The sequence below is a fragment of the Elephas maximus genome, chromosome 4 (assembly GCF_024166365.1).
Source record: "Elephas maximus indicus isolate mEleMax1 chromosome 4, mEleMax1 primary haplotype, whole genome shotgun sequence".
In the NCBI taxonomy this organism is placed as follows: Eukaryota; Metazoa; Chordata; class Mammalia; order Proboscidea; family Elephantidae; genus Elephas; species Elephas maximus.
The window spans coordinates 186,170,148-186,313,065 of record NC_064822.1 but is presented as its reverse complement, the minus strand read 5'-3'; the positions used below and the strand labels follow the sequence as shown (position 1 = coordinate 186,313,065).

The 142,918-nt window shown below is 44.0% G+C and overlaps 5 protein-coding genes and 1 non-coding gene across 21 annotated transcripts in view; 2 read left to right on the top strand and 4 right to left on the bottom strand.

Moving 5' to 3' along the window:
* The window catches only part of NDUFA6 (NADH:ubiquinone oxidoreductase subunit A6), a 7,740-nt gene extending 706 nt beyond the window's left edge, over positions 1–7,034 (top strand). The window contains exons 2-3 of the mRNA XM_049884556.1: positions 5,979–6,094; positions 6,831–7,034. Coding sequence (XP_049740513.1) covers positions 5,979–6,094; positions 6,831–6,962 — 248 coding nt within the window. The 3' untranslated portion in view covers positions 6,963–7,034. The remainder of the gene's footprint in view (positions 1–5,978; positions 6,095–6,830) is intronic.
* LOC126076582 (U6 spliceosomal RNA) lies at positions 3,848–3,951 on the bottom strand. The gene has a single exon (XR_007517515.1). It is a non-coding gene; the product is annotated as a U6 spliceosomal RNA (small nuclear RNA).
* Positions 7,035–8,343: 1,309 nt separating the features above from the next.
* SMDT1 (single-pass membrane protein with aspartate rich tail 1) lies at positions 8,344–11,999 on the bottom strand. Its single transcript, XM_049884557.1, has 3 exons — positions 11,743–11,999; positions 9,720–9,861; positions 8,344–8,585 (listed from the first exon to the last, which is right to left on the bottom strand). Exons 1-2 carry the CDS (start codon positions 11,926–11,928, stop codon positions 9,724–9,726), a joined length of 324 nt encoding a protein of 107 aa, XP_049740514.1. The 5' UTR covers positions 11,929–11,999; the 3' UTR covers positions 8,344–8,585; positions 9,720–9,723.
* A 316-nt stretch (positions 12,000–12,315) lies between these two features.
* Positions 12,316–20,924, bottom strand: PHETA2 (PH domain containing endocytic trafficking adaptor 2). 6 transcript variants are annotated; one of them, XM_049884533.1, is made up of 4 exons: positions 20,539–20,645; positions 15,287–15,368; positions 14,604–14,716; positions 12,318–14,501 (listed from the first exon to the last, which is right to left on the bottom strand). In XM_049884533.1, the coding sequence occupies exon 4, from the start codon at positions 14,471–14,473 to the stop codon at positions 13,694–13,696; it is 780 nt and encodes a 259-aa protein (XP_049740490.1). In that variant the 5' UTR covers positions 14,474–14,501; positions 14,604–14,716; positions 15,287–15,368; positions 20,539–20,645; the 3' UTR covers positions 12,318–13,693. The 6 variants fall into 6 exon arrangements, with proteins under 6 accessions (XP_049740486.1, XP_049740488.1, XP_049740487.1 ...); XM_049884529.1 differs by lacking the exons at positions 14,604–14,716; positions 20,539–20,645 and adding an exon at positions 20,722–20,924 and having other exon boundaries at positions 12,316–14,555; positions 15,159–15,368; XM_049884531.1 differs by lacking the exon at positions 14,604–14,716 and having other exon boundaries at positions 12,317–14,555; positions 15,159–15,368; positions 20,539–20,646.
* A 3,135-nt stretch (positions 20,925–24,059) lies between these two features.
* Positions 24,060–33,349, top strand: NAGA (alpha-N-acetylgalactosaminidase). 2 transcript variants are annotated; one of them, XM_049884535.1, is made up of 10 exons: positions 24,060–24,131; positions 24,705–24,787; positions 25,541–25,676; positions 26,136–26,307; positions 26,760–26,937; positions 27,281–27,375; positions 27,935–28,096; positions 30,797–30,994; positions 32,078–32,221; positions 32,716–33,349. In XM_049884535.1, the coding sequence occupies exons 2-10, from the start codon at positions 24,772–24,774 to the stop codon at positions 32,848–32,850; spliced, it is 1,236 nt and encodes a 411-aa protein (XP_049740492.1). In that variant the 5' UTR covers positions 24,060–24,131; positions 24,705–24,771; the 3' UTR covers positions 32,851–33,349. The 2 variants fall into 2 exon arrangements, with proteins under 2 accessions (XP_049740492.1, XP_049740493.1); XM_049884536.1 differs by lacking the exon at positions 24,705–24,787 and having other exon boundaries at positions 24,101–24,131.
* A 7,775-nt stretch (positions 33,350–41,124) lies between these two features.
* Positions 41,125–113,199, bottom strand: WBP2NL (WBP2 N-terminal like). 10 transcript variants are annotated; one of them, XR_007517422.1, is made up of 8 exons: positions 113,107–113,193; positions 92,436–92,544; positions 92,026–92,167; positions 90,675–90,767; positions 72,935–73,048; positions 53,804–57,028; positions 43,412–47,786; positions 41,126–42,681 (listed from the first exon to the last, which is right to left on the bottom strand). XR_007517422.1 is itself a non-coding variant. In XM_049884540.1 (6 exons), exons 1-6 carry the CDS (start codon positions 113,166–113,168, stop codon positions 47,758–47,760), a joined length of 549 nt encoding a protein of 182 aa, XP_049740497.1. In that variant the 5' UTR covers positions 113,169–113,193; the 3' UTR covers positions 41,125–47,757. The 10 variants fall into 10 exon arrangements, 3 of the variants coding, with proteins under 3 accessions (XP_049740497.1, XP_049740498.1, XP_049740496.1); XR_007517421.1 differs by having other exon boundaries at positions 41,126–43,664; positions 43,939–47,786; XR_007517424.1 differs by having other exon boundaries at positions 41,126–46,744; positions 47,641–47,786.
* Between the last annotated feature and the right edge of the window lie 29,719 nt (positions 113,200–142,918).

The following is a 142,918-nucleotide window of genomic DNA, read 5'->3' as shown; positions in this document are numbered from 1 at the left end:
GGCAGAACGGCCTCCCCAATCCCCCTATCCTGTACAGCCTCCTGGGCCGTGCTCACTAGCTCTCTGTTGCTGTGTGTTGGCAAGTCGATTCCGACTCATACCCGACACATAGGGCAAAGTAGAACTGCCCCATAGGGTTTCGAAAGCTGTAAATTTTTGCAGAAGTGGACTGCCACATCTTTCTCCCGTGGAGTGGCCGGTGGGTAAGAATCGCCTACCTTTTGGCTAGCAGCTGAGCACTTAATCAGTGCAGGACCAGGGCTCCTTCTCTAGTTCTGCCTGCAGCTAATATTCCTTGGAACTCTTCCCTAAGCCCTGCTGCTTCCGCTTTCCCTACCTCCCTCTTCTGGACTGCTCCTTTCTACCTCAGAACCCCTGCCTTCACTTAGATGTCAGAGAACCAATCAGCTTACCTGGAGAAGTAACAGGTAAGCTGCTCCCAGAGTGCAAAGACTTTTCTTATCTTGGCGTCCCTTCAGTGCTGCCCAGTGTACCTGATGAAAGAAGGGTTGCTATCTAAACTATCGAGGGACTGTCAGTATTTTGTTATTTTGTTTATTCGATTTAATGTGTTTTAAGGTGGGTCTTCACTGCTAATGTGAGAGGGAGGCTGCCACCTCTTTACCTGTGTGTGAGAAGCAGTGGAATGTTGTGGTTAGGAACAGAGACTTTTTCCAGGCTCTGCCTCTTACTAGCTGTGTGACCTTGGGCAAGTTATTTCATTTCTCTGTGCCTCCTTTCCTCATTCTCTAGAGTGTACCTGTATGAAAAAAAAAAAAAAAAAAAACCTGTATGAAATAGGTTATATTCCCAAGTGCTTAGAACGGGCCGGGCACTTAGTATTCATTAAATGTTGCCAGTTGCTGCTGTTATTGTTATTATTTATAGGGCTTACCGTAGCTGGAGCCTTCTTGCAAAACCTACTTCTTTGATATATGGGGACTGTGGGACTGTGTCTGCTTCAAAGTTCCCATACTCGAGAAGCTGACTTTTTGTAAGGTTGCTAATGACCAGAATGTAAATCTGCAGTATACTAGGGACGAGGATCTTGAGCTATCAGCTGGTTCAAAAAAAAAAAACCAAACCTTTCGCCGTCGAATCAATTCTGACTCATAGCGACCCTATAGAACAGAGTAGAACAGCCCCATAGGGTTTCCTTGGAGTGCCTGGTGGATTTGAACTGCCAACCTTTTGGTTAACAGGATAGCCCTTAACCACTATGCCACCAGGGTTTCCTCAGCTGGTTCAGGGGCTGCAAGTTCAAATGCCTTCAGGGAACAGGCGAATAATAGATGTAGAGGGGGACAGTAGGAAGTGGGGTATGTGTGCATTCCAGTTCAGGTGTTTAGAAACATAATGTTCCTGGCAGAGTACTTCTGTGAGTGCCAGAACCTCTGTGTTTCAGAAGGAAGGTGTGGGGGTAAGTCAGGAATAGGTGGTTGCCCGGGGTCTGAGTTAATGGTTGAGCTGGGGTAGAACCCAGGTACCCTCACTCCCAGCATCCAGCTGTTTGTTTCTAAACCATCCCTCAGTCACTGCCAGGACCTTCTAAAATACTGTTTGGGAAGATAATCCCGGAGTGAGAAGGGCCCTGAGAGGAAGAAGAGAAGGCCGGGGCTCACAGGAGCGTAGACAGCAGGGGGAACAAAGGGAAAAAAGGAGCCTAGGAGGTGTACCCCCTTATGCTGAGAATGGGTGATCTGTAGTTGTCCAAGTGCTCAGCCCTGTGGCTACACTGGTCTCATACTATCCATCACTGGGGCTGTAGCTGAAGAACCAACCAAGGATTGCTAAAAAGTCATAGATAGTAATAATAACTAACATTTATTGAAATGCTTACTTATGGCCCTGCAGTATACTAAATGCTTTATATTGCTTTATTGTAGGGTGCATTCCAATTGTTTCCGTCCTACACGTGAGGAAACTGAGGTACATAACTTGTCGCAGGTCATACTGCTAGTAAGTGGAAGAGCCAGACTTTAGACCCTGACTGTCCAGCTCTAGTACCTGGCTCTCAGATCCCACTCTAGTTCCATGAATCTTTCCCACCCAGTTACGCTGTGGTCTGCAGAGTAGAGCACTGTTTGTCTGGTGGGATTCTGCCTTTGAAAAAATGTGACATGCCATTTGCTGGCCACAAGATAGCAGGAGACTTTTCTATCCCTGTTCATTCAGTTTCCATTCATTGATTTAATTCTCGTTGGATTGGACCCCTCTTACATAACAGTCAGTACCAGATGCCTAGTGGGATATAAAAGTGAATAAAACATGGCCTTACCTTTAAGGGTTTTTATGGTCTAGACAGGGCTGTAGACATGTAAGCAGAAAATTAAACCCCCAGTGTAACTGACGTATGGAAAAGAGTACTGAAATTTTTAACAGCACTCGTTCGCACTTTACCATCTACAGAGGTTGTCGTTGCTTCTGACCACATCCCTGTAAGAGAGTCAGGTCAGAGGTGAGTCACGTCAGAGGTTATTTTCTTTCCCGTTGTTTCAGAAGAGGAACAGGAGGTTGTGCCCCAGACAGGTCTGTAATGGTGTGGAGACCTCACCTGGCTCATTTGGCCCCTGAGCCCCTGCTCTTTTCTGCTGTACCACGTTGTTGTCATCTGTCAAAGGATCTCCCAGTGCCTCGTGTGAATGCTCACAAAGGGAGTTGGCGCAGACAGCTAAGAACCTGATCAGTGTCATTCTTCCTAGTCTTTCAGCTTCTTCCTGGCTCCGGAAAGCCTTAAGTCACTTTGAGAAAGTACGTAGAGCCTGGAAAAATCCCCTTCACCCAAGAGGGGCACTATCATATCTTCCTTTTGAGCCTCTCAATTTTTTCAAATAGAAATTTTTTTAAATATAATTTTTGATGTTGAGAATATACACAGCAAAACATTCAGCAATTCAACAGTTTCTACATGTACAATTCAGTGATATTAATTACATCCTTCGAGTTGTGCAACCATTCTCACCCTCCTTTTCCAAGTTGCTCCTCTGCCATTAACGTAAACTCACTGCTTCCTAAGTTTGGTGTCTAACCTTTTGTGTTGCTGTTGTGGATTTGGTCCCTTACAGGTAGATCTTAATAGAGCACAATGCTTAAAACAGACATTCTTTACTAATTAAGCTAAATTATTTTTTGGTTTTAAGAAGACTTCAGGGGATATTTTTGGTTTAAGGTTTAAAGATTATCTCAGGGCAATATTTTCTAGGATTCATCCAGCCTCCATGGCTCCAGAAAATCTGGAGTGCATGGGAATTTGAGATTCTGTTCTGCATTTCCCCCCTTTTGATCACTATTCTTCTATAGAATCTTTGATCAAAATGTTCACTAATGGTAGCCAGGCACCATCCAGTTCTTCTGGTCTCGTGGCATTGGAGGCACTTAGCTAGATATTCCATTTCCTTCCTCTGTTGCTCCGGACAAATAGAGACCAATTATTGTACCTTGGATGACCACTTGCAGACAGTTTAGGACCATGATTTCAAGGGACATGCCAGTTATTTGGCCTAATAATGATTTTTGTGCTTCTGTTCTGCCTCCTAGTTCCTTACGTAGTGCCTGGGGTCTCAAATAGAAATTTAAATATTCAGGATTGAAAGAATAAGCCAGAATTCTGAGAGGTGGGAAAAGCCAGTTGGAATTGATCTAGCCAGGGTTCTCAATGGTGGCATATTGGGCTGGATAGTTCTTTGTTGTGTATCAGTCCCGTGCATTGTAGGATGTTTAGCAACATCCCTGGTCTCTACCCAGTAAATGCCAGAAGCATTCTCCCCTAATTGTGACAACCAAAAATGTCTCTAGACATTGCCAAGTGTCCCCTGCGGGGCAAAATCATCCCTGACTCGAGAAGCACTGGTTTATTGGAACCTTTATGAATTCGCATGTCATCCTTGCACAGGGGCTGCGCTAATCATCTCTGCATGGTTCCAGTTTCAGTATAAAACCAAAAAACCAAACCCAGTGGTGTCGAGTCGATTGCAACTCATAGCGACCCTATATATGTGCTGCCAAAGTGAGCCTGAGACCCACTGATTTAGACCAGAGGACGATTCAGCAGGCTGGAGCATAGGCTGTTGTCGTTTGCCTCCGTGCAGGCTCTCTTACTGGTGGAGGGGCATGTTCAGGGGGATTCGATGGGAGGAACAGCCTAGGACAAAGCCGTGGAGGAGCCTGTCTCTAGAGAAAGGGGACCTGACCTAGTAGGGTGAGCATTCAAGGATCTGTAACCTCCTGAAGTTGTAAGCAAACTTTGCATTCGTGCATGTGAACATTTTCCTGAGGAGAAGATTCATACCCCCGGTGTGTGGTTCAGGAGATCAGGAGCCATCTGGAGGCGCCGACAGGCGCTAGCTCCTCACCAGCTCCCGTAGGTGTGCCCAGAGGCACCTTGTCTTTTTCTCCCAAGAGTAGGCAGGAATTCAATATAAAAATGCTGGAAAGGTGATTGCTGATAGCAGATGCAGTTTTTTCAAATTCCTGTCCTTAAAAGAGCACCAGACTGTAAGTTAAATAAAAAAAAAAAAAAAAGTTCTTTGATTCTAGGCCTGCATTTGTCAGGGACCAGTTGTATGAGTTTAGACAGGTCACTGCTGTGCTCTAGGCCTCACTCTGCCTCAGTGGTAAGATTCTGAATTCCAGGTTCCATATTAGTTTTCATTTGTTTTTTGTATCTCTTTGTTTTCTTATTGTCCCCCCCCCCTTTTTTTTTCACTCTTTCCTGAAATTCCTAATATGCCAACCATGGTGTTAAATAATCAGCTTTCTGGCAGGAAACCTAGAGTTACAGTGTTTGCCAGTTCCCGTGATGTAAATACCCCCACCCTGGCTGATCTGAAGCTACCAAGGTGAAGGCACTTGGGAAGAGATGTACACAGCTAGCTCACCATTGGAGCTAGCTCCAGCACACCACTGGGTACTGAGTTATTTCTAGTACAGGTGGACACTTACCCATAAAAATTGCTTATTTCCTGGTCAGTTCAGAATTTCTATCTTTGCAACATGGCATGGGAGTTTTCTCAGCAGAAGTTTTCATTTTTCTATTACTGTCCTCAAGTTAAAAGACTCAAATATTATTGTTGATTCATTCAAAAATGGCCCTCATGATTTTCAGAGCTGGTTTGAGAGCCTGTAGACCAGAGTGGACGTGTCATAGGAACGGCCACAGCACAAGGTGCCCTTTACCAAATGAGCCCACTGGGCTCCTTCTCAGCTACGATGCCCATCCTGACCTCTGAGCCTCACCTGGGCCGCCCCCTCAGCCTGGTGTGCCCCTCTCTCCCTCTCCATATTCCACTCACGGCATGAGACGTTCACACCATTGTTGTCAGCACATCCACTGAAGGCTGGCAGGGCCAGGGAAGGGAAGACAAAGGACCAAAGCCTTGTTTTCAGGGGACATCTATATGCCTCATCAGAAGTCCCCGGTCACTGAGTCTGTGCCATATTTGGACATTTAATCAGGGATTGCTGCGTATTGTGATTTCATGTTCTCAATCATGGCTGGCTGTCCCTCCGTTAGGATTTAGGACCTAGTAAACAGGAGTTACATCTTAAACTTCTTTCCCCCATGTAACCTAATGTGGTATTAACTGCCTGTTGGATCGAAGCCTTCCTAACCTATCCAAGCCTTCAGCAGTCTCCCTCAACTCCAAGTTCCTGTGGTGCTTACAGCCTGCACCACAGCGTTTTGCATTAATTTCCACCCTGTCATCTACTTTTACTGATTGTTCCATATAACGGTAATGCTAACATTGTGCCATCTGCCTCTTCAAATGCTGTGGTCTTGTCCCCAAACAAAATGTAAGCTGAGAGCAGTACCACGTCTCACGCTTCTTCATGTCCTCAAGCACCCAGCTCAGGGAGAGGCTGATATTTGGTGAATGGAAGAAGGGACAACCTATACGTGTTCAATGAATATCCATTGACTGAAGTTTTTAAAACCATATTTTAACATGTCATTTCTACCCTGCATGTTTTCTCTCTAGTGCACTTATTCCAATTAGACATCACTGTGAAACAGGGACGGGACAAAGTCCGAGAAATGTTCATGAAGAATGCCCACGTCACAGACCCCAGGGTGGTTGATCTTCTAGTCATTAAGGTAACTGGCCCTCCCTTAGCAGTTGAGAAACACAGCCAGCGTGTGCAGTGTGTATCAGTCTTCCCAGATGAGCATTTGTCTCTCAAGTTTAAAAAGCAACTACTGGATCAGCAACTGTTGCTCGGTGTTTCAGGGGAGCAGTTGAATTTGGAGGTTATCACCTGGTTAAACAGATTGGAAGGGTGCTCAAGGGAAAAGTCTACTGGGGCTTGCCTTTTATAACTAAAAAAAGATAAAGGGAGTAACGTTCAAACTTCTGTGGGACCTCATCCCTGGAACTTACTGTTTCCTCTGGTTGCCATCTTACTGCTGGGAGAGGCAGGCAGGCAGGTTGGCCATCCGTCCAATGTAAGTGGGGCCAAAACTGGGCCTGATGCTATTTCCCTGGCCAGTCACATTAACATCAATGGGACCTTCAGTGTGGACCAGTAAATAACATGGAAGAAATGTTAAGCAGAAACTGAAGCCAGTCAGGCTAGACAGTCATGGGGTAGAGGCCCATTGACCTGGAAGTCTCTCCTCTTGGGGACCAGTTAACCAGCGATAAGTAATATTTGTAAGGCCTCAGAGGCATTAGGCCAATCACCTCCTTTTCCAGATGCAGAAACTGTTATCTAGACAGAGTTATTATTCGCCCAAAGTCAGTACCAGAGCCGAGGACAGGATCCTGGCCTTGAGTGTTGTGTTCCTTCCACTCAGCCACTTTGACTGAAGGCCTCTCCCCTCACTTGTGCAGGGAAAGATGGAGCTGGAGGAAACGATTAATGTGTGGAAGCAGCGGACGCATATTATGCGGTTCTTCCATGAAACAGAAGCACCAAGGCCAAAGGATTTCCTGTCTAAGTTCTACGCTGGCCACGACCCTTGAAGCCACTCAGTGGAAGGCGCATGTGGTATTTAATTATTTCAGAACACAAATAAACTCCTTCCGTGACGGTCAGTTCCTGACAGAATTCGTTGGTGAAGCGATGGGAAGCCCTGTTGCTGCAGCGTCTCTCACTTCTTGCCTGAACAAGTGGGGTCTTGGTGTACACACCACCTGTTCTTTCCCTTTTCCTGAAGTGTGATGTTTCCTGTAAACTAGATCGGATCCTTTTTCTCAGAGCCTTGCATGTTGATAAACAGGAAAGGATAAGGCCATCTGCTCAGAAACCGTCATTCTGGGTATGAGGCTGGATGACTTGGTTAATTTAGCTGTGTTTCTACAGCCTCCAGGATTGGATAGCTTGGTGTCAGGGCACGGATTATCCAAAATTAGCCAGCTCTTGCTGTCAGAGAGGGATCAGGGCAGCACTAAGAGGCACAGCAGCAGAGGCAACAAGCTGGGCGATTTTCCCTGGGCTCTGAGGAATATGGCTGCTCAGGCCTGGCTCCTCTACTTGCAACAAGCACCAGTTCTTAAAATAAAATTCACTTCCCAGTTAGGCACCCTGCTAGGGACACAGCTGTTGTGTGCACACAGACAACAGAAACCTTCCTCCTGTTTTTGCAAACCCTGGTGTACGACACGAGAATAAATGTTTGTTGACCTAGGTTAAAGAAATGACCTGTTTGGTTTGGATGAGTTCTCTTTCCTAGACAGTCCCGATGCTGGAGAAAGGGCTACAGTATCTACAAGTGCCAAAGTCCCCAACATTTCAGAACAAAGGACTCCTGTTTTACTGTCTTTTCACGTAAGGAACCCAAGTTTTGAAAGAATCATTCTAATAATGACAGTTCTTAAGTAGTTTTAAACTAACAACCAAAGCTCGGGATGACTAACGTGATAACCAGCCAGTGTCACTGAACACAAAGAAAGCTTGAGGTTTTAGTTAACCCGTGCAGCTTTTCTGAGGGAAAAGAAACAATTTCTGTTGGGCTTTTGCAAATAATAAGTCCCAGGCCCCATAATTACCTTTGTGGATCTGACCCCGGGACGGATCACCCAATAAGCCAGGTACACAGAGGCTTACTTGTGCTTACTTATCTGTAGTGCAACACTTCACCTGGTTTTCACTGAAATTGTTCACTACAGATTAGTAAGTAAACACAAGTAACCCTGTGTATACCGTGCTTACAGGTTAACCCACTCCTGATCTGCCCCATAGGGGTTTGGAGAGGCTGGGTTGTGAATCAGTGGCCCATATGTTCAGCTCATAGAGAAAGGACAGCAGAGACAAGAAACTGGCGTCTAGAGCCTGCTCACATTGGGAAGCTTCAGCCACAGAAATACTCCTAAGTGCCTATCGTTCAGTAGTACAGAACACAGCTGAGGTTTATCATGTTTATTCATAACTGGACTGCTTGTTTTCCAGCACTCAGTGCACAGCACTTTGCAGAAAACCTCCCAGAGCGTGGGGATCTGGGCGATGGTCATGAACCATGCAAGAGGCCTCATGGAGTGAGGGAGGCTGAGGGCTTTCCCTGGGTCCTTCTGCTGAGAGGGAAGGAAGAGAAGCTGAGAGCATCACCATTGCTTAGTGTTTTCTCCTTTCTGTACTTCCTCCATGCCCTGTAAGAAAAGAAAAAGCAGCAGTGAACTGGGCAGCCAAGCAGTCCTGCATCCACGTACTGGCAGAGAACTCCAGAAAGTGGCTCTACCAAACATGGCGGGAGAAAGGCAGTTGTCAGTACGTTTGATTATTCATTCACACATTTACTGAGCATTCACCACAGGCAAGGCACTGGAGTCCCAAAGATATAAAAATATGCTCCCTGCCAGCAAGAAGCTCATAGTCTAGTAGTGTTTTGGAGTGTGTGGTGTGTGTGTGTATGTTTTAAAGCACACAACAAGTGTCACAAGAGAGGTACTAGTCAGTCAGTCAGGAGCAGTCACCTTGAAATGGAGGCATGAGGAAAGACTTCATCAAAGACAGTAGGCATTTGAGTTGGGCTTTGGAGAATGGGTGGAATTAAAGAGCTGTGGGAAAGAGCCTTCTAAGTGGGAGGAACAATGAGCCAGTGCTTGGAGTGGGTAAGAGCATGGGTAAATGGAGAAAGTATGAACGCTGGGAATAGGTATGTGGTTGGGAATATGGAGTAACGGTATGGCCAGATCATGGCGGGTCCTGAATGCCAGGCTGAGGAGTCAGGAGTGTCCTTTCCTACGACAGTAATTAAGAAACTTGGTGGCAGCAGCGCTGGAGCATGTATGAGAGCACATGGGTCAGCACAGGAAGGCCGAGTGGGAGAGGCACAGGGGTCCGCGGGAAGGGCTGTGGTGCCCATGTACAGGCTGAACTAGCGCAGAGCTTGCTAACAAGCCAACTGTGGTGAGGACTTGCAGTTTCTACATTTCAGTGTAGAGCTGCTGAAACGAAGCTGTTTGTGCTGGGTGTGTAAGGCATACTACATTGTCAAGGAAATCTGTGGGTTGAGAGAATAAGGACATTATCAAGGGCAACTAAATTGCTGGCTGGGATCCTGACCTAGTTGGAAGAGACCCCAAGGAATTTTTAAGACAGTAAGATTGTAACACACAGAAAAGGCAAAACAAAACATTAGCCACCAAATGAGTCAGTTCATTAAAGGTCGGAGTCCCTATTCCCAGGGTCCCAGTGCTGCTACCAGGCTGAACAGTATCACAGTTCAGATGCTGCATTCCCTTTCCTGCTCCTGGTTCATCCAAGGGAAAAGGAAGTCTTACCTGTTTAGTCGTCATCATCATCATCCTCCGGGACAAAAATGTCATGCTCCTCAAGCAGAGCAGCAAAGTTCTTGCTAATGAGTGTCCCAACATAGAGGAAGGGGATCACAATGGAGAACACCCGGAGAAGGCCGAAGGACATCTGCAGGGGGTCAGAATGTGGCTGTGAGCTCCAGGGCCCACGCTGGCAGGACCACAGAAGACCTGGCCCTCTTGGTGCATTCCCTCCTGTGGACCCCAGACCCATCATAAGCAACTTGATTTTAAAGTCCTTGGCCAAATTCAGAGCAAGAAAAATAGAAGAGGAGCTGAAGTGATGGTTTTATGGCCATCGAAGTGGGTACCGAAAAAAAATGTAAAAAACACTCTAGACATCTAAGAATTAGGGCACAACTTGGTAATTCCTTACAGATAGCTACAGACAAATAGGTGAGGAGAAACTACTAAGAGGGTTGAAGGACTAGGCCAATAGAGTTTAGTTCTACTTGAAGATGATAAAATTCATGGAAAGAAATTCCAAGATGTACATGTACAGTGAAGGGGAAGTCTAAACAGTTCATTAAATAACAGCTTCCCTGATGCCTGAGAAATCTGATCTCCACCACATTAAAATTTAGGAACAGGTGTGTTTTGAAAAAGTGGGCATGTCTTTCCACTTAAAGACTAGCTATTTAAGTGGAAACCCTGATGGTGTAGTGGTTAAGTGCTATGGACACTAAGCAGAAGGCTGGCAGTTTGAACCCACCAGGTGCTCCTTGGAAACTCTATGTGGCAGTTCTACTCTGTCCTACAGGGTTGCTATGAGTTGGAATCGACTCTGCAGCAAAAGGTTTGGTTTTGGTTTTAGGAGTATCAGTAAATCTCATTAACATTTCATCTCTTGAATTTTCCTGCTACCTAGGCTTTTTCTGGAGCTCCCCCTCTCAAAAAAAAAAAAGATCTTCAGCTGTGTGCCTTTTTATAAGGCAGCTAACTTCCTCAACATGGACCCTGCACCTTCTTGACTGAAACAACCCTGCAGCCACTTGTCTGTGTACGCCAGCTTAGGCCAGGTTAGCTTTAAAAGAATTTGTTTTTTAACTCCCACATAGCCCTAGAGTCAAACAGCAAACTTGTTTGGTGTAAGGGAATTTCCATTTTACATAGACACACCCAACGGTGGAGTGGGTGCTGAAGGTATGGATAGCATTCAATGTGGAAACGCATGGTACCCAGAGAGAAAGCACCAGGAAGAAATGCGGCTTCCACGACCTAACTCGGCTGCTAGCGTTGGGTACTGGCCTCTCCGCTGAGGCCCTTGAGTCTTCATGGGTCCTGATACTTCCCTACACACCTCTCGGGGTTGCAAATCACATGAATTAAACAATAGGTTCAAACTCAAAAAAGGCAAAAACCCGTCCGTCGTACACTTTATTTACAAAGTCCTTTCACAATTCATGATTTCATGCCATCAACTATGAAGTAGATAGGGCAGGGAGGTTACACGATCTGTATAATGGATTCATAAAGCCCGGTCTTTTGGCTGCAAAGGTAAAGGGCACCACACACCTTACCATAAACCGGGGGGGGGGGGGGGGACGCCGCCATCGAGCTGATTCTGAGTCACAGCGACCCTACAGGACGGAGTAAAACTGCCCTACAGGGTTTCCAAGGCTGTAAAACTGCCACATCTTTGTCCAGCAGAACGGCAGTGGCTGGTGGGTTCCAACTGCCGACCTTTTGGTTAGTATGCGAGCGCTTTCACCACTGCTTCACTAGGGTTCCTTCGCCTTACCATAAGATAGTGCACAACACCGCCTTTCTCAACTGTGGCTCCCGATTTCCTATCCCCATCCACCCGGTCCAAAACCGCGTTCTAACCCGACCGTTTCTTCCCACCCGTCAAAATTATCCCTTGCACCGCCTTCCAATTTAAAGGGGTCGTATGATTGGCCTTTACTCCTGTCAATCAGCGACGACCCGCAGACACTCCCCACAACGATTGGCCTCGGCCCCTTCGCCCCGCCTCCAGGCAGAAACTCACTTTCACCGGTTTGGGCAAAATGGCGCCGCTGCGGGTTACGATGACTGACCTCGACGGTACTAGGCTCCGACCTGAGCCGCCTCGTACGGCGGAGACATCACCACCTTTCTTCAAGCTCGGCCCGCTCCGGAGAGCCCGGGATCGGACGGTGGCCAAAGCCAGCCAACGAGCCGCTCCGGACGCCATCTCCCAGCCCCGCCCCCAGCCCGGGCACTCGGACCCCACCGACCGGTCTCGGTGACGTCCTTGGGAAGAACAGCGACCTACAAGTCTCGCGAGGCTCTTGGGATCGGATGAGAATTCCACCCTTACACTTGCGCAGTGGACCTAGTTCCTGTTCCGATGGGAAAGAGGGGCCCGCCCGGCGTGGTGACGTCATGGGGAGGAGTCCGGTGTCCCGGCCCCGCCCCCACTCCGGTTCTGGTGGGCGGGGCCGCCAGACTGAGCTCGTCCGGGTGGGGCTGTCTCATTTCTGTGCCTGCTCCCGCGCCTGCAACAGCCAAGGCTTGGCAGAGCAGGCTTCAGGTGATTGTTAGAGTAAACTTAAGGAACCGAAAGGAGTATGATAAAAAAAAAGCTTTATTTAGTGTTTTAATTGTGTCAAAAGCGCTGCAACAATAGCAAAGATAACAAAGGCCTGTGGTGTCTGTGCAGCGGGCTGTGGGGCTGGGAAGGTGGCCCCTCTTCCTGGGAAACAAACCGGGCAGGAATGGGTCCTGGAGATAAGAGGTGCTGAGCCTCAGCCTCTCTGCCTACTTGGGCCTAGGTCAGGCTACCCAAGGGCACCAGTAAGGGAGGGAGAGGCTGGGAAGGGGCAGATTCTGTGTGTTTGGGGAGCAGTGTCTCTGACTAGGCTCTGCACCTTCTGATCCAGCCACTGCCATCCCCCTAGGGTTGGTCTGGCTTCTGGCTCTATAAGCCCAACCACTTTCCCACCCTGAACAACCAAAAAAAAATACTTGGCCCAGTGCTGGTGAGAGTGACAATGAGGAGTCTGGGCAGGTAAGCCCGGGGTGACAGCAGGACTGTGAAGGAGTTCCCAAATGTTTTCACTGGCGCCTTAAGAAGCAGGAACACCTCTTTGGGAGCCCAGTCGGAAGTGAAGAGTTCAGCACACAACACCAGGAATCCTGTGTCCAAGCTCCTAGGATGTCCAGGACAGAGAACCAAAGCAACAAATGGCTTTCCTTGGGAAGCCACGCTGCCTCCTCACTTCTTTAGACTTCCCACTTGGCAGTTCCACCTCCAGAAGCTGGCTGCTGAGGATGGTGTACAGGAAGGGTTTCTGCTGACATAAAAGCTACCAGCCCCTGCAGGGGCAACGTCCAGCACCTTCTGTTGACAGGGCAGCCAGAGAGAGGATGGGGGCCCCAACACGTTCTTAGCAAATCCCCTGTTGGCTGGAGTCCCTCTCCCTCTGAAGTGCCTTACCCAGACTGAAGAATGGGCATCCCCTGCATGATCTTCCCATCACTCTCAGGAAGAACAGGGCCCCAGAAACCCCCAAGACATAATGAACCCACTTTCTCTGGCAACATCAGACCTCAAGCCAATACTGCTGACTACCTCTGGTATTTAAATGCACTCCAGACTTCCACACTGGAAATTGTGGCTACAGAATCTGGTGTGTGGGTGAAAGGTGGGGCAGCTTGTGGCCATGTAACATTTCGCGCTTCCTCCATGTCATTAATATCCTCGGAGAGAGGGGCAGTCTGGTGCAGAGTCAGGAGACCCCCTTTCCTCTTTGGGTCTCAGGAAATAGAGGAGTCGGAAGTAGTGATTCTTAAGTCCCCTCCTGGCAGGAGTGTGTATCTGGAACCTGGAGAAGGCCTCAGCTGCAGGAAGGAGAGAAACCCCCAAAAAGCAACCTTGGAAAAGAATAAACATTCAACTCCCGAAAAAACCCAGGTGTCCTGACCAGCAGGACAGGCAGACCCTGAGGGGCCTGGGCTCAGGGCCTGTCCTTTTTTTCACATTCTGCCTGACCCCCCCGGGCCCTCTGCAGCCAACCCCGCCTCAGCTCCACAATCTCCTGGCCATACCAGTCATGCAGAGTGGAGAAGCAAGAGGTCTCAGGGGACACGGGGCTCTGTCCCCTGCCTAAGAGCAGGCTAGCAGGGCCCTGGAACTCCCACTCGGCCGAGGCCCACCCTGCTGGCCTGCTGCCCCCTTCCTCGGCCATGCCCACAGGGCTGCAGTCCTTGGAGGGGAAGTGGCCATTCTCCAGCCCTGGAGAACAGAGGTCAGGAGCCTGGGGTTTATAGCGGCTGGTGCCAGTTTTCTGGGATGAGCGACGATGCAAAGCCAGGGTCTGGCGGGCATCACGCAACTGGCCCTCCAGCTCACGCACCACCAGGCGCATGTAGCCAAAGCTTGCCCGTGACAGCGCCTTCACCCAGGCCTCCTGGGCCGCCGGCCCATCTGCGGCCAGCAGATGCGGCCGAACACCAGGGGCGTCGAAGCGGATGGCGAAGGCAAACTCCTCAGGCACGGGAGCCTCGGCCAGCTCCACTGTGCAGCCCTCCAGCACCACCAGGCTCAGCGGGGCCCGGCCCTCACGACTCTCGAAGGAGAACAGCAGGTTGCCCTTGAGGACAAACCAGCATCTTCGGCCAGCGCCACTGGGAGTGGGTGGGGTCCCTGGGCCCCCCCATGTGCGCAGGAAGCCTGTGTGGTCCGCCGGCGAGTCGCTCAGTGCATAGTGGGCCACACTCCTCTCGTTCAGCTTCATGGCTCCTGCAGGGGAGGCCCTTGAAGAACTGTGAGGCGAGAGAGGTGGCCACGGATCAGAGAGGGAGGCAGCTCCTGTGACCCTGTGGGGAAAAGCACACTGGCTCTGGAGGAGACCCTCTCCAACTCACTTGCTCTATGACCTGAGGTCTTAGTGTCTTCATCTGTGAAATGGGCTGATCTCTCCTGCCTTCTCTCACAAAGGGTTGTTGTGGGGTCATGCAAAACAACTGGACATCGAGGACTCAAGAGAAAGGGATAATGCGATTGTATCAGACCAGGAGACATGGCCAGGCTTTTTAAAATGCAAAGAAATGGAACCCCGCTGGGCTGACGTGGACCCCAAACTCACAGACACAGTTGCGCTTAAACCATCCCCTAATCTGGGGGTCCCTCAGCCCCAACCTTGAGGCCAACCTCCAGGGTTTCCGCGATCCCCTGGGCCCTTGCCAGTTCCTCAAGTGGGAATGGCACAGTTGTTCTTTAGTAAGAATCTTCAGCCTTCAGGGCAAGGTGGGGGCAGGGTGGGCCAGCCTCATTCCTCCATAATGTGGGGTTGGACTGGGCTGCTCTGTAAACAACTGTGGGTCTAACACAGGGCATGGCTGAATAGAACCAATCATAACCACTGAAAGTTGGTGCCCCCAAGGATCATAAATGGCACCTAATCCAACCGTGCCCCTTACTCATGGAAAACCGCAGCCTGGAGCAGGGATGGTGAACTGCCCGAGATCACAAGGCCAGTAGGAAGCCAAGCCTGGTCTCCAGATTCCCTCATACCTTCTGGGAAAGGCTGTGGCTGTGACTCACTTACTGGCAGAATTCGCTGAAGGAGGGCAGAAGCCCCTTCTCTGGCCACACAGCTCAGCCCTTTGGCCACATGGTTCCTAGGGAGCCTGCAAAACAATTCTCAAACCCAGTCAACCCATCCTAAAGAACGAGAACTCCTACATATTCTTTGGGGCCCAGTGAAACCACCACCTCCTCTGGGAAGGCCTCCCTGACCCCCGATAACCCCCACCCCTTCCAGGCCAGGCGTTTGCTTTTGCTGTGTGCTGTGGAGTCTATTGTCACTCAGAGTAGAACTCCCCCATAAGGTTTCCTAGGCTGTAATCTTTATGGGAGCAGATCACCAGGTCTTTTCTCCCACAGAGCCGCTGGTGGGTTCAACCGACCTTCTGGTTAGCATTCGGGAGCTTAACCACTGCATCACCAGAGCTCCTTAGGACAGGTACGTACACCCTATTTAATGGAAGGAGCTGGGTCCCATTGTCTACACCTTTAGTTCCCTACCCCGTGAAGCTAGGTCAGATCCCTGAGTTAAGTGCCCTTATGGCTTCCACCACCCGTTTGTCAGTTTGTCGTACTGTGGCGGCTTGCGTGTTGCTGTGATGCTGGAAGTTATGCTACCGGTATTTCAAATACCAGCAGGGTCACCCAGGGTGGACAGGTTTCAGCGGAGCTTCCAGACTAAGACAGACTAGGAAGAAGGACCTGACAATCTATTTCTAAAACATTTGGCCAATGAAAATCTTATGAATAGCAGCAGAACGTTGTCCAATATAATGCCAGAAGATGAGCCCCTCAGGTTGGAAGGCACTCAAAATATGACTGGGGAAGAGCTGTCTCTTCAAAGTAGAGTCGACCTTAATGACACGGATGGAGTAAAGCTTTCAGGACTTTCATTTGCTGATGTAGCATGACTCAGAATGAGAAGAAACAGCTGCAAACATCATTAATAATTGGAATGTGGAATGTCCAAAGTATGAATCTAGGAAAATTGGAAGTCATAAAAAATGGAATGCTTAAAGATAGATATCCTAGGTATTAGTGAGATGAAATGGACTAATATTGGCCATTTTGAATCAGACAGTCATATGGTCTACTATTCCAGGAATGATAAATTGAAGAGGAATGGCATCACATTCATTGTAAAAAAGAACATTTCAAGATCTATCCTGAAGTACAACATTGTCAGTGATAGGATAATATCCATACGCAGACAAGAAAGACCAGTTAATGCCACTATTAAACAAATTTATGCACCAATCACTAAGGCTAAAGATGAAGAAATTGAAGATTTTTACCAAATTCTACAGTCTGAAATTGATCCAACACCCAATCAAGAGGCACTGATAATTACTGGTGATTGGAATCTGAAATTTGGAAACAAAGAAGAAGGATCAGTAGTTGGAAAATATGGCCTTGGGAAAAAAATTTTTTTTTTTTAATAGAAGTGACACTGGAGATCACATGATAGAATTTTGCAAGACCAACGACTTCTTCACTGCAAATACCTTTTTTCACCAACATGAATAGTAACTATACATGTGGACGTCGCCAGGTGGAATACACAGGAATCAAATCGACTACATCTGTGGAAAGAGATGATGGAGAAGCTCAATATCATCAGTCAAAATAAGGCCAGGGGCCGACTGTGGAACAGACCCTAAATTTCTCACATGCAAGTTCAAGGTGAAGCTAAAAAAAAACTAGAACAAGTCCACAAGAGCCAAAATACAACCGTGGGTATATCCTACATGGATTTAGAGACCATCTCAAGAATAAATTTGACACATTGAATGCTAATGACAGAAGACCAGCAAGTTGTGGAATGACATCAAGGACATCATACACGAAGAAAGCAAAAGGTAATTAAAAATACAGGAAAGAACAACTGGACTAAACCAAAAGCAAAGAAGTTTCCTGAATAAACTGAATGCTTCGAAGGCCAGTGTAACAGGGGCAGGGGTCTGGGGACCATGGTTTCAGGGGACATCTAAGTCAACTGGCATAATAAAATCTATTAAGAAAACATTCTGCATCCTACTTTGAAGAGTGGCGTCTGGGGTCTTAAACGCTAGCAAGCAGCCATCTAAGATGCATCAATTGGTCTCAACCCACCTGGATCAAAGGAAAATGAACACCAAGGACACAGGTAATTACGAGCCCAAGAGACAGAAAGGGCCACATGAACCAGAGACTACATCATCCTGAGACCAGAAGAACTAGATGGTGCCCTGCTACAACCGATGACTGCCCTGACAGGGGACACAACAGAGAACCCCTGAGGGAGCAGGAGGGCAGTGGGATGCAGACCCCAAATTCTCATAAAAAGACCAGACTTAATGGTCTAACTGAGACTGGAAGGACCCCGGTGGTCATGGCCCCCAGAACTTCTGTTGGCCCAGGACAGGAACCATTCCCAAAGCCAACTCTTCAGACATGGATTGGACTGGACAATGGGTTGGAGAGGGATGCTGGTGAGGAATGAGCTTCTTGGATCAGGTGGACACTTGAGACTATGTTGGCATCTCCTGCCTGGAGGGGAGATGAGAGGGTAGAGGGGGTTAGAAGCTGGCGAAATGGACACGAAAAGAGAGAGTGGAGAGAGCGGGCTGTCTTATTAGGGGGAGAGTAATTGGGAGTATGTAGCAAGGGGTATATAAGTTTTTATGTGAGAGACTGACTTGATTTGTAAACTTTCACTTAAAGCACAATAAAAATTATATTAAAAAAAATACAGGAAAGAAAAGACCAAAATGGATGTCAGAAGAGATTCTGAAACTTGCTCTTGAACATTGAGTAGCTAAAGCAAATGGAAGAAAGGATGAAGAAAAAAGGCTGAGCAGAAGATTTTAAAGGGCGGCTCCAGAAGACAAAGTATTACAGTAAAATGTGCAAAGACCTGGATTTAGAAAACGAAAAAGGAAGAACACACTTGGTATTTCTCAAACTGGAAGAACTGAATAAAAAATTCAAGCCTCGAGTTGCAGTATTGAGGGATTCTATGGGCAAAATATTGAAAAATGCAGGAAGTATCAAAAGAAGATGGAAGGAACACACAGAGTAAGTGTACCAAAAAGAATTGGTTGACGTGCAACCATTTCAAGAGATAGCATATAATCAAGAACCAACAGTACTGAAAGAAGAAGTCCAAGTTGCACTAAACACATTGGCAAAAAACAAAGCTCTAGGAATTGATAGAATACCAATTGAGATGTTTCAACAAACAGAGGCAACTCTGGAAGTGTCACTTGTCTATGCCAAGAAATCTTGGAAGACAGCTACCTGGCCAACTGACTGAAAGAGATCCATATTTACCCCCATTCCCAGGAAAGGTGACCCAACAGTATGTGAAAATTATCAAACAATATCATTAATATCACACACAAGTAAAATTTTGCTGAAGATAATTAAAAACGGTTGCAGCAGTACATCGACAGGGAACCGCCAGAAAATCAAGCCAGATTCAGAAGAGGACGTAGAATGAGGTAATCATTGCTGATGTCAGATGGATGCTGGCTGAAAGCAGAAAACACCAGAAAGATGTTTACCTGTGTTAACTATGCAAAGGCATTCCACTGTGTGGATCGTAACAAATTATGGATAACATTGTGAAGAATGGGAATTCCAGAACACTTTATTGTGCTCATGAGGAGCCTATGCATACATCAAGGGGCAGTCAAACAGAACAAGGGGATACTGCGTGGTTTAAAGTCATGAAAGGTGTGCGTCAGGGTTGTATTCTTTCACCATACCTATTCAATCTGCATGCTGAGCAAATAATTCTAGAAGCTGGACTCTATGAAGAAGAACAGGGCATCAGGATTGGAGGAAGACTCATTAGCAACCCGCGTTATGCAGATGACACAACCCTGCTTGCTGAAAGTGAAGAGAGAGGACTTGAAGCACTTACTGATGAAGATCAAAGACCACAGCCTTCAGTATGGATTACACCTCAACATAGAGAAAAGAAAAATCCTCAACCGGACCAATAAAGAGCATCACAATAAACAGAAAAGATTGAAGTTTTCAAAGATTTCATTTTACTCAGTCCTCAATCAGAACTCATGGAAATAGCAGTCAAGAAATCAAACCATGCATTGCCTTGGGCAAATCGGCTGCAAAAAACCTCTTTTAAAAAAGCAAAAATGGGCTCAAACATAGCAAAGATGGTGAGGGTGGGGAAGGACTGGGCAGTGTTTGGTGCTATTGTACGTAGGGTCTCTAGAAGCCTGAACCGACTGGAGGGCACTCAACAACATGGTTTCCTTTCTTTTCCATCCAGCTCTTGTCATACATGTATTTGTGAGCTTCTGTTTAAGTTATGTGGTAAGAAGGGCAAGGAGCCCTTGTTGTGCTGTGGTTAAGGCCTCAGCTGCTAACGGAAAGACTAGCGGTTGGAACCCACCAGCTGCTTCTTTGGGGGAAAAACACGGCAGTCTGCTTCCATAAAGATATAGCCTGGGGAACCCTATGAGGCAGTTCTACTCAGTGCTGTAGGGTCGCTATGGGTCGGAATTGACTCCCCTGCAATGAGTTTTTTTTGTTTTAACCAAAGGGGCCTCCCGGATCACCATATTTGGTGGCCCACCCAACAGCCCCCTCACACAGTTTTTATTCCCTTCCTCCCACAGTGATCTCATTTGCGTTGACAGCCCTCCCACCCTCCCTGAGTCCGTGTTCCATGAGGGCAGGACCCGCAGAGAGACCCCCAACACGCAGCACCACGCAGGCCGAGGGAGGCCCTCGGAAGTACGTGTAGAATTAGCTCGTAATACAAAGTTCCCCGCCCTCAAGGAGCCTACATTCCAGCGGGGGCTGTAAACAAGGAAAAATAAATAACCTAAAGGCTTGTAAATGATAAGGGCTACGGAGAAACAAGCAGGGGCCGGGATGGTCCGGGAAGGCCTCTCGGAGGAGGAGGAGCCCCTGATGTTCGCCAAAGCAGAGGCCTCGCCGGGGGAACAGGGCAGGGTCCAGGCCCGGAGCTGCCCCTGCCTCCCCCGCGCGTGCCTGCGGAGCCCCCTCCCGACGGCGGAGGGTGCGAGGCGGGCGGCCCACCCAGCGCAGCCTCGGGTACCGCCACCTTCCGGGATTCTGTTGTTGGAGGAGCGGCGGGCCGGGGCGTGGGGCTTCCCGCGCAGTGCCAGGGCGGGGAGACCCAGCCCGAACGTCGCCCCCGGATTCCCCGTCCGCGCCGCAGGGTTGTCCCACCACGTCGCCGCGGACCACACCTTCCCGCGGCCGCCTCCTCCCGCAGCCCGCCGGGCCCGCTCTCACCTCCGCGCCGCCGCGCGCGCCAAAGCCCCGGGACGGCCCGCGGGGTGGGCTGCGGCCCCATCCCGGCGATGCAGGCTCGCGACCCCGCGTCTGCGCCCGCGCCGCCAACGTGGCCGCGAGAGCCGGGAGACCCGCCCGGGCGGCTCGGGTTACGGTCCCCGCCTCTCCCCGCCCAGGACTTACCAGGCCTCGGATCCACGAAGCCTCCCCTCGCGGGAGGGAAACTGAGGTTGAGAGGGCGGGGACCTGCCTGAGCCCAGGGTTCCACACTGGGCAGCCCGTGAACCTCCGTCCCAGGCTCCCAGCCCACCGCCGGGAGAGCCCGAGTCTGCCCCTCTCCCTCCCTCCTCTGCGGTGATGGGAGGTCTCATCCCCGGGTGCCTCCTCCAGGCGGGCTCCTATCCAGCCCGCGAGGCCCCGCCGGGCAACCCCCGCCGAGCGTCCCAGCCGGCCGACCAAGCCCTACTCCTGGGCCTACTTGCGGTTGGCTAGATCTCGGCCTCTGAGGATTTTCTGCTTCTGCCACCTCCGCTGGCCTGCGAACCGCTCACAGCCCCCAGGGTTCTGCCAGGAACCCGGTCAGCGGCAGGAATGAACAAAAGAACACTAGAGGCTGGGGGTTTCCCGAAGGCTTTGGAAGCCGGTGAGCTCAGAACAGGTGCCCGGGAAACTTGTTGGTTCCCACCTCAGAGCCTTTGCCCTTAGCTGACCCTGCAGCCTGAGCAGCCCTCCTGGCGCAGTGGTTAAGTCGCTGGGCAGTTCAAACCCACCAGCCGCTCTGCTGGAGGAAGATGTGGCGGCTGGCTTCTGTAAAGATTACAGCTTCGAAAACCCTCTGGGGCAAATCTACTTCGTTCTATAGGATCACTATGAGTTGGAATCAACTCCACAGCGACAGGTTGGTCCTGCAGCTTAGAACACTCCTTCTCCTGCCCCAACCCTTTGCAGGGCTCCTTTGCATCATTCAGGTCTCAGCTCGAATGTCCCCTCCTCAGGGAGGTGGTCCCAGACCATGCCACCCTAAAGTAGCCCACCCAAGTCTCTGTCACATTCCTGGGTTTTCCTTATAACACTAACCACTATGGGAGACTTTCCCACACTTATGTGTTGATTTTCTGTCTGTTGTCTCTCTCCCAGACTGAACTTTATTCAGTTTATCGACAATGTTGTTGTTATTGGTAGCCAGGGAGTCAATTCCTACTCATAGCAACCCCATGTGACAGAGTAGAACTGCCCCATAGGGTTTTCCTGGCTTCAGTCTTTACTGGAGCAGGTGGTCAGGTCTTTCTCCTGCCTAACAGCTGAGTAAGTTTTAACCACCAACGTTTTGGTTTGTAGCCATGTGTTTAACCGTTTAGCCACCAAAAACAAACACACTGTCCTCTGGTTGATTCTGACTTATAGTGACCCTAAAGGGCAGAGCTTCCAAGGAGTGCCTGGTGAATTCGATCTGCTGACCTTTTGATAAGCAGTTGTAGCTGTTAACCACTACTCCAGCAGGGCTCCTTTAATAGACAGTGAACCACAATACATGTGTTCAAAGATGATAGTTGTTGTTAGTTGCCATCCAGTAGGCTCCAGCTCATGGTGACCTTCACTATAACAGAACAAAACATCGTCAAGTCCTGTGCCGTCTCCATGATCTTTGATATGTGGTAAGAAGGTGGTTAAGTAGTGTGGAAAAAATAAAGCAAAGCAAGGCAGATTTGGGAATTGTGAGGGTGGGGAGGTTGCAACTTGCAACAGAATGGTTACGATAGGCCTCACTGAGAACACGACCTTCAGATTTGACAAATACTTGAAGGAGATGAGGGAACCAGCCATGCTGATCTATCTGGAGGAAGAGCCTTCTAGTTGGAGGGAACAGCTTGTGCAAAGGCCCTGAGGCAGACGTATTGTATACCACTTGTATTTGACAAACTGCAAGGAGGCCAGTGTGGCTGGGAGGTGGTGAGGAGGGGTCAAGTTGTAGGGACAAGGTCAGAATGTGTGGGGTGGCCTTTTGTAAGGCTGTGAGGACTTTCACTTTTACCCCAGAGTAAGATGAACAGCTGTTGCAGCGTTTTTGAGCAAGGAGTGATCTGAGCTGTTACTTTTTAAAGGCTCACCCTGGCTGCTGTGAAAAGAATAAATGTAGGTAGGAGCAAGAGACCAGAGAGGAGGCCGTGGTCAAAATCCAGGTGAGATGTGGGAGCTGGGCTGAGGGTGGGAACAGGGAGAGTCATGCTCCCAGTAGCCGGGTTCAAGATCCATTTCAATGTAGAGAGCACAGGATTTACTGAGGGATGGATGCAGGGACGGATCACCCCGTAAGCAAGGCACTCATGGGCTTGGTTGTGTTTACTTACTATTCTGTAGTGCACAATTGCACCTGTTTTTCACCCCATCAAAGATGTGATGAAACTTATGTGAAACTGTACACTACAGATTAGTAATAAACACAAGTAATGGGGTGAAATTGTGGACTACAGATTAGTAAGTAAACACAAGTGAGCCCGTGCCAACCGTGCTTGCTGGTTAATCCGCCCCTGGATGGATGTACTGGTTGTGGGAAAGAGGAGGGAGGACGACTGCAAGGTTTCCCCTGAGCACCTGGAAGGACAGTTGCCATTAACTGAGACACAGAAGGTAGCAGGTGCTAACAGACAAAAACCCAGTTCATTGGTTTAGTAGCTTTTTATGTTTGAGATTGTCACTGGCCATCCAAGTGAAGATAAAAACCAAGTGAAGATACTCAGTATAAAGTGTTGGGCGGAAGTAGTTTCTCAATAAATATTTGATGAATGAAGGACAGAAGGAATACGCAGAGCCCCGGGGCCGGCAGTCCCTGGGCAGGTAACACGTGGCCCTGTGTCAGGTGCAGGAGGAGAGCCTCCTGGCTTCTCCGGGAACTCTGTCCTCCACCCGGGCTGCCTTTCCCCACCTCCGGGTGGTGATTATTATCATCTACTAGCATTTTTGAAAGGAGCCCTGGTGGTGCAGTAGTTAAAGAGCTTGGCTGCTAACCGAAAGCTCCGTGGCAGAAAGATGTGTCAGTCTGCTTCTGAAAAAAAATTACAGCCTGGGAAGCTTATGGGGCAGTTTTACCCTGTTCTGTAGAGTCGCTGTGAGTCAGAATCTTCCCAGCCCGAGGAATTTTAGTATTTTTGTGCGGTTTACTGTGGACCCTGTTCCTGGGCATTCTCTCATTTCTTCCTAACAAAAATCCTCTGTAGTCATTCCACAGATAGTTATTGAGCACCTACTGTGTGCTGGGCACCATCCCCGCCCTCATGAACCTTGCCGAGGTAACCTGGGCATGCGGGCCACTACGTCCCAACCCCGCTCTGCTCGTGCCCGCCTCGGGAACGCGCAGGGCTGGAGCTCAAAGGGGCGGGGCTTTCGGAGCTTCAGAGGGGCGGGGCATTAGGAGAATGGGGCTCTTAGGGGGCGGGGCATGACGTTGCTAGGGGCATTCTGATAGGTTGCGCCGGGAAGGTTTGCTGGCGTAAGGCCCCGCCCCCCGCGGAAAGGGCTTGGCGAATCAGGTGACTGAGCCAGTAGTCGCTGGAGGCGGAGGCAGAAGGGGCTGTGGGTCTGAGCCGGTGCGAAGGGTTAGTGCGGAGGGCTGGGGGCTCGGGGGCCTCTGGGCCTGCCGTTCTCGGGGGCTGGGGACGGGAACCCAGGCCCGGGGTCGGGGAGCCCGGAGCCTAGCCCCGGCCCCACACCTCGGTCCCTGCTGGGCGTCCTTGGGCCGACCATACCCCTCTCTGACCCCGCCCAGGGGCTCCCCAACAGCGCAGAGAGGGTAAAGTCTAACGTCTAAAGACACCTCGTTTAGTGTTTCTGGAGGGAGAACTCAGACTCCGGGAAGTGCTGGCCTGGGCTGGCGGGGGGCAGTGAGGACGGCTTAGGGGCCGAGCGTGGGGCAAAGGCGGCAGTGCTAGCCAGCCTGTAGTGAGCCCAGTGCCTTCCTAAGGTCTCTCGGCTTCCGGAGGCCAGCATGGAATCCTGGTGGTGCAGTGCTTAGGAGCTTGGCTGCTAACCAAGAGGCCAGCAGTTCAAATCCACCAGCTGCTCCTTGGGAACCCTGTGGGGCAGTTCTACTTTGTCCTGTGGGGTCACTGTGAGTCGAAATCAACTGGATGGCAAGGGGTGTGTTTTTGTTGTTTTTTGGTTTTTTAAAGGCAGACATATAAAGCTGGTGAAGGCAGAGTAGATCTGGTCAGGTCCTGAATTGCTGAGTCCGGAGCAATGCTGGAGAAGACAGGTACCCACACAGGTGGTGTGGCTGGGAGGGTAGGTGACCAGTTGGAGGTGGGGGCTACCTGGAGCAACTTTTAGTCTTTTAGTGTCTAGGCCTCTTTTATGTGGGGAGACTTGTTCCTCTCCCTTATAATTGGAAGAGGGTCAGTTCCTCTCCAAAGAGACCTCTTCCCTTCTCACTTCTCCTCCAGAGACCTCTTCACTTCTCTCTGCTCCTTCCAAAGTGCTGAGGCCCCATCTTATGTGATACTGACCCTGTTGTAAAGTCAGTATAATAACACTGTTTTACAGGAAAGGAAACTGAGGCCCCAGGGGATAGGGCTGGGCCAGGTGAGCTGGCTGGGTGTAGGTCCAACCTAGCTGACTTGTCAAGCCCTTTTGAGGTCTTTTGGAGAGCTGTGATGGAAAGGAAGGCGCCCTGGCGTCTGGCCACAAAGTACTGACGAGTCCTTTGTGTGCGAGTGGCAGCGGGTCAGGGGAAGACATGACCTCAGGTGTTAGTCTTTGCTAACCAGCACTTCAGTGGCAAGAGCCTGCGGGGAGCCAGGGTGCAGACACATTGCCTTGCACCAGACGCCTCCGCCTTCCCGCCCTGCAGGAGCCAGCAGCCCAGAGGAGCCATTTCCGCCTCAAGCCCAAGAATCTGGCTCCCCTAATGTGCAGGCAGCCAGCTTCGGCAGGGTGGGTGAGAGCCAGGGCTGAGCATGGGAGCCCCTCAAAGTCACACTCTCCCCCTCCCCCCACATGTGGCTGGCAGTGCCCTTGATGGCCCTAGTGACCCACGTGCTGGCGCTGGAGAATGGGCTCCTGCAGACGCCACCCATGGGCTGGCTGGCCTGGGAACGCTTCCGCTGCAACATCGACTGTGAAGAGGACCCGAAGAACTGCATCAGGTGAGACCACACCCAGCGTGATGAGCCCCACATCGTGGGGACAGGGAGTGGATGGTCAGCTAGAAGAAAAGGCAAGGCCAGAGCTGCCCACCCCAGAGAGACCGCAGTCAGGGGGACTTCTGGAAGGTCTGACACCCAGCCCCGTGACCTGCCTGGGGCCTCTGAGGGGACAGTCAGGCCTGTGGGGCAGAATTCCTGAGTGGATCTAGTCCCTGTGATAATCACTAGGGGATAACTGTTAAGGCCAGACTGGCTGTGGGGCCTGGGGCCAGACCACCCCTTTCGCCCCACCCTGCCTGTAGCTCATTACACAGTCATTCACCCAAGTTCCTGGCTCAGCCCTCACCTGGCTGCAGGGACTCCTCAGAGCAGCCAGTCTACCTCTGAGAAGCTCTGAGGAAGGGACCGGGGAGGCCAGGCTGGGCACTGAGCTCCCCCATCTCCTCTGCCCCTTGACAGCGAGCGGCTCTTCGTGGAGATGGCTGACCGGCTAGCACAGGACGGGTGGCGGGACCTGGGCTACACATACCTCAACATCGATGACTGCTGGATTGGCGGACGAGACGACAGTGGCAATCTGGTGCCCGATCCCAAGCGCTTCCCCAGTGGCATCGCCTACCTGGCCGACTATGTGAGCCCTAGGCCTGGGGACCAGACCACTCCTCTCGCTCCACCCTGCTTAGGGCTCACATACACAATCCCTTCCTGAGGAGCCACAGGCTGTGGTGGGGTAATGGACAGATGAATGCCTAGTTTGGACCCACTGTGGTGGGTGAGAACCAGGAAGAGCATCGAATCCAGCCTGGGATTCCAGGGGGGACTTCCTGGAGAAGGTAGTTCTTGAGCTGATCCCAGAGAGGTGGCATTTGAGGAAGAGGGGGCGGCAGAAGCAAAGGCCTAGAGGCAAGAAACCACCTCTGGGAGAGGCGTGTGTTTGGGCGGGGAGGGGGTGCGTTGGCGGAGCTCAGGCCAGCAAGCTGGGACCCTCTCCTTTGGGCAGTGGGGAGCCATTGGAGGTTTAATGGGCCTGACCAGATGTGCTCTGAGGAGGCTCCCTGAGGGTCTGTTTCTGACCCTCCACAGGCTCACTCCCTGGGCCTGAAGCTGGGCATCTATGCAGACATGGGCAACTTCACCTGCATGGGTTACCCAGGCACCACACTGGACAGGGTGGTCCAGGATGCACAAACCTTCGCCAAGTGGAAGGTGGACATGCTGAAGCTGGACGGTTGTTACTCCACCCCTCTGGAGCGGGCCTACGGTGGGTCCCAAAGCTGGCTGGGGGTGACCAGGTATACAGGGAGAGGTGAACTGCGAGGCCCGTGTGCCCACATGGCTGAGCTTGGTCCATCTCTGTGGTCTCTGGAGGGTAGTATTTCCCAACTCCCCTCAACCTGGGGCTTGGGGGGTCTTGGCTCCCAGGCTCCCTGAAGATGGGATGGCTCCATGGCCCACCCAGGAAATATGAGGGCTCTGGGTATAGGGGGAGGAACCTCTCTTTGGGCCTCTCTTACCTTGCACTTGGTTGGAGGTTTGGGCTGAGCACCCCCCAGGCTGCCTCTTGTGCCTCCCCTGTCCTGAAACCTGGGATTTGGGCTTCCCAGGGTACCCCAAGATGTCTGCTGCCCTGAATGCCACAGGTCGCCCCATTGCCTTCTCCTGCAGCTGGCCAGCTTATGAGGGGGGCCTTCCCCCCAAGGTAAGCCATTCTGTGTGCCCACCTGGCAGTGTTCCCCATACCCAGAGATCCTCACCTCCTCTGCCCCAAAGGAGGACCACCACCAATCCAGGGCCCTAGAAAAGAAGTCCTTGTCAGGTGGGCCAGAGGGGCTGATATCCAAGACAGGGGAACCGCATGTGCCCACGCACAGCCCCCAGCAAGTAGTCAGAACCATGGTGTACTGAGTGGGCTAGGAGGGCCAGGAGGCTGTGAGGCCAGGCAGGGCCAGGATCCAGAGGGCCTTGTGGGCACCTTGCCAAGGGCCCCTCAGCACTAGAAAGGGGAGGATCAGACTTATAGACCTCGGGGAGGGCAAAGGCTGGCAGATGGTGGGTATGTGCATGGTGGGTTGACCCCAGGTGGCATAAGAGGGCAGGGCAGGCAGGCTTTTGGCACCAGCACCCAGAAGGGAGGCCCAGGAAGCCCCAGAGAAGGGCACAGCCTCTCAGACCCTTCCCCATCCTGAACAGGCTTCTGGGGCCTGTCTCTCCCCGAGCCACGGTGCTGGGGGCTAGACTCCGCCTTCCCCGACTTGCAGGTGAACTACACCCTGCTGGCTAACGTCTGCAACCTCTGGCGCAACTACGACGACATCCAGGACTCCTGGAAGAGCGTGTTGTCCATCCTGCACTGGTTTGTGGAAAACCAGGATATACTGCAGCCGGTGGCCGGCCCTGGGCACTGGAACGACCCAGACATGGTACCAGCGGGGAGGGGCGTGCCATGGGCCCACCACCCATCATGGACCTGCCCCCACTGCCCTGTATTCCCTTCCTTTCTGGATGCCCGTTGTCAAGTTCTAGGTCAGCGTTTCCGAAGTGTGTCCCTGAACCAGTTGCATCCGAGTCACCGGGGGAACCGGTTTCCAGGGCCCACCCCCTCCTTTGGATTAGAATGTTCAGGAGGGACCTGGGAATGCCCATTGTTAACAGTCTTCCCAGGCGAGTCTGATGTTCCCTGGAGCTTGGGAATGTGGTCTGATGTTCCCTGGAGCTTGGGAATGTGGTCTGATGTTCCCTGGAGCTTGAGAACGTGGTCTGTAGTGACTCTTGGAGGGGTTGTTATTCCTTTGTGGGTCAAGATCATGAATATTCCACACTCTGGACATTCTCAGGGCCAGAACTGCCCACTGCCTCATCAGCCCAGTTAACGCTGGCTCGTCTTTCAACGGCCTGTGCCCCGTCACCTTCTGCGAAGCCCTCCCAGCTCTGCCCCCCTCCACAGGCAGGACTTAGAGCTTTATCGCCATCTCTTCACTTAGTCAGCAAGCACTGACTACCAATGGTGATTAGAATAGTTGCCTGTACGGCCAGGTGGAGGGGCCGCCTGGAGAAACAGCTAGGCCTGCTTTGGAGCTCTAGCTCCAGCTCTGCCGTTGATTTTGGGCAAGCTACTTCATTTTTTTCTGTGCCTTAGTTTTGTCAGTTGGAAGATGGGAATAGTAACAGAGGATACTTTATACAGGGTTGTTTTTTTTTTTTAATTTTTATTGTGCTTTAGGTGAAAGTTTACAAATCAAGTCAGCCCCTCATACAAAAACCTACATACACCTTGCTATATACAGCACACTCCTTCCCTCCACTCTCTCTTTTCGTGTCCATTCAGCCAGCTTCTGACCCCCTCTACCCTCTCATCTCCCCTCCAGACAGGAGATGCACACATAGTCTTATGTGTCTACTTGATCCAAGAAGCTCATTCTTCACCAGTATCATTTTCTATCCCATAGTCCAGTCCAATCCCTGTCTGAAGAGTTGGCTTTGGGAATGGCTCCTGTCTTGGGCTAACAGAAGGTCTGGGGACCATGACTTCTGGGGTCCTTCCAGTCTTAGACCATTAAGTCTGGTATTTTATGTGAATTTGGGGTCTTCATCCTACTGCTCTCCTGCTGCCTCAGGGGTTCTCTGTTGTGTTCCCTGTCAGGGCAGTCATTGGTTGTAGCCAGGCACCATCTAGTTCTTCTGGTCTCAGGCTGATATAGTCTCTGGTTTACGTGGCCCTTTGTGTCTCTTGGGCTCATAATCACCTTGCGTCTTTGGTGTTCTTCATTCTCCTTTGCCCCAGGTGGATTGAGACCCATTGATGCATCTTAGATGGCCACTTGCTAGCATTTAAGACCCCAGATGCCACTCTCCGAAGTGGGATGCAGAATGTTTTCTTAATAGATTTTATGATAGTTGACTTAGTTGTCTCCTGAAACCATGGTCCCCAAACCCCCGCCCCTGCTACACTGGCCTTCAAAGCGTTCAGTTTATTCAGGTAACTTCCTTGCTTTTAGTTTAGTCCAGTTGTGCTGACCTCTCCTGTGTTGTGTGTTGTCTTTCCCTTCACCTAAAATAATTCTTATCTACTATGTAATTAGTGAAAACCCCTCTCCCTCCCTCCCCCCTCTCGTAACCATCAAAGAATATTTTCTTCTCTGTTTAACTAGTTCTCGAGTTCTTATAATAGTGGTCTTACACAATATTTGTCCTTTTGCAACTGACTAATTTCACTCAGCATAATGCCTTCCAGATTCTGCCATGTTATGAAATGTTTCATAGATTCATCTTTGTTCTTTATTGATGTGTAGTATTCCATTGTGTGAATATACCATTATTTATCCATCCATCCGTTGATGGGCACCTTGGTTGCTTCCATCTTTTTGCTGTTATACGGGGTTGCTTTGAGGGTTGAATGAGATAACCCTTTAAAATGCCTGGCACAGTGTTTGGCATGTTTGAAGCGCTTTGTTAAATTGTTAGGAAAAAGCACGTAATGAGCCCCTGGGTGGCGAAAATGGTTTGGCACTTGACTACCAGCTGAAAGGTTGGCGATTTGAACCCATCCAGAGGTGCCTTGAAAGACACACAGGCCTGGCGATCTGCTTCTTAAAGGCACAGCCTTGAAAACTGTATGTTTTTCACACACGGGGTTACCATGAGTTGGAGTCAATTCAGCAGCAGCTGACAACAACAAAGCCCTTCGCAGTGTTGCATTAGCGGTGATTTTGTGTCACCTGTGGACCGGTCCCTCCTTGGCCCAGACAGCTGTGGCTAGGGCAGGTGGGTGGTAGTGGCGTGAGAAGGGACTCTCTAGGCCTGGAGTGGACTTCTCCACTTGCACCGCGTCTCAGTTTATAAATGCTTTAGGCCGCAGGATCCCACTGGATCACCTGAACACCATGTGGCACCCCAGAGCATATTATCATGCCCATTTTCTGGGTTAAAAAACACAGGCTCACGTGGAAAGCGATTCAGCTTTCCCAGGCTCACACTGTTGCAAGTGGTGTTCACTAGTCCGGGCCCCCACCCTGGCTGTCCTCCCCCACCCTGTCTTCTGTTGCGTGGGCCTCTGGTTGAGGCCAGCCCTGTGCTGGCCTCCCTGCAGAGGACAGAGCTGACTGCCCCTCTCTGACCAACAGCTGCTTGTTGGGAACTTTGGCCTCAGCTTTGAGGAAGCGCAGTCCCAGATGGCCTTGTGGACAGTGCTGGCGGCCCCCCTGTTCATGTCCACAGACCTGCGGACCATCTCCCCCAAGGACGTGGACATTCTGCAGAATCCTCTCATGATCAAAATCCACCAGGACCCCTTAGGCATTCAGGGACGCAGGATTCTCAAGGTACTGGGGTGTGGGGGAGGGAAGGGGAGGGCTGAGGAACTGGGCTTGGGTGGCCTGAGGTTGCATGGGGGGTGGGGCTCTGAAGCCTGCCCAGCCCTCCCCAGGGCCACCCCTCCTATTACATGTGGTGGGCGCTTTGCCCCGAGCTGCTCCGACGACCACCTCGTTCCATGTGCCCGAGCGAGAGCTGGGAAGGGAGGCGGCCACCACACAAGTGCCCATGGGGACCTCTGGCCCCTTGCTGTGATGTCACACAGAAGTAGGGCTTCCGTCCAGGTTTCAAGGAGTTGTTTTTGCCAAGGACTAGTACTGTTAGTACTACTACTATTAGTATTACTGTTACTACTACTAGCGGTGACTGTTGACTGAGTGCCTACCGTGTGCCGTGCATCCTAGATACGTGTCCTCAGCAAGGGTGGATATTCCCTCCCATCTTACTAATGAGAAAACACATGTAGTGAGTCACAGGTAACTCTCGCCCGAGGCCACACAGCTGACAGCCGTACAGCAGTGTCTCCTCCAAGCCTGGGCTCTTTGCACAAATCTCTGCCTCTGTGACAAGAAATGCCCAGACTGTAGAACTCTAGAAGGCCCCTGTAGAGCTGGTGGTGCCGTCAGAGGAGCTGGTGGTAGAGCTGGGCCTGGGGACCTTCTGGACAATGGAGTACACCCTCCTGCACCCCTTGAGGCACAGTGCACGGTGCCCACTGGATGACCTCCACCCAGCACCACGGCCGCCTCAGGGCCAACGCTCATGTGGTACTCTCCTAACTTCACCGTTTCTGTGTCTGTCCCTCTCGTTTACCCTACGAGCTCTTTGAGGCAGGACCTTATGTGGCATTTGTCTCTGTCGTAGCAGGGGGCCCAGCACAGTAGGTAGGTACGAATGAGCATCTGCTGTGTCAGGGAAGGCAGGAAGGCAGGCTTGGAGAAGTTGGGGTACTGGAGGACTGTGGTGTGCCCCATAAGTCTCTGTGACATGGAGCGTGGGCTGGAGGGACCCAGAGCTCCAGGGAGGCCTGGGGGGGACTTCAGGATCTACCTGAGCAGGGACCCCAGTCAGCAGTCATCTTCTGCATGCAGGAAAAATCCTACATTGATGTGTTCATGAGGCCACTGTCCAATGGGGCCAGCGCCCTGGTCTTCTTCAGCCGCAGGACGGATATGCCTTACCGCTACCGCTCCTCCCTTGCCAAGTTGAACTTCACCGGCTCCAACGTGTATGAGGTGAGGGCCACCGTCTCCTGAGGCCCCCGCCCATCCCTGGGCTTCGGTTTCCCTGGATGGGTGCTGGGTGCTGAGGGCCATCCTTGCTCACACGTGGCCTTCTCTGAGCTGGGGGCCTTGGCCGTCCTCTGGAGGCTGGCCGTAGGCGGGCTCTAGCTGGTGCTCTGCAGCGCTGTCTCCAAGCTGCACAAGCCGACCTGCCATGTATAAACATGAGCCCTGTTAGCCTCTGAGGCCATGCTCATCCTTTGTCGGGTACCCCTTGCTGGCATGCCCCTCAGGGTCCTCTTTGTGGGCTGGGCCTCTCTCACTGCCTCTGCTTGGGCCTCTTTGGCATTGCTGGTGGAGGAGTGATGGGAAATGCCAGGCTCCCACTTCTCTAGGCATAATGGGAGGCCCAGCACAGACAGGCCACAGTCCAGGTTTCACCATCCTCTGAAGGGGTCTCTATGCAGCCATGCTGACGGCACTGGTGATGTCCCTCCCCATTGCAGGCCCAGAATGTCTACACGGGTGAAATCATCAGTGGCCTCCGCAACGAAACCAACTTCACGGTGGTCATCAACCCTTCAGGGGTGGTGATGTGGTACCTGTATCCCACCAAGAGCCTTGGGATGCCCCAGCAGTGAGGAGCTGGCTATGTGACAGAGGCTGTGGTGGCACCACTGGGCCCCGGCTGTGGAGCCTCAGCTTGGCGAGGGCCAGTGGGCAGGGCTTCCTGCTCCCAGCCCTGCCTGGGTCCTGACCCCATCATGCTCAAATTGTAATCTCAGAGCCAGGTTCCATGCCTTCCCCAAGTGTGAACACATTTGGGAACTTGTCTCAGGGCAACTTCCCGTAGCCTTCTGGCCTTTACCTTGTCTGGACGGCCCCACAGACATTGCTGAACAATTCGGCCAGCCTCTTGAGCCCCTGCAGACAGGTTTACTCCCAACGGAAGCCCAGCCTCTGACCCTGTCTTTGTTGACTTTGAAATCAGGACTTGGAACATTTCTAGTGGAAATCTGACCTCTGTCAGGGGTCTCCCTGATCTGCGTGAAGGCCTTGCCAACTGGTACTGCATGGAAGTAAAGGTCAAAAAGAGACATGGGTGCCCTCAAGCCATCAATAAAGCTGTTCTTGAGTCCAGTTGTTGTAAGGTGGACCTGGGGCCTGGCCGTCTCCAGGTATGGATTCTGGGTGGTACTGTTCCGGGTGCCGGTTTAAAGGCTGCCTCACATGGGAGATGTGTGGCATCTTCTGGCCCCTCATTTTCCCAGTGCAGATGGTTCTTTCTAGAAATGCCAGCCTCATGTCAGGGAGCCATTCTGCCTCTGCCTGGCATGGTGGTGGTGTGGCAGGGTAGCAGTCTTCCCAGGCCCCTCTTTGTCCTACATGCCCCTCTCCAGTTCAGATGCCACCCCTGCCTCCGCCAGCCACACTGTGAAAGGGCCTGATCTCCTAAGAACTTCGTGTTATTGTCTTAGGCACCTTTCAGCTCATCTATCCCTTTTTGAGGAGTCCCTGGGTGGTACAAACAGCTAAGCACTTAACTACTAGCTGATAGGCTGGTGGTTCAGACCCACCCAGAGACAGCTCAGAAGACAGCCCCAGCAATCCACTGAAAAGGTCATAGCCTTGAAAATCCTATGGAGCACAGTTCTACTCTGCACATGGGGTCACCATGAGTCGGCAACTAACAACAACCCCTTTCTGACAGGGCTTTGTTCAGACAGGTAGTGCTCTGGGGCTGGGGGCTCGGCTCTGCCTTTCTCCCACAGGGACCCCTACAGCCTGTCCTCTGCCCAGCCTTGCCCCCTGGCCACAGCACCTTGACCTGCTTTCTTCTCTCATGGCTGCACCATTAGCCCTTCTCTCCCTTAGCTTCTCCTCTCCCAGAGGAGACTCAAATCCCCCAGCTGTTTCCAAAGACAAGTCCAGGGGCTCTCTGTGCCTTAAGTATGTTTCTTGTTCCCCCTAGGGAAAGGGGTAGCAGTCTAAGTAAAGAAAATGACAGGTCGTTGGCTCCCTCCCTCTGGCTTTCATTTCCAATTTCTGCTCTAGCTTTCCCCTAGTGACACGCTCCCATTTGGAAAGCTAGGTCCTCCTTGAGCCTTGAGTGTGGGAGCACCTAGTGCCCCAGGCCTTGGACTCTCCCACCCTGTGGGATCTCTTGTGGGCTGGTCTCCCTCACTCCCTCCACTGGAGTTTTGAGATCCTCGTATTTAGAGTAGGGTGTAAAGAACTTACAAGCACACATACCCCATCATTTTATAGTGTCGTTTCAGATGCTGCCTTTCCCTAGCTGATGTCTTGGGCTATTGATTCCCTCAGGAGGGCAGAAGGCTACCTCATCCCAGTCCTTGTCCCTGGAGGCCTGTCAGCTGGTGCACAAGTCCAGCTTTGGGCCTTGGTCACAGTGCTGTTCAAGTCAAATGCAATGGTCTCAGGTAGAAACACCTTTTACCAGCCTTAGGAAAGAAGTCTGTCTCACAACCCTGGGTTGTCATGGAATATAGGAATTGAGTGTATGGACTCTGGAATTAGGGCCAAGATTGAGTCTAGACTCAATACCTTGCCTTCCAGGCCCAGAGATGGTTATGTCATCATTGTTGTATAACTCATCCTTTTGTCCTGGGAGTGCCTGATTGATTCCACCTCTTCATCCTTCATTCTCCCAACACTCAGCTCACCTATCTTCCAGGACATTGCTTCACTCCCTTCTACCTAAGGCCGTCGATTTCTTTGCTGACCTGCTACTTTAGCAATCATGATGTCTTTCTCCAGGGACTAATCCCTCCTGGTAACATGTGCAAAGTACATGAGACTTAGTCTCTCCATCCTTGCTTCTAAAGAGCATTCTGGTTCTACTTCTTCCAAGACAGATTTGTTTGTTCTTTTGGCAGTCCATGGATGATCGATATTCTTTTGTCAACACCACAATTCAAAGGCGTCAGTTCTTCTTCATTCTTCCTTATTCATTGTCCAGTTTTCGCATGCATATGAGGCGATTGAAAACACCATGGCTTGGGTCAGGCGCACCTTAGTCCTCAAGGTGATATCTTTGCTTTTTAATACTTTAAAGAGATCTCTTCCAGTCGATTTGTCTGATGCAATGCATCTTCTGATTTCTTGACTTCTGCTTCTGCGGGTGTTGACTGTGGATCCAAGTAAAATGAAATCCTTCACAACCTCAATCTTTTCTCCATTTACCATGACGTTGCTTATTGGTCCAGTTGGGAGAATCTCTGTTTTCTTTATGTTGAAGTGTAATCCAGACTGAAGGCTGCAGTCTTTGATCTTCATCAGTAAGTGCTTCAAGTCCTCTTCACTTTCACCAAGCTAGGATGTGTCATCTGCATAAGACAGGTTGTTAATGAGTCTTCCTCCAATCCTGATGCCCCATTGTCCTTCATATAGTCCAGGTTTTGGTTATTTGCTCAGCATACAGATTGAATAGGTATGGTGAAAGGATACAACCCTGACGCACACCTTTCCTGACTTTAAACCAATCAGTATCCCCTTGTTCTGTTCGAACAACTGCCTCTTGATCCATGTACAGGTTCTTCATGAGCACAATTAAGCGTTCTGGAATTCCCATTCTTCACAATGGTATCCATAATTTGTTGATTCACATAGTCCAATGTCTGCATGTAGTCAATAAAACACAGGTAAACATCTTTCTGGTATTGTCTGTTTTCAGCCAGAATCCATCTGACATCAGCAATGTTATCTCTGGTTCCACGTCCCCTTCTAAATCCAACTTGAATTTCTGGCAGTTCCCTGTCAATATACTGCTGCAGCCACTTTTGAATGATCTGTAGCAAAATTTTGCTTGCGTGTGACATTAACAATATTGTTCGATAATTTCCACATTCGGTTGCATCACCTTTCTTGGGAATAGGTGTAAATATGGCTCTCTTCTAGTCAGTTGGCCAGGTAGCAGTCTTCCAAATTTCTTGGCATAGATGACTGAGCACTTCCAGCACTGCATCCGTTTGTTGAAACATCTCAATTGGTATGCCATCAATTTCTGGAGCCTTGTCTTTCGCCAATGCCTTCAGTGAAGCTTGGACTTCTTCCTTCAGTACCATCAGTTCCTGATCATATGTGACCTCCTGAAATGGCTGAAGGTCAACCAATTCTTTTTGGTATAGTGACTCTGTGTATTCCTTCCATCATCTTTTGATGTTTCCTGTGTTGTTTAATATTTTCTCTGTAGAATCCTTCAGTATTGCAACTCCAGGCTTGAATTTTTTCTTCAGTTCTTTCAGTTTGAGAAATGCTGAGTGCGTTCTTCCCCTACGTGTCTGTCAGTTTGTCGTACCATGGAGGCTTGTGTGTTGTTGTGATGCTGGAAGCTATGCCACCAGTATTCAAATACCAGCAGGGTCACCCATGGCAGACAGGTTTCAGCTGAGCTTCCAGATTAAGACAGACTAGGAAGAAGTACCTGGTGGTCTACTTCTGGAAAGAATTAGCCAGTGAAAACGTTATGACTAGCAGCAGAATATTGTCTGATATAGTGCTGGAAGATGAGCCCCTCAGGTTGGAAGGCACTCAAAATATGATTGGGGAAGAGCTGCGTCCTCAAAGTAGAGTTGGCCTTCATGACGTGGATGGAGTCAGGCTTTTGGGACCTTCATTTGCTGATGTGGCATGACTCAAAATGAGAGGAAACAGCTACAAACATCTATTAATAATCGGAATCTGAAATGTAAAAAGTATGAATCTAGGAAAACTGGAAATCATCAAAAATGAAATGGAACGCATAAACATCGATATTCTAGGCATTAGTGAGCTGAAATGGACTGGTATTGGCCATTTTCAATCAGACAGTTATATGGTCTACTATGCCGGGAATGACATCTTGAAGAGGAATGGCGTTGCATTCATCGTCAAAAAGAACATTTCAAGATCTATCCTGACATATAATGCTGTCAGTGATAGGATAATATCCGTACGCCTACAAGAAAGACCAGTTAATATGACTATAATTCAAATTTATGCATCAACCACTGAGGCCAAAGATGAAGAAATTGAAGACATTTACCAGTTTCTGCAGTCTGAAATTGATCAAACATGCAATCAGTATGCACTGATAATTACTGGTGATTGGAATGCAAAAGTTGGAAACAAGAAGGATCAGTGGTTGGAAAATATGGCCTTAGTGATAGAAACGATGCTGGAGATCACATGATAGAATTTTGCAAGACCAATGACTCCTTCATTGCAAATACCTTTTTTCAACAGCATAAACAGTGATTGTACACATTGACCTTGCCTGATGGAATACACAGGAATCAAATCGACTACATCTGTGGAAAGAGATGATAGAAAAGCTCAATATCATCAGACAGAACAAGGCCAGGGGCCGACTGCAGATCAGACCATCAATTACTCATATGCAAGTTCAAGGCGAAACTGAAGAAAATTAGAACAAGTCCACGAAAGTCAAAGTACGACCTTGAGTATATCCCACCTGAATTTAGAGACCATCACAAGAGTAGATATGATGCATTGAATGCTAATGACCAAAGACCAGATGAGTTGTGGAATGACATCAAGGACATCAGACATGAAGAAAGCAAAAGGTCATTAAAAAGACAGGAAAGAAAGAAAAAAAACTAAATAAATGTCATAAGAGACTCTGAAACTTGCTCTTGAATGTCGAGTAGCTAAAGCAAAAGGAAAAAATGATGAAGTCAAAGAGCTGAACAGAAGATTTCAAAGGGCGGCTCAAGAAGACAAAGTAAAGTATTGACATGTGCAAAGACCTGGGTATAGAAAACCAAAAGGGAAGAACATGCTCAGAAAACTGCTAGAGCTAATAAATTCAGCAAAGTTGCAGTGTATGAGATTGACACCCAGAAATCAGTGTGTCCACACACTGATGAACAATCTGAAAAAGAAATTAAAAAACCATTCCTTTTACAATAGCATCTAAGAATAAAATACCTGAGTAAATTTAACCAAGGAGCTGAAAGATCTTTACACTGAAAACTATTAAGCATTGTTGAAAGAAATTAAAGGAGATCAAAATAAATGGAAAGGCATTCTGTGTTCATGGATTTGAAGAAAATATTGTTAAGATGTCAGTTCTACCCAAAGCATCTATAGATACAATGCAATTTCTATTAAAATTACAATAGTCTTTTTTTATTTTTTGCATGGAAAAGCTGATCCTCAAATTCATATGGAATTAAAAGGGGCCTGGATAGACACAACAATCCTGAAAAAGAACAAAGTAGGGGGACTCACACTTCCCCATTTCACAGTGTATTACAAAGCTACAATAATCAAAACAGTGTAGTACTGGTATAAAGACATATAAACTAATGGAATAGAATTGAGAATCTATAAATAAACTCATACATTGTTGGCCAATTGATTTTTTATTTTTGATAAGGAGAAAGAAGGTCATATTTTCAACAAGGCGATATTTTCCAACAACCGATCCTTCTTCGTTTCCAACTTCTGCATTCCAATCACCATTAATTATCAGTGCATCCCGATTGCATGTTTGATCAATTTCAGACTGCCGAAGCTGATAAAAATCTTCAGTTTCTTCATCTCTGGCCTTAGCGGTTGGTGTGTAAATTTGAATAATAATCGTATTAACTGGTCTTCCTTGTATGTACGTGATAGATATATTTACAAAGAAAAAGAGTAGCTGCTGAGGCTGTTTATGTACAACCAAACATCTCATGGGATTTGGCTCCTTGGTTTGGAGGTTTAGGGTCATGGTTTCATGGAACATCCCAATTAATTGGCCTAATTCTTTCCTACCTCCTAGTTGGTTGTGTAGTGCCTGGGGTCTTAAAAGCTTGCAGGCACCCATCTAGTGCACAACAGTTGATCTCTATTCACCAGGAACAACAGAGGAAGAAGGAGAGTCAGGAATAGAAGGAGGATATGGAATGTGGGGTTAATTGCCTTCATGAAGAACTATTTTCTTTGGCATGAGACCAGAAGAACTGGATTGTGCCTGGCTACCATTACGGAACATTTTGATCAAAGATTCCAAAACCTGATCAAAAGGAGGAATAATGCAGAACAGAATTTCAAATTCTCATGGGCTTCAGACTTCCTGGAGCCATGGAGGGTGGATGAACCCCTGAAATGATTGTCCTGAAATAATCTTTGATACTTGAACCAAAAGCATCCTCTGACGTCTTCTTAAAACCAAACAATAGTTTAGCTTAAGTAGTAAAAAAAGGTTTACTAGTTAAAAAAAGGTTTGCCTGGAGCATTATGCTATTTTAAGATCTATATGGGATTAAATTGACAACAACTGGAAAGATTGGATGGGAACCTTAGGGGACAGTGAATTTATGTTAATGAGGGAGGAACAACTGAGAAAAAGAGGGTGACAATGGTTGCACAACACGAAGAATGTAATCAGTGTCACTAAACTGTACATGTAGAAACTGTTGACTTGATGTTTTTGATGTGTACATTCTCAACAAAATAAAACTTAAGAAAAAATATTTTGGAGGTTATTCCCTATTAGTATATTTTCAGTTGCTACATTCTTATTCAAATGACAGATATTTTTTATTGTATTTTAGATGAAGGTTTACAGAGCAAATCAGTTTCTCATTAAAATACACACACATTGTTTTGTGACACTGGTTGCCAGCCCCATGAGAAGTCAACACTCTCCCCTTCTCAACCTTGGGTTCCTCATTACCAACTTTCCAGTACCCTCCTGCCTTCTTGTCCTTGCCTCTGGGCTGGTGTGCCCATTTAGTCTTGTTTTGTTTTGTGTGCCTGTCTTATCTTTGGCTAAAGGGTAAACCCCAGGAGTGACTTCAGTATTGAGTTAAAAGGGGGTCCAGGTCCCATATTCTCAGGGTTCCTCCAGTCTTATCGGACCAATAAGTCTGGCTTTTTGCAAGTTTGAATTTTGTTCTGCATTTTCTCTCGCTTTTTCCAGGACCCTGTATTGTGATCCCTGTCAGAACAGTCAGTGGTGGTGGCCAGGCACCATCTAGTTGTGCTGGACTCAGTCTGGTTGAGGTTGTAGTAGTTTTGGTCCATTAGTTCTTTGGACTAATCTTGTGTCTTTGGTTTTCTTCATTCTCCTTTGCTCCATACGAGGTGGGACCAGTAGACATATCTTTGATGTCCACTCACAAGCTTTTAAGACCTCAGACGCTACTCACCAAAGTAGGATGTAGGACATTTTCTTTATAAATTATATTATGCCACTTGAGCTAGATGTTCCCCGAGACCATAGCCAATGACAGATATTTGGATTGCTTTAGGTTAGTATTTTAGAAGGCACCCCTGACTGGAAGCTGGAGAGGGAAGGGGAGCGCAGGCTCCAATTGAAAGAACCCAGGGTACAGGGGAAAGGTGATAGGGAGGAGGCGAGGGCGGGAGCTGGGGGGAGAGAAGCAGAGAGCTCTGAGTTAGTAAGAGAGGCTAGTACTAGTCACCAACAGCATGCAGGGTGACAAACAGGAGCAGGGTTGAAAACCAGCAAAAGACATCAGCAGGCAACTCACAGAGTAGGAAACATAAACAGCCAATGTTATGGACTGAATCGTGTCCCCCAAAAATGTGTGTTGGACCTCTAACCCCTAAACCTGCTGTGGTTTTCTTTGTTACATTAATGAGGCCATACCAGTGTAGAATGTGTCTAAGCTAATCACTTCTGAGATATAAAGGAACAGATTGGGCGCAGAAGAAGGTAGACACAGGGAAGACTGACACTATCTGAAGATGATGGAGGCAAACCCGTCTGTAAGCCCAAGGATGGCCAGCTAGAGAAGCTGAGACAAGGACCTGACCCCAGAGCTGATAGAGAGCCTTCCGCTAGGGCTGGTGCTCTGAATTCGGGCTTCTAGCCTCCTACGCTTTGAGAAAATAAATTTCTGTTTATTAAATCCACCAACTTGTAGTATTTGTGACAGCAGCACTAAGAAACTAAGACAGCCAATAAAGAACAATAAATGATGCCTGAACTCATGAAGCACAAATTAAAACCATGACTATCACTTTATATCAACATGGGCAAGAATGAAAGCGTCTGACAAGTGTTGGTAAGAGTGTGCGCTCCGGGAAGTCTGGGTCAGGCCCGGCAGGGTGGTTACCTTCAAGGGACACCAAGATGACAAATAAGCACACCAGAGCTTCAATGGTTTGGGTGATGTTCTGTTTAAGTTGGGTGGTAGGGTCATTTATTCTCCATAGCTTACCTATAAATCATACATTTTCTTTTATATGTATCAAATATTTCATATTTTAAAAAAGGATCAACAACAACAAAAAGGAAGCATAAGGGAGCCCCTCTTCAAACACCATTATCCCCAGTATTAAAGGTGCCTGTTAAGGAGCCCTTGTGGCACAACCGTTAAATGACGGGCTGCTAACAGGAAGACTGGCTGTTGGAACCCACCCAGTGACTCTAAGGGAGAAAGACCCGGTGATCTGTTTCCATAAAGATCACAGCCTAGGAAACCTTCTGGGGCTGTTCTACTCTGTCACGTGGGGTCACTAAGGGCACCGAACAACTACCAGTGATGTCAGGTGGATGACACGTGACACCTCCTCAGAAATGGCGAGGGCTCTCATGAGCGCCTTGTCCCGACCCAGGTTCTTTAAGGACGAAAGAGGCATTTCAAGGAGCCCAGTGGTGACATTGTCAGACCAATTCACACACAGGGGAGCCCTGGAGCCCCACCCTCCACCATGTTCCATGTTCCCCCTGACTTCTTTGAGGTCCACCTTCCCTGAAAACCTGGGAGCAAGGTGGAATACCGTGTGGGAGGGCTTTGGAAGTGGTAGGGTGTGCACGTTCACGATGGGTTTCCAGCACAGGTTAAAAGATTCTTCCTTCAGCACTCCTGGCTGAGACTCAGATTTCAGGAGGGGTCAAGGGCAGGTGTGATAGACGAAGCTACCTGCCTCGTACCCACTACCCTTCTCATTGCTAACAGAAGATGACTTTGTTCAGAAGGGCCAGGTGCCCAGTCCCAGCCCTGTTTCAGTTTGTCCCCTACTTCCTTGCAGCTAGGAATGGTCATGTGTTTCAGTTTTGACCAATGAGACTGCTGGGGAGTTGTGGGACAGTTTAGTTTTTTGATTAAAAAAAGGCCAGTTGCATTTGGCAGAGCCCTTTGCTCTCCCTTTTGTCCTGCCTTGATTTTGGACATGACACCTTAAGTGAGCTGCCATCTTGACCAGGAGGCAACAAGCCATCATGGTGGGGACAGCAGGACCCAATGGTAAAGGGGCCCTGGATGACACAGCTGACAGCTGCACCAACCTAGACCGCCTGCCGCCTGGATTTTTGTTACGTGAGGAAAATAGCCCCCTACTTACTTAAACCAGTGTAATTGGTTACCTGTGACTTGTAGCTGATCACACCGCTAACTGACAAAGGAGTTTCCTTCACTCTTTCTTTTTCCTTTTTCATCCTGTTTTTCAGACATTCCATCCAGGTAAGGGAAACCACAGAGAAGGCCAGGGACCTAGTTTTATAACCAGAAACATTTTTGCTTCCTCCAAAGAAGTGGCAGAGTGAGGCAAATGATTATTAACAACCGAGACAAATAATACTAAAACAACCGAGACAAATAATACTAACAACTATTTCCCCTCTTGCCCTTCAGCTCTGACTAGAAAGTTCTTAGAAGACAGGGACCATATTTGGAACAACTCTGCCTCCACAGTACTACGCACGATGCCTTGCACCAAATAATGGCCCAGTTCATGTCCTCATGGAGCTCACAGTTCAGGGCAAAGGCGGACTGGTGAACAGGCAATGACAGTAGACTCTGCAATTGCTCCCAGGGAGTAAGGTACAAAATGCAGTGGGACAGAGGACAAAGTCACTCTGAGTCTGGCTGGGAAGTTGAGGAAGGTTTCACAGAGGGTTTGGGCTGCGATTTAACAGATAAATAAGACTTTTTCATGCAACCACAGGGAACCCCGTATCAGGGCAGGGAGAGGGAGGGGCAGAAAGTACTCTAGGCTCAGGCCTGGTGAAACAGGAGAGCAAGGCATGTCCTGGGACTCCTCTCCAAACCCAGGAGACAGCTGCTGCCTCTCTCTGAGGCTGAGAAGGAAATCGTCCTTTCTTTTGTTCTCAGCTCAACAGCTCAGCTCCAGCGGCCTTTGGCTACGGCATGCAAAGGTTTGTTGAATATTTAGACATTAAAAGCAATTAGCCAACTCTGTTCAATATTAATAGCTACTTACCAATACTCAATTCCACGTTCTGATTATTAATGGATGTTTGGAGCTGTTTCTTCTCATTTTGAGTCCTTGATATCCCAGGCATGAGTGAGCTGAAATGGACTGGGATTGGCCATTTTTAATCAGACAATCATATGGTCTACTATGCTGGGAATGACAACTTGAAGAGGAATGGCGTTGCATTCATCATCAAAAGAACATTTCAAGATCTCTCCTGAAGTACAACACTGTCGGTGACAGGATAATATCCATATGCCTACAAGGAAGACCAGTTAGTATGACTACTATTCAAATTTACGCACCAACCACTAAAGCCAAAGATGAAGAAGTTGAAGATTTTTACCAATTTCTGCAGTCTGAAATTGATAGAACATGCAATTAGGATGCATTGATAATTACTGGTGATTGGAATGCAAAAGGTGAAAACAAGAAGGATCAGTAGTTGGAAAATACAGGCTTGGTGATAGAAATGATCCCAGAGATTGCATGATAGAATATTGCAAGACCAATGACTTCTCCACTGCAAATACCTTTTTTCACCAACATGAATGGTGACTATACACATGGCCTTCATCAGATGGAATATGAATCAAATTAACTACATCTGTGGAAAGAGACAATGGAAAAGCTCAATATCATAAGTCAGAGCAGGACCAAGGGCTGACTGCAGAACAGACCACCAATTGTTCATATGCAAGTTCAAGTTGAAACTGAAGAAAATTAGAACAAGTCCACGAGAGCCAAAGTACAACCTTGAGTATATCTCACCTGAATTTAGAGACCATCTCAAGAATAGATTTGATGCACCGAACACAAACGACCGAAGACCAAACAAGGTGTGCAAGGACATCATACATAAAGAAAGCAAGAGGCTGGTAAAAAGACAGGAAAGAAGCAAGACACTGAAACAGATGTCAGAAGAGACTCTGAAACTCGCTCTCGAACGTGGAATAGCTAAAGCGAAAGGAAGAAGTGATGAAGTGGGAGAGCTAAACAGATTTCAAAGGGTGGCTCGAGAAGACAAAGTAAAGTATTATAATGAAATGTGCAAAGATCTGAAGTTAGAAAACCAAAAGGAAAGAACAAGCTCAGCATTTTTCAAACTGAAAGAACCAAAGAAAAAATTCAAGCCTCCAGTTGCAATATTGAAGGATTCTAAGGGAAAAATACTAAATGACACAGGAACCATCCAATGAAGACAGAAGGAATACGCAGAATCACTATATCAAAAAGAACTGGTGGACAGTCAGCCATTTCAGGAGGTGGAATATGACCAGGAGCCGATGGTACTGAAGGAAGAGGTCCAAGCTGCACTGAAGGCATTGGCGAAAAACAAGCCTCCAGGAACTGACAGAATGCCAACTGAGATCTTTCAACAAATGGATGCAGCGCCAGAAGCACACACTATTCTACGCTAAGAAATTTGGAGGACAGCTACCTGGCCAACTGACTGGAAGAGGTCCATATTTATGCCTATTCCAAAGCAAGGTGATTCAACTGAATGCGGAAATTATTGAGCAATATCATTAATATCACACATGAGTAACATTTTGCTGAAGATCATTCAAAAGCAGCTGTAGCAGTACATTGATAGCTAACTGCCAGGAGCTCAAGCGGGGTTCAGAAGAGGACGTGGAACCAGGGATATCATTGCTGATGTCAGATGGATCCTGGCTGAAAGCAGAGAATACCAGAAGGATGTTTACCTGTGTTTTATTGACTACGCAAAGGCATTCGACTGTGTAGATCATAACAAATTACAGATAAGATTGTGAAGAATGGTAATTCTAGAACACTTAATTGTGCTCATGAAGAACCTATGCATAGATCAAGAGGCAGTCGTTTGAACAGAACAAGGGGCTACTGTGCGGTTTAAAGTCAGGAAAGGTGTGTGTCAGGGCTGTATCCTTTCACCATACCTATTTCATCTGAATACTCCGCAAATAATTCGAGAAGCTGGTCTATATGAAGAAGAACGGGGCATCAGGGAAGATTCATTAACAACCTGCATTATGCAGATGACACAACCTTGCTTGCTGAAAATGAAGAGGATTTGAAGCACTTACTAATGAAGATCAAAGACCACAGCCTTCAGTATGGATTACACCTCCACACAGAGAAAACAAAAATCCTCACAACTGGACCAATAAGCCACATCATGACAAACGGAGAAAAGATTGAAGCTGTCAAGGATTTCATTTTACTTGGATCCACAATCAACATCCATGGAAGCAGCAGTCAAGAAATAAAATGACGCATTGCATTGGGCAAATGTGCTGCAAAAGACCTCTCTTAAGTGTTAAAAAGCAAAGATGTCACCTTGAAGACTAAGGTGGGCCTGACCCAAGCCATGGTGTTTTCATTTGCCTCATATGCATGTGAAAGCTGGACAAGGACAATGAATAAGGAAGACGGAAAGAGAATTGATGCTTTAGAATTATGGTGCTGGCGGAGAATACTGAATATACCATGGACTGCCAAAAGAACAAACCAATCTGTCTTGGAAGAAGTACAGCCAGAACGTTCCTTAAAAGCAAGGTTGCCAAGATTACGTCTCACATACTGTGGACATGTTATCAGGAGGGATCAGTCCCTGGAGAAGGACATCATGCTTGGTACAGTAAAGGATCAGCGAAAAAGAGGAAGACCCTCAAAGAGATGGATTGACACAGTGGCTGCAACAATGGGCTCGAGTATAACAAGGATTGTGAGGATGGCACAGGACCGGGCAGTGCTTCCTTCTGTTGTACATGGAGTCACTATGAGTTGGAACTGACTTGACAGCACCTAACAACAACAACAACAACACTGAATTCAATTAATCCCCTGTTTTATTATTTATAATAAATACCGACTACGAAAAATCACACAATTTTTTTTTATATTGGTTACTAAATACAAATCTAAACTAATCGAAACCACTGGTCAAATCTATCGACCTTCTCCCTTAGACAGAATCCCTTCTTCCTGACCCATTTAGGAACCTTCGAAAACCAGTTTATTCTCCAGTGGTCCATGGTTGAGTCTGTCTGTCCCAGAGTCTCCCCTCTCCTGAAGGCACTCCAGGTGAAGGTTGGGATGGATGCCACATGTTTGACTTCTTTCCTGATGGCTAGGTCACCTGTGCAGTAGAATAATTTTTTTGCAGTACATACATGATTGCAAGCAAACAGCCAGGCACTGGGCAAGGAAGGCCAAATCCACGTGAAGGCAAAGGCTTCCATTATCTTTTGTGGAAACCCAAATCCTATGAGATTAGGAACAAGATGAGTGCTCAAGGAATGGAGGGGACACCGACTGACAGCATGGCTTGGGGGCAGGGCAGAATCTGGGAGGCTGCAAAAGGAATTGAGATCTGTGAGTCTCAAGGAGTGAGCATTGGGGTCTTGCTTTCCAGCTCTCGGGGGAACGCTGTGTGGTACATGGAATTGAATCCCTAACACCTAGGTTCTAACCCTACCAAAGATTCTGGGGTCACAAGGAAACAACAGTGCTGCCAGACCTGATGGGACTGTCAGGACTGGACAGTGGCTGTTTGAGAGGCAATATGATGACTGAAGGGTCTTCCCCGTATCTTGGTGCCACGTAAGATCTGGATATCTTTGCATAACCTTGGGGGCTTGAGGGAGTCTATCAACAAGACAGGTGGTAGTAGTGGGCTTGGCGACAGAATTAAGTTTAAGGAAAACAAAGACATGTAATGTTTCTTGTACATGTTAATCTATGGATTAGAAATCACTCCAGCTATACATTTCTCCCTGAGTCCTCAGGAGAATTGAGCAGGCCACCTCTGCTCTAGGTGGGTGAGCATTTACTCACCCTGAAAAAAGGGCATTGGGGGCTTATTTTGTGGGTCCACTACCAGACAGTCCAGGGATAAAAGGCCCTTTTCCGTTCCATTTGTATTCCTAACAGAAAATGAAGAGACAAAGTGGACAAGACAGTAAGAATACTGTATGAGCTATAGTGGGGAAAAGAGAGAGGATGAAGAATAGAATCCACATGGCAGGGAGCTAGTCAGGAAGGAAGCACCCAACATATCATGGGGGCTGAGCAGAACCAGCATGCACGCGCTGAACTGGGCATGTCCTTGGTAGGGCAAGATCTGGGTCCTGCCTCTGCCTGAATCAGGGGAACAACCATACCAGGCAGTGAAAGTAACAGTAGGTATGCCACAAGTGCCACGTGGGGCCAAACTGTGGCTCTGCTTGGTCCTAGCCCCATATACTCACAGTCTTAGGTTGTGTTGGGGCAGCTTGGTGGACTTCGACCAGGAACCCTTTGCTGGAGAACATGATGCAATTCCGCCTTCAGACTTGGGCCTGTCACTCTTTCTAGGTAACTGGACCTCACCTCAAGTTCACCGGGTACGGTGTAACTATAATGAAGAGCAGAAGAGAAAACCTAGTATCTACGCTTTAAGAATTCTAACCTCAAAGTATGTTTCCTAGATGTCAGTTATTTTTTGAGAACCATTCCTCAGCCTTTGACGCTGTTCCCATCTCACCGTCACATTCCAGCAGAAACGGAAAAGCTGAACAGGGGGAACGTGATTCCTGCTCTAGTCTGGAGAATCTCTCCCCCTTTCCTCTCCTTGTCACTTGTGCTTATCGGATAATGTACAGTGGTTAGGATGTGAGAAAAGAAGAAACTCTTACAAGGGAAAAAAAAAAAAACCTCATCGCCGACCTCCAAAAATTTTAGGGGAAAGACAGTCAGATCCTATGACCTGTTTAAGATCCAGTATAGCCTGGATTCCCGGTTTGGAGCCTTCAGGAAAAGGTTACACCTATGTATTCCATCTTCTTCACTTCATGCCAGTTGCCATTGGCAGTCACTGTGCTGCTGACAGTCCAGCTTCCTGGACCCATGTCTCTATGCCAGTAATTTTTAACAGGAAGCAGCAACTATTTTCTGTATTATCTTATATCTTCTCCAAGAAGATATCCCATTCTTCTCTGTAGGCTGGACATACAGCTACTTGTCTTGGAACGGGAGGAGGAACGGTCTCTGGTTTGTCTTCATTATTGGAAAGAGCTTTAAGGTCTAGTATATTCCGGAAACATAAAGTCCATTCTAATTCTAATATTCCATCACGCCAAAGACTTGTTTCCTAAAGTTTGTTCCACTGAGTAATAGTTTTTTTTCCAAAATGTTAAGTGAACAAAGTATTCTGAGGTCAAATAATTTTGAAAAAAGCTGTATATTTTGAAAATATCTCTCTTTTAAGAGATTTACGATGTTCATTACTATAGCCAAGGCTCTGAGAAGTCCTGAAGTAAAGAAACCAGTTTACTTGGTATCATGGGTTAAATTGTGCCTCCCCCCCAATATGTGTCAACTTGGCTAGTCCATGATTCTCAGTATTGTGTGGTTGTCCTCCATTTTGTGACCTGATGTGATTATCCTATGTGTTGTAAATCCTAACCCTTATGATGTTAATGGAAACCTGGTGGCATAATGGCTAAGTGCTATGGCTGCCAACCAAAAGGTTGGCAGTTTGAATCTACCAGGAGCTCCTTGGAAACTCTGTGGGAGAGCTCTGCTATGAGTTGGAATCTACTGGACAGCAGCGAGTTTTTTTTTTTTTTTTTTTTCGGTTTTTATGATGTTAATGAAGCAGAATTAGAGGCAGTTATGTTAACGAGGCAGGACTCAATCTTCAGGATTATATTGTATCTTGAGTCAATCTCTTTTGAGTTATAAAAGAGAGAATCTAGCAGAGAGGAGAGGGACTTCATATCACCAAGAAAGAAGCACCAGGAGCAGAGTATGTCCTTTGGACACAGGGTCCCTAAACCGAGAAGCTCCTAGACCAGGGGAAGATTGAGGACAAGGATCTTCCCTCTGAACTGATGGGGAGAGAGAAAGTTTTCCCAGGGAGTACCCATGGGCGCCCTGCATTCGGATTTACTAGCCTCCTAGACTGTGAGAGAATAAATTTCTGTTTGTTAAAGACAGCTACGTGTGGCATTTTTGTTTTAGCAGTACTAGATAACTAAGACACCTGGGTTTTTCAGATATATTTGGCCCAATAACCCCCTTTTTCACATAATACCCACTAGCATCCACTGGACCTCCTTGGGAAAGGCTGTTTTAAAATGATTGGAAATATAGGAGCGTTTAGTTTCCTAATTGTTAAAATGAGGATCAATCAATAACTGTAACCTGTTTTAAGGAAATAATCCAAAATTCAGAAAAAGTTCTATACACAGAGAAGTTAATCACAATGCTGTTTGTAATAGCAAAAAACTTAGAAACAACTCAAATACATTAAAATAATGATTGAGAAAATACATTATAGTGCAACTGTGTCAAAGAATATTATGTAGCCACTGACACCAATTACGAAGAGTTCTTAAAAACCTGTGGAAGAATGGAATACTATGAAACCATTAAGAAGAACGATTAATCTGTAAAACATCTCATAACATGGAGGAATCTGGAAGGCATTATGATGAGTGAAATTAGTCAGTTACAAAAGGATAAATATTGTATGAGACCGCTATTATAAGAACTCTAGAAAAAGTTTAAACACAGAAGAAAAAATTCTTTGACGGTTACGAGAGTGGGGAGGGAGGGACAGGGATATTCACTGATCAGATGGTAGACTGGAACTATTTTAGGTGAAGGGAAAGCCAACACACAATACAGGAGAGGTCAGCACAACTGGACTAAACCAAAAGCAAAGAAGTTTCCTGAATACAACCAAACACTTTGAAGGCCAGAGTAGCAGGGATGGGGGTTTGGGGACCATGGTTTCAGAGGACATCTAGGTCAACTGGCATAACCAAATATACTAAGAAAACATTCTGCATCCCACTGTGGAGAGTGGTGTCTGGGGTCTTAAATGCTAGCAAGCGGCCACCCAAGATGCATCAATTGGTCTCAATCCACCTGGAGCAAAGGAGAATGAAGAACACCAAAGATGTGCCCAAGAGACTGAAAGGGCCACGTAAACCAAAGACTACATCAGCCTGAGACCAGAAGAACTAGATGGCACCCAGCTACCACTGCCCTGACAGGGAACACAACACAACAGAGAATCCCTGAGGGAGCAGGAGAGCAGTGGGATGCAGATCTCAAATTCTTGTAAAAAGACCAGGCTTAATGGCCTGACTGAGCCTAGAGGGACCCTGGAGATCTTGTTCCCCGGACCCTTTGTTAGCCCAAGACTGGAACCATTCCCAAAGCCAACTCTTCAGACAGGGATTGGATTGGACTATAGGACAGAAAATGATACTGGTGAGGAGTGAGCTTCTTGGCTCAAGTAGACACATGAGACTATGTGGGCAACTCCTGTCTGGAGGCGAGATGAGAAGGAAGAGGGGGACAGAAGCTGGTTGAATGGACACAGGGAATACAGGGTGGAGAGGAGGAATGTGCTGTCTCATTAGGGGGAGAGCAGCTAGGAGTACATAGCGAGGTGTGTATAAGTTTTTGTAGGAGAGACTGACTTGATTTGTAAACTTTCACTTAAAGCACACACACACACACACAAAACAAACCTATGAAAGGAATGATGTCACACAAGAAAATGGAGTAGGAAGTCCTAGAGTTTGGTCCCTTCAACAAAACAACAATTGAACTGGAAAGAGCAATTATTTTGGAACTCTGGAACCTGATATGAAACTCAATCAGGGGAGTGCTTAATGAATGGACAGGCTGCTGATCTTTCCTAGGTGAACCATGTGCACCAACCACTACCATCCCCCGTTCCTCAGCCCCCTTGTAGTGGTGGTGACGGCCGCTATATCCCTACAGCAGCCCTGGTGCCTGGGCAGGCAGAGGGATCTGTACTCCAAAGATTTGGGGTTGCACAGTTTGCACAGTTGAGGTGTCTGGCAGTACCCTGAGGACTGGTATAGACAACTGCCACAGGTTCAAGCTTCTTGCAGCAGTGGCTTCTCCTGGTGTATTTCTTCCATCTTCTTTTGATGTTTCCTGCGTTGTTCAAAATTTTCCCTGTAGAATCCCTCAATATTGCAACTTGAGGCTTGAATTTTTTTTTCAGTTCTTTCAGCTTGAGAGATGCTGAGTGTGTTCTTCCCTTTTGGTTTTCTAAATCCAGGTCTCTGCCCATTCCGTTATAATACTTTACTTCATCCTCCCGAGCCGTTCTTTGAAACCTTCTGTTCAGCTCTTTTATTGTCATCATTTCTTCCGTTTGCTTTAGCTACCTGACATTCAAGAGCAACTTTTCAGAGTCTCTTCTGACATCCATTTTGGTGTGTTCTTTCTTTCCTGTCTTTTAAATGACCTTTTGCTTTCTTCACATATGATGTCCTTGATGTCATCCCACAACTTGTCTGGTCTTCAGATATTAGTGTTCAATGCATCAAATCTATTCTTGAGATGGTCTCTAAATTCAGGTGGGATATGCTCAAGGTCATATTTTGGGTCTACTGGACGTGTTCTAGTTTTCTTCAGCTTCAGCTTGAACTTGCATAAGAGAAATTGATGGTCTGTTCCACAATCGGCCCCGGCCTTGTTCTGACTGATGATATTGAGCGTTTCTATCGTCTCTTTCCACAGGTTTAGTCAATTTGATTCCTGTGTGTCTCATCCAGCAAGGGCCACGTGTATAGTCGCCATTTATGTTGTTGTAAAAAGGTATTTACAATGAAGAAGTCATTGGTATTGCAAAGATCCATCATCCAATCTCTGGCATCATTTCTGCTACCAAGGCCATATTTTCCAACTACTGATCCTTCTTCTTTGTTTCCATCTTTCACATTCCAATCACCAGTAATTATTAATGCATCCTGATTACATGTTCGATCAATTTCAGGCTGTAGAAGTTGGTAAAAATCTTCAATTTCTTCATCTTTGGCCTTAGTGGTTGATGTGTAAATTTGAATACTAGTCGTATCAACTGGTCTTCCTTGTAGGTGTATGGATATTATCCTACCACTGACAGCTTTGTACTTCAGGATAGATCTTGAAATGTTCTTTTTGACTATAAATGTGATGCCATTACTCTTCAAGTTGTCATTCCTGGAATAGTAGGCCATATCACTGTCTGATTGAAGTTGGCCAGTCCCAGTCCATTTCTGCTCACCAATGCCTAGAATATTGATGTTTATGTGTTCTGTTTCATTTTTGACAATTTCCAATTTTTCTAGATTTGTACTTTGTATATTCCACGTTCTGATTACTAACAGATGTTTGCAGCTGTTTCTTCTTATTTTGAGTCATGCCACATCAGCAAATGAAGGTCCCAAAAGCTTGACTCCATCCACGTCATTAAGGTCGACTCTACTTTGAGGAGGCAGTTCTTCCCCAGTCATATATTGAGTGCCCTCCAGCCTGAGGGGCTTATCTTCCAGCACTGTATCAGACAATATATGCGTCTGTCAGTTTGTCGTACTGTAGGGGCTTGCATGTTGCTGTGATACTGGAGGCTATACCAGTATCACAGCAGGGTCACCCACGGTGGACAGGTTTCGGCTGAGCTTCCAGGCTAAGACAGACTAGGAAGAAGGACCTGCTGGTCTACTTCTTTAAAAATTAGCCAGTGAAAACCTTATGAATAGCAGTGAAACATTAGTCATTAGGGAAATGCAAATCAAAATCACAATGAGATACCCCTTCATAGCTACCAGGATGGCTATAATTAAAAAGATGAAAAATAACAAGTGCTGAAGAGAATGTGGAGAAATTAGCATCCTTGTGCATTGCTGGTGAGAATGTAAAATGGTGTAGCCATTGTGGAAAACAGTTTGATGGTTCCTCAAAAAGTTAAAAATAGAATTATACACCCAAAATAACTGAAAGCAAGAACAGATATACTTGTACACCAATGTTCATAGCAGCATTATACACACTAGCCAAAAGGCAGAAACAACACAAGGGTCAATTCACAATGAATGGATAAGCAAAACATGGTATGTATGTATATATATATATATATACATATATATATAGATATATATACACAATGGAATATTACATAGTTATAAAAATAATGAAATTTTAATACATGCTACAATGTGGATGAGACTTGAAGATAGTATGCTAAGTGAAAAAAGCCAGACACAAAGAGAACAGTATTGTATGATTCCACTTATGTGAGGTACTTAAATAGGCAAATTCATAGAGACAGAAAGTCTCTATGGGACTGACTGGGAGGGGGGGATAATGGGGAATTGTTGTTTAATGGGTATAGAGTTCCTGTTTGAGATGATAAAAAAAGGATGTGGAAATAGTGATAGTTTCACAACACTGTGAATATGCATAATGCTACATAATTGTACACTCAAATATGTTTAAAAGGGCAAATTTTTTAATGTATATTTTACCTCAATGCAAAAATGTTTGTGAAATAATGTTAGGTAAAACACTATGTACATAGTATGATCTCAAAAATACCCAAAATATGTATAGAAAACATACTGATTTGAGTATCTTCCGAGAGAGTAAGATTGGAACTAGTGCTCCTGAAGCCCTCCTACGATATAACACCTGAAAATACTTGATGTAGTATTTTTAAGGCTTCACTTTTAGGTGACTGGATGAGCCTGCAAAAAAAGTAATGAAAGGCCAGTGAAATTAGGAACCTGGTCAGAGTCGGAGAACAGCGAGCATCGAGAGGACTAAAAATCTTGGAAGAGTCTGGAATAGTCTAGAATAATGTGGTACTTCCCCCCAAGGGGCAATTAGGAAATATATGGGGAAATATGACATTTTATAACATTGTTATAAAAGGGGACGTTCAGTCTAACAGGATTAGAACTCACTGTAGCATGTGCTCCCCTACAACTTGCCTTTCTCATAATAATGTCTTAGAAATTTTTGCATGTGTAGCATAGATGTTGTTGTTGTTAGTTCCATTGAGACAAGATAGACCATAAACCAAGACAAACAAATCCATTGCTGTCTACTTGATTCTACTTCATGGTGACCCCTTCGGTAACATAGGGTTTTCTTGGCTATAATTTTTACAGAAGGAAGGCGCCAAGCCTTCTACTGTGCTGCTGGGTGGGTTCGAATCACCAACCTTTCAGTTAATAGTTGAGCAAAAACTATTTGTGCCACCCAAGGTAGGTGTACCATAGCTGACTTAGATATTTCTTATTGATTGACGTTTAGGTTATTTCTAGCTTTGTGGTATTAGAACCAACAATGTAATGAAAATTTTCCCACGTGAATCTTTGTGCACATGTGCAAGCATTTCTCAGGGAGAGATTTTGAGATGTGAAACTGCTAAAACGAGTAGATATATTTTAACTTTTAGAAGGTATTGCCAAATTTCTTCCTACAAAAGCATACCAATTTACACTCCCACCAATAATATCTAAAAATAACTTTTTCCCCTTCCTAATACTTGAGTGTTTCAATATTTTTAATATTTGTAAATCTGTAGAGATAAAAAAAGTTTCTCCTTTTAAGTTGCATTTCCCTAACACTAGTCAAGCTGAACACCTTTTCAAATATTTCTTAGCTACCCTATTGCCTCCATTATTGGCAATTCACATTCTTTGCCTGTTTTTTCTTTTGGGTTGATTTGTAGGAATTCTTCATATATATATATATATATATATATATATATAGTGCTTTAAGTGAAAGTTTACAAATCAAGTCAGTCTCTCATATAAAAATTTATGTATACCTTGCTATATACTCCTAATTGCTCTTCCCCTAATGAGACAGCACACTCCTTCCCTCCACTCTCTCTTTTTGTGTCCATTCCGCCAGCTTCTGACCCCCTCTGCCCTCTCATCTCCCCTCCAGATAGGAGATGCCAACATAGTCTCAGGTGTCTACTTGATTCAAAAAGCTCATTCTTCACCAGCATCTTTTTCTATCCCATTGTCCAGTCCAATCCCTGTCTGAAGAGTTGGCTTTGGGAATGGTTCCTGTCTTGGGGTAAGAGAAGGTCTGGGGGCCACGACCACCAGGGTCCTTCTAGTCTCAGTCAGACCATTAAGTCTGGTCTTTTTATGAGGATTTGAGGTCTGTATGCCACTGCTCTCCTCTTCCCTCAGGGGTTCTCTGTTGTGCTCCCTGTCAGGGCAGTTGTCGGTTGTAGCCGGGCACCATCTTGTTCTTCTGGTCTCAGGATGATGTAGTTTCTGGTTTATGTGGCCCTTTCAGACTCTTGGGCTCATAATTACCTTGTGTCCTTGGTGTTCTTCATTGTCCTTTGATCCAGGTGGGTTGAGACCAATTGATGGATCTTAGATGGCTGCTTCCTAGTGTTTAAGACCCCAGACGCCACTCTCCAAAGTGGGATGAAGAATGTTTTAATAGATTTTATTATGCCAATTGACTTAGATATCCCCTGAAACCATGGTCCCCAAACCCCCACTCCTGCTATGGTGGCCTTCGAAGCATTCGGTTTATTTAGGGAACTTCTTTGCTTTTGGTTTAGTCCTGTTGTGCTGACCTCTCCTGTATTGTATGCTGTCTTTCCCTTCACCTAAAGTAGTTCTGATCTACTATCATAATTAGTAAATACCCTTCCCCCCCCCGCCCCCGTAACCATCAAAGAATATTTTCTTCTCTGTTTAAACTATTTCTCAAGTTCTTATAATAGTGGTCTTATACAATATTTGTCCTCTTGCAACTGACTAATTTCACTCAGCATAATGCCTTCCAGATTCCTCCATGTTATGAGATGTTTCCCAGATTCATCACTGTTCTTTATTGATGCTTAGTCTTCCATTGTGTGAATATACCATAATTTATTTATCCATTCATCCGTTGATGGGCACCTTGGTTGCTTCCATGTTTTTGCTATTGTAAACAGTGATGCAGTGAACATGGGTGTGCATATATCTGTTTGTGTAAAGGCTCTTATTTCTCTAGGATATATTCTGAGGAGTGGGATTGCTGGATCACCTACATATCTTAATGCCTAGCAAACTGAACATAGTAAAAGTTTCTAGAATGGGGGAGAGGGCACAGGAAAATTTTCCTATTCAAAGTATGTTAAAAAAAAAAATGTAGCCCAAGGTCAACCAAGTTATTGGGATTATCCCTACAATTCTACTCCTCCTTTATCCCAGCTAGTCAAGAATTGGCTCTACTTGTAAAATTCAGCCATGGAAGAAAAGCTTCACCTTCCACTGAAGACTGCCCTTCCAAGGCCTAGAATGACTACCCCAGACAGGCCGTGATCACATACCTGAGTCTTCTTTCTTATCCTGACTTAAATTTTAGGGTGCTACTTTGCCTGGGGAGTCTTCAAGGTTTACATCCTAGGAGGTGGAAAATGGGCCTGAGAAGAGGCAGAGGGAAGAAAAGCTTCATGTCCAGGAGGCTGGGCTGCCCTATATCTCTGAGACTGTGCTCTATATCCTACAGACGGGGCTCCATATTCTGGAGGTGGGGCTTCATATCTCAGAGGTGGGGCTTCATTTCCTGTAGGCAGCGTTTCATATACTGCAGATGGGACCTCATATCCTGGAGGTGGGGCTTCATATCCCACAGGTGGGGCTGTATATCCTGCAGGCGGGGCTCCATATTCTGAAGGTGGGGCTTCATATCCCACAGGTGGGGCTTCATGCTGCATAGGTTGGGTTCCATATCCCAGAGGCGGGGTTTCATATCTCACAGATGATGGTGCTCCATATTCCATAGGTGGGGGTCTGATGGGTGTGGGTCCATAGAGAATAGCTGGGAATGATAATGAGAAGAAAATATTTACTCATTTTTTAGAACAGTAACTGCAGACAAGAAAGAAATGAGAAGAAGGAAGAACACAAAAAATAATGTTGAGGTAGACACAAGAAAAGAATTCAGGCAGGATAAGGTTAAAGCCATTTCCTTCAGCCACCACCAGCTGAAGGCTTTATCACTTCCTGGTGTGAAGAGATTTGAATGAACATGAAGATAATCCACACATTACTTATAATTGTGCCCAGATACATATTTTACTTAATAAATAAAATTTGTTTTGATTATGAAAAACTAATACATGCCCAATGGAGAATATATACTTGGAAAATAAAGACAAACAAAAAAAATCATCTATAATCCCATTGCTGAAGACAAACACTTAATACTTTGGTATATTTTCTTGTAGACTCTCTATGAATATTTTTTATATAATCATGGTCATATCAAGCACATAATTTTTTACCTAGACCTTTCCACTTGACATTTTAAGAAATTTATTTACATTACTTATTCCATAAATTAAATAATAAATTAATTCATAAATTCCCATAAATTTTCCATAATTTCATGAATTAGTTTATATTATAAATTAAAAGCTGGATAATATTACATCATATGGATACTTGCCATTTTATTTATCAATTACCCTGTTGTTGGAAAGCATGTTGTTTCTAATTAATATTACAATAAACATGGGTTTTGCTTGTTTCCTTGGGCAGAGCCCCAACCTGGTTTAACTGGGTCAAGGTGTATAGGCAACTGTAAAGCTATTTTGCTGTAATCTACATCTATGTTTAAGTGATCTACTTAGAATAGTAAATAGGAAATAAATGCATTTGGTTCATTCCACATTGTGGGTCCAGCTCTTCTTCACTAATGCATTTGGTTTGTCTTACAAAATCATTTTTTAAACAAATCCTTTGAGTATTTATTGTAAACAAGATGAACTCAACTGGCAATTTTGATGAAGACCTTGGTGTTCAGACCAGGTAGCTTCAAACAGAATGATGCCAAAAAAAAAAAGGTGTGTCCTTGGTTTAAGACCCTTTCACATTTCCTCTTAAGTTAACAAGCCACGTAAACATAGGGCAAAAATGTAAGGATATCTCAAATTTAAAATGCCCAAGGTAGGACTTTCAGTTTCAGTTCCAATATATAAAAAGCTTGGAAGTCATTATTCCCATTCTCACAACAAGGAAAAAGCTGAGCAATCGAAAAATCAATAACTTTTCTTAGATTCCCGAGAGAATTGAAGCCACAGGGCAAACTGCTACTCCAAAATCCAGAGACATGAGAATATGGAGAACTACAGTTGAGATCAGATTACCAGGAGCAGAAACTGCTGGAGTCAATGACCAGGCTTCAGTATAATAGCAGCATATTATAACTGTGACAGTTTCAAGATTTAAGAAGGAATTCTTAGGGAAGCCTAAAGACAAGTGAGGAGGAAAACAAGAAAACTGAATCCTCCTGGTACCTAGAGCTACAGCAAACATTAAACAAATCCCAGCTCCTAGCCAGATTCACTTATACTTATAGGCTAGTTGCCTTGGTTCCTGTAACCTGATACATCATGTCTACTTTCAACAACAACAATAAAATTATAAGGCAGGCATGCTAAAAGGCAAGAAAAAACACAGTCTGAAGAGACAAGGCAACCATCAGAACCAGACTCAGATATGGCACAGATTTTGGGATTCTCGAATAGCAAATTTTAAATAACTTTGATTAAAGTTTAAGGGCTTGTGGGACATCTCAGTCAACTGGCATAACATAGTTCATAAATTTATGTTCTACATCCTAGTTTGGTGAGTGGTGTCTGGGGTCTTAAAAGCTTGTAAGTGGCCATCTAAGATACAACTATTCATCTTTATTCATCCAGAGAAAAAGAGAAAGAAGGAAAACAAAGACTCCAAGAAGAAGCTACTCTACAGGACTGTCTACATGAACCACAGTCTCATCTACCCTGAGACCAGAAGAACTAGGTGGTGCCCAGCTACCAGTAACGACCATTCTAATCAGGACCACAATAGATGGACCCTGGTAGAATGGGAGAAAACTGTAGAACAGAGCCTCAAATTCCTAAAAAAAAAAACAGGAGGACTCCCCAAGATACTCTTCAAACCTTTAACCAAAACTACCCTCTGAGGTCACCTCATAGCTAAATAACACGCTGGCTCAAAAAATAATGAATATCACCCATAAGTACTGTGCTCCTTTAAAAAATCACCTACGTGAAACCAAATGGTCAACAATTACTTTAAAGCAAAGGTGACAATGTAAGGGGGCAGGGAAACTAGATTAATGGAAACAGAACCAGAATGGAAATAATGAGGATGTTCACACATTGTGAAGAATGTAACAAATGTCATTGAACGACTTGTGTAGAAATAGTTGAATGGGAACCAAAATTGCTGTGCAAACATTCACAAAAACACAATAAAATATTATTTAAAAATAAATAAGTACAATAAAATTTAAGGGCTCTAATGGAAAAAGTAGACAATATGCAAGAATAGATGGGGAATCTAAACAGAGAGATAGAAACTAAGAAGCAATGAAAAGAAAATTCTGGAAATAAAAAATATTTTAACAGAAATAAATAATTCCTTCGACAGGCTCATCAGTAGACTGGACACAGCTGAGGAAAGAATCAGTGAGGTTGAAGATATGTCAGTACCTTTTAAACTGAAATGCAAAGATAAAAAAAGAATGAGAGGAAAAAAAGCAATAGAATATCCAAGAACTGTGTGACAATTACAAAAGATGTAACATGCGTAATGCAAATACCAGAGGGTGAAGAAACAGAGAAAGGAACAGAAGAATTTTTTTAAGTAATAATGTCTGAGACTTTTCCAAAATTATTGCTAGACATCAAACCACAGATCCAGGAAGCTCACAGAACATCAAGCAATTAAATACCAAAAAATTTACACCTGTTGTTGCTGTGTGTCATTGAGTTGACTCACAGCAATTCTATATGACAAAGTAGAGCTGCCCCATAGGGTTTCCTAGAGTGAAAGCTTTATGGGAACAGATTGCCAGGTCTTTTCTCCCACAGAGCCACTGGTGGGTTCGAACTGCTGACATTTAGGTTAGCAGGTAAGCACTTAACCATTGTACCACCAGGGCTCCTTTAAATATACACCTAAACCCACTGCCACTGAGTTGATTTTGACTCACAGTGGCCCTATAGGACAGAGTAGAACTGCCCAATAGGGTTTCCAAGGCTGTAAATCTTTACAGAAGCAGACTGCCACATATTTCTCCCATGGAGTGGCTGAACCACTGATCTTTCAGTTAGCAGCTAAGCACTTTAATCACTGCACCACCAGGGTCCTCTAAATATACACCTAGACATATCATATTCGAACTGCATAAAACTAAAGAGAAAGAAAATAATTTGAAAGAATTTGGAGGCAAAAAAAAAAAGAAAACCAAAACACATTACCTACAGAAAAACAAGGATAAGCATTACACCGGACATCTCTTCAGAAAACATGCAAGCAACAAGAGAATGGAGTGAAAATTTTAAGGCACTGAAAGAAAAAAAACAGCAACACACAATTTTCTGTCTGACAAACTTATCCTTCAAATATGAAGGAGAAAGAAAGGGTTTCTCAAATAAACAAAAACTGAGGGAATTTGTTGTGAATAGATCTGCCTTGTAAGAAATGTTAAAAAAACAAAAAAGCAATAATAAAGAAAAAAGTTATTTGGAGACAGACTTCACTAGATCAATTCAACAGCAGATTAGAGAAGGGAGAAGAAAGAATCAGCAAACTTGAAGAAAGACAATCAAAATTATCAAGTCTGAGGACCAGAAATAAAAAAGGATAAAGAAAAATGAGACCTGTGGGACACTGTCAGGCATACCAACATACACATTGTAGGAGTCCCAGAAGAAGAAGAAAGAGAGAAATGGGCAGAAAAAATTTTTTGAATAATAATAAAAAAAAAAACTTCCCAAATTTGATGAAAAACACGAATATAAGCATCCAGGAAGCTCAACAAACTCCAAGCAGAATAAACTTAAAGACATGCAAGCTGAGACAAATTACAGCCATCAAAAACCAAAGACAAAGAGAGAATCTTGAAAGCAGCAAGACAGAAGCAAATCATCACATACAAGGCATTCTCAGTAAGATTAACATCTGATTTCTCATCAGAAACCATGAAGCCCAGAAGGCAGTGGAATGACATATTTAAAGTGTTGAAAGGAAAAAAAAAAAACTTTCAACACAAGAATTCTGTATCAGGTGAAACTATCCTTCAACAATGAAGAAGAAATGAACACATTCCCAGACAAACAAAAGCTGAGAGAGTTCAGGTTGAAATGAAAAGACAATTGACAGTAAAGCAAAGCAATAAGAAGAAATAAACTGGTAAAGGTAACTACAAAAGTAAATATAAAAGCCAGTATTGTACATTTTTATTTGGAACTCCTCTTTTTTTCATATATTTTACAAAACGCAGACAAGTGAGCGTTTCCAGAGCTGCATTCATTTGTTGAAACATCTCAATTGTTATTCTGTCAATTCCTGGAGGCTTGTTTTTCACCAATGCCTTCTGGGCTTTATGGACTTCTTCCTTCAGTACCATCAATTCCTGATCATATACTACCTACTGAAATGGTTGAACATCAACCAATTCCTTTTGGTATAATGACTGTGCATTCCTTCCATCTTCTTTTGATGCTTCCTGAGTTGTTTAATATTTTCGCCATAGAATCCTTCACTATTGCAACTGAAGGCTTGAATTTTTTCTTCAGTTTTTTCAGCTTGAAAAATGCTGAGTGTGTTCTTCCCTTTTGGTTTTCTATCTCTAGGTCTCGCACATGTCATTATAATATTTTACTTTGTCTTCTCCAGCCACCCTTTGGAATCTTCTGTTTAGCTCTTTTACTTCATCATTTCTTCCTTTTCATTTAGCTACTCAACATTCAAAAGCAAGTTTCAGGGTCTCTCCTGACATCCATTTTGGTGTTCTCCTTTCTTTCCTTTTTCATGATCTCTTGCTTTCTTCATGTATGATGTCCTTGATGTCATTCCACAACTCATCTGGTCTTCTGTCATTAGTGTTCAACGCATCAAATCTATTCTTGAGATGGTCTCTAACTTCAGGTGGGACATACTCAATGTCGTACTTTGGCTCTCGTGGACTTGTTCTAATTTGGAAGACAGCTACCTGGCCAACCGACTGGAAGAGATCTATATTTATGCCTATTCCAAAGACAGGTGATCCAACGGAATGCAGAAATTATTGAATAATATCATTAATATCACAGCAAGTAAAATTTTGCTTAAAATCATTCAAAAACAGCTGTAGCAGTATATAGACAGGGAACTGCCAGAAATTGAGAACAGATTCAGAAAAGGCCATGGAACCAGGGATCTCATTGGTGATGTCAGATGGATCTTGGCTGAAGGCAGAGAATACCATAAAGATGTTTACCTGTGTTTTCTTGACTATGCAAAGGCATTTGACGATGTGGATCATAACAAATTACGGATAACGTTGCAAAGAATGAGAATTCTAGAACACTTAATTGTGCTCATGAGGTACCTCTACACAGATCAAGAGGCAGTCATTTGAACAGAACAAGGGGATACAGAGGTGCTTTAAAGTCAGGAAAAGTGTGGGTCAGGGTTGTATCCTTTCATCATATTTATTCAATCTGCACGCTTAGCAAATAATCTAAGAAGCTGAACACTGTGAATAGAAAAGGGGCATCAAGATTGGAGGAAGATGCATTAACAACCTGCATTATGCAGATGACACAACCTTCCTTGCTGAAAGTGAAGAGGACTTGAGGCACTTACTGACGAAGATCAAAGACCACAGCCTTCAGTATGGATTACACCTCAACATAAAGAAAACAAAAATCCTCCCAACTGAACCAATAAGCAAAATCATGATAAATGGAGAAACGACTGAAGTTGTCAAGGATTTCATTTTACTTGGATCCACGATCAACACCCATGGAAGCAGCAGTCAAAAAATCAAAAGACACATTGCTTTGGGCAAATCTGTGGCAAAAGACCTCTTTTAAGTGTTAAAAAGCAAAGATGTCACCTTGAACAGTAAGGTGCACCTGATCCAAGCCACAATGTTTTCAATCGCCTCATACGCATATGAAAACTGCACAATGAATAAGAAGACTGAAGAGGAATTCATGCCTTTGAATTGTGGTGTTGGCGAAGAATATCGAATATACCATGGACTGCCAAAAGAACAAACAAATCTGCCTTGGAGGAAGTACAATCAGAATGTTCCTTAGAAGCAAGGATGGTGAGACTTAGTCTCACATACTTCGGACATGTTATCAGGAAGGATCAGTCCCTGGAAGGAATCATGCTTGGTAGAGTAGATGTTCAGTGAAAAAGAGGAAGATCCTCAACTAGATGGATGGACACAGTGGCTGCAATAATAGGTTCAAGCATAACAATGATTGTGAGGATGGCACAGTACCAGGCAACATTTTGCTCTGTTATACACAGAGGTCGCTGTGAGCCAAAACCAACTTGACGGCACCTAATAACAACAACAACATAAAAAAGGTAAGTGTATAAAACAACAATTATAAATCTATGTTAATGGGCACACAGTATATAAAATGTAATTTGTGAAAATAACAATTTAAAGGGGGATGGAGATATATAAATGCAGAATGTACGTATACCAGTGTAACTAAGTAGATATTCAAACTAGGTTGTTATAAGTCTAAGTTTTTAATTGTAATCCCCACGGTAACCACTAAGAAAACAATTTTAAAACTACAGAAAATGAAAAGGGAATTAAAAGAGTACACAACAAAAATTCAACTAAATACAAAAACAGGCAGCAATGGAGGAATGTAAAACATAAAAGACACAGAAAACAAATAGCTAAATGACAGAAGTAAATTCTTTCTCATTAATAATTAAATGTAAATGGGTTAAAGTCTTCTATTAAAAGGCAGAGATTGGCAGGTTGGATTAAAAAAATGATCCACCTCTATATGTGGTCTACAAAGGACTCACTATAGATACAAAGACAAAAAGAGGTTGAAAGTAAAAGGATGGAAAAGCATATTCCATGCAAATAGTAACCAAAAGATAGCTGGGGTATCTATATTATTATTAGACAATAGGCTTTCTTCTTTCCATGGCCCGTATCCAACCATTTCAAGAGGTGGCATATGATCAGGAACCGACGGTACTGAAGGAAGAAGTCCAAGCTGCTCTGAAGGCACTGGCGAAAAACAAGGCTCCAGGAATTGATGGAATATCAATTGAGATGTTTCAACAAACAGATGCAGTGCTGGAGGTGCTCACTCGTCTATGCCAAGAAATATGGAAGACAGCTTCCTGGCCAGCTGACTGGAAGAGATCCATATTTATGCCTATTCCCAAGAAAGGTGATCCAACCGAATGTGGAAATTATAGAATAATATCATTAATATCACACACAAGCAAAATTTTGCTGAAAATCATTCAAAAACGGCTACAGCAGTATGTCTGTCAGGGAACTGCCAGAAATTCAGGCCAGTTTCAGAAGAGGACGTGGAACCAGGGATATCATTGCTGATGTCAGATGGAGTCTGGCTGAAAGCAGAGAATACCAGAAGGATGTTTACCTGTGTTTTGTTGACTACGCAAAGGCATTCGACTGTATGGATCATAACAAACTATGGATAACACTGCGAAGAATGGGAATTCCAGAACACTTAATTGTGCTCATGAGGAACCTTTACATAGATCGAGAGGCAGTTGTTTGGACAGAACAAGGGGATACTGATTGGTTTAAAGTCAGGAAAGGTGTGCATCAGGGTTGTATTCTTTCACCACACCTATTTAATCCGTATGCTGAACAAATTATCCGAGAAATTGGACGATATGAAGAAGGATGGGGCATCAGGATTGGAGGAAGACTTATTAACAACCTGCGTTATGCAGATGACACAACCTTGCTTGCTGAAAGTGAAGAGGACTTGAAGCACTTACTAATGAAGATCAAAGACCACAGCCTTCAGTATGGATTACACCTCAACATACAGAAAACAAAAATCCTCACAACTGGACCAATGAGAAACATCATGATAAATGGAGAAAAGATTGAAGTTGTCAAGGATTTCATTTTACTTGGATCCACAATCAACACCCATGGAAGCAGCAGTCAAGAAATCAAAAGACACATTGCATTGGGCAAATCTGCTGCAAAGGACCTCTTCAAAGTGTTGAAGAGCAAAGATGTCACCCTGAAGACTAAGGTGTGCCTGACCCAGGCCATGGTATTTTCAATCATATCATATGCATGTGAAAGCTGGACAATGAGTACAGAAGACCAAAGAAGAGTCGATGCCTTTGAATTGTGGTGTTGGTGAAGAGTATTGAATATACCATGGACTGCCAAAAGAACGAACAAATCTGTCTTGGAAGAAGTACAACCAGAATGCTCCTTAAAGGCAAGGATGGCGAGACTGCATCTTACATACTTTGGACATGTTGTCAGGAGGGATCAGTCCCTGGAGAAGGACATCATGCTTGGCAGAGTACAGAGTCAGCAGAAAAGAGGAAGACCATCAACAAGGTGGATTGACACAGTGGCTGCAACAATGAGCTCAAGCATAACCACAATTTTAAGGACTGGGCAGTGTTTCATTCTGTTGTGCATAGGGTCGCTATGAGTCGGAACTGACTCGATGGCACCTAACAACAACAACAACAGACTTTGAATCAAAAAAAGTTCAAGAGACAAAGAAAGCCATTATATATTGATAAAAGGCTCCATCTGGCAAGAAGATATAACAATCATAAACATATATGCATCTAACAATAGAGCCCCAAATTATATGAAACAAAAATTGACAGAGCTGAAGGGAGATATAGCCAGTTCCATAATAACAGCTGGAGATTTCAATACCCTACTTTTGATAATGGATAGAACAACCAGAGAGAAGATCAGTAAGTAAACAGAGGACTTGAAAGACACCATAAACGAATTAGACTTAAGAGATATATACAGAATACTCCGCAAACGAGAACAACAAAATACACAATCTTCTCAAATGCACACAGAATATTCTCCAGGATGGAACATATGTTAGTCCAAAAACCAAGTCTTAACACATTTTAACAGACTGAAATCATACAGAGTACTTTCCCCAATCACAATGGAATGAGATTAGAAATCAGTAACAAAAGGAAAACCTGAAAATTCACCAATATGTGGACATTAAACAACACATTCTTAAACAACAAATGGGTCAAAGAACAAATCAAAGGGAAATCAGAAAATACCTTGAGGTGAATGACAACAAAAACACAATATACCAAAATTTACGGGATGCAGCTAAAATTAAGAGCAAAACTCGTAACTGTAAATGTCTACATAAAAAAAAGGAAAATCTCAAATCAATGACCTAACATTACAGCTTCAGGAACTAGAAAAAGCAAACTAAGCCCAAAGCAGAGAAGAAAAGAAATAATAGAGATCAGAGCAGAGAAAAACAAAACAGAGGCTAGAAAAGCAATAAATTAAGCAAAATCAAAAGTTTGTTCTTTGAAAAAAAAAATCGACAAAACCTTAGCTAGACTGGATAAAAAAGAGAGAGAACGTAAATTATTAAAATCAGGAATGAAAGCGGGGGGCATTACTACCAACCTTAAAGGAACAAAAAGGATTATAAGAGAATACTATGAACAATTGTACAACAAAAAATTGGGCAACCTAAATGAAATGGACAAATTCCTAGAAACACACAAACTACTAAAATTGATTCAAGAAGACACACAAAACATAAAGAGACCCATAACAAGTAAAGAGGTTGAATAAGTAATCAAAAACCTCCCAACAAAGAAAGCCCCAAACCAGATGGTTTCACTGGTGAATTCTATGAAACATTTTATGAGGAATTAACACCAGCCCTTCACAAGCTCTTCCAAAAATAAGAAGAGAAGGGAAAACTTGCTAATTCAATTTATGAAGCCAACATTACCTTGATGCCAAAGCCAAATACATGACAACAAAAGAAAAGTACAGGCCAATATTCTTTATGAATATAGATGCAAAAATCCTCAACAAAATACGAGCAAACCAAATCCAGAAGCATATTAAAGGGATTATACACCATGACCAAGTGGTATTTATTTCAGGAATGCAAGAGTGGTTCAACATTAGAAAATCAATCAATGTAATACACCACATCAGTGTTGTTGTTGTGTTGTTAGGTGCCATCGAGTCAGTTCCGACTCATAGCGACCCTATGCACAACAAAATGAAACACTGCCCGGTCCTGTGCCGTCCTTATAATCTTTCTTAAGCTTGAGCCCCTCGTTGCAGTCACTGTGTCAATCCACCTCGTTGAGGGGCTTCCTCTTTTCCGCTGACCCTGTATTTTACCAAGCATGATGTCCCTCTCCAGGGACTGATGTCTCCTGACGTGTCCAAAGTATGTAAGACACAGTCTCGCCATCCTTGCTTCTAAGGAGCATTCTGGTTGTACTTCTTCCAAGACAGATTTGTTCATTCTTTTGGCAGCCCATGGTATATTCAATATTCTTCAACAACACCACAATTCGGTCTTTCTTATTCATTGTCCAGCTTTCACATGCATATGATACAGTTGAAAATACCATGGCTTGGGGTCAGGCACACCTTAGTCTTCAAGGTGACATCTTTGCTTTTCAACACTTTAAAGAGGTCTTTTGCAGTTGATTTGCTCAATGAAATGAGTCTTTTGATTTCTTGACTGTTTCTTCCATGGGTGTTGATTGTGGATCCTTGACAACTTCAATTTTTTCTCCGTTTATAATGATCTGGCTTATTGGTCCAGTTGTGAGGATTTTTGTTTTCTTTATGTTGAGGTGCAATCCATAGAGAAGGCTGTGGTCTTTGGTCTTCATCAGTAAGTACTTCAATTGCTCTTCGCTTTCAGCAAGCAAAGTTGTGTCATCTGCATAACGCAGGTTAATGAGTCTTCCTCCAACCCAGATGCCTCTTCTTCACACAGTCTAGCTTCTTGGATTATTTGCTCAGCACACAGATTGAATAAATATAGTGAAAGGATACAACTTTGACACTCAACTTTCCTGAATTTAAACCACAGAGTATCCCCTTGTTCTGTTTGAATGACTGCCTCTTGGTTTATGTACAGGTTCCTCATGAGCACAATAAGTGTCTTAGAATTTCCATTCTTCACAATTGTTATCCACAACTTGTTATGATCCACACAGTCCAATGCCTTTGCATAGTCAATAAAACATCTTTCTGGTATTCTCTGCTTTCAGCCAGGATCCATTTGACATCAGCAATGATATCCCTGGTTCCACATCCTTTTCTGAATCCAACTTGAATTCTGGCAAGTTTCCTGTCGATGTACTGCTGCAACTGCTTTTGAATGATCTTCAGCAAAATTTTACTTATGTGTGATATTAATGATATTGTTGAATAATTTCCCCATTCTGTTGGGTTACCTTTTTTTGTAATGAGCACAAATATGGATCTCTTCCAGTTGGTTGGCCAGGTAGCTGTCTCCCAAATTTCTTGGCACAGTCGGGTGAGCACCTCCAGCACCGCATCTGTTTGTTGAAACATTTCAGTTGGTATTCTGTTAATTCCTGGAGCCTTGTTTTTTGTTAATGCCTTCAATGCAGCTTGGACTTCTTCCTTCGGCAGGGTCAACTCTTAATCATATGCTACCTCCTGAAATGAGTGAATGTCAACCAATTCTTTTTGGTACGGTGACTCTGTGTATTCCTTCCATCTTCCTTTTATGCTTCCTGTGTCATTCAATATTTTCCCTATAGAACCCTTCAGTATTGCAACTTGAGGCTTCAATTTTTTTCTTCAGTTCTTTCAACTTGAGAAATGCTGATCATGTTCTTCCCTTTTGGTTTTCTAACTCCAGCTCTTTGCACATTTCATTATAATACTTTACTTAGTCTTCTTGAGCTGCCCTTTGAATTCTTCTCTTCAGCTCTTTTACTTCATCATTTCTTCCTTTTGCTTTAGCTACTCGACGTTCAAGAGCAAGTTCCAGAGTCTCTTCTGACATACATTTTGGTCTTTTCTTTCTCTCCTGTCTTTTTAATGACCTCTTGCTTTCTTCATGTATAATGTCCTTGATGTCATTCCACAACTTGTCTGGTCTTCAGTTATTAGTGCTCAAGTGTCAAACCTATTCTTGAGGTAGTCTCTAAATTCAGGTGGGATATACTCAAGGTCATATTCTGGCTCTTGAGGACTTGCTGTTATTTTCTTCAGTTTCAACTTGAACTTCGTATGAGAAATTGATGGTCTGCTTTGCAGTTGCCCCTTGGCTTTGTTCTGACTGTTGATACTGAGCTTCTCCCTGGTTCCTTTTCACAGATGTAGTTGATTTGATTCCTGTGTAGTCCATCTGGCAAGGTCCACGCATAATAGTCACCATTTAAGTTGTTGAAAAAAGGTATTTGCAATGAAGAAGTCATTGGTCTTGCAAAATTCTATCATGTTATCTCTGTCGTCCTTTCTATCACCAAGGCCATATTTTCCAACTACTGATCCTTCTTCATTTCCTATTTCCACATTCCAATCTCCAGTAATTATCAATGCATCTTGATTGGATGTTCAATCCATTTCAGACTGCAGAAGTTGATAAAAATCTTCAGTTTCTTCATCTTTGGCATTAGTGGTTAATACATAAATTTGAGTAATAATCATATTAACTGGTTTTCCTTGTAGGTATATACGTATATATAATCCTATCATTGACAGCATCGCGCTTTAGGATAGATCTTGAAATGTTCTTTTTGATGATGAATTCGATGCCATTCCTCTTCAATTTGTCATTCTTGGCATAGTAGACTATATTATTATCTGATTCAATATGGCCAATAGCAGTCCATTTCAGTTCACTAATGCCTAGATATCTATCTTTATGTGTTCCATTTCATTTTTGAAGACTTCCAATTTTCTTAGAGTCATACTTCATACATTCCATGTTCCAATTATTAATGGATGTTTGCAACTGTTTCTTCTTATTTTGAGTTTTGTCACATCAGCAAATGAAGGTCCCAAAGGCTTTACTCCATCCACGTCATTAAGGTCGACTCTAAGAAGCAGCTCCTCCACAGCTGTCTTTTGAGTTCCTTCTAACCTGAGGGGCTCATCCTCTGTCACTATACCAATGTTCTGCTGCCATTCATAATGTTTTCATTGGCCAGTTTTTTCAGGAGTAGATTGAGGTCCTTCCTCCAAGTCTGTCTTAGTCTGGAAACTTCACTGAAACCTGTCCACCATGGGTGACCCTGCTGGAGTCTGAAATACTGGTGGCAGAGTTTCCAGGATTACATCAACATGCAAGCCACTACAGTACAACAAACTGACAGACAAGTGGTGGAAAGGACTAGAATCTAGAATATATAGTGAGCTCTCTCAAAACTCAACAGTAAAAACAAACAACCTGGTTAGAAAATGGGCACAAGACATGACAAGACATTTCACCGAAGGGCATATACAGATGGCAAATAAGCACATGAAAAGATGTTCAACCTCACAAGCCATTGTTGTTGTTGTTGTTAGGCACCGTCAAGTCAGTTTTGACTCACAGCAACCCTATGCGCAACAGAACGAAACACTGCCTGGACCTGAGCCATCCTTACAATCGTTGTTATGCTTGAGCTCACAAGCCATTAGGGAAATGCATATTAAAATCACAATGAGATATCACTACATACCTACTGGAATGGCCAAAATAGAAGGATTATTACATCAAATGTCAGAAAGGGTGTGGAGAAACTAGATCATTTATATACTGCTGATAAAATGTAAAATGTTACAACTACTCAGGAAAACAATTTGGCAGTTTTTTAAAAAATTAATTATGATGGGTCTTAAAAGCTTGTGAGCAGCCAGCTAAGATACTCCACTGGTCTCACCTGTTGAGAGCAAGGGAGAATGAAGAAAACTAAAGACACAAGGACTAATGGACCACAACTACCACAGTCTCCACCAGACTGAGTCCAGTACAACTAGATGGTGTCCAGCTACCACCACCGACTGCTCTGACAGGGATCACAATAGAGGGTCCTGGACAGAGCTAGAGAGAAAAATGTAGAACAAAATTCTAACTCACAAAAAAGAGACCAGACTTACTGGCCTGACAGAGACTGGAGAAATTCTGAGAGTATGGCCCCCAGACACCCTTTCAGATCAGTAATGAAGTCACTCCTGAGGTTCACCCTTCAGCCAAAGGTTAGACAGGCCCCCCCAAAAAAAGAGACTAAAGGGCCACACCAACCCAGGGGCAAGGACTAGAAGGCAGGAGGGGCAGGAAAGCTGGTAATAGGGAACCCAAGGTCGAAAAAGGAGAGTGTTGACATGTCATGGGGTTGGTAAGCAATGTCACAAAACAATATGCGTACTAACTCTTTAATGAGAAGTGAGTTTGTTCTGTAAATCTTCATCTAAAGTACAATAAAAAAAATTACTGTGCAACTACCATACAATACAGTTATTGGAGTCCTGGGCACTCATTCAACTCTGACTCATGGCAATCCCACGCGTCATTTAATAAAATGCTGCTCCCATGATCTGTTGCAGATCAGACAATGTTCCATTTTAATCCACTGGGTTTTTCATTGGCTGATTTTTGGGAGCAGATAGCCAGGCCTTTCTTCCTAGTCCATCTAGTCTGGAACCCCCTCTGAAATTTGCTCAGCATGATAGCAACATGCGAGGCTCCACTGACAGATGGGTTGTGGGTGCACATGAGGTGCGTTGGTTGGGAATCTAACTCAAGTCTCCTACTCAGCAACAAAAAGGAACAAACTATTGATTCATGCGACAACCTAGATGAAACTCCAGGGAATCATATACTGAGAGAAAAAAACCTATCCCAAAAGGTTACATCGTTTGATTGCGTTTACATAACATTCTTGAAATGACAGAATTATAGAAATGAAAAACAGATTAGTGGTTGCCATGGGTGAAGGAGGAGGAGGGTGTGGGAGGGAAAGGGGTGTGGCTTTTAAAAGGCATAGCAGGAGTGATCCTTGAGGAGATGCAAACATTCTGTATCTCAAACATGCCAATGTCAATATCCTGGTTGTGATATTGTACTATGGTTACACAAGGTGTTACCATTGGGAGAAGCTGGATAAAAGGTACAAAGAGTCTCTCTGTATCATTTCTTACAACTGCAGGTGAATCAACAATGATCTCAAAATTTAAAAATTAATTTAATAATCCTACAACATTTACTTTTAGATTACAAATATTAGATTTTTATAATCCTTTAAAAAAGAATGTAACTATTAAGGTTACAAACAAGTAGCCTTAAGTTGCAGACAAAACTAAAAGCCCACGGACATGCACGCATATCATGCTCTAAGAGGGAACCCAAGAAAAGGGCCTGCATTTGGGGGTCCGTTGGCAGCCTGTTGGGAGATGCCCTGTGGCCTACAAGAGACAGTGGGCCACAATGGAGAATCACTGAACTATCACCTCCCAGGAGCCTGACTCACTGGCACTTGACAGGCACAGTAGTTAATGGTTACAGGGCGTAAACCCCAGGGGTTGAGTCCTCGGTCAGGTTGAAGGGCATGGCCCACACATGATGGCTATGCTTGTGCAAAACAGGGAGAACTGGGCAGGAGCCTGGGTTTTCTGCTCCAACTGTAAGCAGTTGGGAGTTGCCCAGGTATGCTCCATGTTTGTACATAATAGTCAAAAAGTAAACCAGAGACAAAAGCCCAGTCACTTGCTGGCTTGCCACTGGGTTTCAGTCTGGAAATGAAGTCATGGACCCAACCATTTTCCAGCGCCCTAAACCTCCACTGCTTCTCTTGCAGCCACGTTGGTGGCAAGTCTGCAGTGAAGAGATCTCTGGGCCCCTGGCAGACTTTCCATCTCCCAGGAAGAGCCTCCCCCACACCTTACCTTGACAAGGGTTTTCCAGAGTACACGGCATGTTCACCTGTCCAGGAATGACCACATACATGGCCGGCCCGCCATACCAATAATTTACATTTCCAAATGGAATTCCTCTGGCAGCTGAGAAGTTTAGCAAAACAGAAACCCTTTTTATTCTTTTAAGTTAGATGTATAGCAGCTATCAACCAAATAAGTAACCAGGTATTAACCACCATCTTGTACGTGTGCCCAGCAATACTCTCAGATGCAAGATAAAAACACGTACGGCTCTCGTCCCAACCTGCACGCGTCCTGAATGCGGGGACTGTGGTTTACTTGGCTGCGCTTCGTCAGAGCCTAGCATACCACCTACCATAACAGGTATTTTGAAAATATTTCCAAGGGAGGATTCTAGGAGTTGGCAAGAAAAATCCATTAAGGAACAATGAAAGGGCAGTGTGGGACAGAAGAAACAGCACAGGCTTTGGAGTCAGACGGACCTGGTTTCAAATCCAAGCTCCACCATCTATCAGCTTCATGACCTTGGACAAGTCATGTAAGCGCCCTATTCTGTAAACAGGAAATAACAATAACTACCACAGAGGATATTTGTGAGCGTTTATTAATGATTTGAGTCTCAAATGGTCAAAGCGTTGCAGTGATGACTGTAATCATACACTCAAGCAAGCCAACTGGGGGAGAAGACTTTTCTAAACCGGGGATGGGGTGAGGGGAAGGGGGGAGGGAGGGGAGGTAGGAAGGGGTCAGAGGTTGAGAAACTGATATTGTTCAGAGACACCTGGGTACCAACTCTGCTTTCTCCCCATTGATCAGGCTGTTGGCTTGCTGTTGCTGAGCGTGGTTTAAAAACCAAGAGAACCTAGTGTGTGCAAACACTACCTTAGATGGAAATGCAGAGATTATTAACATACACGCTTCCAGAATAACGATGTAAGCTCCCAGTATAAACCAGGAGTAGCACAGCAAGAATCAGGCACTCCCATCCAGGGAAACCCTACCTTCTGGGGACATTGTGCCATTGAAAGCCATGGGTCTCTGCCCCCATTTATTTATGTCTTAGGATCTCTATTAAATTCCACTAATCATTTCTTGAAAAAAATTTAATCCAATATTGTCTTTTGGTAGTTATTCTTCTGTAAGAGGTTAACAACTTGCTAGGGTGAGGACACTACCTTTCTCTCACTGTGCCTAGTACTGCAGTGAACACTGGTATACACGTCTGTTCACATCGCTGCTTTTAAGTCTCTCAGGTATAGACAGACCTTGGAGTGGGACTGCTGGGTCATATAGTAGTTCTATTCTTAGTTTTCTGAGGAACCAAAACACTGCCTTCCACAATGGCTGTACCATTTCGCAATCCCATCAGCTTCCCCATATCCTCACCAACATTTGTTATTTTCCGTTCTTTTTCTTTTTTTATCTTAGCCGTCCTAGTGGGAGTGAAGTGGTATTTCATTGTGGTTCTGATTTGCATCGCTCTGATGGCTAAAGACATTGAGCATCTTTTCACGTATTTGTTGGTCATTTGCCTTTCTTTTAAAAAACACCCTCTGGTATTATGATGTATTTAACCTGCCAGGTGAGTTTAACTATGGATTTACCAAGTTCAAGGAAAGAATCTCACTGTGTGTGCAAGATTTACATATTATGAATACATAAAATACAAAGAAGGTTGCAAAGTATGTGATTGACAAATAAAACCCAGCTGCTGTGGAGTCGATGGATTCATGGCAACCCCATGTGTGTCAGAGTAGAACTGGGCTCCACAAGGCTGTCTTTTTTTTTAATAAACAATATTTTATTGTGCTTTCGGTCAAAGTTTACACAGTAAACTAGGTTCCTGACTGACAATTTCTGCACAAATTGTTCAGTGACATTTAGTCACATTTTTCAATGGTACGTCGACATCCTCTTTCATTGTGTTCTGGTTGTCCCATTGCCAGTGCTCTAGTTTCCCTGCCCACTTATCTTCTCATCTTCGCTTTAGAGTAATTGTTGACCTTTTGGTCTCATACTTACTGGGCTTTTAATCAGCACTGATCACACATGCTGTTGACTTTGTACAGACTGTCACTTTTATGATAGTTTTCCAAGCCAAAAGCAAAAACAATTTTCATTTATGTTTTTATTTTTTTTAAATAAATCTCATATCCCCTAGTTAATAATAGTAGCTAACATTTGGTAAGTGCTTACTGTGTGCGAGGCACTATCCCAAGCCCTTTCATGTATTAGCTTATCTAAATCCTCACAACCCTATAAGGTAGGTATTGATACTGTCCCCATTTAACAGATGAGGAGACTCAAACACATGAAAGTTAAATAACTTGGCCAAGGTTGCCAAAAGGAAAAAAAAAAAAGCTATTGAGTTTTAGAGCTGGGATTTGAACCCAGTAAGTCTGGCTCTAGAGGCCTGGAGTCTGACTCCCTTAGCCACTATGGTATACCACCTTTCAAGTGGTAATTCGCCAACAGTTCATGTTTTGTCCCTGTGGTAAATGCAGGCTGTTCTCATTGACTTTCCTAAGTGTGTGTCCCAAGTGTCTAAAAAAAACAAAACACTAACGATTTGTGAGGGTTTGGTTTTTTGTCTCGAAACTTCCACATTGATCTGCTACCTCGACTTATTTTTTATTGGTTTCCGAGTATATAATCATGTCATCTTTGGTATGTTTTTTTATTTTTATTTATTCCATTTCTAAAAGCATTATTTTAATCACTTCCTCATCTCTAAAAGCTATATTTGCCCATAACAAGAATCACAGAGATGACAACTGTAGGTGTTTACTGATGATCTACGATGTACTGCTGTGCTAGAGTCCGGTAACAGAAGTGAAACAGAGAGAGTTCCTTCCGCCTTTTAGAAGCTCACATTCTGCTGGGCCAGGGGAGGGAGATAATAAAGACTGTTACACTGTGTAATACGTGCTTTAATGGTGGATTAAAAACGTACTAGAGGAGCAACCCGAGGTGCAGACTGAACTGTGACAGGACCAATAGGAAAAAGCTTGATTGAAAATGTGACAGTTGAGCTGGGTCTCACTGTAAGACTACGGTTTTGCCAGGTAGAGAAGAAAGAAAAGGCCCTCCAGGAGGGCAGAGCATGTGTAAATGCGTGGGGACGTGATGAAGCACGGGGTGTTTGGAGAACACTGTGAAATTCAGAATGGTTAGGGTCTGGAGTGTGTGGAGAACGTGGGAGAGGAGCTGGGGGGATGGTCTGCGACTCGTCAGTAAAAGACACGTAAGTGCCAAGCCAGGTCACCTGCGCTTTCTCTGAGCATTCTCCTGCAGGGAGGTACAGCCTGGGGTCATTTTTAGACTTCATCCCAATTTTGATTTAGCATCCTATCTGCCAAACTGAACTTCTTCCTAGTGGATGTTCAGAACTTGGCCCCTCTCATTTGCTCTAGCCTGATGAATGAACTTTGCTGTGTTTAGATTATAACACTATGTGGAGTCTCGAAGTGGTCTAGTCTTGGACTGAAGTCATTTATGATTCTTCAAACCTTAGCCCACGGGGAAATTCAAAAGGTTAGCTAACCTTTGGGGAGTAAAGCCTTCACTTCTCCTAGCTTCTTTATCTGGGGTCCTGGCTGAGGGCTCTTGGGTCTAGTACCAGTATAGCCGTGCTGTCCAATATGGTAGCTACTGGCCACATGTGGCTATTTCATTTCAATTAAATTTAAATAAAATTTAAAATTCAGTTTCTCAGTTGCACATGCCACATTTCCAGTGCTCAATAGCCAAATGTGGCTAATAGTTTCTGATTGGACAGCACTGATAGAGAGCATTCCCATCATCACGGGAAGCCCTACTGGACAGCCCTGGCTTAGAATAAAACAAAACAAAAAAAACGTAGTCCTGCTCTCTGGCCCACTGTCTCCAGGAGACCAGGGGCAGAGAGATGTCCCCCATCCAACCCTGCCCTAAAGGGAGATCCAGGCTCTGCGCCTCCCACAGGCTGGATTGCTTCCACTTTGGGTACTACCACTGATCTTGCTGACCTCTCTGGATCTGGATTCTGAATCTGTAAAGCCCCCCAAAGTTGCCGACTCACTAGGACCCCTCATTCAGTATCGGTCTGTTCACTCATTTGTCAGAAATTAGTCACCCTAGTGCTTGGAGGACTTTCTCAGCAGGGCGTCTTTAACCCATTACAGCCGTGTCCCTAGCAGAGGTGGGAGGCCCAGGATGCCAGTCTAGACTCCAAAGGGTGGGTGAGGACTGCAGAGCTGTGTGATGAGGCAGAGGCCTAGACGTTCCTCTGCCCACTACAGGTCAGGATGAGCCCAGGAGCACCTCAGGAACTGGGTCAAAAGGAGGGGTGGAGGGCACAGTGATAGTAGTGTTGGTTTAGAAGCCAGACAGATGAGGGTTCTAATCCCTGCACTGACAACTACTAGCTGTGTAGCCTTGGGCAAGTCAATTTCAGAGCCTAGATCTCCCAATATGTAAAGCCAGGATAACAATACCAACCTCACAGAGGTTGCTATCAAGATTAAAGGTCATGTTAGTAAAGCACTCAGCAGAGAGTAAGAACTGGTAAATGGTAGCCATCATCACCACAAAGAGGAGAGTTGCATATTAACTCTTTAGGGCCACCCCCACCACCTCAAGATGTGTTTACACTAGAAGGGCCACTCTTGGGTTTTATTGAGATTCAGGGAAATTTTCTCACATATCCCTTGAACTGCCTTAAAGCCTATGACAGCCTTGGGGTTGGCAGCCACATCTGCAAACCAGGCTTTCTGGCCCAGGAACCCATGCCTGGGACCAGAGACACCCAGAGATCTTGGAACACATGTAGTCTGCCTGGGGCCTCTACACAGGAATGCTGCCTCCTTCCCGAGCCCAGCCCTGAGCTCACAGTAGCATCTCAAGGCCTGGCCATGCCATGTGATTCCCCAGCAAAAGCACTGTAGAAGCCACCTTGCTGAAGCTAGCCCTGCAGAGATGAGCAGAAGCCTGGGAAACTCCTCAGCTTTAACAATGCCAATCTCACGACAATTTGTCTGAGGCTGGGGAACCTCACCCAGGGTGAACTCCTGTGAGGCACAGAGAAGTGCATTAAACATTGCTATAACACACACAGAGCCCTTGTGGCACAGTGGTTAAGAGCTCCGTTATCCAAAAGGGTGGCAGTTTAAATTCACCAGCTGCTCCTTGGAAACCCTATGGGGAAGTTCTACTTTGTCTCATAGGGTCGCTATGAGTCGGAGTCAATTCGACAGCAACGAGTTTTTTGTTTTTTTATGAAACACACACCTTGTCTTCAGTATCAGCCTGGACCCAGAACCAGAGACAAAAAAAACACCTGTTCACCCTGAACAATGAACAATAAAGATAGGTAAGTAAAAAAAAAAAAAAGTTTTTTTTTTTTTTTAAGTAACATTTATCAAGGGCTTACTATGCACCAGACGTGCTCTATGTGCTTTATACATATTTACTCATTTAATCCTTACAACAACCCTATGATGTACTTGGTATTATTACTCCCATTTCAGAGAAGAGAAAACTGAGGCTCAAAGAAGTTAACTTGCTCAAGGTCATCCACATAGTCAATAGCAGACCTGAGATTTAAAGCCAGAAAGTTAGGGAGATGGGGAGATGGAATTAAAACACATTGATCTGATTTTATTCAAATACGTCTTTCTGATTTCTTCCTCAACATTCAAGATCCATAGCAAAATGAGAGAGGGGTGGGTATGTGACCCTAAAGACTGGGCCACATTATCACAATCTGGGGTGAACTTTGGCTATTCCTTAAGACAGGAAAACACTGTGTGAGGTATTTTACAAATGTGGTCACAATTTTCACAACAACTTTGCAACATATGTGTTTAGTACCCTCATTCTACAGAGGAGGAAACTGACTTCAGAAAGGTTAATAATCAATTGAAAGTGACAGCACCAGGTTTAGACCTCAGGTCTGACTCTAGAACTCAGCCAAGTTTCAATTTCCAGCTTGGACTTAATATGTCCGAAATAGAACCTGTCTCCCCATTATCTTTACAATCTCAGTAACGGCCCCAGCATTCACCTACTTGTCCCTGCCCCACACCTCTGAGAAGTTGTCCTTTAATCCTCCTTTCCCATTACCTCACACATCCATGCCATCAGCAAATACCATCAGCTCTGCCTCAAAAATACACCCTAATTTGGACCACTTTTCACCTCCTCCACTGATACCAGCTGTCATGGATTGAATTGTGTCCCCCCAAAATATCTGTCAGCTTGGCTGCCATGATGCCAAGTATTGTGGGACTGTCCACCATTTTGTCATCTGATGTGATTTTCCTATGTTTTATAAATCCTATCTCTATGATGTTGATGAGATGGGATTAGCAACAGTTATGTTAGAGACATGACTCAATCTACAAAACTGGACTGTGTTTTGAACCAATCTCATTTGAGATATAAAAGAGAGAAGTGAGCAGAAAGACACTGGGGACCTCATTCCACCAAGAAAGCAGTGCCAGGAGCGGAGTGCGTCCTTTGGACCTGAGGTTCCTGTGCGGACAAGCTCCTAGACACAGGGAAGATTGATAACAAGGCCCTTCCTCCAGGGCCAAAAGAGAGAGAATGTCTTCCCTAGAGCTGGCACTCTGAGTTTGGACTTCTAGCCTTCTAGACTCTGAGAGAATAAATTTTGCTTTGTAGAAGCCATCCATTTGTGGTATTTCTGTTGTGGCGGCACTAGATAACTAAGATACCAGCCTAGTCCAGCCATCATCACCTCTCACCTGGACCACTACACAACCTTCTCTCAGATCTCCTTCCATCTATGCACGCTTGCCCTCTTCCACTCCACTCTCCACATAGCACTAAAATGGATTTCATAAAAATGTACATATGATTATGTTGCTCCCCCGTGGAAAAGTCAGTAATAGCTCCTCACTGCATTTGGAATAAAATCTAAATCCCTGCCCGTGACCTACTGGGCTCTGAATGAGTTCACCCCTACCTACCTATCCATGTTCTCCTCATGCTCCTGCCTCCCTCGTGCACTATGGTCCTAGCCTTTGATCCTCCACACACCAAGCTCCTTCCCATCTGAGGCCCTCGCATATGCTGGTGATTCCTACACCTGGACTATTCCCCCTGCCACACTTTTCTCATGGTTGGGTCTTTCCTATCCTCCAGGTCTCAGATTAAGTATTAGGCATTTTCTAACTACCCAAAAACCAAATTTGTCTCCTTTTCATCGTGGATTCAGAACGAGACTGTATTACCCAGATTCCTTTGCAGTTAGGTATGGCCTGTGGCATCAGTAACACATTATCACAAACTTGGTGGCTTGAAACAACATAAACCTATTCTCTCACAGTTTTGGAGACGAGAAGTCTAACAACAGTTTCACTGGACCAAAATCGATGTGTCCGCAGGGCCACACTCCCTCCGGAGGCTCGAGGGAAGAATCCATTCCTTGCTTCTTCCAGCTCCCGGAGCTACATTCCTTGGTTCACGGCCCGTTCCTTCATCTTCAAAGCCAGCAGTATAGCATCTACAAATCTCTCTCTGCTCCCATCATCACATTGCCTCTGCCTTCTGTGTGCCTTTCTCCCTCTGCATCTCTGTTATTGGGACACTTATGATAGCATTTAGGGCTTACCCAGATAATTCAGGATAATCTCGTCATCTCAAGACTTCTGCAAAGACTCTTTCTACAAATAAGGCAACATTCATAGGTTCCAGGAATTAGGATGTGGACATTGCTTAGGAAGCCATTATCAGTCTACCACACTGAGTTCTAGCCTGTGGGCCGTGATTAGAAGTAATGCGCACCACCTCCTGGCCGGGCCCATAAAAACTTCCCAGGGGAGATCTTTACTCTCTTCAGGGCAAGGAAGGCTGTTTATCAATGCCTAAAGAGGCCATGGAAACCACGTGTTAAAGATGGCAGAGACTATGACTCTGGTCCCTGAATAACTATGTGAAACACACTGCCTCTTTTCCCTCTGCTCATTGGCCTTTACATAAGCAACACTATCTACTGTTTTAGCCACTGATAATTTGGAGTTTATCTGTTTCAGCAGCTAGCATTATCCTAACCAATTCGCTATCCATCTAAAGTTGCCTTTCCTACCCATCACCTTCTTCTTCAATATCCTTCAGAGTACTCCCCACAAGAAGCAAATATTTTATTACACATATTTCCTTATTTTTTATCTGACTCTCTCACTAAACTATAAGTCTAATAAGGGCAGGGACCACGTCCATCTCGTTCACCATTGTGTTCCTAACTGACTCACGTAGGGTTTGAGACATAGCAGGTGTTCAATATACATTTGTTACATGCATCAAAGAGCCCTGACAGCTCCCTCTGCTGAGGGGAAGGGAATCTTTCCTGGTCAAACAATCACACCATAAGGCATGATGAGTAATTTCCTCCAAGGGCCTGAAGAAAGCCCATCCCGCAAGCCCTGACTCTTGCTGGGATCAGGGCAGTTCCAGACATTGGTCCAAGTCTGTATGTTGTCGAAATTATTTCCAAGTGGTTGTGCAACTGCTGAGACCCTGAACTTAGCTCTGTACACCAAGAAGTAGATCTTAATGAGGGCTAAAGAGGGACCTCTAAAGTTGCCTGACTCCCTAGCACACAACGGTAAACAGAAACTCTCCTGAGTGTTGTGAGGTTAAAAATAAGAGTGAATTCAAGACCCAGTATGCAATTGTCCTGAGTTTCCCAGATATCTATAGCAAAGAAGGACTGTCCCCCGACCCTGGATTCCCCATCACTATACTCCCTGTCTGCCAGGAAATCTTGTTATCCAATATCAGGCTTCTGGATGCTGTCTGCCCTCTTGGACCACCAAGAGCTGTTGGTTGGGAACAGCTTGTGAACGTCTTGGCTAACTTGGCAGTGTATCATTAAGGGTAACTGTAAAAAACACCCCTTACTCCTCAATCTCCTGTAATCTGGCTTCTCCACCACCTTTCTTCTCCAGCACTTCACTGAATCCTCCCTTGTTAAGACTACCAACAAACTCTAATTTCTACATGCAATGCACACTTTTCAAGTCTTCATTTTACCAAACAGCAGCTGACATGGATGAATACACCCCGTTGCTGGAAACGTTCGCCTCTCGACTTCAGGGATAATAAACTCACTTGACTCTCCTCCTCCCTCTCAGTCTGCCCCTCAATCTTCTTTGTGGAGCACTCCTGCTTTGCCCATCCCTTCAGCACTGAGGCTCCTGGGGCCCTACCCTCATTTCACTAAGTGAGCCTATTACTCACATGGCTCCAAAGATGGCCTGTGTGCTAAGGATTTCAGATGAATCAGAAGCCTAGAAATCAGCCTCTAGATGCAGCTCATCTCCTGAGCTCCAGGCTGCATGTCCAGGGGCCTCTTACATTCCCATGTCCCTCGCATTTAATATGGTACAGGGGTTGAGTGTACGCTCAAAAGGACATGACATCCCTTATGTAGTATTCCTGCCAAAATGTGCTACCTAAATATAATGAGGAAACAGACAAACCCAAATTGGGAGACATTCTACAAAACAATAAGCCTGTAATATTTAAAAAATCTCAATGTCACAAAAGACAAAGAAAGGCTGAGTAACTGCTCCAGATTAAAAGAGACCAAAGAAATATGACTACTAAATTCAATGCATGATCCAGGATTAGATCCTGGATTTGAAAATACAAAAGTGCTATGTGGAACAGTAGTGGGACAATCATCTGAATCTGAATATAAAATAAATGTTAAATAGTAGTATCTCATCAATGTTAGATCTCCTGAATTTCGTAAGTCCACTGAGGTTAGATATGAGAATGCCCTTGTTCTTAGGAGATACCTGCTCAAGTATTTAGGAATCTCTGTAAGTTACTCCCAAATAATTCAGGAACAAAAAAAAAAAAAAGAAGAATAAGATAAAGTGTATGTGGGAAAATGTTAACAATGGGTAAATCTAGATGAAGGGTCTAAGGGAGTTCATTGTAATATTCTTATAACTTTTCTATAACAAAACAAAACAAACTCACTGCTGTTAATTCGGACTCTTAGCGACCCTATACGACAGAGTAGAACTGCCCCATAGGGTTTCCAAGGCAGTAAATCCTTATGGAAGCAAACTGCCACACCATTCTCCTGCTGAGCATCAGGTGGGTTCGTACGGCTGACCTTTTGGTTAGCAGCAGAGAGTAGGCTTATGGCTCAAATTCTAGTTCCATCACTTGCTAATTCTACGTTGTTGTTGTTGTTGTCAGGTGCCATCAAGTCGGTTCCAACTCATAGCAATCCTACGTACAATAGAACGAAACGCTGCCTGGTCCTGCACCATCCTCACAATTGTTAATATGTTTGAGCCCACTGTTGCAGCCACTGTGTCAATCTATCTTGTTGAGGGTCTTCCTCTTTTTCGCTGACCCTCTACTTTACCTTCCCTTTTGATTACTCCTAATGTGTATAGCCTTGGGAAATTATATAACGGTCTCTGACTCAGTTTCCCTAGCTATAAACGAGATAATGATAGCACCTACGTCATAAGGTTGTGGTGAGGATTAGATAAATTAATACATGTAAAGGGCTTGGAACACTGTCTAGTATATCGTAAAGATGATTCAATAAATGTTAGCTAGTTCTATTATGTCTAAAATTGAACTCATTTCTTCTCCAACACAGGCTGCCTCTTATATTCTTGACCTTGGTTTACAGTGTTATGATCCATTTAGTCTTCCAAACTAGAAACTTTCACTTTATTCTTCCGTGTGTCTCCAGCACATCTTTCACACCTCCGTTAGAGCACATTCCACGAGATATGGTAACATATCTGTGTAGGTCTGTCTGTCTGTCTTTACTATATTTTGAGCTCCTTAAAGGCAGCTCGAGAAGACAAAGTAAAGTATTATAATGACATGTACAAAGAGCTGGAGATAGAAAACTAAGAGGGAAAAACATGCTCAGTGTTTCTCAAGCTGAAAGAACTGGAGAAAGAATTCAAGGCTCAAGTTGTGATAGCGAAGGATTCTATGGGGAAAATATTAAACGACGCAGGAAGCATCAAAAGAAGATGGAAGGAATACACAGAGCCATCATACCGAAAAGACTTAGACGACTTTCAACTATTTCAAGAGGTAGCATATGATCAGGAACCGATGGTGCTGAGGGACTAAGTCCAAGCTGCACTGAAGGCATTGGTGAAGAACAAGGCTCCAGGAATTGACAGAATATCAATTGAGATGTTTCAACAAACGGATGCAGCACTGGAGGTGATCACTCATCTATGCCAAGAAATTTGGAAGACAGCTACCTGGCCAACCAACTGGAAGAGATCCATATTTATGCCTCTTCCCAAGAAAGGTGATCCAACCAAATGCAGAAATTATTGAACAATATCATTAATATCACTCGTGAGCGAAATTTTACTGAGATCATTCAAAAGCGGCTGCAGCAGTATATGGACAGGGAACTGCCAAATTCAGGCCAGATTCAGAAGAGGACGTGGAATCAGGGATATCATTGCTGATGTCAGATGGATCCTGGCTGACCAGAAGGATGTTTACCTGTGTTTTATTGATAAAGGCATTCAACTGTGTGAATCATAACAAATTATGGATAACATTGCAAAGAATGAAAATTCCAGAGCACTTAATTATGCTCCTGAGGAACCTGTACATAGATCAAGAGACAGTTGTTCGGACAGAACAAGAGGATACCGAGTCGTTTAAAGTCAGGAAAGGTGTGTGTCAGGGTTGTATCCTTTCACCATATCTATTCAACATGGGGTCGCTATGAGTTGGAATCAACTCAATGGCACCTAACAACAACAACATACAATCTGTATGCTGAGCAAATAATCCAAGAAGCTGGACTATATGAAGAAGAACGGGGCACCACGATTGGAGGAAGACTCATTAACAGCCTTCAATATACAGATGACACAACCTTGCTTGCTGAAAGTGAAGAGGACTTGAAATACTGATGAAGATCAAAGACTACAGCCTTCACTATGGATTATACCTCAACATAAAGGAAATGAAGATCCTCACCACTGGACCAATAAGCCACATCATGATAAATGAAGAAAAGATTGAAGTTGTCAAGGATTTCATTTTACTGGGATCCACAGTCAACACCCATGGAAGCAGCAGTCAAGAAAACAAAAGACGCATTGCATTGGGCAAATCGGCTACAAAGGACCTCTTTAAAGTGTTGAAAAGCAAAGATGTCATCTTGAAGACTAAGGTGCGCCTGACCCAAGCCATGGTATTTTCAATCACATCATACGCATGTGAATGCTGGACAATGAATAGGGAAGATGGAAGAACAATTGACGCCTTTGAATTGTGGTGTTGGCGAAGAATATTGACTGTACTATGGACTGTCAAAAGAATGAACAAATCTGTCTTGGAAGAAGTACAACCAGAATGCTCCTTAGAAGCAGAAAGGCAAGACTTCGTCTCGCATACTTTGGACATGTTGTCAGGAGGGATCAGTCCTTGGAGAAGGACATCATGCTTGGTAAAGTACAGGGTCTGCGGAAAAGAGGAAGCCCCTCAACAAGATGGATTGACACAGTGACTGCAACAATGGGCTCAAGCGTAACGATTGTAAGGATGGTGCAGGACCAGGCAGTGTTTCGTTCTGTGGTACACAGGGTCACTATGAGTTGGAACCGACTCGAAGGCACCTAATGACAACAAAGGTGGGGGGATACCTTGTCTACATCTCTAGATCCCAACACAGTGCACGGAAGTAAGTAGGGGCTCTATAAAGATTCCATGATAAGAGTAAATTAATGAATAAATGAATGAGTAAATGAACGAATATACGAGGCCAATTCTTGCCAGGTTCCAAAATGACATATTTTTATATTGCTTGTTATACTAGTTTTATATTCAGATAAACATTCCATTTTGGTAATAATGAGATATTTTTTAACCTGGCATTCTAGCTGCTGTGATTTTTCATATAGGGTTTTCGCACCTATTCTCTTAAACAAGACTGCCAATATATTTTCTTTTTTACTATTGTCTTGGTGAGCTTTGGGGATTAAAATTATAAATCGTGTGTGTCTGCCGGGGTTTTTAACCTAGAATCTATGGCTTCAGGCATCCCCTCCATCACACAAATTATAAGCAAAATTTCATTGGTAAAGGTTTTCTTTTTGTGAGAAAGGGTACATACTTTGGTCAGATTCTCAAAGTGGTGTATGACTTAACAACCCATTGCCTTATAAAATGAAGCATAATTTGCTTCGAAATAATGCAGGGATATAGATGAAACAAGATGACCAGAATTAATTCTGTTTATATAGATGTGAGATGTTTTCATAATAAGAAGTAAAAAAGAAAACGAAGATCATTTCCGTCAGCTAAGCAACAAATATTTGAATGTCTACCAAGTTTCAGAAACTATGCTAGGCATTAGGAATGTACTGGTGAATAACAGAAATATAATCATTGCCCCACTGTTGTTAGGTGCTGCCAAGCTGGTTCCAACTCATAGCGACCCTATGTACAACAGGACGAAACACTGCTTGGTCCTGCGCCATCCTCACAATCATTGTTATGCTTGAGCCCATTGTTGCAACCACTGTGTCAATCCATCTTGTTGAAGGTCTTCTTTTTCACTGACCCTCTGTTTACCAAGCATGATGTCCTTCTCCAGGGATTGGTCCCTCCTAATAACATGGCTAAAGTACGTGAGACAAAGTCTCATCATCCTCTATTCGAAGGAGCATTCTGGCTGTACTTCTTCCAAGACAGATTTGTTCATTCTTCTGGTAGTCCACTGTACATTCAGTATTCTCCACCAACATCATAATTCAAAGGTATCAATTCTTCTTTGATCTTCCTTATTCATTGCCCAGCTTTCTCACGCATATGAAAACAAAAGAAACCCACTGCTGTGGAGTCGATTCCAACTCATAGTGACCCTACATGACAGAGTAGAATTGCCCCACCTGGTGTTGCAGTGGTTAACTGTTTGGCTGCTAACCAAAAGGTCGGCAGTTTGAATCCTCCAGCTGCTCCCCGGAAACCCTGTGGAGCAGTTCTACTCTGTCCTGTAGGGTCGCTATGAGTCAGAATTGACTTGACAGCAACATCACATGCACATGAGGCAGCTGAAAATACCATAGCTTTGTCAGGCACACCTTAGTCCTCAAAGTGACGACTTTGCTTTTTAATATTTTAAAGAGGTCTTTTGCAACAGATTTGCCCAATGCAATACGTTGTTTGATTTCTTAACTGCTGCTTCCATGGGCGTTGATTGTGGATCCAAGTAAAATGAAATCCTGAACAATTTCAATCTTTTCTTCATTTATTGTGATGTTGCTTATTGGTGCCCTTGTGACGATTTTTGTTTTATGTTGAGGTGTAATCCATACTGAAGGCTGTGGTCTTTGATCTTCATCAGTAAGTGCTTCAAGTCCTCTTCACTTTCAGCAAGCAAGGCTGTGTCATCTGTATATCAAAGGTTGTTAATGAGTCTTCCTCCAATCCTGAGGCCCCATTCTTCGTATAGTCCAACTTCTTGGGTTATTTGCTCAGCATACAGATTGAATAAGTATGGTGAAAGCATACAACCCTTATGCACACCTTTCCTGATTTTAAGCCATTCAATATCCCTTTGTACTGTTCCAATGACTGTCTCTTGGTCTATGTACAAGTTCCACATAAGCACAATTAAGTGTTCTGGAATTCCCATTCTTCACAATGTTATCCGTAATTTGTTATGATCCACACAGTCGAATGTCTTTGCACAGTCAATAAGACACAGGTAAACACCTTTCTGGTATTCTCTGCTTTCATCCAAGATCCATCTGACATCAGCAATAATATCCCGGGTACCACATCCTCATCTGAACCCAGCTTGAATTTCTGCAAGTTCCCTGTCGATGTACTGCTGCAGCCATTTTTAAATTACCTTTAGCAAAATTTTACTTGTGTGTGATATTAATGATATTGTTTGATGATATCTACATTCTGTTGGATCACCTTTCTTTGGAATGGGCATAAATATGGAGCTATTCCAGTCGGTTGGCCAGGTAGTGGTCTTCCAAATTTCTTGGCATAGGCAAGTGAGTGCTTACAGAGTTTCATCCATTTGTTGAAACATCTCAGTTAGTATCCCATCAATTCCTGGAGCCTTGTTTTTTGCCGGTGCCTTCAGTGCAACTTGGACTTCTTCCTTTAAAACCGTTGGTTCTTGATCACATGTTACTTCCTGAAATGGCTGAATGTTGACCAATTATTATTGGTACAGTGACTCTGTGTATTCCCATCTTCCTTTTATGCTTCCTGCATTGTTCAATATTTTGTCCATAGAATTGCTCAACATTGCAACTCAAGTCTTGAATCTCTTTCAGCTTGAGAACTACCGAGCATGTTCTTGCCTTTTGGTTTTCTAACTCCAGGTGCTTGCATACTTCATCATAACACTTTACTTTGTCTTCTTGAGCTGCCCTTTGAAATCTTCTGTTCAGCTTTTTTACGTGATCATTTCCTTTACTCACTTTAGCTACTCTACGATCAAGAGCAAGTTTCAGAGTGTCTTCTGACATCCACTTTGGTCTTTTCTTTCTTTCCTGTTTTTTTAATGACCTTTTGCTTTCTTCATGTGTGATGTTCAAGATGTCATCCCACAACTTGTCCGGTCTCTGGTAATTAGCATTCAATGCATCAAATCTATTCTTGAGATGGTCTCTGAATTCAGGTGGGCTATACTCAAGGTCATATTTTGGCTCTTGTGAGCTTGCTCTAATTTTCTTCAGCTTCGGCTTGAACTTGTGTATGAGCAGTTGATGGTCTGTTCCGCAGTCGGCCCCTGGCTTTGTTCTGACAGATGATACTGAGCTTCTCCATCATCTCTTTCCACAGATGTAGTCGATTTGATTCCTGTGTATTCCATCTGGCGAGGTCCACGTGTACAGTCACTGTTTACATTGTTGAAAAAAGGTATTTGCAGCGAAGAAGTCATTGGTCTTGCAAAATTCTATCATGCGCTCTCCAGCGTTGTTTCTGTAACCAGGGCCATACTTTCCAACTTATTATCTGTTTCCAACTTTTGCATTCCAATCACCAGTAATTATCAATGCATCTTCATTGCATGTTTGATCAATTTTAGACTGCAGAAGTTGGTAAAGATCTTTAATTTCTTCATCTTCGGCATTAGTGGTTAGTGTGTAAATTTGAATAATACTATTGTCTCCCTTGTGGGCATATAGATATTATCCTATCGTTGACAGCATTGTTCTTCAGCATAGATCCTGAAATGTTCTTTTTGACCATAAATGCAATGCCATTCTTCCTCAAGCTATCATTGCTGTCATAGTAGGCCATATGATTGTCTGATTCCAAATGGCCAATACCAGTCCAGCCCAGTAATGCCTAAGATATTGATCTTTATGTGTCCTATTTCATTTTTGACGACCTCCAACTTTCCTAGATTCATGCTTCCTACATTCCACGTTCTGATTATTAATGAATGTTTGCAGCCGTTCTCATTTTGAGTTGTGCAACATCAGGAAATGAAGGTCTCGAAAGCTTGACTCCATCCATGCCATTAAGGTCGACTCTCCTTTAAGCAGGCAGCTCTTCTCTAGTCAGATTTTGAGCATCTTCTAACCTGAGGGGCTCATCTTCTGGTACTATATCAGACAATGTTCCGCTGCTATTCATAAGGTTTTCACTGGCTAATACTTCTCAGAAGTAGACTGCCGAGTCCTTCTTCCTAGTCTGTCTTAGTCTGGAAGCTCAGCTGAAACCTGTCCACCATGGGTGACCCTACTGATATTTGAAATAACAGTGGCATAGCATCCAGCATCACAGCAACATGTAAGCCACCACAGTACAATAAACTGACAGACAAGTGTGGCACTGCCCCATTGGAGCCTACATTTTAGTCAGGAAGACAGGCATTAAAAAACAGGGAGACTTAGCCTCATCTACAGGGGTGGAGGGAGCTTCTCCAAGGAACTGATTTTTAATTTGATACATGAAGAATAAGAAGGTTTTAGGCATATTTGACTTGGGGGAGGGGAAACTGGAGTTGAGGGAGAAAGGCAAGGGAGAAGGGAAAGCATATTCCAGGCAGAGCAAATACAGCAAAGGCTCAGAGATGAAAGAATAAGCATATGAGAAGTCCAGGTCAATTGGAGTATAAAAGGTGAGAGAGAGGAGCGTGAAGTGAGGCTGGATTGAGTAAAAATATTTCACAAAAGGATTATTTTTATTCAAAATCAGAAAAGTTGTACATCCATTAGATCAGTGCTGTAGGGCTTTACAGTACCTTTACCCCTGTCTCATGGAGAAGCAACGGTCAGGCCAAAGAGCCATGCCAGAGGAAGAAGAGCTAAGGCAACTGGAGCTCCTTGACCTGAAGAAAAGACTGCTCAACGGATACATGAGACCAGCATTCCAGTGGACAAAAGACTACCAGGTACTGATGAATTGCTGTATGTTTTGTTGTGTATATATTGCTACAATTTAAAACAAACAAAAGACTACCAGATATAATTAGTTGTTTAGGGGATTAACTGTAAACTCCCACTAGATTGCAAACTCCTTCAGGCCAGGGAGGGGCTGTACAGTATTAATCCTTGTTTCCCAGCATGGAGTATGGTACATGACACATAGTAGGTAGGCTCAGGAAATGCCTGCCAAACACATGTGCAACTACCAACTGCCTGACCATGCAGACCAGAAAGTCTTAACTAACTGGGAAAGAATCCTACTCCAATTTCACAGGCCTCAAAATCTCAAAGTGCTTAATATCTTTATCAGTATTGCTCACCAGCAGCGGCAGCTTGCGTCATCAGCTGGGAAAATTCGATGGCACCTCCTTTCCTGAAGGATAATTTAAAAGTAGCCTGTCCTTCCCAGCCACCTGCAGGAAGAAATGGCACTGTAATGCAGCAAAATGAATTGTCTACATTCATGAGGGATAAGAATCAGGATTAGCACAAAGCTGGTTCCTGTGAGGCAGATGTCAGGTATATCTCTGCATTCCCATTTTCCCATTATTTCTGACACCAGCCACTCCAACCACAACATTCTCTACTTCTCTGCAGGGTTCGATAATTTGTTGCAAGAGCCACACGGAACTCATAGACAATACAGTTATGTGATCTATTAGGGAAGTAACAGGCTAGGGTCAGGATCAACTTGGAAGTAACAGGAACAACTCAGTATTATTGCCAGGAAACATAAGCCTCCAGTGATCAGAAGGTGTGGCTTCTCTGCCAGCCGCCTCCTCTCCCAGGCAGCTGCCTCAACTCTGCTTCTCTGCCAGGCGGCTGCCTTCTCTGCCATGCAGGCATCTCTGCCACAAACTGGCCCAGCTCATAGCCAGTGTAGCAGCCCATTCAGCCCTCTCAGCCGCTTCTCTCTGCCTTTCAGCCTCTCTGCTATCGGGTGCTTTGCTATCAGGCTATTGCTATTCACTACTGTCCTCTTTGCCATCAGCCTCTCCACTGCTAACTGGCCCAGCTCACAGCTAGTACAGCAGCTTCCTCAGCTTGCTCAGCCACTGCTCTCCTAGCAGCAGCTCTCCATTGTTGGGCCTCCCTACCGTGGGGCGATCTGCCCGCCATCAGGCTATATACCATAAACCTCCTGCCACTGGTCTCTCCCTTGCCGTCAGGTCTCTGTGCTGTTTATACATCCTGATCCTCATGAGGTACAAAGCGTGGCCTCCATCACCAGACCAGTGTACAATCAATTGAAAATTATCCATGAGATGTCAATCAACTCAGGTGTTATTAATTACCAGATAAACATATCAAACCATCAAGTTGTTTACAGCTTACCCAGAAAATGGCTATCAACCTGGGAAATCCCCTTGGCAAAAGTAACAAACCCTGTAGGGCAGAACACAACCTGGTAGCCACCTCCCCAAGTTACTTCTCCAAAAATCTCGGAAGCTGTTTTTCCAAAGAACCAAGGCAAAAGGCCACATAAAGGAACTAACTTCACCACAGGCACACACTCACTAAGAGATTGACATAGCTGGCAATAGAGAACTGCCAAAAACATTGAGAGAAGCACTACCCAAAGGGGCAGAGCAACCAACATGAGCCAAGTCTGAATCTTAATGCCTCTGAAAGCTTTTGAGAAAAAATACACTTTTGAGGGGGAATACTTACCACCTGGGGCTGCTGTAATGGTTCCTTTAATGTAGTTGGGGGCAAATAGTGGTTGTTCGACAGTGCAGTCCCTTATCAGATTAAATGGCATCATAAAAGACAACATGGGATTGCTGACGGAGTGTAAAGTCAGGAAGATCACCTAAGAGATACAAACGAAACTTTGGGGAAAAAATGCAGAATTCATTTATGGGTTGAGATGTATCAAAGCAATTCTAAAGGCAACGGTTGCTTTGGCACCCTGGTGTAACTGAGGAGCGGCACCCGTTTTCTGCCCTTGCTCTACAACACAGAAAATATCAAAGGGCACATGTTTTCAAACACTTTGAAAGTCAATGTCTGACTTCTCTCCATTCCAAGGAAAACAAACGTAGAGTTAACCAGCAGATCAAAGGAGAAGTAGAAATTACCCGGAATGAAGTGAGAAACAATGTCCCCTTCTTTGTACCCCTAAACAGATCAGATTCCCCTGGTTGGTGTGGGAAGGAGAGCACCACATCCTTACACTGCTTCAAGACACTGCAGGAAAGAAAGGGCAGACAGTACACAAATTAGAAGTTATATAAAAGAACACACATAAAGTTCTTAGCACAGCTCCTAGCCCAGAGTAAAACTCAATATTAACACTAGCTGCTGCTACTACTACCACAAGTACTGCTAGTACTACTGCTACTATTTGCTGAAGGTAATTTATATGATCTTATTCTCTGACACTTCACTCACATTTGCCTTCTCTCTCTATCGCTGGACACATCTTTTTCTTATCAAACTGATTTCTATTCTGTTTATTCATTAATTCTTACACTTCTTATATACTAAGTAAAATTTACATACCACTAATGCCAAAGATGAAGAAATTGAAGATTTTTATCAACTTCTGCATTCTGAAATTGATCAGTCAATCAAGATGATTGATAATTACTGATGATTGGAATGTATAAGTTGGAAACAAAGAAAAAGGACCTATAGTTGGAAAATACTGCCTTGGTGATAGAAACGATGCCGGAGATCGCATGATAGAATTTTTCAAGGCCAACAACTTTCTCATTGCAAATACCTTTTTTCAACAACATAAACGGTGACTATACACATGGATCTCACCAGATGGAATACACAGGAATCAAATTGACTACATCTGTAGAAAGACTTCGAAGTTGTCAAGGATTTCATTTTACTTGGATCCACAGTCAATGCCCGTGGAAGCAGCAGTCAAGAAATCAATAGATGTATTGCGCTGGGCAAATCTGTTGCAAAAGATCTCTTCAAAATATTAAAAAGCAAAGATTTCACTTTGAGGACTAAGGTATACCTGACCAAGCCATGGTATTTTCAAATGCCTCATATGCATACAAAAGCTGGACAATGAATAAGGAAAACTAAAGAATTGTTGATGCCTTTGAATTATGGTGTTGGTGAAGAATATTGAATATACCATGGGCTGTCAGAGCAACAAACACATCTGTCTTGGAAGAAGTAGGGCCAGAATGCTCCTTATAAGCAAGGATGGTGAGACTTCGTCTCACATACTTTGGACATGCTATCAAGAGGGACCAGTTCCCGAAGGACATCATGCTTGGTAAAGTAGAGGGTCAGCAAAAAAGTGGAAGGCCCTTAACAAGACAGATTGACATAGTGGCTGCAACAATGGGCTCAAACATAGGAACCATTATGAGGATAGTGCAGGACCACGCAGTGCTTCGTTCTGTTGTACACAGGGTCTTTATTAGTCGGAACCAACTCAGTGGCACCTACCAAGGATAAAGCACTCTGCTAAGTATTATGAAAGACAGGAAATGTTTCTTTGACTCTGGTAAAGAAGGTAAGGTGCATAGACTGCTCCTATGTCCTCTGTCATGTTGTTCCCTCTGTCTGTTATGTTCTGCCCTCCCTCCCCACTCCCTGCACTATTAACCTGGCCAACTCAGACTCATTGTATCCTCACTTGCAGAATCTTGTTTGGTTTTTATTCTTGCATAGTAGGACTAGAAAACAGTGGGCGCTACCAAATATTTATTCAAAGAAAGAGTGAATGAAAACATGAATGCAAGCAATACATGAAATGCATTACAAAAATATTAGAGAAATCTAGTATAAGGAGAGATTAGTTTTGATTGAATTAGGAATGACTTTGTAGAAAGGTTGCAGTTTAAGCTGATTCTGAAAAGATAGGTAATGTTTCAGTAGGCAGAGACAAGGGCAGGCGACAATTCAGATGCGGAGCAAACAGCATTGTTATTGTTAAGGTTATGGGTCAACTTGGCTGGGCATGATTCTCAGTGGTTTGGCAGTCTTATGATGATACGATCACTTCCATGATGAGATTTGATGTAGTGCGATCACTTCCATGGTGGGATCTGCTGTGAGCAGCCAATCAATTGAAAGGGAGTTTCCCTGGGGGTGTGTGGCCTGCATAAAATATATAAGTGGACTTTCTGAAAAGACTCATGGGCTTCTGCTTGCTCTGGATCCTGCAGCTGGCTCCTGTTCGTGTGACCTCTGGTTTTTGGGACTTGAGCTAGCAGCTTACCTGCTGTCTTGCTTGCTGATCTTGGGATTCATTGATCTTCACAGCCTGTGAGCAAGAGCCCTGCTGTCTGACCTGCCAATCTTGGGTTCACCAGCCCCTGTGGCTATATGAATCAGGAGAAGCCTCTATCCTGACCCGGACTTGGGATGTTCCAGTCCCTACAACCATGTGAGCTGTTTCCTTGATACAAATCTCTCTCTATATATATATTTATATGCTTTATTGGTTTTGCTTCTCCAGACAACCCAGCCTATGACATTTGGTACACAGAGTAGGGTGCTGATCTAATGGATAGCTAAAATGTGGAAGCTGTTTTGAAACTTTGAATGGACAGAGTCTGGAAAAGTTTTAAAGTGCCTAATAGTAAAAGCCTAGATTGCCTTGAAGAGACTGTTGGTGGAATTATGGACATCAAAGACAATTCTGGTGAGGACTCGGAAAGAAATGAGGAGAGCTATTACACCGGAGACAGCGTAGATGGTGAGAAGCAGCACCCGAGAAACAGCAGCAGCAGAACCAGGCAACCAGCACAAGACAGTGCTGGCACTGACCCACAGAGCGAGAGAGCTGAATGCCTTTGCACAGGAGGCCTTCCGGTGGAGTGGGGCGCCTCTGGGCACTTATCGGTGAAGCTGGCCTTGCCGACCCATGGAGCAAGAAAGCTGAATGCCTTCCAACTGAAGTTTACTGGTGCAGGGAGGTACCTCCAGGCACTTATCAGGAGAGCTAAAGAGCTTTGGAACACTTGCCCCAGCAGGGCAGGCGCGAGTGAAGAGGCCCAAGGGGCTGAGAGGTCAAGGAACCAGGATGCAAGAGCTGAAGAGAAAAGGAACACAGGAAGTAGAGCTGCCTCAGTCTCAAGGGTAGGGCCACAACCTCTGGGGTCTCAAAGGGTGGAGCTGCCACTCAGATGGACTAGGAGAATGGGGTTGCCTAAAGCTGAGGAAGCAGAGTTGCTGCCCCATGACCCTGGAAGGAAGAGCTGAAGCCCAGGGCTGAGAATCAGGAGAGTGTGGCCAACACCCAGTCTGGAGGGCAGGGCCATCGCCTAAAAGATCTCAAAGAACAGAGAATTATTTTCAAGCCTTGAGAGTTAATGCAATGTATTCTGCTGACTTGCTTGGTGCCTGTTATCCCTTCTTTCCCTCCAATTTCTCCCTTTTGTAATGAAAATATCTACCTTGTGCCTTTTCCCATTGTGCTCTGGAAGCAGATAACTTATATTCTAGATTTCACAGTTGAAGAGGAATTTTTGGATTTTGGACTTGGAGTTGATTTAAAACATGCACTATGAATTCTGGGGGGCCAAAGGGTGGAATGTTACGGGTTGAATTGTGTCCCCCCAAAAATGTGTGTCTACTTGGCTAGTCCATGATTCCCAGTATTCTATGATTGTCCACCATTTTGTCATCTGATGTGATTTGCCTATGTGTTGTAAACCCTACCTCTATGATGTTAATGAGATGGGATTAGTGGAAGTTATGTTAATGAGGCAGGACTCAATCTACAAGATTAGATTGCATCTTAAGTCAATTTCTTTCGAGATATAAAAGGAAGAAGCAGGCAGAGAGACGTGGGGGAACTCATACCACCAAGAAATAACAGCCAGGAGAATAGCGTGTCTTTTGGACCCAGGGTCCTTGTGCTGAGACACTCCTTGACTAGGGAATATTGATGACAAGGACCTTCCCCCAGAGCCAACAGAGAAAGAAAGCCTTCCCCTGGAGCTGACACCCTGAATTCGAACCTCTAGCCTTCTAGACTGTGAGAAACTGAATTTTTCTCTGTTAAAGCCATCCACTTGTGGTATTTCTGTTATAGCAGCACTAGATGACTATGACAACTGCTAACAGAGGTGCAGAGGTAGACACTGGAAAGCAAACTGCATGCTTGGGAGCAGCCTAGTTGTGTGTGACTTCATTAAACATAGCATGGAGGTGAGGTTGAGGGAAACAGTAAAGGTGGAAAGGTATGCTGGAACTAAAACTTGGAGATCCTAAATGTCATTGTTAGGCAGGCAGGATCTGGGATCCACAGATTTCTCAGTGTAGCAGTCACATGAACAAATAGGTAATGATACTTAGGAGGAATCAGTTTAAGAGTTCCTAAAATTTATAGCCGTTAATTCCTACATTAAAAAAGAACAAATATCTAAAAATCAATAACCTAAACATCTCCCTTAAGAAACTAGAAGAAGAGAAAAATAAACCCAAAGCAAGCAGATGGGAGGAAATAATAAAGATTAGAGCAAGAATAAATTAAATAGAGAATAGAAAAGCAACAGAGAAAAGCAACAAACCAAAAACTAGTTATTTGAAAAGATCAACAAAATGGACAAACTTTTAGCTATACTGACCAAGAAAGACTCAAATTACTAAAATCAGGAATAAAAGTGGGGACATTACTACTGACACTACAGAAATAAAAAAGGATTATAAGGTAATACTATGAACAACTGCATGTTAACAAATTTGTTGTTGTTGTTGTTGTTAGGTGCCGTCGAGTCAGTTCCGACTCATAGCGACCCTATGCACAACAGAACGAAACACTGCCTGGTCCTGTGCCATCCTTACAATCATTGTTACGCTCGAGCTCATTGTTGCAGCCACTGTGTCAATCCACCTCATTGAGGGTCTTCCTCTTTTCCGCTGACCCTGTACTCTGCTAAGCATGATGTCCTTCTCCAGGGACTGATCCCTCCTGACAACACGTCCAAAGTATGGAAAACGCAGTCTCACCCCCTTGCCTCTGAAGAGCATTCTGGCCGCACTTCTTCCAAGACAGATTTGTTCCTTCTTTTGGCAGTCCATGGTATATTCAACATTCTTCAGCAACACCACAATTCAAAGGTGTCAACTCTTCTTCGGTCTTCCTTATTCATTGTGCAGCTTTCACATGCATATGATATGATTGAAAATACCATGGCTTGGGTCAGGTACACCTTAGTCTTCAGGGTGACATCTTTACTCTTCAACACTTTGAAGAGGTCCTTTGCAGCAGACTTGCTCAATGCAATGCCTCTTTTGATTTCTTGACTGCTGCTTCCATGGCTGTTGATTGTGGATCCAAGTAAAATGAAATCCTTGACAACTTCAATCTTTTCTCCATGTATCATGATGTTTCTCATTGGTCCAGTTGTGAGGATTTTTGTTTTCTTTATGTTGAGGTGCAGTCCATATTGAAGGCTGTGGTCTTTGATCTTCATTAGTAAGTGCTTCAAGTCCTCTTCACTTTCAGCAAGCAAGGTTGTGTCATCTGCATAACGCAGGTTGTTAATGAGTCTTCCTCCAATCCTGATGCCCCATCCTTCTTCATATTGTCCAATTTCTCGGATAATTTGTTCAGCATACGGATTAAATAGGTATGGTGAAAGAATACAACCCTGACGCACACCTTTCCTGACTTTAAACCAATCAGTATCCCCTTGTTCTGTCCAAACAACTGCCTCTCGATCTATGTAAAGGTTCCTCATGAGCACAATTAAGTGTTCTGGAATTCCCATTCTTCGCAGTGTTATCCATAGTTTGTTATGATCCACACAGTCGAATGCCTTTGCATAGTCAATAAAACACAGGTAAACATCCTTCTGGTATTCTCTGCTTTCAGCCAGGATCCATCTGACATCAGCAATGATATCCCTGGTTCCACATCCTCTTCTGAAACTGGCCTGAATTTCTGGCAGTTCCCTGTCGATATACTGCTGTAGCCGTTTTTGAATGATTTTCAGCAAAATTTTGCTCGCGTGTGATATTAATGATATTGTTCTATAATTTCCACATTCGGTTGGATCACCTTTCTTGGGAATAGGCATAAATATGGATCTCTTCCAGTCAGCTGGCCAGGAAGCTGTCTTCCATATTTCTTGGCATAGGCGAGTGAGCACCTCCAGCACTGCATGTTTGTTGAAACATCTCAATTGATATTCCATCAATTCCTGAAGCCTTGTTTTTCACCAATGCCTTCAGAGCAGCTTGGATTTCTTCTTTCAGTACCATTGGTTCCTGATCATATGCCACCTCCTGAAATGGTTGAATATCGACTAATTCTTTTTGGTATAATGACTCTGTGTATTCCTTCCATCTTCTTTTGATGTTTCCTGTGTCGTTTAATATTTTCCCCATGGAATCATTCACTATTGCAACCCGAGGCTTGAATTTTTTCTTCAGTTCTTTCAGCTTGAGAAACGCCGAGTATGTTCTTCCCTTTTGGTTTTCCATCTGCAGCTCTTTGCACATGTCATTATAATACTTTACTTTGTCTTCTCAAGAGGCCCTTTGAAATCTTCTTTTCAGTTCTTTTACTTCATCAACTCTTCCTTTTGGTAAAGCAAAAGCTGCTCTACGCTCAAGCGCAAGTTTCAGAGTCTCCTCTGACATCCATCTTGGTCTTTTCTTTCTTTCCTGCCTTTTCAGTGACCTCTTGCTTTCTTCATGTATGATGTCCTTCCACAACTTGTCTGGTCTTTGGTCACTAGTGTTCAATGCATCAAATCTATTTTTCAGAAGGTCTCTAAATTCAGGTGGGATATACTCAAGGTCATATTTTGGGTCTCGTGGACTTGCTCTGATTTTCTTCAGTTTCAGCTTGAACTTGCATATGAGCAATTGATGGTCTGTTCCACAGTTGGCCCCTGGCCTTGTTCTGACTGATGATATTGAGCTTTTCCATCGTCTCTTGCCACAGATGTAGTCAATTTGATTTCTGTGTGTTCCATCTGGTGAGGTCCATGTGTATAGTCGCCGTTTATGTTGGCGGAAGAAGGCATTTGCAATGAAGAAGTCGTTGGTCATGCAAAATTCTATCATTCGATCTCCGGCATTGCTTCTATCACCAAGGCCATATTTTCCAACTACTGATCCTTCTTCTTTGTTTCCCTCTTTCCCATTCCAGTCACCAGTAATTATCAACGTATCTTGATTGCATGTTCGATCAATTTCAGACTGCAGCAGCTGATAAAAATCTTCTATTTCTTCATCTTTGGCCCTAGTGGTTGGTGCATAAATTTGAATAATAGTCATATTAACTGGTCTTCCTTGTAGGTGTATGGCTATTATCCTATCACTGACAGCGTTGTACTTCAGGATAGATCTTGAAACGTTCTTTTTCATGATGAATGCAACACCATTCCTCTTCAAGTTGTCATTCCCAGCATAGTCGACTATATGATTGTCTGATTCAAAATGGCCAATACCAGTCCGTCTCAGCTCACTAATGCCTAGGATATTGATGTTTATGTGTTCCATTTCATTTTTAATGATTTCCAATTTTCCTAGATTCATACTTTGTACATTCCAGGTTCCAATTATTAATGGATGTTTGCAGTTGTTTCTTCTCATTTTGAGTCGTGCCGCATCAGCAAATGAAGGTCCCCAAAGCTTTACTCCATCCACATCATTAAGGTCAACTCTACTTTGAGGAGGCAGCTCTTCCCCAGTCATCTTTTGAGTGCCTTCCAACCTGGGGGGCTCATCTTCCAGCACTATATCAGACAATGTTCTGCTGCTATTCATAAGGTTTTCATTGGCTAATACTTCTCAGAAGTAGACTGCCAGGTCCTTCTTCCTAGTCTGTCTTAGTCTGGAAGCTCAGCTGAAACCTGTCTTCCATGGGTGACCCTGCTGGTATCTGGATACCGGTGGCATAGCTTCCAGCATCTCAGCAACACACAAGTCCCCACAGTACGACAAACTGACAGACACATGTCTGTCATGTCTGTCGTGTCTGTTAACAAATTAGATAACTTAAATGAAATGGACAAATTCATACAAACTACCAAAAATGACTCAAGAAGAAATAGAATAACTGAATAGACTTATAATAAGTAAAGAGACTGAATTAGTAATAAAAAAATAACTTCCAACAAAGAAAATGCCAGGATCAGATGGCTTCACTGGTGAATTCTAACAGACATTAAAAGAAGAATTAACATGAATCCTTCTCAAACTCTCTGAAAAAAAAAATTAGGAAGGAATGCTTCCTATGTCATTCTATGAGGCCAGTATTACCCTGATACCAAAGCCAAATAAAGATACCACAAGAAAAAAAAACTACAAACCAATATCCCTTTTGGATATAGATGCAAAAACCCTCTACAAACACTAGCCAACCTAATCCGGCAGCACATTAGAAGAATTATGCACCGTGACCAAGTGAAATTCATCCTAGGAATGCAAGGATGGTAATTCAGAAACCAATCAATGTAATATACCAGGTTAACAAAACGAAGGAAGAAAAACATGTAATCATCTGAATATATGCATAAAAAACATTTGACAAAATCCAACACCCTTTCATATTAAAAACACTCAACAAACTAGGATTAGAAAGAAACTTCCTCAACCTGAGAAAAGGCGCCTATGAAAAATCGCCAGCTGACATCACTGTTGTTCTTAGCCAGCTAACGTCATTGTTGTTGTTCTTAGGTGCCATCAAGTCGGTTTAAATCCATAGCGACCCTGAGCGATACACAACAAAACACCACCCAGTCCTGCACTATGCTCACAATCCTGTTATGCTTAAGCTCATTGTTGCAGCCACTGAGTCGATCCATCTTATTGAGGGTTTCCCTTTTTTTTGCTGACCCTCTACCAAGCATGATGTCCTCCTGCAGGGACTAATCCCTCCTGATAACATGTCCAAAGTATGTAAGATGTAGTCTTGCCATCCTTGCTTCTAAGGAGCATGCTGGTTGTACTTCTTCCAAGACAGACTTGTTCGTTCTTTTGGCAGTCCATTGCATATTCAATATTCTTTGCCAACACCACAATTCAAAGGCGTCAACTCTTCTTCGGTCTTCCTTATTCATTGTCCAGCTTTCGCATGCTTATGATACGACTGAAAATGGCTTGGGTCTGGCGCACCTTAGCCTCAAGGTGACTTCTTCGCTTTTCAAGACTTTAAAGAGGTCTTTTGCAGCCAAGTTGCCCAATGCAATGCATCTTTTGATTTCTTGACTGCTGCTTCCATGGGTGTTGATTGTTTTGATTATGGATCCAAGTAAAATGAATTCCTTGACAACTTCAATCTTCATTTATCACGATGTTCTTGGTCCAGTTGTGAGGATTTTTCTTTTCTTTATGTTGAGGTGTAATCCATACTGAAGGCTGTAGTCTTTGATCTTCATCAGTAAGTGCTTCAAGTCCTCTTCACTATCCGCAAGCGAGGTTGTGTCATCTGCATAACGCAGGATGTTAATGAGTCTTCCTCCAATCCTGATGTCCAGTTCTTCTTCATATAGTCCAGCATCTTGGATTATTTGCTCAGCATACAGATTGAATAGGTATGGTGAAACCATACAATGATACAACCCTGATGCACACACCTTTCCTGACTTTAAACCATGCAGTATCCCCTTGTTCTGTCCAACTACCTCTTGATCCACATACAGGTTTCTCATGAGCACAAATGAGTGTTCTGGAATTCCCGCTCTTTGCAATGTTATCCATAATTTGTCATGATCCACACAGTTGAACGCCTTAGCATAGTCAATAAAACAGATAAACATTTTTCTGGTGTCCTCTGCTTTCAGCCAGGATCCATCTGACACCAGCAATGATATCCCTGGCTCCACGTCCTCTTCTGAATCCAGCCTGAATTTCTGGCAGTTCCCTGTCGATATCTGCTGCAGCCACTTTTGAATGATTTTCAGCAAAATTTTACTTGGATGTGATATTAATAATATTGTTGGATAAGTTCCACATTCAGTTGGATCACCCTTCTTGGAAAAAGGCATAAATATGGATCTCTTCCAATCAGTTGGTCAGGTAGCTGTCTTCCCAAATTTCTTGGCATAGGTAAGTGAGCACTTCCAGCACTGCATCTGCTTGTTGAAACATCTCAGTTGATATTGTAAATTCCTGGAGCCTTGCTTTTCACCAACGCCTTCAGTGCAGCTTGGACTCCTTCCTTTGATACCATCAGTTCCTGATCATATGCTACCTCTTGAAATGGTTGAACGTCGACTAATTCGTTTCGGTAGAGTGACTCTGTGTACTTCTTCCAACTTCTTTTGATGCTTCCTGCATCATTTAATATTTTCCCCATAGAATCCTTCACTATTGCAATGTGAGGCTTGATTTTTTTCTTCAGTTCTTTCAGCTTGAGAAATGCCGAACGTGTTCTTCCCTTTTGGTTTTCTATCTCCAGCTCTTTGAACACGTCATTATAATACTTCATGTTGTCTTCTCGAGCCACCCTTTGAAATTTTCTGTTCAGTTCTTTTACTTCATCATTTCTTCCTTTTGCTTTAGCTACTCGATGTTCAAGAGCAAGTTTCAGAGTCTCTTCTGACATCCATTTTGGTCTTCTCTTTCTTTCCTGTCTTTTAATCACCTCTTGCTTTCTCCATGTTTGATGTCCTTGATGTCATTCCACAACTCATGTGGTCTTTGGTCATTAGTGTTCAACGTGTCAAATTTATTCCTGAAATGGTCTCTAAATTCAAGTGGGATATACTCAAGGTCGTTGTACTTTGACTCTCATAGACTTGTTCTAATTTTCTTCATTTTCAACTTGAACTTGCAATATGAGTAACTGATGGTCTTTTCCACAGTTGGCACCTGGCCAACTGATACTATGAGCTTTTCCATTGTCTGTTTCCACAGATGTAGTCGATTTGATTCCTGTGTATTCCATCTGGCAAGGGCCACATGTACAGTCACCATTTACGTCAGTGAAAAAGGGTATTTGCAATGAAGAAGTCATTGGTCTTGCAAAATTCTATCATACAATCTCTAGCACTGTTTCTGTCACCAAGGCCATATTTTCCAACTACTGATCCTTCTTCTTTGTTTCCAACTTTCACATTCCAATCACCAATAATTATCAATGCATCCTGATTGCATCTTTGATCAATTTCAGACTGCAGAGGCTGATAAAAATCTTCAATTTCTTCTTCTTTGGCTTTAGTGGTTGAATAATAGTCATTTTAACTGGTCTTCCTTGTAGGTGTATAGATATTATTCTATCACTGACAGCATTGTACTTCAGGATAGATCTTGAAATGTTCTTTTTGAGGATGAATGCAACGCCATTCCTCTTCAAGCTGTCATTCCCAGCATAGAAGACCATATCATTGTCCAATTCAAAATGGCCAATACCAGTTCATTTCAGCTCACTAATGCCTAAGATATTGATGTTTTTGCATTCCATTTCATTTTTGATGATTTCCAGTTTTCCCAGATTCATACTTCGTACATTCCAGGTTCCAATTATTGATGGATGTTTGCAGCTGTTTCTTCTCATTTTGAGTCATGACACATCAGCAAATGAAGGTCCCGAAAGCTTTACACCATCCACATCATTAAGGTCAACTCCACTTTGAGGAGGCAACTCCTCCCCAGTCTCTTCTGAGTGCCTTCCAACCTGGGGGGCTCATCTTCCAGCACTATATCAGACAATGTTCCACTGCTATTCATAAGGTTTTCACTGGCTAATTCTTTTCAGAAGTAGACTGCCAGGTCCTTCTTCCTAGTCTGTCTTAGTCTGGAAGCTCAGCTGAAACCTGTCCACCATGGGTGAGCCTGCTGGTATCTGAATACCGGCGGTACAGCTTCCAGCATCACAGCAACATGCAAGCCCCTAAAATATGACAAACTGACAGACACGTGGGGGGTAACATCATAGTCAATGGTAAAAGACTAAAAGCTTTCCCCCTAAGATCAGGAACAAGAGAAGATGTCTGCTCTCACTACTTCTATTCAACATTTGTACCGGAGTTTCTAACTGGGTCAGTTAACTAAGAAAAACAAATAAAAGGTATTCTTCATTGGAAAGGAAAAACCCACTGCCATCGAGTCGATTCCGACTCATAGAGACCCTATGACAGAGCAGAACTGCCCCATAGAGTTTCCAAGGAGCACCTGGTGGATTCAAACTGCTGCCCTCTTGGTTAGCAGCCGTAGCATTTAGCCACTAGGCCACCAGGATTTCCACCTCTGGAAAGGAAGAAGTAAAAATATCTCTATTTGAAGATGACATTATCTTATGTGTAGAAAATCCTTTTAAAACCCCACAAAAAAAAATGGAGCTATTAAAAAAACTAGTTCAGCAAAGTACAGGATACAAGATCAACATGCACCTACTCCTCACTTATTGACTATCTCAGTATCCAACATTTCTCATTTAGGACAATAGTAAAAAATCTACTATCTGACTATTTTGTGCATTAACTATGTTTATCTGGCAGTAATGAATGCCGAGTTGCAAGGCAAAAGTAATGGTGGCATTCAGAAGTAGAACAACTAAATAGACCCATAACAAAAACAGAGATTGAAACGATAATCAAAAAACTCCCAACAAAAAAAAGCCCTGGCCCGGACGGCTTCACTGCAGAGTTCTACCAAACTTTCAGAGAAGAGTTAACACCACTACTTCTGAAGGTATTCCAAAGCATAGAAAATGATGGAATACTACCCAACTCATTCTATGAAGCCACCATCTCCCTGATACCAAAACCAGGTAAAGACATCACAAAAAAAGAAAATTACAGACCTATATCCCTCATGAACATAGATGCAAAAATCCTCAACAAAATTCTAGCCAATAGAATTCAACAACATATCAAAAAAATAATTCACCACGACCAAGTGGGATTTATACCAGGGATGCAAGGCTGGTTTAATATTAGAAAAACCATTAATGTAATCCACCATATAAATAAAACAAAACACAAAAACCACATGATTTTATCAATTGATGCAGAAAAGGCATTTGACAAAGTCCAACACCCATTTATGATAAAAACTCTCAGCAAAATAGGAATTGAAGGAAAATTCCTCAACATAATAAAGGGCATCTATACAAAGCCAACAGCCAGCATCACTCTAAATGGAGAGAGCCTGAAAGCATTTCCCTTGAGAACGGGAACCAGACAAGGATGCCTTTTATCACCGCTCTTATTCAACATTGTGCTAGAAGTCCTAGCCAGAGCAATTAGGCTAGACAAAGAAATAGAGGGCATCCGGATTGGCAAGGAGGAAGTAAAATTACCTCTATTTGCAGATGACATGATCTTATACACAGAAAACCCTAAGGAATCCTCCAGAAAACTACTGAAACTAATAGAAGAGTTTGGCAGAAGATCAGGATACAAGATAAACATACAAAAATCACTTGGATTCCTCTACATCAACAAAAAGAACATCAAAGAGGAAATAACCAAATCAATACCATTCACAGTAGCCCCCAAAAAGATAAGATACTTAGGAATAAATCTTACCAAGGATGTAAAAGACCTATACAAAGAAAACTACAAAGCTCTACTACAAGAAATTCAAAAGAACATACTTAAGTGGAAAAACATACCTTGCTCATGGATAGGAAGACTTAACATAGTAAAAATGTCTATTCTACCAAAAGCCATCTATACATTTAACGCACTTCCGATCCAAATTCCAATGTCATATTTTAAGGGGATAGAGAAACAAATCACCGATTTCATATGGAAGGGAAAGAAGCCCCGGATAAGCAAAGCACTACTGAAAAAGAAGAAGAAAGTGGGAGGCCTCACTTTACCTGACTTCAGAACCTATTATACAGCCACAGTAGTCAAAACAGCCTGGTACTGGTACAACAACAGGCACATAGACCAATGGAACAGAATTGAGAACCCAGACATAGATCCATCCACGTATGAGCAGCTGATATTTGACAAAGGACCAGTGTCAATTAATTGGGGAAAAGATAGCCTTTTTAACAAATGGTGCTGGCATAACTGGATATCCATTTGCAAAAAAATGAAACAGGACCCATACCTCACACCATGCACAAAAACTAACTCCAAGTGGACCAAAGACCTAAACATAAAGACTAAAACGATAAAGATCATGGAAGAAAAAATTGGGACAACCCTAGGAGCCCTAATACAAGGTATAAACAGAATACAAAACATTACCAAAAATGATGAAGAGAAACCCAATAACTGGGAGCTCCTAAAAATCAAACACCTATGCTCATCTAAAGACTTCTCCAAAAGAGTAAAAAGACCACATACAGATTGGGAAAGAATTTTCAGCTATGACATCTCCGACCAGCGCCTGATCTCTAAAATCTACATGATTCTGTCAAAACTCAACCACAAAAAGACAAACAACCCAATCAAGAAGTGGACAAAGGATATGAACACACATTTCACTAAAGAAGATATTCAGGCAGCCAACAGATACATGAGAAAATGCTCTCGATCATTAGCCATTAGAGAAATGCAAATTAAAACTACGATGAGATTCCATCTCACACCAGCAAGGCTGGCATTAATCCAAAAAACACAAAATAATAAATGTTGCAGAGGCTACGGAGAGATTGGAACTCTCATACACTGCTGGTGGGAATGTAAAATGGTACAACCACTTTGGAAATCTATCTGGCGTTATCTTAAACAGTTAGAAATAGAACTACCATACAACCCAGAAATCCCACTCCTGGGAATATACCCTAGAGATACAAGAGCCTTCATACAAACAGATACATGCACACCCATGTTTATTGCAGCTCTGTTTACAATAGCAAAAAGTTGGAAGCAACCAAGGTGTCCATCAACGGATGAATGGGTAAATAAATTGTGGTATATTCACACAATGGAATACTACGCATCGATAAAGAACAGTGACGAATCTCTGAAACATTTCATAACATGGAGGAACCTGGAAGGCATTATGCTGAGCGAAATGAGTCAGAGGCAAAACAACAAATATTGTATAAGACCACTATTATAAGATCTTGAGAAATGGTAAACCTGAGAAGAACACATACTTTTGTGGTTACGAGGGGGGGAGGGAGGGAGGGTGGGAGAGGGTTTTTTTATTGATTAATCAGTAGATAAGAACTGCTTTAGGTGAAGGGAAAGACAACACTCAATACATGGAAGGTCAGCTCAATTGGACTGGACCAAAAGCAAAGAAGTTTCCGGGATAAAATGAATGCTTCAAAGGTCAGCGGAGCAAGCGCGGGGGTCTGGGGAACATGGTTTGCGGGGACTTCTAAGTCAATTGGCAAAATAATTCTATTATGAAATCATTCTGCATCCCACTTTGAAATGTGGCGTCTGGGGTCTTAAATGCTAACAAGCGGCCATCTAAGATGCATCAATTGGTCTCAACCCACCTGGAGCAAAGGAAAATGAAGAACACCAAGGCCACACGACAACTAAGAGCCCAAGAGACAGAAAGGGCCACATGAACCAGAGACCTACATCATCCTGAGACCAGAAGAACTAGTTGGTGCCCGGCCACAATCGATGACTGCCCTGACAGGGAGCACAGCAGAGGACCCCTGAGGGAGCAGGAGATCAGTGGGATATAGACCCCAAATTCTCATAAAAAGACCAAACTTAATGGTCTGACTGAGACTAGAGGAATCCCGGTGGCCATGCTCCCCAGACCTTCTGTTGGCACAGGACAGGAACCATCCCCGAAGACAACTCATCAGACATGAAAGGGACTGGTCAGCGGGTAGGAGAGTGACGCTGATGAAGAGTGAGCTAATTATATCAGGTGGACACTTGAGATTGTGTTGGCAACTCTTGTCTGGAGAGGGGATGGGAGGATAGAGATAGAGGAAGCCGGCAAAATTGTCAAGAAAGGAGAGACTGAAAGGGCTGACTCAAGAGGGGGAGAGCAAGTGGGAGTAGGGAGTGAGATGTATGTAAACCTATATGTGACAGACTGATTGGATTTGTAAATGTTCACTTGAAACTTAATAAAAGTTATTAAAAAAAAAAAAGTAATGGTGGCCATGCTGGTTAAGGTGGCAACTTGGGTGGGCCATGATTCTCAGTGGTTTGGTAGTTATGGAATGGTGCAATCTAGCAGTTATGTAACGATGCCGTCTTTCTCCATTTTGTGATCTGATCATCCTCCATTTTCACATAATGCCGATTTTTACATAACGACTTGGTCTTTGAAATCTAACCATGTCTTTAAGTGAGAGTGAATGTACAAAAATTAGTTGTATTTATAAACACTAGCAAGGATAAATAAAAAATGAATTTAAGAAAACAATTCCATTTACAATAGCATCAAAAAGACTAAATTACTTAGGAATATATTTAACCAAGGATGCATAAGACTTCTACATTGAAAAATACTAAAGACTATAAAAAGGAACTAAATAAAACCTCAAAAAATGGAAAGATGTTATGTATTCATAGACTGGAAGACTTAATGTTGTTAAGATGCTACTATCCTCCAAAATGATCTACGGATTCAATGCAAACCATATCAAAACTCCAACTGCCTTCTTCTGCTGGAATGAACAAGCTGATAATTCATATGGAATTCCAAGGGACCCAGAATAATCAAAACAATCTTGAAAAAACGGAACTAAGTTTGGGGACTCACACTTCACAGTTTCAAAACCTACTACACAAAGTGTGGTACTGGCTTAAGATTAGACATAGAAGTCAATGGAATAGAATTGAGAGTTCACAAATAAACCGATACATCTACATTGTTGTTGTTAGGCACCGTCAAGTTGCTTCCTACTCATAGTGACCCTATGTACAACAGAACAAAACAGGCCTGGTCCTGGCCATTCTCACAATCGTTATTATGCTTGAGCCCATTGTTGCAGCCACTGTGTCAATCCAGCTCATTGAGGGTGTTCTTCTTTTTCGCTGACCCTCTACTTTACCAAGGATGATGTCCTTCTCAATGGAATGGTCCCTCCTGATAACATGGCCAAAGTATGTGAGATGTAGTCTGGCTATCCATGCTTCTGAGCAGCATCCTGGCTCTACTTCTTCCAAGACAGATTTGTTCATTCTTTTGGCAGTCCATGGTATATTTAATATTCTTCACCAACACCATAAATCCAAAGGTATCAATTCTTCTTCAGTCGACCTTACTCATTGCCAAGCTTTCTAATGCATATAAGGTGATTGAAAACACCATTGCTTGAGTCAGGCACACCTTAGTCCTCAAGATGACAACTTTGCTTTTTAACACTTTAAAGAGGTCTTCTGCAGCAGATTTGCCCAGTCAGTCACTTATTTTTCACATGTGCCAAGACCATTCAATGAGTAGACAATAGTCTTGTCAACAAATAGTGCCAAAGTGACTGGATAGCCACACGCAAAGAATGAAGTTGGACCTGAGAAGTGAAGTCTTGATACATGTTACAACATGGATGAACCCTGAAGACATAATGCTAAGTCAAAGAATTCAGACACAAAAGGCCTCATGTTGTGTGATTCCATTTACATAAAATATCCAGGATAGGCAAATGCATAGAGACAGAAAGACTAGTGGTCGCCAGGGCCTTGTGGAAGTAGCAAATGGGAGCGATCGCTTAATCGGTACAGGATTTCTTTCGTTGGAGATGCAAACACTCTGGCGTTAGATAATGGTGATGGTGGCACAACATGGAGAACGCACTAAAAGCCACAAACACCCACTTTAAAACGGCTAAAGTGGCCAATTTTATGTTATATAAAATTTTACCTCAATTTTAAAAAAGGTTCGTTAGATTATTAAATGTGAAAGTTCAAAAGAAATTTAATTAAAAAGACTGCGAAGAAACAATCCACTGAACTTGTTAACACATTGGATCTGAGAGACAGAAAGATCATTAGAAACCAAAGGTCAGAGTTGCCTCCAAAGAAATGTGGAAATTAGAAAAGAAAAAAAAGCTTACTGGAGGATGGGGACATAAATTTGGCTTTAGACATGCCAAAATGTTCAAGAGCTATATATACACTTGGCACTTTCCTTGTATCATACCCTTGGGTCACCATCATCTGTACAGTTTCTCAACCTTGGCTCTAGTGACATTTTGGATCAGGTAATTCTCTGTTGTGGGGGGCTGTCCGGAAACCCTGGTGGTATAGTGGCTAAGTGCTACAGCTGCTAACCAAAATGTCAGCAGTTCAAATCCACCAGGCACTCCTTGGAAACTCTATGGGGCAGTTCTATTCTGTCCTATAGGGTCGCTATGAGTTGGAATTGACTTGACAGCAATGAGTTTGGTTTGGTTTCGGTTTGGGGGGGCTGTCCAGTGCATTGCAGGATGTTTAACAGCATCCTTGGCCTCTACCCACCTGATGTCAGTAGTATCCCCCCCCACACACACACACAACCATGACAACCAAAAGTGTCTCCACACATTGCCAAATGTTCCTGGGGGAGGGAGAAGGCATCAACGCTAGGCTGAAAATCACTGTCCTACAAGGATGACATATTGACTGTAAAAATTCAGTGAAAGTGGACCACAGTGAAACAAAGAATGCATGTGCACTATGTTGGCAAACGGTTTAATGTGGAGAACAACAACGCATCTCTGAGAAAGAGGTAAAAACTGCAGATGAGATTTCACAGCACCACTAAGCTAAGTTTATCAAACGTTCTCCTGCCCCAAGCACTACCTAGAACCTCACCAACTGTTCAAGCTCTAGAAGTCAGTGATCGGCATCTGTGTTAATGTCCTTATCATTATTCACTGAGCCTAAATGAAGCAACAGATATTATTTTTTAAAAACATGCTTCATGCCCTGCTTCCAAAACACAACAGAAAAACTGAGAGGCAAACCCATAGCCCGAGAAGACACTCAAACAGCAGATTAGAAATGGTGTCACAGCACCTATGACAGCCACGCAGGTCAAAGTGGTCTAGGTCAGCATGAAGAGACCTCGCAGTCAGAGTGAACAACAGTCATCTCCTGCTATAAAACTGAACCAAGCAGCAGACGTATTTCAGGAGCAAGTGAGGACAAGCTTGACGCTTGTACAATTCTGTCAAGAAAATATTCTAGGGAAAGAAGCATAGAAAAAAGATACGGACATCAGCATTTGATATTGTCCTGGTGGATCTTCCTGACAAACGCGCTCAAACTGACCTTGGTGCTCTGTCTTACTCGAGCGTAGAATTCGGGTCAGGCATCTCACTGCTAGGTGAGAGGGGAGCCAAATGAGGGCAAATCACAGCAGAGAGGACAGTATTTAAGAATGGCTAAGGTGGCGCAAACTTTGTGCTCCACTGCTAACCTGTCGCCTTGGTGGGGCAGTGGTCAAGCTTTTGGTTGCTAACCAACAGTTCAAATCCACCAGCCACTCCTTGGAAACCCCATGGGGCAGTTCTATTCTGTCCTATAGGGTCACTATGAGTCGGAATCAACTGGACAGCAACGGATTTGATTTGGGGGCGGGGGCTAACCTAACTGGTTGGTGTTCCAACCCTTCCAGCAGTACTGGAGAAAAAAAAAGCCTGACAATCCGCTTCTGTTAAGAGTACAGACAAGAAAACCCTATGGAGCACTTCACTCTAGCACATGGTGTCGCCATGAGTTGGGACAGACTGGACACAACGGGTTTGGTTTGATCCTGTGGAAAACTTGAAAGGGCAGCGTTTTGGCCTTAGGTGAGCAAGCTGGCCTCCAGGGTGAAGATGGGCTCTACCTGGCTCAGCCAAACTCACAGCGCAAAGCAGCTGGTGCAAAACTCAAAACGCCACACGAGGCTGAGGGAGTGTTATTCTTTCTAGGTGGTCTCTTTTTTGGGTGCCGTTTTTTTCAGTCAAGTAATAGCGGTATTCTCCCTGGTGGGAGAAAAGAAGAACGGGGGCTTTTAAAGTTTCGAGGATGCGGTGAGGAGAAGGTAAAACCAAGCCACCTACGTTCAAAGTCTTTCCTAAGTGAGCCACGCTCCGTCTCCTCACCCTTCTTCAGGTTCCTCGAAACCCTGAGGGTCAGGGGAGGAGCGCACCCAGGACCCTCCGGGTCGCCGTCGTCCTGCAAACGTCGCGTGCTCCCAACGGCAGCTGAACCGTCACCCAGAGAGGCGGCATGAGTCTCCACTACCAGTGGCTCTGTCGGACCTTGCCCTGCGTGCCCGCCAGGCGGCGCTCTCCCGCTCCCCCCTCCACGTCGCCAGGCGGCGCTCTCCCGCTCCCCCCTCCACGTCGCCAGGCGGCGCTCTACGGCTCCCCGCTCTCCACGTCGCCAAGCGGCGCTCTCCCTCTCCCCACTCCGCACCGCCAGGCGGCGCTCTACGGCTCCCCGCTCTCCATGTTGCCAAGCGGCGCTCTCCCTCTCCCCACTCCGCACCGCCAGGCGGCGCTCTACGGCTCCCCGCTCTCCATGTTGCCAAGCGGCGCTCTCCCTCTCCCCACTCCACACCGCCAGGCGGCGCTCTACGGCTCCCCGCTCTCCACGTCGCCAAGCGGCGCTCTCCCTCTCCCCACTCCGCACCGCCAGGCGGCGCTCTACGGCTCCCCGCTCTCCATGTTGCCAAGCGGCGCTCTCCCTCTCCCCACTCCACACCGCCAGGCGGCGCTCTCCCTCTCCCCACTCCACACCGCCAGGCGGCGCTCTACGGCTCCCCGCTCTCCACGTCGCCAAGCGGCGCTCTCCCTCTCCCCACTCCACACCGCCAGGCGGCGCTCTCCCGCTCCCCAACCTCCATATACAGAACTTTCTCAAAGCGATGCGCAAGCCCCCATGCCGGGGGCGGAGCTTCACCGCGTCATAAACTGGCGGGAAAGGCCCTTATTCGCTGCGAGCCGCTGAGGTCTACCCATTCGTCTCCTCCCTACTCTGGCAGCATCCCGGGCTGCCCCCCAGGCACCTTTCACCATAAGGGATGACAGCCCCATGGCGGTTCACGGTGTGGTTCTGATTCACCGCCATCTTGCTCCCTGGCGGCCCGGGCGCCCCTCAGATGGGAAGGGGCGAGGCCTGAGCCGAGCCGTGGGGCGGGGCTCCGAGGGGGCGGAGATTATGGCGCAAGGCCGGGAAGTGAGTGGGCGAGGCGGCTGGCCACGTGACAGCCAGTCAGCGGGTGAGGCGGGGTCCGAGCTAGGAGACGCCCCGACGGGGAAGAGGCGGGTCCGGGGAACTGATGGGCTCCTGGAACGAGCAGAGGCCCTCGCGGGTCGCCGGCCCGGCTGCCCCGCTACCCGCGGGTATGGGCTAGAATTGGCCCCACGCAGAAGCCAAGTTAAAAGCAGCAATCACGGCAATCCCTGCCTGGATTTTCCTACTGCCTCCCGGGCCCTGGTCAGGCAGCTGCTGCCCTTCAGAGAAAGGGTCCAGAGCGATTCCACGCGTCTCCTAAAACGCGCGGGACTTTCTTCCACCCGAGAAACCCGCGAATTGGACCCGGTTGTCTTGTGCGGCAGCGTCCAGGGTCGGGAAGTCGAAGGGAATTTGACGCTGAGTGAGGCCATCCTAGCTCCAAGGTGAACCTTTCCTTTCTGTGTCATGATCATACTTGTCCTGTCCCCTTGGTAGAGTGGTTGTGAGGACCCGGTGGGATACATTATATCGGGATTGCTCTGAGCACCAAAATGCTCTACATATTGTTCTTTGCTTTAAACTTAACAAATAGTAGCAGAAGTCTTTAAAGGGATATTAACATTTTCTTGACTACTGCATTTCATCAAATTTAAGATGCCATCAGTTGTTAAGATGCACCTTATTTAATGTATCACTAAGAAAAACAGCTTACCGTGGTAGAAAAGGCCTGGCAATTCGCTTCCATTCAGATTACAGCCAAGAAACCCCTAGGGAACAGTTATACTCGCTAACACGTGGGTCACCATGGGTTGTGATTGACTGACTGCGACTAACAAGCACAAGAAAAAAAGCTGCCAGACAAACTGACATGCCCTCAGTTGTAAGATGTATCTTGATTTCAGAAATGTAAAAAAAAAAAAGCACAAGACTTAAAATAGATGTAACACACTAGGAGTTGGTGAAGCAGTGAAGAAGCATTGAGATCTTGTCCCCCTCCTGCTGAGGTAACTAAGCGTGCAACCTCGAGCAGGAGGATTATACTCTCTAGACATCAGTTTCCACATCAGTATGAAGGCACTGGACTAGAAGAACTCTTAGTTTTCTTGTAGTTGTGATATCTTATGCTCACGACATGGCTCTATTTTTTCTGTGTGTGTGTGCTTTAAGTGAAAGTTTACAAATCAAGTCAGCCTCTCATACAAAAATTTATAAACACCTTGCTATATACTCTTAATTGCTCTCCCCCGAATGAGACAGCACACTCCTTCCCTCCACTCTCCTTTCCTGTCCCTTTGGCCAGTTTCTGATTCCCTCTACCCTCCCATCTCCCCTTCAGACAGGAGATGCCAACGTAGTCTCATGTGTCTACTTGCTCCAAGAAGCTCATGCTTCACCAGTATCATTTTCTATCCCATAATCTGCTCCAGTCCCTGTCTGAAGAGTTGGTTTGGGAATGTTTCCTGTCCTGGGATAACAGAAGGTCTGGGGACCATGACCTCCAGGGTCCTTCCAGTCTTAGTAACACCATTAAGTCTGGTATTTTATGTGAATTTGGGGTCTTCATCCCACCGCTCTCCTGCTGCCTCAGGGGTTCTCTGTTGTGTTCCCTGTCAGGGCAGTCGTCGGTTGTAGCTAGGCACCATCTAGTTCTTCTGGTCTCAGGCTGTTGTAGTCTCTAGTTTATGTGGCCCTTTCTGTCTCTTGGGCTCATAATCACCTTGCGTCTTTGATGTTCTTCATTCTCCTTTGCTCCAGGTGGGTTGAGACCCATTGATGCATCTTAGATGGCTGCTTGCTAGTGTTTAAGACCCCAGATGCCACTCTCCAAAGTGGGATGTAGAATGTTTTCTTAATAGATTTTATTATGCCAGTTGACTTAGATGTCCCCTGAAACCATGGTCCCCAGACCCCTGCCCCTGCTATGCTGGCCTTCGAAGCATTTAGTTTATTCAGGAAACTTCTTTGCTTTTGATTTAGTCCAGTTGTGCTGACCTCTCCTGTATTGTGCGTTGTGTTTCCCTTCACCTAAAATAGTTCTTATCTACTATCTAATTACTGAAAACCCTTCTCCCTCCCTCTCTCCCCCCCCATAACTATCAAAGAATATTTTCTTCTCTGTTGAAACTATTTCTCGAGTTCTTATAATAGTGATCTTATACAATATTTGTCCTTTTGCAACTGACTACTTTCACTCAGCATAATGCCTTCCAGATTCCTCCATGTTATGAAATGTTTCACGGATTCATCATTGTTCTTTATCAATGCGTAGTATTCCATTGTGTGAATATACCATAATTTATTTATCCATTCATCTGTCGATGGGCACTTTGATTGTTTCCATCTTTTTGCTGTTATAAACAGTGCTACAGCGAACATGAGTCTGCGTATATCTGTTCATGTAAAGGCTCTTATTTCTCTAGGATGTATTCCAAGGAGTGAGATTGCTGGATCGTATGGTCATACTATTTCTAGTTTTTTAAGGAAGCACCAAATAGATTTCCAAAGTGGCTGTACCATTTTACATTCCCACCAGCAGTGTATAAGTGTTCCAGTCTCTCCACAACCTCTCCAACATTTATTATTTTGTGTTTTTTGGATTAATGCCAGCCTTGCTGGAGTGTGAGATGGAATCTCATTGTAGTTTTGATTAGCAGTTCTCTAATGGCTAATAATCGTGAGCATTTCCTCATGTATCTGTTAGCCGCCTGAATGTCTTCTTTAGTGAAGTGCCTGTTCATATCCTTTGTCAATTTTTTTAATTGGGTTATTTGTCTTTTTGCAGTTGAGTTTTTGCAGTATCCTGTAGATTTTAGAGCTCAGATGCTGATCAGAAATGTCATAGCTAAAAGATTTTTCCCAATCTGTGGGTAATCTTTTTACTCTTTTGGTGAAGTCTTTGGTTGAGCATAGGTGTTTGATTTTTAGGCATTCCCAGTTACCTGGTTTCTCTTCTGCATTGTTAGTAATGTTTTGTATACTGTTTATGCCGTGTATTAGGGCTCCTAACATTGTCCCTATTTTTTTCCCATGATCTTTATTTGTTTAGATCTTATATTTAGGTCTTTGATCCATTTTGAGTTAGTTTTTGTGCATGGTGTGAAGTGTGGATCTTCTTTCATTTTTTTGCAGGTGGATATCCAGTTATGCCAGCACCATCTGTTAAACAGACTATCTTTTCCCCATTTAACTGACTTTGGGCCTTTGTCAAATATCTGCTGCTCATATGTGGATGGATTTGTGTCTGGATTCTCAATTCTGTTCCATTGGTCTATGTATCTGTTGTTGTACCAGTACCAGGCTGTTTTGACTACTGTGGCGGTATAATAGGTTCTAAAATCAGGTAGAGTGAGCCCTCCAAATTTGTTCTTCTTTTTCAGTAAAGCTTTACTTATCCGGGGCTTCTTTCCCTTCCATATTGAAGTTGGTGATTTGTTTCTCCATCTCATTAAAAAAAGTCATTGGAATTTGGATCGGAATTGCATTGTATCTATAGATCACTTTTGGTAGAATAGACATCACTTTTGGTAGACTAGACATCTTTACAATGTTAAGTCTTCCTATCTATGAGCAAGGTATGTTTTTACACTTATGTAGGTCTCTTTGGGTTTCTTGCAGTAGTGTCTTGTAGTTTTTTATGTATAGGTCCTTTACATCTCTGGTAAGATTTATTCCTAAATGTTTTATCTTCTTGGGGGCTACTGTAAATGGTACTGATTTGGTGATTTCCTCTTCGATGTTCTTTTTCTTGGTGTAGTGAAATCCAACTGATTTTTGTATGTTTATCTTGTATCCTGATCTTCTGCTGAACTTTTTTATTAGTTTCAGTAGTTTTCTTGAGGATTCTTTAGCGTTTTCTGTGTATAAAATCATGTCATCTGCAAATAGAGATACTTTTACTTCTCCCTTACAAACCCGGATGCCCTTTATTTCTTTATCTAGCCTAATTGCTCTGGCTAGGACCTCCAGCACTATGTTGAATGAGAGTGGTGGTAAAGGGCATCCTTGTCTGGTTCCAGATCTCAAGGGAAATACTTTCAGACTCTCTCCATTTAGGATAATGTTGGCTGTTGGCTTTGTATAAATGCCCTTTATTACGTTGAGGAATTTTCCTTCTATTCCTATTTTGCTAAGAGTTTTTATCATGAATGGGTGTTGAACTTTGTCAAATGCCTTTTCTGCATCGATTGATAAAATCATGTGGTTCTTGTCTTTTGTTTTATTTATATGATACCAAAAAAAGATAGATTACATTAATTGTTTTTCTAGTGTTGAACCATCCCTGCATACCTGGTATGAATCCCACTTGGTCATGGTGATTTTTTTTTTTTTATCATGTTGTTGAATTCTCTTGGCTAGAATTTTGTTGAGGATTTTTGCATCTAAGTTCATGAGGGATATAGGTCTGTAATTTCCTCTTTTTTTGTGGTGTCTTTACCTAGTTTTGGTATCAGGGATATGCTGGCTTCATAGAATGAGTTTGGGAGTATTCTGTCTTTTTCTATGCTCTGAAATACCTTTAGTGGTAGTGGTGTTAATTCTTCTCTGAAAATTTGGTAGAACTCTGCAGTGAAGCCGTCTGGGCCAGGGCTTTTTTTTATTGGGAGTTTTTTGATTACCTTTTCCATCTTCTTTTGTTATGGGTCTTTTTGTTGTTCTATCTCTGTTTGTGTTAGTTTAGGTAGTGTGTTTCTAGGAATTCATTCATTTCTTCTGAAATTTGTTTCAGTATAATTTTTCATAGTAATCTGATATGTTTCTTTTAATTTCAGTTGGGTCTGTTGTAATATCGCCCATCTCATTTCTTATTCGGGTTATTTGCTTCCTCTCCTGTTTTTCTTTTGTCAGTTTGGCCAATGGTTTATCAATTTCGTTAATTTTTTCAAAGAACCAGCTTTTGGTCTTGTTAATTCTTTCAATTGTTTTTCTGTTTTCTATTTCACTTAGTTCTGCTCTAATTTTTATTATTTGCTTTCTTCTAGTCCTAAGGGCTTCTTTTGTTGCTCTCTTTCTATTTGTTCAAGTTGTAGGGATAATTCTTTGATTTTGGCCTTTCTTTTTGTATGTGTGCATTTATTGATATAAATTGACCTCTGAGCACTGCTTTCGCTGTGTCCCAAAGGTTCTCATAGGAAGTGTTTTCATTCTCATTGGATTCTATCAATTTCTTTATTCCCTCCTTAATGTCTTCTATAACCCAGTCATTTTTGAGCAGGGTATTGCTCAGTTTCCAAGTGTTTGATTTCTTTTCCCTGCTTTTTCTGTAATTGATTTCTACTTTTATGGCCTTATGGTCAGAGAAGATGCTTTGTAATATTTCAATGTTTTGCATTCTGCTAAGGCTTGCTTTATGACCTAATATGTAGTCTATTCTGGAGAATGTTCCACGTGCATTAGAAAAGAAAGTATACTTGGCTGCTGTTGGGTGGGATGTTTTGTATATGTTTATAAGGTCAATTTGGTTGATTGTGGCATTTAGATTTTCCGTATCTTTATTGAGCTTCTTTCTGCATGTCCTGTCCTTCACCAAAAGTGGTGTGTTGAAGTCTCCCACTACAACTGTGGAGCCGTCTATCTCACTTTTCAATGCTATTAGAGTTTGTTTTATGTATCTTACAGCCCTGTCATTGGGTGCATAAGTATTTAATATGGTTATATCTTCTTGGTGTATTGTCCCTTTAATCATTATATAGTATCCTTCCTTATCCTTTCTGATGGATTTAACTTTAAAGCCTATTTTGTCAGAAATTAATATTGCCACTCCTGCTATTTTTTGATTGTTGTTTGCTTGGTATATTTTTTTGCATCCTTTGAGTTTTAGTTTGTTTGTGTCTCTAAGTCTAAGGTGTGTGTGTCTCTTGTAGGCAGCATATAGACGGATCATGTTTTTTTAATCCAGTCTGCCACTCTCTGTCTCTTTATTAGTGCATTTAGTCCATTTACATTCAGCGTAATTATGGATGGGTGCGAGTTTAGTACTGTCATTTTGATGTCTTTTTTTGTGCGTTGTTGGCAGTTTCTTTTTCCCACTTAATTTTTTGTGCTGAGTAGTTTATTTTTGTATGTTGTCTTTTCCTCTTATTTGTTGTTGTTGATTTTGTTTCTGCTGGGTCTCTATTTTTTCTTGTATTTTATTTTAATGAGTAGGATAGTTAGTTTCCTTTGTGGTTACCTTAATATTTACCACTATTTTTCTAAGTTTAAAGCTAATTTATATTTCTTTATATAGCCTTGCCTTCTTCTCCATATGAAAGATCTATGACTACGTTTCTTAATCCCTCTTTATTGTTTTAATGTTGTCTTCTTTTACATAATGACATCGCCATTTCCTTGTTTTGAGCGTTTTTTAATCTTGATTTATTTTTGTAATTTCCCTGTCTAGGTTGACATCTGATTGTTCTGTCCAGTGTTCTAGTCTTGGGTTGATACCTGATGTTATTGATTTTCTAACAAAAGAACTCCCTTTAGTATTTCTTGTAGTTTTGGTTTGGTTTTTATGAATTCCCTAAACTTCTGTTTATCTGAAAATATTCTAATTTCATCTTCATATTTGAGAGACAGTTTTGCTGGATATATGATTCTTGGCTGGCTTTTTTTTCCTTCAGTGGTTTATGTAAGTCATCCCATTGCCTTCTTGCCTGTGTGGTTTCTGCCGAGTAGTCCAAGCTTATTCTTATTGACTGTTCTTTGTAGGTGACTTTTTGTTTATCCCTAGCTGCTCTTAAAATTCTCTCTTTATCTTTGGTTTTGGCAAGTTTGATTATAATATGTCTTGGTGACTTTCTTTTAAAATCTACCTTTGTGGAGTTTGATGAGCATCTTGGATAGATATCTTCTCATCTTTCATGATATCAGGGAAGTTTTCTGCCAATAAATCTTCAAGAATTCTCTCTGTATTTTCTGTTATCCCTCCCTGTTCTGGTACTCTAATCACTCGTAGGTTATTTCTCTTGATAGAGTCCTACATGATTCTTAAGTTTTCTTCATTTTGTTTAATTCTTTTATTTGATTTTCTTCAAATATATTGGTGCCAAGTTCTTTATCTTTAAGTTCACCAATTCTGCCTTCCACATGCTCAATTCTGCTCCTCTGACTTTCTATTGTCTAATTCTGTAATTTTACTGTTAATCTTCTGAATTTCTGATTGCTATCTTTTATCTACCCATGGATTCTTGCAGCTTAGTAAATTTTTCAGTATGTTCTTGAATAACCTTTTTAATTTCTTTGACTGCTTTATCTGTGTGTTCCTTGGCTTGTTCTGTGTATAGCCTGATCTCCTTCTTGATGTCTTGAAGAGTTCTGTATATTAATCTTTTGTATCCTGCATCTGGTAATTCCAGGAAGGCACCTTCGTCCAGACGATCCCTTGATTCTTTGTTTTGAGAGCTTGTTGAAACAATCATGGTCTGTTTCTTTATGTGGTTTGTTATTGACTGTTGTCTTCGAGCCGTCTATAAGTTATTGTATTAGTTTATTTTATGTTTGCTTACTGTATCCTAGGTTCTTGCTTTGTTTTGTTTTGATATGCCCAAATGGGTTGCTTGAGTGAGTGAGCTTGACTATTTTTGCCTTTGGAGCTCTGACGTCCTGTCACCAGATGGCTAGAGCTATTATCAGGAATGTGAGCTTATGAGTCCGTTCACCATTCTTGTGTGGATTCAGCTCAGGTGTCCAGGTAGCTGGTCATCAAGTGTGTGGTACAGGCTCTGTCCTACAGTCTTAGAGGAGCAGGGGGTGTTTGCTGTAGGTCTTGGTATCTGGGTGCAGCAGGGGGTCACGCTCTGAACAAGGCAAGGGGGCTGAGGACTGTCCCCCGAGTGTCTCTGAAGAAGGCACATCCCTCTTCCCTAGAGCGTACAGGTGGGTGGGTTCTGCAGACAGACCATGGGCACCCAATGCTTTTGGTTGTAAGGACTGGGAGGTACCAGTTATCCTTGGACCCTTGTCGCAGGTGGCTGGGTGATCTGAGTGGAGCCACCAGTCCTTAGGCCCTGATGTGGGTAGGTGAGGACCCTGTTTAATAGGCAAAGTGGTGTCAAAAATCAAACTCCTACCTCTCCACCACACAGCTGAAACAGTTGTAGTCTGTCAACAAGGCCCTATTCCCATGAAATAGGCCCACACAGGTCCATGCAGGGGGGAAAGGTGTTCAAATTCCACAGACCGTTTATGCCTGGACAGGAGCTGCTTCTGTCCTGACCTCCCCCGGTTAGTGGAGCTGGCTAATTACCTCCTCGCCCCCCCCCCCCACCGCCCCGTTGTGAATTTATTCTTTCTCCACGGCCAGGGAGCATGGCTCAGGGTGCTCAAATGGGCCTATCTCAGGCCCAGGGAAATCAACAGTCACTGAAGCCGTATTGGGGGCTGAGGGTATGGTAAAATATACACAAGTACTTAGCTTTTGCTGAGAGCACCATTCTTTTCTGGTTCTGGAGGTGTGAGTTGGTTCATGAGGTGTGAGTTGGCTGGGCAGCTGGCTGCTTCTACCTGAGGAAACTATGGCTGAATGCAACTACCAGCCCACTGCAGCCACTCCAGGGAATGGTGCCTGAGGGATCCCGGCAATTCAGGTCCGGTAACTCCTTTCTGCTTCTGAACCATCTCTCCCTTCCCCTGCCACTCAGTCTGTTTTCTGACTTTGACTTAGATGTTCAGGGCTCCTAGCTTGTCATAAATATAATAGTTTCACTTGATTTTTCAGGTCTTTGTTGTAAGAGGGATCGCCCAAACATCTGGCTGTTCCACCATCTTGGCCCTGCCTCAGCTCTATTCTTAATATCTCTCAAATCTTGCCACTTTTTCAATCTGGATGTCCTGTTGCCACTCTTGTTCCAGCCCTTATCATTTTACTTGAATCATCTAGGGACCTCCTCAGTGCTTGTCATGAGAGGGAATCAACTCCACAATAACTAGTATGGCATGGTATGTGCAGTGCAATGGGTTTTTCATTATATATGGCCTTTCTGGTCTCAGGTTTACAATTCTGCCAAAAATGATTAGTGATTGGTCTGTTTTAAGCACCTTGTGGGGATGTAATCCATACTGAAGGTTGTGGTCTTTGATCTTCATCAGTAAGTGCTTCAAGTCCTCTTTAGTTTCAGCAAGCAAGGTTGTGTCATCTGCATAAGGCAGGTTGTTAATGAGTCTTCCTCCAATCCTGAGGCCCCGTTCTTTTTCACGTAGTCCAGCTTCTCGTATTATTTGCTCAGCATACCGATTGAATAGATACGGTGAAAGGATACAATGCTGACGCACACCTTTCCTGACTTTACACAGTATCCTTTTGTTCTGTTTGAACAACTGCCTCTTGGTTCCTCATGAGCATGATTAAGTCTTCTGGAATTATTCTTCACAATGTTATCCATAATTTGTTATGGTCCACACAGTCGAATGCCCTTATGTAGTCAATAAAACACAGGTAACCATCTTCCTGGTATTCTCTACTTTCAGCCAGGATCCATCTGACATCAGCAATGACATCCTCTTCTGAATCTGACTTGAATTTCTGGCAGTTCCCTGTCGATATCTTGCTGCAGCCACTTTTGAATGATCTTCAGCAAAATTTTACTTGCATGTGATATTAACGATGTTATTCGATAATTTCAACATTCAGTTGGATCACTTTTCTTTGGAATAGCCATAAATATGGATCTCTTCCAGTCACTTGGCCAGGTAGGTGTCTACCAAATGTTTTGGCATAGACTAGTAAGCACTTCCAGTGCTGCACCTGTTTGTTAAAACATCTCAATTGGTATTCCATCAATTCCTGGAGCCTTGTTTTTTGCCAGTGCCTTAAGTGCAACCTGGACTTCTTCCTTCAGTACCACTGGTTCCTGATCATATGCTACCTCCTGAAATGGTTGAACGTCAACCAGTTCTTTTTGGTATACTGACTTTGTGTATTCCTTCCATCTTCTTCTGATGCTTCCTGTGTCATTTAATATTTTCCCTATAGGATCCTTCAGTATTGCAACTCAAGTCTTGTGTTTTCTCTTAATTCTTTTAGCTTGAGAAATGCTGAGCATGTTCTTCCCTTTTCGTTTTCTATCTCCAGGTCTTCGCACATGTCACTATAATACTTTGTCTTCTTGAGTGGCCCTTTGAAATCGTCTATTCAGCTCTTTTACATCATCATTTCTTCCTATTGCTTTAGCTACTTGATGTTGGAGAGCAAGTTTCAGAGTCTCTTCTGACATCCATTTTGGGCTTTTCTTTCTTTCCTGTCTTTTTAATGGCCTCTTGCTTTCTTCATGAATGATGTCCTTAATGTCATTGCACAACTCATCAGGTCTTTGGTCATTACTGTTCAACACGTCAAATCTGTTGAGATGATGTCTAAATTCAGGTGAGATATACTCAAGTTCATACTTTGGCTCTCATGGACTTGTTCTAATTTTCTTCAGCTTCAACTTAAACCTACATATGAGCAATTGATGTTCTGTTCCGCAGTCAGCTGCTGGCCTTGTTTTACGTAGTTGACTGCGCTAAATCAATTTGAAGTACCAGACCTGCCTTGATATACTGTAGAAAAAGGCATCCAAAGGCTTAGGGAAATTGGTATGTTAGAGTGGATTTATCAGGTTAGACCTACAGATCCACACATGGAGTGCCCAGAGGAAACACTTTTTACCACAAGGGTGAAGAACATATTTTTGAAGGGAGCCCCAGCATCCTCGAAGACTGCTGTGATTACTATTTTATGTAAGACAGATTTGACAGTGGGAACTGCCCTGACTGAATTAAGACACCTAACTACAATGGGGCTGATTGGACCCTGTGGTGGTAGGGGCCAAGTGTCAGCACTCAATAGACAAAGACAAGGTGGCTGTGGTTACCATAATAGACAGCAGAGTTAAAGCAGTAATCAGAATTGTCTGACTCCTAGGGACTTACGGCATTGGCTACTTAGTCATGGTGTCCCTAGGACTGAAATAGATGGGAAATCTACTAAATATTTACTTGATCTGTACAAGTGGAAGAATTCTAGGTCAAGTGAATGGTAGTCTAACTGGAATCACCAGTATAGAGAGTGATGGCCCCTCAATCAATTCCCAAATTTGAGACAGGTTACAGACCCATGATCCCTTGAATGAAGGGGAGCCTGGGTCCCCTTAAGGAAGGACCCCCACTACACTGCCATAGATTTATGGCACTTCTGTAAATTTATACTGTTAATCTTTCTCCCAGGCTTCCCCAAAGGGATCTACAGCCCTTTACAAGAGCAACTATTCTTGGGGAAAAAGAAGTAATCACAATTTTCAGGAATTACTGGGTACTGGCTCTGAGCTGACACTAATTTGAGGAGATTCAGAATGTCACTGTGGCCCGCCAGTCAGTGTAGGGGCATATGGAGGTCAGATTATTAATGGAGTTTTAGCACAGGTTTGGCTCACAGTGGGTCCCGTGCATCCCCAAACCCCTCCTGTAGTGATTTCCCCAGTTCCAGAATGAATAATTGGAACAGACACACTCGGCAACTGGCAAAACTCCCACATTGGATCCCTGACAAGTGCTGTAAGGGCTATTACGGTAGGAAAAGCCAAGTGGAAGCCATTAGAACTGCCCGTGGCTAGGAAAATAGTAAGCCAAAAGCAATACATTTCTGGAGGGACTGCAGAGATTACTGCCATCATCAAGGACTTGAAGGATATGGGGGTGGTGATTCCACCACATCGCCATTCAACTCACCTATTTGGCCTGTGCAAAAACGGATGGATCTTGGAGAATGACAGCAGGTTATAGAAAACTTAACCAGGTTGTGACTGCAATTGCAGCTGCTGTTCCAGATGTGGTTCCATTGCTTGAACAAATTAATGCATTTCTGGTACCTAGTATGCAGCTATTAATCTGGCCAGTGCCTTATTCTGGAGTCTGGTTTCGATGGAACGCCAGAAGCAGTTTGCTTTCAGTGTCCTACCTCAGGGGTATATCAACTCTCCATCCCTATGTCATAATTTAATCTTAGGGACCTTGATCACCTTTACCTTCCACAAGACATCACACTGGTCCATTATATTGATGACATTATGCTGATTAGACATAGTAAGGAAGACATGTCAATGACTCTGGACTTACTGGTAAAACATATTTGTGCTAGAAGGTGGGAAATTAATCCCACCAAAATTCAGGTGTCTTCTACTCAGTGAAATTTTTAGGGGTCCAGTGATGTGGGGCAAGTTGAGATATTCCTTCTAAAGTGAAGGATAAGTTATTGCATCTAGCCCCTCCCACAACTAAAAAGGAGGCACAATGCCTGGTAGGCCTCTTTGGATTTTGAAGGCAACATATCCCTCATTTGGGTGTGCTACTCTGGACCATTTATCAAGTGACTCAAAAAGATACTAGTATTGAGAGGGGCCCAGAACAAGAGAAGGCTCAGCAAGAAGTTCAGGCTGCCAGGCAAGCCACTTGGTCCATATGATCCAGCTGATCCAATGGTGCTTGAAGTGTCAGTGGCAGAGATGCTGTTTGGAGTGTTTGGCAGGCTGCTACTGGTGAGTCACAGTGCACACCCTTAGGATTTTACTAGTCTCCTTTTGAGTAAAGGCTTTTGGCTTGTTACTGGGCCTTAGTAGAGACTGAGTGCTTAACCATGGGCCACCAAGTCACCATGCAGCCTGAGATGCCCATCATTAACTGGGTGTTGTCTGACCCACAGAGTCATAAATTCAGACATGCACAGCAGCAGTCCATCGTTAAATGGAAGTGATATATATTAGATCGGCTTTGAGTAGGGCCTGAAGGCACAAGTAAGTTGCATGAGGAAGTGGCTCGGATGCCCACGGTCTGCAACCTGTCACTTTACCTTGCCTCTCCCAGTCTGCACTAGTGGCCTCATGGGGAGTTACTTATGATCAGTTGACTGAGGAAGAGAAAACTTGTGCCTGGTTTACAGATGGTTCTGAACGATATGGAGGCACCATTCAAAAGTGGACAGCAGCAGCATCGCAGCCCCTTTCTGGGACCTCCCTGAAGGACAGTGGCAAAGGAAAATTCTCCGAATGGCAGAACTTCGAGGAGTGCACCTGGCTGTTCACTTTGCTTGGAAGGAAAAATGGCCAGATGTGCAACTGTATACTAATTCATGGGCTGCGGTCAGTGCTTTGGCTGGATGGTCAGAGACTTGGAAGGAGCATGATTGGAAAATTGATGACAAGAAGGTATGGGGAAGAGGTGTGTGGATAGACCTCTCTGAATGGGTCAAAGAAATGAAAGTATTTGTGTCTCATGTGAATGCTTCCCAGAGGTGACCTCAGCAGAGGAGAAATTTAGCAATCAAATAGAGAGGATGATGCATTCTGTGGAAACCAGTCATCCTCTTCCCCACCCAACGTTCTCATGAACAAAGTGGCCATGGTGGTAGGGATGGAGGTTATGCATGGGCTCAGGAACATGGACTTCCATTCACCAAGGCTGACTTGGCTACAGCCACTGCTGAGTGCCCAATCTCCCAACAGTAGAGACCAACACTGAGTCTCTGATATGACACCATTCCTTGAGGTGATCTGGCAACCTGGTGGCAGGTTGATTACATTGGACCACTTCCATCATGGAAAAGGCAGTGTTTTGTTCCTACTGGCATAGACACTTACTCTGGATACGGATTGGCCTTCCCTGTATGCAGTGCTTCTGCCAAAACTACCATCCGTGGATTCACAGAATGCCTTATTCACTGTCATGTTCTCCCACACAGCATTGCCGCAGATCAGAGGACTCATTTCCCAGCAAATGAAGTGTGGCAATGGGCCCATGCTCATGGAATTCACTGATCTTACCATTTTCCCTATCATATTGAAGCAGCTGGCTTGATAGAACAATGGAATGGCCTCCTAAGTATATAATTACAGTGCCATCTAGGTGGCAGTACTTTACAGGGTTGGAGCAGTGTTCTCCAGGAGGCTGTATATGCTCTAAACCATCATCCAATTGTTGGAAGAAAGGTCTGCCTCTATGCCTCCTGTCATGGATTGAATTATGTTCCCACAAAAATGTGTGTATCAATTGAACTGGGCCATGATTCCCAGTATTGTGTGATTTTCCAATATGTTGTAAACCCTGCCTCTATGATGGTAATGAGGGAGGATGGGTGGCAGTTGTGTTAGTGAGGCAGGACTCAATCTGCAGACTTAGATTGTGTCTTGAGGCAATCTCTTGAGATATAAAAGAAAGAAGCAAGCAGAGACAGGGGAACCTCATACCACCAAGAGAGCAGTGCCAGGAGCAAAGCACGACCTTTGTACCTGACATCCCTGCGCCTGAGAAGCTCCTCAACCAGGGAAAGATTGAGGACAGGGACCTTCCTCCAGAACCGACACAGAGAGAAAGCCTTCCCCTGGAGCCGACGCCCTGAATTTGGACTTGTAACTTACTAGACTGTGAGAAAATATATTTCTCTTTGTTAAAGCCATCTACTTGTGGTATTTCTGTTACGGCAGCACTAGATGACTAAGACACCTCCCATCAAGGCTGCCTAAGTAAAGGCCTTGGGCCCAGAACATTGTCAGATAAGGAGATTGGCAACTGATAGTTCTAAAAACCATTAACAACCACATGACCAGTTGCAGAAACAAGGACTGTAATTGTGATGAGTATTTCTTCCTTGCATGTGTGCATCACATATTTTTGTCTTTTCACTTATAAAATGTAAGATGTAAACTGGTCTAGTGCATTTTTGGTTGTACACATGTTAGGCACAAGTATGACTTTGTCATTGTCTTTATTTAGAGATTGTATATGGTTTGGAAACCCTGGTGGCATAGCGGTTAAGAGCTACCGCTGCTAACCAAAAGGTCGGTGGTTGGAATCCACCAGGCCCTCCTTGGAAACTCTATAGGGGCAGTTCTACTCTATCCTATTGGGTCACTATGAGTCGGTTATCGACTCAACGGCAGTAGGTTTGGGTATATGGTTTAGGGAGATGTGTACGGGTGCCAGGTTGACAAGGGGTGGACGGTGATAGTTAAGGTTGTGTGTCAACTTTGCTGTGCCATGATTCTCAGTGGTTTGGCATATATGTAATGATGTTGTCATCCTCTGTGATGTGACCTGTTGTGATCAATCAGTTTTAAGGGAAGTTTCCTCACAGGTGTGGCCTGCATCCAATATATTTGTGGATGTTCAGGCACAGCTCGCTTACTCTGGATCCTGTGTCTGACTCATCATCATCTGACCCCTGGTTCTTTGGACTTAAGCCAGCTGCCTGTGGTATTGCCTGCCAATCTCAGGATTTGTCACCCTCTGCAGCCTGTAAACCAGCAGCCTGCCATCTTACCAGCTGATCTTCGATTTGTTGGCCTCCACAGCCATGAGCCAGCTGCCTGCTGTCTGACCTGACGATTTGGGGTTCATCAGCCCTGCAGCTACATGAGTCAGGAGAAGCCCAACACCTGACACCTGACCCATGGATTTGGAACTTGCCAGCTTTTACAACCATGTGAGCCATTTTCTTGAGATAAATATAAAATTGAAAATTATAAAACATTGCTGAAAGAGATTAAAGAAGACAAATAAATGGAAAGATTTTCCATGTTCATGAATTGGAAGACTTAATATTGGTAAGATGTCACTGCTACCCCAGTGATCCATAGATTCAACACAATCCAATCAAAATTCCAATAGCCTTCTTTACAGAAATAGAAAAACGAATTCTCAACCTTATATGGAATGGCAAGAGGTCCCAGATCACTAAAGCAATGTTGAAAGAGAAGAACAAAATAGGAGGACTCACACTTCCTCATTTTACAACATATTATACAGCTACAGTAATCAAAACAGACTGGTACTGTTATAACAGTAGACACATAGACCAATGGACTAAAATTGAGAATCTAGAAATAAACCCATACGTCCATAGTCAACTGATTTTTGACAAGGGCACTAAGTCCATCTGATGGAGAAAGAAGAGTCTCTTCAATAAATGGTTTTGGGAAAATTGGATTTCCACATGCAGAAAAATGAAACATAATCCATGCCTCACACCATACACAAAAACAAATTCAAAATGGATTAAGGACGTAAATGTGAAAACTAAAACCATAAAATTATTAGAAGAAAATGCAGGGGCAATGCTGTCAGGCCTGGCTTTCAACAATGGATTATCTAGTATAATAACAAAACCACAAACAGCAAAAAAACAAAATAAATAAATAAGACCTCACAAAAATTAAAAATTTTTGTTCATTAAAAGACTTTACCAAAAAAGTGAAAAGACAAAGTACTGACTGGGAGAATATCTTCAGAAATCATATATCCAATAAGAACCTAATAACCAAAATAGATACAGTGAAACCTGTGAGAGCCGGAACTTGACAGGACTGCATGGTTTTTCTGGGTCTTGCAAATTTTCTGCCTTTGACAGGGCGCAGTCTTACCACTTTTCTATCGTTCTCTATTCATAGAAAATATTTGGGTTTTCCTTCGCTGACAGGTTTCCACCTTACACAGGTTCTGGCTTTCACGGGTTTTACCGTATAAAATGTTCGGCAACTTAACAACAAATAACCCCATCATAAAATGGGCAAAGGGAGGCGGGGCCAAGATGGCTGACTAGGTAGACGCTACCTCAGATCCCTCTTGCAACAAAGACTCGGAAAAACAAGTGAATCGATCACATACACGACAATCTACGAACCCTGAACAACAAACACAAATTTAAAGAGTTGACCTGAGTGACAGAGACGGAGAACAAACAACTACGGGGAAGCAGCGACTGTTTTCGGAGCCTGGAGCCAGCGTCGCAGTCAGGTAGCCTTGGCGCCGGGCTTAGGACTGGGCCCAGCGGAACTGAACGTGACATCTCATGCCGGCGCAAACACGGGGCGCAGCCCTAGCCCCCTGAACTGACCCCGGGAGGGGGCCCAGCCGGTCTTCGCAGGCGGCATGGCCACGCGGCTGGTGGGAGAAGTCCCCGGAAGCAGTGACTGGTTTTGGAGCCGTGAGTACAGCATCCCAGCCGGGGAACCTCGGCGCTGGGCTTTGGACTGGACACAGGGGAGCTGAATGCGGCATTTGGTCACGGCGCAAACATGGGGCGCAGCTCTACTCCCCTGAACTAACCCCGGGAGGGGGCCCAGACAGTCCGCGGAGGCGGCGCAGCGACGCGGCTGGCAGGAGGAGAAGTTCCCGGGAGGCAGCGACTGATTTTGGAGCCAGGAGTGCAGCGTCCCAGCAGGGGAACCTTTACGCTGGGCTGTGGACTGGCACGGAGGAACTGACTGCGGCTTCTGCGGGCCAGACCCTCAGGGTCAATCTCTACCCAGCCAGCACACATAAGCGACATGCCCCTCGGGAATCTCAGATAAAATAGTCATGCCAAGCAAGACAAGCAACTTTGGCTATATCCCGGGGTGCTACTCTCTCCTGTTTTCCTGAACCCTCCTCCCCTCCCCTTCCCAGGCGGCTCCATTAACATTGGAATTTCCTGAGCCAGAGGGAGAACCGCTCTGGCTCCGCGGCTTTTCTTTTCCTTTTTTTTTTTTTTTTCTGTCTTTTCCTAACCCATTCTTCCGGCCTGAGAGAAGCAACCACAAAAAACCCAGGGACCAAAAACCCTTCCCTAATTGGACTAAAAACACAGAACCAGCTCCAGCCAAGCATATATGATCCATATCTCGGGCTTTCATCCCTACAGAGAACAAGGTGGCTATTACAATGCAAAGGCATTTCTGATAGGGATCTGACTGCATTTTTTTTAGCGGATTTACTGCAAAAACAAGTTTCCCAGGTCTGATATCTCTGCTTATTCAACAGAGCCCTAACTGACCTACAACAGGGAACTGAGGGCTAAAGCTCCCCCTAGACCACCTAGCCTCTTGCCTTAGGGGTCTAAGGAGGGTGACACCTACCAATCTGTAGAGGTACTTGCATTGGTGGCCTAAGGTACAGCTGCAGAGCCCTCCCACCAAGGTGCTTTAGGAATAGAGACACACCTACCTCACTGACACTTGGGGGAAGCCTGTCAGCATCCTGCCCCCCCCCCCCGGAGTGTGAACCCTAGCTGCTAATAGAATCTGGTACACCCAACTATCACCACTACTCTTCCAGGTGGATAGGTGTTAGGGTGCAGCACACACTTGATGAGATGACCCAAAATCAGATTCTACACAAGAATAGTGAATAGACTCAGGCATATATATCTGGCAACAGCCCTAATCAGCTGGTAATAGGTCATAAGTAAGTTAAGGGCTGCAACAATCAAGACAGCACAATTTAGTAGCCCATCCACGTATATTGAAAGAAAACAAAACAAGATAAGACTCAGTGAGCAAACATAGAATAAATCACTACAGTATCTTAGTGATGGCTTGGAGACAGCAGTCGATATCAAACCACATAAAGAAGCAGACCATGACAGCTTCTACAACCCCCCAAACAAAAGAATCAAAATCTTTCCCAAATGAAGATACAGAATATAAAAAACTAATTTACAGAATGCTTCAAGACATCAGGGATGACCTCAGAAATGAAATAAGGCAAACTGCAGAAAAAGCCAAGGCACACACTGATAAAACAGTCGAAGAACTCAAAAAGATTGTTCAAGAACATAGTGGAAAAATTAATAAGTTGAAAGAATCCATAGAGAGACAGCATGCAGAAATCCAAAAGATTAACAATAAAATTACAGAATTAGACAACGTGATAGGAAGTCAGAGGAGCAGACTCGAGCAATTAGAATGCAGAGTGGGAAATCTGGAGGACCAGGGAATTAACACCAACATAGCTGAAAAAAAAAAAATCAGATAAAAGAATTTAAAAAAAATGAAGAAACCCTAAGAATCATGTGGGACTCTATCAAGAAGGATAATTTGCGTGTGATTGGAGTCCCAGAACAGGGAGGGAGGACAGAAAACACAGAATAGTTGAAGATCTGCTGACAGAAAACTTCCCTGACATCATGAAAGACGAAAGGATATCTATCCAAGATGCTCATCGAACACCATTTAAGAGTGATCCAAAAAGAAAAACACCAAGACATATTATCATCAAACTTGCCAAAACCAAAGACAAAGAGAAAATTTTAAAAGCAGCCAGGGATAAAAGAAAGGTCTCCTTCAAGGGAGAATCAATAAGAATAAGTTCAGACTACTCAGCAGAAACCATGCAGGCAAGAAGGCAATGGGATGACATATACAGAGCACTGAAGGAGAAAAACTGCCAGCCAAAGATCATACATCCAGCAAAACTCTCTCTGAAATATGAAGGCGAAATTAAGATATTTACAGATAAACACAAGCTTAGAGAATTTGCAAAAACCAAACCAAAGCTACAAGAAATACTAAAGGAAATTCTTTGGTCAGAAAACCAATAATATCAGATACCAGCACAACACAAGGTCACAGAACAGAACATCCTGATATCAACTCAAACAGGGAAATCGAAAAAACAAATTAAGATTAATTAAAAAAAAATGCTCAAAACAGGGAATCATTGAAGTCAATATGTAAAAGATCACAATAATCAAAAAGAGGGACTAAATACAGGTGGCATAGGACTGCCATATGGAGAGGGAAGCAAGGCGATATAGGACAAGTTAGGTTTTTACTTAGAATAATAGGGGAAAATATTAAGGTAACCACAAAGAGGTATAACAACTCCATAACTCAAAATAAAAACCAAGAAAAACGTAACGACTCAGCAAACATAAAGTCAAATACTATGAAAATGAGGAACACACGATTTACAAAGAAAAATGTCTCAGCACAAAACAGTAAGTGGAAAAATGAAATTGTCAACAACACACATAAAAAGGCATCAAAATGACAACACTAAACACATACTTATCTATAATTACGCTGAAAGTAAATGGACTAAATGCACCAATAAAGAGACAGAGAGTCTCAGACTGGATAAAGAAACACAATCCATCTGTATGCTGCCTACAAGAGACACACCTTAGACTTAGAGACACAAACAAACTAAAACTCAAAGGATGGAAAAAAATATATCAAGCAAACAATAAGCAAAAAAGAAGAGGAGTAGCAATATTAATTTCTGACAAAATAGACTTTAAACTTAAATCCTCCACAAAGGATAAAGAAGGACACTACATAATGATAAAAGGGACAATTGACCAGGAAGATATAACCACATTAAATATTTATGCACCCAATGACAGGGCTGCAAGATACATAAAACAAATTTTAATAGAACTGAAAAGTGAGATAGACACCTCCACAATTATAGTAGGAGACTTCAACACACCACTTTCGGAGAAGGACAGGACATCCAGTAAGAAGTTCAGTAGAGACACGGAAGACCTAATTACAACAATCAACCAACTTGACCTCATTGACTTATACAGAACTCTCCACCCAACTGCTGCAAAGTATACTTTTTTTTCTAGTGCACATGGAACATTCTCTAGAATAGACCACATATTAGGTCATAAAACAAACCTTTGCAGAATCCAAAACATCGAAATATTCCAAAGCATCTTCTCAGACCACAAGGCCATACAAGTGGAAATCAATAACAGAAAAATTAGGGAAAAGAAATCAAATACTTGGAAACTGAACAATACCCTCCCGAAAAAAGACTGGGTTATAGAAGACATTAAGGAGGGAATAAGGAAATTCATAGAATGCAACGAGAATGAAAATACTTCCTATCAAAACCTCTGGGACACAGCAAAAGCAGTGCTCAGAGGCCAATTTATATCGATAAATGCACACATACAAAAAGAAGAAAGAGCCAAAATCAGAGAACTGTCCCTACAATTTGAACAAATAGAAAGTGAGCAACAAAAGAATCCATCAGGCACCAGAAGAAAACAAATAATAAAAATTAGAGCTGAACTAAATGAATTAGAGAACAGAAAAACAATTGAAAGAATTAACAAAGCCAAAAGCTGGTTCTTCGAAAAAATTAACAAAATTGATAAACCATTGGCTAGACTGACTAAACAAATACAGGAAAGGAAACAAATAACCTGAATAAGAAACGAGAAGGGCCACATCACAACAGACCCAACTGAAATTAAAAGAATCATATCAGATTATTCCAAAAATTGTATTCTAACAAATTTGCAAAACTAGAAGAAATGGATGAATTCCTGGAAAAACACTACCTACCTAAACTAACACAATCAGAAGTAGAACAACTAAATAGACCCATAACAAAAAAAGAGATTGAAACGGTAATCAAAAAACTCCCAACAAAAAAAGGCCCTGGCCCAGATGGCTTCACTGCAGAGTTCTACCAAACTTTCAGAGAAGAGTTAACACCACTACTACTAAAGGTATTTCAAAGCATAGAAAATGACGGAATACTACCTAACTCATTCTATGAAGCCACCATCTCCCTGATACCAAAACCAGGTAAAGACATCACAAAAAAAGAAAATTACAGAACATAGATGCAAAAATCCTCAACAAAATTCTAGCCAATAGAATTCAACAACATATCAAAAAAATAATTCACCACGACCAAGTGGGATTTATACCAGGGATGCAAGGCTGGTTTAATATTAGAAAAACCATTAATGTAATCCACCATATAAATAAAACAAAACACAAAAACCACATGATTTTATCAATTGATGCAGAAAAGGCATTTGACAAAGTCCAACACCCATTTATGATAAAAACTCTCAGCAAAATAGGAATTGAAGGAAAATTCCTCAACATAATAAAGGGCATCTATACAAAGCCAACAGCCAGCATCACTCTAAATGGAGAGAGCCTGAAAGCATTTCCCTTGAGAACGGGAACCAGACAAGGATGCCTTTTATCACCGCTCTTATTCAACATTGTGCTAGAAGTCCTAGCCAGAGCAATTAGGCTAGACAAAGAAATAGAGGGCATCCGGATTGGCAAGGAGGAAGTAAAATTACCTCTATTTGCAGATGACATGATCTTATACACAGAAAACCCTAAGGAATCCTCCAGAAAACTACTGAAACTAATAGAAGAGTTTGGCAGAAGATCAGGATACAAGATAAACATACGAAAATCACTTGGATTCCTCTACATCAACAAAAAGAACATCAAAGAGGAAATAACCAAATCAATACCATTCACAGTAGCCCCCAAGAAGATAAAATACTTAGGATAAATCTTACCAAAGATGTAAAAGACCTATACAAAGAAAACTACAAAGCACTACTACAAGAAACTAAAAAGGACATACTTAAGTGGAAAAACATACCTTGCTCATGGATAGGAAGACTTAACACAGTAAAAATGTCTATTCTACCAAAAGCCATCTATACATACAATGCACTTCCGATCCAAATTCCAATGTAATTTTTTAATGTGATAGAGAAACAAATCACCAACTTCTTATGGAAGGGAAAGAAGCCTCAGATTAGCAAAGCATTACTGAAAAAGAAGAAGAAAGTGGGAGGCCTCACTCTACCTGATTTCAGAACCTATTATACAGCCACAGTAGTCAAAACAGCCTGGTACTGGTACAACAACAGACACATAGACCAGTGGAACAGAATTGAGAACCCAGATATAAATCCATCCACATATGAGCAGCTGATATTTGACAAAGGCTCAGAGTCAGTTAATTGGGGAAAAGATAGTCTTTTTGACAAATGGTGCTGGCATAACTGGATATCCATTTGCAAAAAAATAAAACAGGACCCATACCTCACACCGTGCACAAAAACTAACTCCAAGTGGATCAAAGACCTAAACATAAAGACTAAAACGATAAAGATCATGGAAGAAAAAATAGGGACAACGTTAGGAGCCCTAATACAAGGCATAAACAGAATACAAAACATTACCAAAAATGACGAAGAGAAACCAGATAACTGGGAGCTCCTAAAAATCAAACACCTATGCTCATCTAAAGAGTTCACCAAAAGAGTAAAAAGACCACCTACAGATTGGGAAAGAATTTTCAGCTATGACATCTCTGACCAGCGCCTGATCTCTAAAATCTATATGATTCTGTCAAAACTCAACCACAAAAAGACAAACAACCCAATCAAGAAGTGGGCAAAGGATATGAACACACACTCCACTAAAGAAGATATTCAGGCAGCTAACAGATACATGAGAAAATGCTCTCGATCATTAGCCATTAGAGAAATGCAAATTAAAACTACGATGAGATTCCATCTCACTCCAACAAGGCTGGCATTAATCCAAAAAACACAAAATAATAAATGCTGGAGAGGCTGCGGAGACATTGGAACTCTTATACACTGCTGGTGGGAATGTAAAATGGTACAACCACTTTAGAAATCTATCTGGCGTTTCCTTAAAAAGTTAGAAATAGAACTACCATACAACCCAGAAATCCCACTCCTCTGAATATACCCTAGAGAAATAAGAGCCTTCGCACGAACAGATATATGCACACCCATGTTTATTGCAGCTCTGTTTACAATAGCAAAAAGCTGGAAGCAACCAAGGTGTCCCTCAATGGATGAATGGTTAAATAAATTGTGGTATATTCACACAATGGAATACTACACATCGATAAAGAACAGTGACGAATCGGTGAAACATCTCATGCCATGGAGGAACCTGGAAGGCATTATGCTGAGCGAAATTAGTCAGAGGCAAAACGACAAATATTGTATAAGACCACTATTATAAGATCTTGAGAAATAGTATAAATTGAGAAGAACACATACTTTTGTGGTTACGAGGGGGGGAGGGAGGGAGGGTGGGAGAGGGTTTTTTACTGATTAATTAGTAGATAAGAACTGCTTTAGGTGAAGGGAAGGACAATACTCAATACATGGAAGGTCAGCTCAACTGGACTGGACTGGACCAAAAGCAAAGAAGTTTCCAGGATAAACTGAATACTTCAAAGGTCAGCGGAGTAAGGGCGGGGGTTTGGGGACTATGGCTTAAGGGGACTTCTAAGTCAATTGGCAAAATAATTCTATTATGAAAACATTCTGCATCCCACTTTGAAATGTGGCATCTGGGGTCTTAAATGCTAACAAGCGGCCATCTAAGATGCATCAATTGGTCTCAACCCACCTGTATCAAAGGAGAATGAAGAACACCAAGGTCACACGATAAACTGAGCCCAAGAGACAGAAAGGGCCACATGAACTAGAGACTTACATCATCCTGAGACCAGAAGAACTAGATGGTGCCCGGCTACAACCGATGACTGCCCTGGCAGGGAGCACAACAAAGAACCCCTGAGGGAGCAGGAGATCAGTGGGATGCAGACCCCAAATTCTCACAAAAAGACCATACTTAATGGTCTGACTGAGACTAGAGGAATCCCGGCGGTCATGGTCCCCAAACCTTCTGTTGGCCCAGGACAGGAACCATTCCCGAAGACAACTCAGCAGACATGAAAGGAACTGGACAGTGGGTAGGAGAGAGATGCTGATGAAGAGTGAGCTAATGATATCAGGCGGACACTTGAGACTGTGTTGGCATCTCCTGTCTGGAGGGGGGATGGGAGGATAGAGAGAGTTGGAAGCTGGCAAAATTGTCACGAAAGGAGAGACTGGAAGGGTTGACTCATTAGGGGGAGAGCAAGTGGGAGAACGGAGTAAGGTATATATAAACTTATATGTGACAGTCTGACTTGATTTGTAAACGTTCACTTGAAGCTCAATAAAAGTTAATAAAAATAAATAAATAAAATGGGCAAAGGACTTGAATAGATATTTTACCATGCATTCAGATGGCCACCAAACACACGAAAAGATGCTCAACGTCATTAGCCATCAAAACCCAAAAAAATCCATTGCTGTCAATTTGATTCTAACTCATAGTGACCCGATATGACAGAGTAGAACTGCCCAATAGACCTTCCAAGGAGCGCCTGTTGGGTTCAAACTGCCGACCTTTTGGTCAGCAGCTGTAGCACTTAACCACTACGCCACCAGGGTTTCCCATTAGCCATCATAGAGAGATGCAAATCAAAACCACAATGAGATACCATTTCACCCCCACTACAACAGCTAAAATAAAAATTAAAAAAAAAAAAAAAACAAATGTTGAGGATGTGGGGAAATTGGAATCAATGCTTATCCGTTGCTGGTGGGAAAGCAAAATGGTATATCCGTTGGGGAAGCAGTGTGTCAATTCCTAAAAAAACTAAAAATAGAAGTATCATAAACCAAAAACCAAACCGAATGCTGTCAAGTCGATTCCAACTCATAGTGACCCTATAGGACAGAGTAGAACTGCCCCCTAGAGTTTCCAGGGAGCACCTGGTGGATTCAAACTGCCGACCCTTTGGTTAGCAGCCATAGCACTTAACCAGTACGCCACCAGGGTTTCCAGAAGTATCATATGACCCAGCAATTCCACTCCTAGCTATATACCCAAAAGACTTGAAAGCAGAGGCTCAAACAGACTTGTATGCCAAGATTCACTGCAGCTCTATTCACAATAGGCAAAAGGTGGAAACAACATAAATGCCCATCGACAAATAGGTGGACAAACAAAATGTGCTACATACATACAATGGAATACTACCCAGCCAGTAACAGAAATGAAGTCTTGATACATACTACAGTGTGGATGGAACTTGAAGACATTATGCTGAGTGGAACAAGTCAGTCACAAAATGACAAACATTGTATGATTCCACTTACATAAACAGACAAGAACAGGCAAATGTATAGAGACCAGAGTTCATTAGTGGTTACCAGGGGTGAGAGGGAGAAGGAAAGGGGAGGGTTATTGCCGTATGGAGTACTGAGTTTCAGTTTACAGTGATGGAAAAATTACATTGATTAAGGGTCATGTTGCCCAGCCGATTAATGTAATTGCTGTCGGTAGGTTGTACACTGGTAAAAGGTTGAATTGGCAAAAATTGCGTGATAGGTATATTTACAACAATGACAAAAAAAAAAAAAGTAGCCGCTGAGGCTGCTTATGTACAACCAAACACCTCATGGGATTTGGTTCTCCGGCTTGGAGGTTTAGGGTCATGGTTTCATGGGACATCCCAGTTAATTGGCCTAATAATAACCTTAGTGCTTCTGTTCTACTTTCTGGTTCATTGCATAGTGCCCGGGGTGTTCAAAGCTTGCAAGCAGTCATCCAAGGCACAGCAGAGGAAGAAGGACAGGCAGGAAGAGGAAGCGGAAATGGAATGTGTGGCTAATTGCCTCCACGAACCTGCCTCCTTTGCCATCTTTTGGTTAGGTGCAGTCGAGTCAGTTCCAACCCATAGCGATCCTATGTACAACAGAAGGAAACACTGCCCAGTCCTGTGCCATCCTCACCATGGTTGCTATGTTTGAGCCTATTGTCGCAGCCTCGGTGTCAGTTCATTTCATCAAGGGTCTTCCTCTTTTTTGCTGACCCTCTACCTTAGCAAGCGTGATTTTCTTCTCCAGATGAAGCAGGCAGCCTCAGAGCCCAACTCTTCGGAGAGACACCTGCTCTGGCTTATCCTCCTACAACCCACCAGAATAAGCTGCACAGTCTTCTAAAATTGTCCTTGACGAGGTAACTACAGGACAGCCATAGATGGCCTCTGGGGAGAGACTTAATATCCTAATGAAAGAAAATCAACCTCTTTATCCATCCTGGGGATCGGACCCTTGTCTAAAGAAAAACGCTTAGTCATCCCACGCTCTGAGCACCTGGGTGAAGTTCAATCCTGAATTTTCATGATGAATTTGCATTTCCTTGGCTGCTATCTGTAAGAGCCCACCTCCCAAAGCTGCCTGGGAGCAGACTTGGAGGCAACAGCCCTGACTGCTCCTTTGCTTGTACAACAAAATAAAGGCATTCTTCTGATCTCCTACTTCGGCCTCTTGTTTATTGGCTGTAACAAGTCCCGCCAAGCAAAACCTGGGGTTTTCACCCAGCAACACAGAGACTGGTCCTCCCTGATAACATGTCCAAAGTACATGAAATGAGGTCTCACCATTCTCGCTTCTAAGGAACACTCTGGCTGTACTTCTTCCAAGACAGACTTGTTATTCTGGCGGCCCATTGTTTCGTCAATATTCCTCACCGACACTGCAATTCAAAGGCATCAATTCTTCTTTGGTTTTCCTTATTCATTGTCCAGGTTTTGCATGCATATGAGGCAATTGAAAATATCATGGCTTGGGTCAGGCGCACCTTAGTCCTCAGAGTGACACCTTTGCTTTTCAACACTTTGAAGTGTTCTTTTGTAGGAGATTTACCCAATGCACATGAGACCAGAAGAATTGGATGGTGCCCAGCTACCATTACTAAACATTTTGATCAAAGAGTCTATAGACGAATCCTGATCAAAAGGGGGAAATGTGGAACAGAACTTCAAATCTTCATGAAATCCAGATCTTCTGGAGCCATGGAGGCTGGATGAACTCCCAAATCTATTGCCCTGAGATCACTGTTAAACCTTAAACCAAAAATACCCTCTGAAATCTTCTTAAAACCAAACAATAGTTTAGCTTAACCAGTAAAAAATGTCTGCCTTGAGCGTTATGCTCTTTTAATATCTATCTATGTGGGATCAAACTGACAACAGCAACTCAAAAGATTAGACAGGAAACTTGGGCAGTGAGTTTATGTTAATAGGAAATGAACAACTCAGAAAAGGAGGGTAAGAATGCTTGCACAACTCAAAGAATATAATCAATGTTATGATTTGTACATGTAGAAATGGTTGAAGTGGTGTATATTCCCAACAATAATAATAATAAATAATTGTGAGTGTGGTCTGTGAGTTCTGTGTGGCCATTTCAGTGAATTTTTGAACCCAACAGAGAAGTAGAGAGTAGTGTGGGGGCGGTGGCAGGGGCTGGCTGGTGTCAGAAATGCTGAAGAATTCAGAGAGTGGAGGTATGTCTGACCTCTGCCTCATAGGAACCAGCTTTGTGCTGATCCTGATTCTTACTCCTAATTGTAGACAAGCCCTGATACAACATTACAGTACAGTAAATGTATTTGCATACAGTTGTCACATTCAAATTCACAGAAATAATATACAGGTGAAAACCAAACCCAACCCAACCCAGTGCCGTTCAGTCTATTCCGACTCATAGCGACCCTATAGGACAGAGTAGAACTGCCCCGTAGAGTTTCCAAGGAGTGTCTGGCGGATCCGAACTGCCGACCCTTGGGTTAGCAGCTGTAGCACTTAACCACTACACCACCAGGGTTTCCAATACACAGGTGAGAATCGTGTTATTTGCTGGCTACAGAAGAGTGCACCTCAAGGAGGGGAAGAATTTTTTCAAGTCCAAGAAAGACATAAGCTAGTGCCTTAAATTTAAATTCTTAACTCCCAAATACAAGCATTCACTGTAAAACGGGCATCTCCAGACAAGATGGGCCCACTGCTTCCATAGACTTGGGGTAGTCTTTCTTTTGGCAAAAAAAAAAAAAAAAAAAAAAATTTTCAGGTGTACAATTTAGTAGTATCGGTCATAGTGTGGAACCTTCACCCATAACCTTTCCCAAATTTCCCACTACTGTAAACACTGATTGCTTCATAAACAATGGCTCCCCCTTTCCTTTCCCTCCCGTCCCTGGTAACTACTAATAAACTTTGGCCTCATACATTTGCATATTCCTGTTATTTCATAGAGGCAAGATCATACAACATTTATCCTATTGTAATTGGCTTATTTCACTAAGCCCAAGGTTTGTAAAGTTCATCCACGTTGCAGTATGGATCAGGCTGAGTAGTATTCCATTTTGTTTGTGTGTTTATTCATCCATTCATGTCGACACCTAGGCTGTTTCCACTGTCTTGGCTATTGCGAATAGCGCTGCAATGAACCCTGGTGTACACCTGTCTGTTCACGTTGCTGTTTTCAGCTCTCTTTCAGTCTAGGAATTGCTGGGTCATATGGTAATTCTATGTGTAACTTTTTGAGGAACTGTCAGTCTTTTCCACAGCAACTGTATCATTTTGCATTCTACTTGGGGTAGTCTTCATGCCTTCAGGAGAAAGCTAGAAAATGAATTGAATGAAAGTCAACATTGTTTCCATTGAGGGAGACAGGTTGTGTAGAGCACAGCATCCCTCAAGGTCAAGTGAAATAGCTCCATCACTCCTTTTGTATATAAAACCCCAGAGAGTAAAGACTGGGGTATGACCTCACACCATCTGAAGGTGAACTGACCTCACTAAATGGTTCCCATGTGAAATTTCTTTGGCTACTTCTGAGTTGGAATCGATTTGAAGGCAAAGGGTTTGGTTTGGTCTGACTTCTTACCGAGACAGTTCATGCCGCACCTTCCACAGATGGGGAGATGACGTAGTGGCTCATTTGGGCAAGGAGTGAGGGCCACAAAGAAGACACAGGCCAGGCAGTTATTGTTCAAACAGCAATGTTTAGTTGTACAACACAAAGTCTAGCAACATTTACATGACCAGTTTGTGTTCGTCTGTTGGCTTGTTTTCAGTTGGGACATTTAGCCATCATGTCACCAAAAGGTTGGCTGGGACTGGTAACATTTAAGAAGAAATGGGTCGTTCTTGCATCCCCTAGGCTTGGGCCTTTTGTGCCATCAGGACTTGGTTGGCGATGAATGGCCCACAAGTCACCAGCCTTTGAGCAAGTTGTGTCCAGGTGGAGATGGTGGTGGGGGAGGGGGGATTCCATAAAGACACAGTGTCTGGGGGCAGTGGCAGCCGACATTCGCAAACATTCATGCATCTAATGGGGGCTTTGCCCTCCACTGGGTATTTTCCATTAGCCTACAGCGACCGCCTGTGGCCAGGCTAATTCCTTACTCACATTATCGTGGGTGGGG

What these genes read in the sequence shown, in the direction of transcription:
- SMDT1 (XM_049884557.1), bottom strand. Translation starts at nt 11,928, where the DNA reads ATGGCGTCCGGAGCGGCTCGTTGGCTGGCTTTGGCCACCGTCCGATCC. An exon ending in TTTTGCCCAAACCGGTGAAA is followed by an intron (nt 9,862 to 11,742) that starts GTGAGTTTCTGC and finishes GACCCCCTGCAG; the next exon opens with ATGTCCTTCGGCCTTCTCCG.
- PHETA2 (XM_049884529.1), bottom strand. Translation starts at nt 20,909, where the DNA reads ATGAGACCTCCCATCACCGCAGAGGAGGGAGGGAGAGGGGCAGACTCG. An exon ending in CTTCGTGGATCCGAGGCCTG is followed by an intron (nt 15,369 to 20,721) that starts GTAAGTCCTGGG and finishes ATTGTTTTGCAG; the next exon opens with GCTCCCTAGGAACCATGTGG. An exon ending in CAGGCTGCGGTTTTCCATGA is followed by an intron (nt 14,556 to 15,158) that starts GTAAGGGGCACG and finishes TTTTCCCCACAG; the next exon opens with GGTCACAGGAGCTGCCTCCC.
- NAGA (XM_049884535.1), top strand. An exon ending in ACTGGAACGACCCAGACATG is followed by an intron (nt 28,097 to 30,796) that starts GTACCAGCGGGG and finishes TCTGACCAACAG; the next exon opens with CTGCTTGTTGGGAACTTTGG. An exon ending in CCGGCTCCAACGTGTATGAG is followed by an intron (nt 32,222 to 32,715) that starts GTGAGGGCCACC and finishes TCCCCATTGCAG; the next exon opens with GCCCAGAATGTCTACACGGG.
- WBP2NL (XM_049884539.1), bottom strand. Translation starts at nt 113,168, where the DNA reads ATGGCGGTGAATCAGAACCACACCGTGAACCGCCATGGGGCTGTCATC. An exon ending in CATTACAGCAGCCCCAGGTG is followed by an intron (nt 90,768 to 92,025) that starts GTAAGTATTCCC and finishes TTCTTCCTGCAG; the next exon opens with GTGGCTGGGAAGGACAGGCT. An exon ending in GACGCAAGCTGCCGCTGCTG is followed by an intron (nt 73,049 to 90,674) that starts GTGAGCAATACT and finishes TAAACTTCTCAG; the next exon opens with CTGCCAGAGGAATTCCATTT.